The following is a 124,415-nucleotide window of genomic DNA, read 5'->3' on the forward strand; positions in this document are numbered from 1 at the left end:
AGTTTTTGTTGCATTTGAACTTTACTTTCATTTAAGAAAGGTACATTGAACTGAACTCCAAAAAACTACTGGAAATTCCCCAATCCATATCCGCGTACCTTTTTTATTTTCCTCTATTCGAGGTCAAAGCCAGAAGTATCTACAATTGCTTCACTTTCACCAAAGCGTTAATAAAAAACTACACCCGCTAGCACTTTCGTGTCACGTTTAGATGATAATGCGGTTTATTTGAAGTGTTAATCAAGTTACTATACTTATTCTATTTATTTTTCCTTATTAAACGACATTTGAAGAGGCTTTGGTATATTAACAGGTAGCAACTTGTAATTTTTTTTGGCTATAGTTCTTGATACCTTAACAAAAAAAAAATTACGCTTATGAAATTCTATAAAAATATTGATTCTGACTAACCTCCGTAAAAAAAAAAAAATTAGGAAAGTCATTAGATAGAAAGAAATTAAGTCACTACGACTGATTTTTGTTTTAAGTTTACTTATAGTTTGCAAAGGGTTTTCGTGGAATAAAAAAATTAGGGAAATTGGGCATAATATGCCCAGCGTGGTGACTATGGGCAAAACATATGAGTTCACGCCATTTTGGCGCTTACTTGTGGAAGCCTATGTCCAGCAGTAGACTGAAACAGGCTGAAGTGATGATGATAAGTGATGGGCATAATATTGGACAATTTCACAAAACTTTCCATTATTTTAGCTTTGCGCATTTTCTGTTCGCAAGAGATTGCCACATCTGCCGGATCAGCTATTTAAGAGTTTTTTTGCGATAATGAAAAAAAAACAAATTCAGTTATATCGACAATTAATACAAAGAAGGTTGACAAAAAATAGTCAAGTAAACACCCATCACTAGAGATAAATGAAAAAGTACTTATTAAATCTCAATCAAATTTAAATCGGACCACATGACAAGCACCTTTCGATTAAAAAAAAGAAACATCGAAATCAGTACAACCAGTAAAAGTAAAAAGGTATAAACCAAGATAAGTAGACAAGTAACATAAGTACTCGTACCAAACTAACGAAGAGAGTAGATAAACAAGAATACATAAAAAATAAAGTGGAATTGAAAACCTCCTTCGTTTTTTGAAGTCTGTTAAAAATAAAAATAAAATGTTGAATTTTACATTATATTTTCTAGTCCTTGTTTTTTTTTTTTTTTTTTTGTTTATTGATTGGTTTTTAATTAAGTACATAAAAGTATTTAGGAATTTTAGTATTTTAGAAAATAACAAATACCGTAAAATAAAATAAATCAAACAAAATAATAGTAATAATTCAAAACTATTAAGTGGAATAAAAAAACATGTCTTTATTTATTTTTGTCGACAGTATAAAATTACGAAAACAATTTAAAAAAAGTTTACTAGCAATATTTTAGTTTTACAAACGTCATATTATACAGTCGTGTGACTGATATTACGTTACTTCCGTTATATATTTTTCTTACGGTTTTAGTATCACATTTTTTTTCAGTTCGGTCGCCCGGCCAAATGTCAAGCCTGCCGTAAGGAACTTCGTTCTAATAATATTTGCTAAGTGGTTACGATAGTAAAGAATATAGCCACCCCTCTCTTCCCGTGGGTGTCGTAAGAGGCGACTAAGAGATATCACAGTACCATTACCACATTGAAACTTAAAAAGCCGACCGATGGCGGAATAACCATCTAACTGCTGGCTTTGAAATACACAGGCCGAAGACGGGCAGCAGCGTCTTCGGTGCGACAAAGTCAGCCCTGCGGTCACCAACCCGCCTGCCCAGCGTGGTGACTATGGGCAAAACACATGAGTTCACGCCAATTTTGGCGCGAAGTGGTGGATGCCTATGTCCAGCAGTGGACTGTGATAGACTGAAGTGATGAAGTGATGAAAATTAAATAAACAGGTAACCTTCCTCCAGATCAGTTTAAAAAAAATTTAGCACTCTTCCCTTAGATCTTGATTAGCCCACCTGTTGCTACTGCTGAAACTTTAACGGTTTTACTTCTATTCATTTTTAACATAATAATTATTTATTTATCAATAACACAGTTAACTCTAGTTGAATATAATACTTTATGGTACGCAAAAAGTAAATAAATAACAGGAATAACTGTACAAACACCATTACCATAATAAGACACTAAAAATTTACACAAAAGTAATACACAAATGTTTTCCATAATTTATTTGGAATGTGGACAAGTATCCTCTCTTCCGAAAATGGCATACACTTGAGGGAAACGAGTGAGAATCTTAATACGACACTTTCATTACTGGGTAAAGGACATAATTTATAACAATAACACTATCTTCTGTACTTCAAGGGTATATGAGGATGTAAATGTATGTACATATATAAATAAGGACACCAGCGTACCACTGCCTCGTCTTTAATACATAATTTATATGTTTGTGTCATAAGTTTCGATTATTTTAGAAATATTGAAGAAATATATGTTTTACAAATACCTTAAATGAATTTTGTTGGATTTATCTTGGGTTTTATAATAAACGACATCAAAAAGGAAAGTTTTATGTTTGGGTTATATTAGGTAATCTTGACAATGTTGAATGAATTTACCTGTTTATTTATGAACTGTTTATTGTCAAAACAATATTCATTATTTACTTAAATAAAAAAATATATAAACACGAAAACATTAAAAAAATATTCCATGAAAACCATAAATATCTATTGTCATTGATTGTCTCCATTTAATTAAGAAAAACAATAATATCTCTCTCTCTTACTCTTTTTCTCTGTCTCTATCTTTCTTTCCCTCCAGTCGCTTTAGCCTCATCATTACACTTATTGTATATCCGATAAGTCTATAATAAAAAAGGCATCAGTACAATTTCTACTTTCAAATCTTTAAACATTTTACCAATGGCGTGGCGTGGGTGTTTACCGCCTGAGACCCGCCGAAAATTTACCGCTCTATTCTTTTTATTTAAAAAAATTACCGTTTTAGAAAATAATAAACGGAAATTATCGACTCTGGACCTTGAACAGCCTTTTTAACGCACATGGAATCTATAGCAATTTTTGTCACGTTTTTTCTAGTTGCTTACCCAAAGCCTCTACCAAAATTCAGCACCGTAAAAATTTTTGTAATCAAAAATCTCTATTTTGACCCGACTGCTTATTTAATCAATATTACATTAATATAACTAGGACTCAAACTATACAAAAGTTTGCATTCTGTAGTATTAAAATAAGTAAATAAATAAAGAAATAAATGCTTCACACTCAACGGCCCCCAGTAGGAGTTTCTCCTGTGTCGGGGGTCCGGAAACACACACAATACACAAGCACAAACGCCCAGACCACGACAAACATCTGTTTGGCCAATACAAATGTATGCCGTGTGCGGGGATCGAACCCGCAACCGCCAACACAACAACCACAAACCAGTGCTATGACCCTTGCGCCAACGTAACTGTTAGTAACTTAGGATCTAGTAATAATTTAGTATTATAACTTAGTTTATTTCAAAATGATTAAATTGTTAGTATTATATAGATGGACCGACGATCTACGTAAGATTGCCGGTGTGGGCTGGATGAGGATTGCGGGAGACCGGGATGTCTGGCGCGAACTTGGGGAGGCCTATGTCCTGCCATAGGCTGAAGTGATGATGATGATGAGTGATGTTATATACATAACTTTGGTATAGGACTGTCTGACTGGACTAGACTGATGTGCATATATATTTATACCATTTTTATAGCTTAAGTATAAAAGTCCCTAAATAAAGATATAGTAATTGTATTTGCTCGCAAACGAAAAAAAAAACCGACTTCGATTACATCGACAAGTAAATACAACGTAGGTAGACGAAAATATAGTCAATAAAATACCTACTAATTTTTAATAAAAAATATAAAAATGAGTCGCTGAATGTGTTGCTAAGCGCAAAACTCGAGAACGGTTGGACCGATTTCGCTAATTCTTTTTTTAAAATATTCCTTGAAGTACGAGGATGGTTCTTACGGAGAGAAAAATTCTAAAAAAAAATAATAATAATAAAATTAAAGAATCGACTGTTAGGCGATACGAAGTTGGCCGGGTCAGCTAGTTTTTAATAAAATAAAAGAACGACTGCAATCGTTTAGTATGTAATGTGTATGTGGGTGTACATGATGTATCTATTTATGTATCTATGTATAAATGTATATTTATTATATGTGTACTTGATGATATTTGGTGTTGCTGGTTGCTACGTATAGTCTTACTGAATTATTAGATGCTATTTATTAGCTGCTGCCGCTGTCGTTTGCATGGTACCCGAGGTGGCCAATGAAAATCAGCGTGTGAAATTTAGGGATCTTACTATGGTCCCGGTACTTCCACAAGTGCTGAGTCATCCATTCCTCCATCATTTTGTGACGGTACACTGCTGTACAGCTGTAAATAACTTTGGCAGATGAATTTTGTGTTACATTTACGGTAATTTTAATTAATTTTTTTTAACTCTTTTCTTCACATTTATGTTCAATCTTATAAATAGAGGCCGTATTTGTTGCTTTTTTTTTTTATTATTACTCTTTTTTTTAATTTTTTATTTGATAAAATTTTACTTTTCATTTTTTTAAATTAATTATTTAAATTTTTAGTTACATTTTTACTTAATTTTGATTTTTTTTATTGTATTTGTGGTCTCATTGTGTTAGTTGTATGTCTGTGCGCAGTGTATGTATTTCAAATAAATGTCTTTCTTAAATACAAATTATCAAAGATTACTCAAAAAGTTGTTATCACATCTCGATGAAATTTAAATGTCACCACAAAATAAACATCAACTTTCGATTAAATTAAAAATAATCAAAATCGATACACCCAGTAAAAAGTTATGCGGTATAATACAACGTACGTCGACGAGAAAATAGTCAAGTAAAAACGCATTATTAGATATAACTCAAAAAAATGGTGTTAGATCTCAAATAAATTTAAGTGGGACCAATTGGCACACACCAACTTTCGATTAAAAGACAAATTGTCGAAATCGGTCCACACGGTCAAAAGTTCTGAAGTAACATACATAAATAAAAAAATAAAAAAAAAAAACAATCGAATTGAGAACCTCGTCCTTTTTGGAAGTCGGTTAAAAAGAAACAGACCTAGGTGGAAGAACTAGAACTAGGTGGCGGGTCTACAAATTTGTCTCCAACAGGCTTTTACATTTTTGCCGCCTCTACCGACATCTTAAATTCTACAATTCACCTAAAATAATGTTCAATTGAGTTAACTAAAATATTTTTTACAGCAATTATAGATGAAAAATACAAACAATATCTTTCTTAAATTTTCCATTTCCATTTGTTAATTATGACAGGTAAATGATCTCAATGTTTTATGCAAGATTTTAATTAAATCCGAAAAATCATAAAGTACATCGTCGTATAATTTATATTCAATAATAATTGTGTTTGCTAACAAACGAAGAAAACTGACTTCCATTACATCGACAAGTACCTAATACAACGTAAGTAGACAAAAAAAAATTAACAAACGCACTAGTCGTCACTACGACTTTCGACGGTTTCCCTCGATTTCTCTGGGATTCTATCATCAGATACTGGTTTCCTTATCATAGTACCACACTTTGGATATCTACTTTCCAACAAAAAAAGAATTATCGAAATCGATTCATAAATAATGGAGTTATCCCCGAACAGACATAATATATATACGGTATATACGGTCGAACTGAGCAACCTCCTCCTTTTTTCGAAGTCGGTTAAAAAAAGAACTAAAGCGTTCAGCTTTTCTTGAATTGAAGTAAATCGATTATAGTTTTTTTTCTCGATTAAAGCAAAAAAAAAAGCTTCTCTTACAAATTTTACAAGTTATTAAAAGTTTTTCAGTACAATCAGCCTTGATCGCTTCCAAAGTCCTACGGAATTCTTACACGACTTCAATGTCTTTCATTTCCCGAATTTACCGATTAGTTTTTGCCAACGTTGCGTTTAGCTTACAAAAAAAAATGAAAATGTCCTGTAGCACCATGACAAATTGACAAGCTTCTGGACATGACTTAGCAACTGCAGTTGCTACAAAATTCATTCAATTGACAGAACAAGGCAAAATACCAGCGAAAAATGCTTTGCAAATAAATAATATGAGCGTAGTAATAAATAATATTTATACCAAAACCATTTTTAATATGTATTTGTAAGATTATAAGAATAAAAATGAGCTTCTCACTAATCAGTACAAATCGAAACTATACCAACATAATTTTGTTTGCTCGCAAAGAATTCAATTACATCTACAAGTAATACAACGTAAGTATATGAAAAAATTAACAAACGCACTAGTCGTCACTACGATTTTCGAGAGTTTCCCTCAATATCTCTGGGATTCGATCATCAGATCCTGGTTTCTTTATCATGGTACCACACCTAACAAAAAAAGAACGAAGAAAGAAGAAGAAGGTTTCCTTTCTAACAAAAAAAGAACTATCAAAATCGGTTCATAAATGACGAAGTTATCCCCGAACATACACAAATATATATACGGTCGAATTGAGTAGTCTCCTCCTTTTTTGAAGACGGTTAAAAAAGATTACAGATAAGATTAGTTTGTTAAATTCATCCTAAAAAGGCTTTTTACAAACGAAGTAACGAACCAAACAATTAAATTAATTTAGAACAATGAAAAACTCGGACTAAACGGATTACACGAAACGCGATTACGCTTATCCTTTACCTCATAAAAATGATTAAATAAAAATAATGTCAAAAAAAATTAAGAACATTTTATCAACAATTTTGATAAACATCTTTCCTCGCGGAAATAAATTTGACGTGTTTTATTTTATTTTAGTTTTATCATCACACTTTTTTCTGAGGGATGCAACAGGAAATATCTATCTCAAAATCTGGAGTCATTCCGCTAGGGAAGCATATCTTAAGGGAGACAAGCCTGCTTGAGAACAGTATTATTAAGCTGTGATCTTTTGTAAGGCCGAGGTACTTGCCCAGTCATGTGTATTTACAACATCTGTTAAGTAGATCATACGGTACTAGACATAAACGTAAACTGTTTCACGTTGTAAAAATATGGACACGGTGTAATGTGTTCAAAGTCAAGGTCGTTGTTTTGCGAGTTACGCGCGCGAAAGTTGTCCAAATAACTTGATTCCGTCCGCGTGATACGGTGGCGCGGAATGCTGGCTTTATAATTATTTTTTTTATTAAAACGTCCACTCGTGCGCTTTCGACCGCTTTGTTACATTTCATATGACGTTTATAGTCTATCTAAAAAGTTTTATTGGGCCCTTTCATGCAGTTTACAGTGATCCTGCTTTGTGCTCCAAAGGCGTCGGTTCGTTTGCTCTAAGTCTAGGTGTTAAATAAATTTATGTATTATCGTTATAGTCACCAGGACCTGTATCTATGTAAGATCCACGACGGAAGCTGGATGAGGATCTAGCTGGAACGTTTGACGCGAGTTTGAGAGGCCTTTATTACAAATATATATTTATCTACATCATACTAAATTATCAGTTAAATTGTCTGCTTGACGATCATGCTAGACGCTTGACATGATCAGCCCATATAAATAAACTTCCATTTGAAAACCGAGTCTCTTTTTATTTATTTATTTATACTTTATTGTACACCACAACTACATTTTAAACAATAAACACATTTAAAAAATATTTACAGACTGTGAAGTACAATGGGCGGACTTATGGCTATTTAGCCATTTCTTCCGACAACCCAAAACTTTTTTATTTATCAAAACTCCTATAAAATCAAATCAAGTCAAAATTATTTTATTCAAGTAGGCTAAAATACTTTTGAATCGCATTTCACAAATTAAAGTTATAAAAGTTTTAATTAATAAAATATAATTATAAGTGAAGCAATCACTGATTCATGAAGATTCTTTTTTTAGAGCATTTTAAAGTCAAAACTGTATATTGAATAGTTTTTTAAAAGAATACTTGGGGTGTGATCTACAATCGATACCGAAGCCAAAAATATAGTTTTTAGAATTTTTGTCTGTTTGTCTGTATGTATGTCCGATATAAACTCAAAAATTACCGCATGGATTTACTTCAAATTTGGCACAAATATTATTAAGAAGTCGGGTCAACATATAGGCTACAAATTATCAGGCTATCACCTACGGGGAACGAGCAGTGAACCTTTATTTCTTCAACGCATTCTGTAACAACGTGTAATCTAACGACGCATATTTGAATGTTGTTATTATGTTAATAACCATGCTATAAGCTAGCTTCACACATAGACGACACATAAAAGACATTCTGTAGTATATTTAGTATCAGCGTTGCACCCGTGCGAAGCCGGGGCGGGTCGCTAGTAGAACTATAAATTTCTCCGCTTGTTCTAAACACTTACCAAGAGCTAAGTGTACCACGGGGTGAACGAGTCTGCAACAGGAATGTCGGAGCACGCTAAAACGGAATAGGAGATCAAACGAGTTTAGCAATTAACGACATTTGTATGTTAGTTCACATATCTAATACTAAATACCCCGACTTCTGTAGAAGACAATATATTAAAAAAAAATTTTTGTTAGCTCCGACGCACAACTGGAGTTTCCTTCAGATCGACCATCTAAATATGCAAAAAAAGGCTTACTAGTCTAACAAAAAGATTAATACCATATCAAATGGTAAATAAATGAGTCGTTATTAGAAAACGTCGTAACGCCATCTCCGATATCCGATAGATGATGTTAAAAAAACGTAACGAGGCCTTATATAAAAATGGATTCTTAAGAACTAAAATAGTGTAGCGCTTTATTGTACCATTACTGTACCGATGGACAGGAAATACTGTACGTCTACCATGAGTTTCCAGAGGCGATACACGTTAGCGAGTGTAGTAGAAAATTTGTATGGCAAGTTGAGCAGCGCCTCTATCGGATACTATCATTACTATATTTGGTACCATAAGTTTTCTCAGGACAGTTAAGTTAACTACACTCGTAAATGTCATTCTAGAGCGCCGATATTTTCATACAATTCGCTACCATGAGTAACATATTTGACAGATGTCACCCTGTTTAACGTTACTATTATAGTTGCGTCACTCACTTGAAAAAATCGTGCGAGAAGTTTATAATTATTAGGTTTATATACTATTTAATTGCATTATATTTGGTAGAACATAGCCCCGTTCCTAAAACACAATTTACGATATAATAATATTATTTTCTATATTCAATTTACGAAATAATATAATAATATAATAGAAATTATACAATTTATTTATAAAATTATGATCACGATTTACGTAAATAAAGAAAGAGATAAATAACCATAACACTTAAATAAACACTTACTTTTTCATATAATCCACCATAAGTTCGAACTGGGAAGCATTAGTTCTCATTTTTTATATTTTGTTGTTTTAGAATTATTGTATAACAATTAAACAATATGATTGTTTCACAAGTGTTTGACAACAACTTAAGTTAGACATTTAAACTGACGGAATAAATTGAAAAAATTTAGAAGTTCTTGAGCTCGCATGAATACACTGTAATATGCTGCTTTGCATTTTTGTCGGATTATTTTAAACTTCGTTTAGACCTCACTTCATTCGAAAGTCATCATGTTTACTCTTTCTTTTTTCTATACGGAAGAAAGAGATAAAGATATTAGTAACTAATACCAATATAACGGATTTAAAACTATAAGTCTTATCGAGTGCTCGATAGACTCTATAGTGAAATTTAGAAATACTCATAATAGGTATGGTATAGATAACTATTCCTGTTGCGTTTCTACGTTTACTACTGTAGTTATGTCATGTGCGCTTGTAACAAAAACTCATGGTAGAGGTACTGGTATAGATACTACTATATCTTACATTTACAGCTAAAAGCGCTGTAAACGTCACTCAGAGTCACAGAGAATCAGCGCCACTGAGCGTTACGTCAGTTGACTCATACGATTTCACTTCTAATATGTTTTCGTATTAGGGGCTTATAACGTTTATTAAGGATTAAATTTCAATAAATAAAATAAAAAAACGAGTGTGCTTTAGACCACACGACTGAAGTAAAACTTTCTTAACAATAGGCCTGCATTGTGTCTCAGATATACGAAACGTAACTGGCTATGAGAACAAGAGAAAAAGAAAATTTTGCTCTCTCTGTCTTGCCCCGTTCGCCTTGCATAATCACACTTTTCGTAATGCTCTCATCACACATTCACCATTTTACTCCCCAAGTCAAGCGTAAAGAAGTTTTACTTTGGTAACAGGAACTGTGATGGATTTTTTTTTATTCAAAGTATTAGACGTAAATGACAAGAATAATATATAGAATAAAAAGATAACATACAAATGTGTGTTTCTTTGTAAAAAATTTAAACTTTATTAGTATTTTTTCTGTTATACAAAATGTAACCTCTTAAGATGTGTTTTACATTTCTAATTGAAATGATAATAGGTAAAAAATTATAACATCGATTTATTAAAAGGTTTCTTGTCGCCAAATAACGTCGCAAATTTTCATATTATTTTTGCGTTCACTGTTATCTCACTTGACAACCAAATAATTTTAATAATAATACAGGGCCTATACAAACATATCATATCAAAATCTAATGAAGGAAAATAGCAAATAGTCGGCGTACGTGCCGTATCTCGAAGATAATTTCTCGGTACGCCATTACACGGACAAACGCTTTCTAAGCCCATTTTACTTAATTCCTGTCTTTAAAAACGATTGCCATCCCAAGTATGTCATATTTGACGGTAATCTTGAGTTTACTAATCTGTTTTTAAGTATAAAAGTATATAATATGGATTTTGTCTTCTATCTAATTTAATGGCTTTTAGTGTTTTCGTTCTAATCTTCAGTCGACCTTATCAGTAAGATATCTGGCTACTATATCTACTGAATAAGAAATAGGAATAAGAAATCTTTGAAATAAATAAATAAATAAATAGAAATATATGTCTCATTGGAATCCTGACACCTAAACTAGGAAAACCCGTGTCTTAGATGCCAGTGCTACTCAAACATTGATTTATTATATTTACATTTAAGGACATAGGACATATTATCATAGGACAGATTATGAGAAGTATCCCACGCTGTTAAGTGTGTGTATGTGTGTGATATAGTCTATAGAGACATGGGTTTTTTTTTATATAAAAGAGTATAATAATAGTAAAAAGGAACAAAAACTGAAAATAAACATTTTCAAACACTTTGGAGAACGCTAGAGCGTAATTGGGTAACAGCGGTGTATCTTGCCGATTTCTCTGCAGAATCTACATTCCGAGTCTGTGGCAGCTTCACCATTAACTAAGTATAATAAGCACCGACACGGTCAGTCGGAGATGCAGGTTCGATCCCCGCTGGAACGTTCGATTTTTGATAAGATATTAAAAAATGTTTAGAATTTCCTAATGTGTGGGTAACACAAAAATAAAATCGTAGAAATTAAAAATAGCATGGTGTCGTCTCTTGTCAAAGATTTTCATTGTAATATGAAACTTTGAATAGTTACGGGTTTCTGTAAAGAACTCACTATAGACGGCGCCACGGTCGCTTAGGCCGAATATAAAATCATCATATCAAAAATTTCGATCTAGCGGGTACATCGTTCCATACCTTAATTGGCTAGAGCACCGACACGGTCAGTCGGAGATGAAGGAACGGTCGATTTTTGATATGATATTAAAAAAAATAAAAAACTGTTAAGTATATATAATAAGCTAATTAAAACAAATAATTTTAATTTGTTGAATAACGATTCAAAAGTGATTTTGAAGTTTATGAAGGAATGAAGGAAATTTTAAAAGAATTTTTTTAATTTGATAATGACTATTCTTTAGAGGCCTATTTGAATAAAGTTGATTTTGTTTTAGAGACCGTCAATACATTTTTTTATATTATACATTAAGTTATAGATAATTTATAAATTATATATAAAGCACTATCATTATAGCCAACAAACAAACAGTTAATTGAAATATCGATTCCGATATTCAACCTTCACAAAATTACATCGGGTGATTTTGATATGCAAAAAAGGCTATCGATCATAAAGTGCCTTTCAAATATTTCAAAATCCATTATACGGGATGTCACTTGTATCTCGAGGATACATAATACAACTACTTAAGAAAATGATTGATGTCTGAAACCCCTTTATAGTTCCCTAGAGTCGACTAGTGATGGTAAATTCTAGAAGTCCCGTGCGACTTATCTGAGTCAAGGCTCGATAAATGAAGACATTTTTTATATAATAATGTTGACCCGTCTATTTTTATTTGAACACGCTAATCTTATAGTACTGGTAACTTACTAAACACGCATTATTAAAATACTTACACACACACGTATTCTCAAACACAAACACACCCACAAGCACAATCTCGAGAAGTGAATCTTTCATTAATCCCTACATATACATACTTGCTTACATACAACAACCACTCTGGTGTAGTGGTGCGTGTAGGCGCCTAAAACAGCGATGTAGTGCGGGTCGATTACCTCTTAGAATGAATATTGGTGGTGTACAAATGTACAAATATTTCTTTCCAGTTTGGATGTCTGTCCTTGGAATCTTCCCACCGTGCCTCGGAGAGCACGTCAAGCTGTCGGCCCCGGTTGTTATCACACGTACCTGGTAGCAATAGTTACAAATAGTAGGGAATATATCCGCCAACCCGCACTGGAGCAGCGTGGTGGATTAAGCTATAATCCTTCGCCTACATAGAGAAAAAGGGCCTGTGTATACGTACTTAAATGCGTGGATTTTAATTTAAATTCTTGGAACAATTAAATATACATTAAAAAATAATACATATATAGAATAAGAGTAAGTACAATTTCATTATTCATTTTCAGCTTCATTAGACATCAATGCATCAATTCAGCAGACAGCTATCAAGGTTCTGATTTTTGAAGTTTACACTTTATGAATCGATTTTCATATAAGGCCTCCGGTATGGAAAAAAATATGAGGAGTAAAATCTACTGAACGAATGACCTCGTTACGGTTCTTGTAACGCCATCTATCGGAACCCTATTAGGTGTCGATAGATGGCGTTATTTGATTCGTTTATTTACCATTTGATATGGTATTAATCTTTTTCTTAGAATAGTAAGCCTTTTTTATGGCTATTTGGTAAGTCGATCTGAAGGAGTAAATTCCAGTCATGCGTCAAAGCTGACACACACACTTTTTTTGCAGAACTACGTCAATCAACTCCGCTGGCCTATTTACAAAAACAAAACTTTTTATACTATATTCATTTACAATTATATATTGTTGCCGCGCAAGGCAATATTAGATATTAGTTTGAATTACTGTTTATATATTGTACTATCTGTTATAATGTTATAGCTATAATTATTATTTATGTAAAAAAACTATGGTTTACTCTATAAATTTACTGTCGATTACATACTCTTCTTCTTGCAACTTGTCACCTTGTAACGTAAAGACTCAAAATTAAATTGCACTTTAAAATTCTATTGAGTTTTAATTTTATTAAGGCTCCATTGTGTATCAAATACAAATATACTATAATTATTACAATTATATATAATAGCTAAAATATAAAACATTTCAAAGATTAATCTATAGTTAAACACTAATAACTTTCGTTGTTGTTAATCGATTTAGTTAACCGTGTTCTCGATTAATTACATATCGATTTAATTTCGTTTCATTCAAAAAACGCCAGTCATTGTATCCTGTTGTGTTCGCTTACAATAATCGATGCCTTTGTAATACTTTTTTGTAAATTAATAGCTTTAATTTGCACAACAATAAATAAAATACATTAAAGAAATAATGTAATTAGTTTAACAGAGTTTGGCAGACTATTTGGCGCCTTTAATTATAGTAATTTTATAACATTATAGGCAATCGTTTTTTGATGAAGACGTCAGTTTTTTGTATGAAAACGTGAATACGCTAACGTCTTAACTCAAACATCTAACATACGTATGCCAACCATAAAAACAATCAGTACCGATTTGAGAGCTTTCCGTGCTGGAAATAAGCTACATTCTTCCTCCTTCTACAAGAAAATACCTAACAGTGGGTCGTTAACAATATATTACAGTCATTAATTACAAATTACAATACTAATAAGCCATCCATAAATGACGTCACATGTTAAAGGGTTGATGAAGTCTGACATTGTGCGACAAGATGACGCTATTATCATCTAGAAATGAATAATAAAATATATAAAAATACTGCAGATTCTAAAATAAAAATATTATAAAAAAATATAATAAATAAATAAAAATAAAATAAGACAGTTGCAGCGTTTAATCACACGGAGAATTAATTACAAAACAATGTGTGTCTGATAGGCTTTTATTGAAACAAAAACCGATTCACAATTACAGTTCCTCGAGTTCTAGATTCTATTTGTATACAGAAAATACTGGATAGGATCTCATGACTTCTAAGTCTTATTTTTATTTTTATAGCAGATGTATTTTTACTTCACCTTCAACTATTTATAAGACTAGCGAATTATTCGCACGCACGGGTATTGCTAGGAATTAAATAAGTAAAAAAAATTACCGATCGTCAGTCATGATGACGTTTCAAAATTAAGCCCATCATTCATATATCTCATTCATTGGCCTTAGTCCGTGCAGATGATTTAGACCGTGTCCGACAGACACTGTGTCGCCTAGGTCACTCTTCAGGAAAACGCAGAGTTGCCTAAGCTCTGCGCCACCCTCTCGACCTCACTGGCTAGGCCCACAGCAACCACGAGTTGATACGTGTGGAGCCAGTTCGGCTGCAGGAGTCTTTCGCATTTTAGAGCTATGCCACGAATGCTTGACGGAGACCCCATTCCCCATTTTGGGTTTCAAATGAAGTTTTCCTTCTCCAGGACCCTGATGATTTTGGGCCAGTTTTATCCTTCAGTCGCCTTTTACGACCCCCACGGGAAGTAAGGGAGTGATGCTATTCTAACTCTAATAATTAATTAAATTACAAAACAAAAGCTGAAATAAATTATTAAGTTGTTGATGCCGGTAGAGCAAGCAAGTATCTATAAAATGATATATAATTTACGTGTAGTAATTGTGAGGTTTTTTCTAAAAAGGGAGGCAAACATATTAACCTTATATATATGATGAACTGATTAGATACTGATTTACGAAATGTCAAGCAAGACTAAGATCAGTAACATCATACGATGGAATTGAATCTGAATAACCAAAAAATAACATTTATTCTAGTAAGCTTCCTTTAGTAGTCATTTTACAAAGTATAATTTATATGATTAACTAGCTGACTCGGCAAACGTTGTCTTGCCGCTAAACGCTATTTAAAAATAGGGGTTGGTGGTAGAAGCTTGAAAATTTAGGGTTATTTGTATTTTTCAACGCCAAATCATAATAAAATAAAAAATAAATAATTAATTTAAAAATAAAATTTTGGGGTGGACTACCCTTAACATTTAGGGGGATGAAAAATAGATGTTGTTCGATTCTCAAACCTACCCGATATGTACACAAAATTTCATGAGAATCGGTCAAGCTGTTTCGGAGGAGTTTAACTACAAACACCGCGACACGAGAATTTTATATATTAGATGAACTATGGTTAATTTGAACAATTGAATTAATCAAATTATAAGAATTAGCAAGGGATTGTTTTAAAAACCATCAGTCGTTAAACATTCTTTCTCCTTCTAAATGATCCTTCTCCTACATGGCGAAAGGAGCCTATTCCGAGCTATGTTACAGGCTGAATTGTGATCTCTTTTTATCTGAGCAAAGCCAAGAGGTTCAGTCGCGTATAGTCACACATAAGATTATATTATTACCTCTTTTGAAGTAACACGTCTCTGTATCCTCTACGAACGATTGTAGCGTTTTGCATTATTAGAATTTTAATATATTCTGCCTCAGAATGTGAGACTTTATTACTTATACGGCTATTTATACTCCTACACATTTTCGTAATATACTTTTTAATATTTTTCTTTTACATACTTCAAAGAGCTCGAAATCGTTTTGAAAGACATGTAATTACAGGTTAAGGAAAATTCTGTCAATAAGTTAGTAAGAATTTTATGTATAGGTTTCTTTTTAATATACAATAAAATAAAAATATGTTCCAAGTTTTATAAAGTTCGCTAGTATGTATGACTTCGGATCACTCATTTGAAATAGTTTTTTAAAAACCTAATTTTGACATTATAGGATAGTGTGAAATCGGCGAATGGCTTCTATTTGATTATTAATTTTGACACTTTCTACACATCCTCGGTAGTATAGAGAGAACCGCCTGTTGCGCGACCGAGGTTCGATGCTGAGCCGGGGAGATTTTTATTCATTTTACTATTTTTTTTCGGAAGCATTTGATATTTTGCTTACATTTACAGCAGTTTCTAGTTTATTTTAGTGATGTGTGCAACGTAAGAATTTTTCAATTCGAACAAACAAATTTTTCAGCTTTCTAATATTAGTATAGATTGGTACAAATAACCTCAAGTAACCCTAATTTGTAATCATCTTTGTGGCCGCACCATCTCCGTGTTTTTTCCTGTTGTTTTCTCTCCATCGGAGCTCTACAAATAAATAACTTTCTCATTTACTTTAGTGACCATACATGCGACATTTGCTTGACAATGTCCAACACGGCTAACGGCACCAACGAAAAAAACCGACTTTAATTACATCGACAAGTAATAGAACATAAGTAAACGAAAAAATAGTCAAGTAACTACGCGTTATCAAAGATTACTCAAAAAGTAGTCATCAGATCTCGACCAAATTTAAATGGGACTACAATACAAGCATTAGCTTTCGATTATAACAGAATTATCGCTATAGCTACCTAGTAAAAAGATACGCGGTATAGTACAACGTAGAGCGACGAAAAAACAGTTAAGTAAATCCGTATCATTAAACATATCTCGAAAAGAGCTTGTTAGATTTTTTTTTATATCACTAGGTCCGCAAACAAGCGTACAGCTCACCTGATGGTAAGAGAGTACCGTAGCTTTTAGACGCCCGCAACACCAGAAGCATCGCAAGCGCATTGCCGACCCAATCCCCAATCCCCCCCAGGAGCTCTGGTCACCTTACTCACCAAGAGGAACACAATACTGCTTGAAAACAGTATTATTTAGCTGTGGTCTTCTGTAAGGTCGAAGTACTACCCCAGTCGGGCTCCTCCAGATTTTGAGCAGGAAATTCCTGCTGTGCCCTACCTCAGTTAAATTGATCAGTTGTTAGATCACAATTAAATTTAAATGAGATCACATGACACGCTCCATTTTTCAATAAAAAAAAACCAACTAAATTGGTCCACCCAGTCCAAAGTTATGAGGTACCATACATTAAAAAAAAATACAATCGAATTGATAACATCCACCTGTACTTATTTTCATAACTCAAAATTACTCCAATCTCTATATAGATATACGTTTCATTCGAGCAAAGCAGGAAATAAGTTTCTCAAAATTTGGACCAACTAGACTAAGCAAGCGTCTTAACCTTTCAGAAGATCGCAGTCTACTAAATAATCAATAAAGCCAAAAATTTCTGAACCGATTTGGAAAATTCTTTCGACAGGAGAATACTACATTAGCAGACACATAGGATGTATTTTAACTGGAGGAAACGAAACAGCAAAACCATCAAATCACGGGTGAAGCCACAGGTGTGAAGCTAGTGTATAGATAAGTATATGATTGATCACTTTCATGATCAAGCGGCGAAGCGCCAATTACCTTTTGAAAGTACAAGTTGTATCACGCTATGCTATTACGATTTTCTCGCATGTTTAAGACGATCTTTTTCTTTGTTTTACTGTTTAGTGATGACGGCTCTTTAAACGTTGTATAAAAAAGTGTGTGTATACTTATGTACGCACGTAAGAGTACTTCTGTAGGGGTTCTGTCACTAACTATTCTAACTGAAGACTTCTTTTTATAGTTGGAGAGAAATAACACTTTTGCTGTTCAGATCGGAATATCTTTATTTTAAAAACTTACGACTATATATACAAAATTTAAATGACAATAGAAAAATCATATATTCTTTTTAAAACAATATTTAAAATTTGGTTGTCAAAAGAGGTTGCTTACTTTTCCCTACACTTCATTGGCTAGCTAACTTCACGTTGCTAATTTCTTCGTTGGCTAGCTAACTTCACGTTGCTAATTTCTTCTTCGTTGGCTAGCTAACTTCACGTTGCTAATTTCTTCTTCGTTGACTAACTTCACGTTGCTAATTTCTTCTTCGATGGCTAGCTAATTTCACGTTGCTAATTTCTCCTTCGTTAGCTAGCTAACTTCAGTGTGTTGGTTTGTTTCGTGACGGCGAGCTCGCATCGAAAAATTAAGTCCCAAAATTTTCCCTAACGCGCCAAAGAACTCTAAGTAACATCAATTTTTTTTTTGTGTTATTTTATTAAATTAACTCTCTTTTTATGTTTGATATAAAGAGTTATAAAACGTGTTGATTTAAACAGTTAAGTCCATAAACATATTTAATGACACTGTGGTCCGTACACTTAATTTTCACTATGATAGAACCATACTTTCCATTATGGTGAAAAGTCCGCCTAATACGCGGCTACCGTAGCCTACATAAGAGAGACCTCAGAAGCTGAGGCTAATATTGGCTACCTCACAGAGAAACGACATTGTTTATGAGCAGGAGTGTTGTGTTCGACAGACTTTGGAGATTTGGGGACTGAGTCGCCCTCGTCCGTAGGTGTATACCCCGTTGCGAAACCCTACACGTGGTCCCCGGGTGGTGCTAATCAGGTGACATACTGGTGGTAGGCTCTGGCCGACGGCTCGCGACCACCCACTGAACAAAGTCGTACCGTCAAGCGGTTTCGTGTTTCGGTACGTTGATCAGTGTAGCCGACTGAGAAGTTGGGTCGAAATAGTTGTTCTGCGCGAATTGACCGGACTGACTTGCACTGGTGCCGCTGCGCTGTGGTGATTGGAATTGGAGGGTAGCGGGATCCGAGGCACGGTGCACCGCTGGCCGACCGCAGGTAGTTGGGGGCCCAATTAATGTGCTAGCCACACACGAAAGGCTGCCCCGCCAACTGTCGAAAAATCCCGGGATGCGCCATCGTGCCGGTTGGCGACCGGACGAGAGGGCCCGGTGGACATCTCCGGGGGGGCTCGGGCGTCCCCGCAGTCTCCAGTCCAATCCCCTTTCCGGCGCGGTGATCCGGTGGTAGTCTGGGGGTTAGTTGCGTGGAGCCTCATTTCACTGCCTTCTTCTCGCCTTCCTTCACTCGTTTTTATATGGCTAAGAGGTACAAAAACAAGGCAGCACAGCGGTTGCACTCCCTCTCACTATCAGTGCACCTCTCCAACATTCGAGGTTTGCACTCCAATCTCGTTGCAGTCCACCACCATCTCGAGACTGAGAAACCGGCCCTATTGTTCCTCTCGGAGACGCAAATCGGCAGTCCGTCTGACACGGCATACTTATGTTACCCGGGATATACCTTGGAGCATAATTTTAAACCACGCGCGGGCGTTTGCTTATATACCCGCGACGACATATGCTGCCGGCGTCTCCGTAATCTTGAAGACCCCAACTTCTCCAACTTATGGGTTTTGGTGGATACAGGAGTGGCGAAAATTCTTTACGTCTGTGTTTACCGTTCACACAGCGGAGATGTGGAGACAACCAGGCTTATGCAACACCTTAGTGAGGCGGCTGACGCGGCTCAGCAGCGGTATCCTACTGCTCAATTGGTAATGCTGGGAGACTTTAACGCCCACCATCAAGAGTGGCTATTCCCATACCAGCACACTGACCACGCTGGTAGAGAGATTCGTAACCTCGCTTCAACGCTCAATCTCACCCAGCTAGTCCGAGAAGCAACTAGGGTACCCGATGTTGACTCGCATATTGCCAACTGTTTGGACCTACTGCTGACAACAGATCCTGACCGCTATTCGGTTTCGGTCTCATCGCCTTTAGGCAGCTCCGACCACTGTCTGGTGAAGTCTGTATCCGTTTATTCGCCGCCCTTTCCCTGCCCCAAAGGCACCCGGCGAATATGGCGATACAAGTCAGCAGATTGGGATGAGATGCGTTCTTTCTTTGCATCGTACCCGTGGCGGCAGATTTGCTTCTCCTCTGATGATCCTTCATCATGTGCGAATGCTGTGGCTGATGTGCTGCGTCAGGGAATGGAGTATTACATTCCATTCACTGACGCTTCAGCCTCCGTGGCAGCTCGACCCTGGTTCAACTCTGACTGTTCTCGTGCTGAAGCAGAAAAGAACACTGCTTACCTGGCCTGGGTCGATGCTCGTAACCACAAGACAACAGACGTGAGCCAGAGGAAGAAAGCCTATAATAGAGCTGCCAAGTCCTGCAAGAAGGCTCTCCGGAAGGCTCGATTTGACCACATTGGCAGAATTGGGACTAGGCTTTCGTCATACCCACCTGGTAGTAAGGCCTTTTGGTCCCTGGCTAAGTCGGTTGAGTCGAACTTCTGTCGCCCCTCACTACCTCCACTGCTAAAACCCGATGGATCACTAGCCCACACCGCAGAGGAGAAGGCAAACCTATTTGCAAAAATCTTTGCGGAATCCTCTTGTTTAGACTCAGGCAGCGCCACACCTCCAATTTCTTCGATTCGATGCGAGACGTCCATGTCTGAAGTCCGAATTCGTCAAAAAGAGGTCCTTAAAACCTTGCGCAATCTGGACGTGAATAAAGCTAGTGGTCCTGACGGAATACCTGCCATAGTACTCAAAACTTGCGCACCTGAGTTGTCTCCAATCCTGACACGTCTGTTTCGTCTCTCTCTAGCGACAGGACAAGTGCCGAAAGCCTGGAAGCAAGCTAACGTGCAGCCTGTGCCCAAAAAGGGCAGTCGAGCTGACCCTGTCAATTACAGACCAATTTCCATAACGTCCATACTCTGTAAGAGTATGGAACGTATACTGAATAATCGGCTTCTGGCACACCTTGAGGAGAACGATCTTCTTAGCGACCGACAGTTCGGTTTTCGTCGCAAGCGGTCCACTGGTGATCTTCTCGCGTATGCCACACACTTTTGGAGTGAGGCTATCGAGAAACACGGGGAAGCCATAGCGGTCTCGCTCGACATCTCGAAGGCATTTGACAGGGTCTGGCACGATGGCCTTATTAGCAAACTTCCCTCATACGGCCTACCCGCTTCTCTCTGTGTTTGGATATCTGACTTCCTGGGGGATCGATCAATTCGCGTGGTTATAGACGGTTGCGAGTCCGATCGTTTGGTCATCAATGCCGGGGTCCCTCAGGGGTCTGTACTCTCGGCAACGCTATTCTTGCTGCACATCAACGACCTGCTCAAACCCGGGACCTTTGGGTATGCAGATGACAGCACCGTTGTCGAGCGTTACATGTCCGACGCACGAGCGAGTGGGTCTGAGATCCAGTCGCTGAGGGAAGCCATGATTCAGCGTCTGAACTTGTCCCTTAAAGCCGTCTCTGATTGGGGTGACGCAAATCTGGTCAAGTTCAACGCCTCTAAGACCCAGGCGTGTCTCTTCTCGGCAAAACGGAGTCCTTTCCAACTGACTCCCTCTTTCCGAGGTGTGCCCGTGCCCATATCCGGCCACCTGGAGCTTCTTGGCGTTACTCTAACATCCACCCTCAATTTTGGCTCGTACATAGAGGCAAAAGCTCAAACAGCTGCCAAAAAACTGGGCGTCCTCTCGAAGGTGAGACAGTACTTCACTCCGGAACAGCTTCTGAATTTATATCAAGCACAAGTTCGATCATGCATGGAGTACTGCTCTCATCTTTGGGATGGCTCAGCCAAGTACCAGCTGGAGCTTCTTGAATCAATTGAGAGACGAGCCAGGAGGCTCATCGGTGACGATGCACTGGTCGCCACAAAGCTGCAAAGCTTACATCATCGGCGTAGGGTGGCCGGCCTGTCGGTTTTTTATCGGATACACTTCGGAGAGTGTGCGCAAGAACTCCATGACCTGATTCCGCCCTCCCCCTTCCATCATCGTACAACCAGACGCTCTGCGTTACGTCACCCTTATATGGTTGACATTCCCCCTATACGCACTAAGCGATTCGCTAGTACATTCTTGATCCGTACGGCCAAAGAATGGAACTCTCTACCAGCGTCTGTGTTTCCTGAAAGCTATGACCTGGGGATCTTTAAGTCGCGAGTGAATAGGTTACTTCTAGGTAAGCGTGCTCCATCTTAGACCGCATTTTCACTTATCATCAGGTGAAATAGCGGTCAAACGCCAGCCTATCTATGCATAAAAAAAAAAAAAAAAAAAAACTTCGATCTGTGTAAGATGTACTTCCCCGATCGGGTTTCCCCAGATATCAAGCAAAACATATCTAGCTGTGCCCTACTTCAATACTGTGCTGTACAATTACATAAACATAAATACGCTCAATATTAAAACCTATACCACAACAAAGATCCATTACAACTCATATAAATAAACCCAATTTTTTAAGACTAACTGAGGTAGGGAACAGCAGGAAATTTCCTGCTCAACATATGGAGCAGCCCGACTGGGGTAGCAGGTCGAGAAACTTACAGAAGATCACAGCTAAATGATATTACCTAGCTAATGATATACCTGTTGGTAAGTAAGGTGACCAGAGCTCCTGGGGGAATAGAGGATAGAGTCGGCAACGCGCTTGCGATGCTTCTGGTATTGCAGACGTCTGTAAGCTCCGGTAATCGCTTACCATCAGGTGAGCCGTACGCTTGTTTGCCGACATACTTATATTAAAAAAAAATACTGGAATAGGGATCAAATACGCAATATATTAAGAGAACAATATTTTGCCGCCACTGCTACAGAAACATATAACACTTTAGACATTATTATAATTTGGCATACTTTATTTACAAATATGTAAAGAACAAATTGAAATTTGCAATTTAAATTAATCCTAAAAAGTTCTGAGTGGTGAAATAGAAACCATTCATTTATTAGTATGATGAATAATTTAATATTTCACGTTCAAGTCATTTCATACATTTAATAAAATATTCTTAAGAAGCTGTTGACCGTGAACTAGAATTTTTACGTTGAGTTATATAAAGAGAAATCATATCTTACACGTCACAAACTGATAAAATTGATAACCTGTATAACAACTAAAAATTGCTAATTTGTTTCTAACGTTTATTTGTTTATTTTTTCTTGTTTTTTTTTTGTGGTTGGTCATAAATAAAAATATTTTATTTCAAATGTTTGAAAAGTAACGTCTTAATAATTTCTTCAATTTGATAAAGATAGACTAAAACCAGCATCCGACTGGGGAAGTAGTGTGTTACAAAAGATCACAGCTAAATAATACCGCTTTCAAGCAGTGCTGTGTTCCTGTTGGTGAGTAAGATGACCAGAGCTCCTGTGGGGATCGGGGATTGGGTCGGCAACGCGCTTGCGATGCTTCTGGTGTTGCAGGCGTCTATAAGCTACGGTAATCGCTCACCATCAGGTGAACCGTACGTTCGTTTACCTAGTTCAATAAAAAAAATCGCCTCCTAGTTTGTCACTTTTAGTTTTATCATAAATAAACTGAAACAACAAAGCTCCTTATTACAGTTTCTAGGGTTACACAAATAGACGATAAGACAAAAAGACGAATAGCTACCGCTATCTTACATAATTATGTTACAATAGACTCACAGTTTGAGTAAAAACAATAAAAATACGTAATCTCAATAAAAGATAATATATTGAATTGAGAAATAAAATAGCCATTTTATATCGGTGATACTAAGCCAGTCACTTTCGTGTATAAATTGCAGGACACACGTTTACGGAGATAATAAAAACTGAAGACGATCACGAGAAACCTTAGCATAAATATCGGGGTGATTGACCTCAAAACTCTTCAGGTCAAGTCAAAACCCACTCATTTGAATAAACTTGCCAATTTTATTGTTCACTATGCAAAACAGAATTTTAAAAGTATTTTCGATCACTGCATTTTAATACAAACAATTCCTTTAACAAGACTTCCTTGATACAATGTTATACGATTATTTTGACGTGACGCGATGAATTGTTGAAAGACATTACATAGTATATAACAAAGTCGCTTTCCGCTGTGTGTATGCTTAGATCTTTAAAACTATTCAACGGATTTTGACGACATTTTCTTTTGTAAATAGAGTGATTCCAGAGGAAGGATTATATTATGTACAATATACGGTATGCAACCGTGCGAAAGCAGGGCGGGTCGCTATTTAGCTCTATTTTACACGTTAAAAGAAGGTGCAACGAGACGACATAACCACTTAATGTTAAATGCTGGTTAATGTTAACACTGCCCTGGATAGTTGCATGCAATGTTAGAGGATTTTGGGAGTGAGAGCATCTCCAGACTGACCTAAGTCAGTCCGGGTATGGGTCTATAGGCATCGCCTCTCTACCCAAGACTTAATATCGATCAAGGCAAGGTCATAACTATGTAAATGTTATCCGTAACATTGTTACGTCAATAGCGACCTAAACTAGTACATCTAACATTATTTTATACAAAGCTAAGTATAAATATAATAAATGCACAGAGGGTTTCTATTCCTAGTGTAAGCAACTTAATTTTTGTGTTAGCCGGCTGTTATGGCCAAGTATTTTATATAAATATACATATAAATAATACTTATATAGTAACATAAATACAAATATTACACCCAGAATCAAGCGGGAATCAAACCCACAACCCGCGGAACAGAAAACAGGACCACTACAAACTGCGCTGTCATTAAATAACTAATTCGCTCTATTTTAAGTTATAACTAAAAGTGGAAGTAAATTAAAAATTAACGTGTATCTATATTTAATACGTTAAACAGTAAACACCATAAACTAACACGCAAAAAATAGTCATAGATGATAACGATATGTAGACTTAGTGACGCTGTATTTCATGCAAGATATTACTAAATTTGTACTAAACACACAGTTTATATATTGTTTTTAAAAGAATATCTGCGGAGTTTCTTGTCAATTCTTCTTTATAGAATCTAAATTCCGAATCGGTGGTAGCTTCACTTTTATAAAATTTATAAACACTTTTGAAATTTTTATTTGTAAATTATCGATTGAACAGACAACATGATAAAAATAGCGAAATAGAAAATAAAAAAGCAAATAAAAAATAAAGGTTATGTCTAATTTATTGTAATTACACGAAAAGTTACCAATTAAAATATTCTACACAACTCGGTTTCCCGATATTTCGTTGATTTTTTGTATAAATTTTAAAAATAAAATCTAATATATAATTTAATCGGTATTTCGTTGATTTTTTGTGTAAATTTTAAAAATAAAATCTAATATATAATTTAAGACCTCTCATTTGTTTCCACTCTGTATATTAACATTTTCAACGACTACTAATTTGGTTCAGACGTGAGTTTTCTCCGGTAAAGGTAAACATGCTTTATCTTATAAAATTAATTAACAAAGCTTTGATCCTCCGTCAAACGCATTAACTCGATCTACTGGAGCGAAAACGATACTATTTTATATTCTCTTTCATTTCTAAACATGTTTATCTAGATATTTTGCTGATGTATTATTTAACTGACGCAGGGCAAAGCAGGAAATATCCTGCTCAAAATCTCGGCAGCCCCACAGGGGAAGTACCTCGACCTTACAGTAGATCACAGCTAAATAATACTGCTTTCAAAGAGTGTTGTGTTCCTGTTATAAATAATATTTCGATGTACGTTTTTGGAGTTTAATTTTAAGAATCAATTTTCATACAAGGCCCCCGGTATGAAAAAAATATGAAGCGTAAAATATAATGAACGAATGATCTCGTTACGTTTCTCGTAACGCCATCTATCGAAACCCTATTGGGTTTAACGACGACATTTTCTAATAACGCCATCTATAAAATTATATAGATAGCGTTATTTGATTCGTTTGTTTACCATTTGATATGGTATTAATCTTTTTGTTAAACTACTAAGCCTTTTTTGTGCCTATTTAGACAGTCGATCTGAAGGAGTAAACTCAAGTCGTGCGCGTATGAACTGACACACACACCTTTTCCTCAAATAAACACGAGTATAACCGCGGGGCACAGCTTTTATATATATATAACTTTATTATAAATTATAGCTATACAGATATATTATACATATTAATATGTATTACGTACTACGAAATAAAACCATTTTCCTTCAAAAACAATACAGTTAGCTATAGCTATAGCTTTTTACTCCCAATATCCCTATATCGGTTTATTTCCTGATTTCTTGTTCCAACAACCGAGTTCCGACACCGGAAACGCGGTAAGACGTGATCTAGTTTATGTCTGAGAAGAAATAAAATAAAGCAGTTCAAACGTACTTAAAAATTCTATATTGCCAGTTATGTTAACTTTATCGGCAAGTCTTGTGTAGTAATGCTTCTGTGCGTGATTTTTTTGCCGCCAAACTAAATATTATGATTTTTAACATAATCTATGCATGTTATTAAACAAAGTTCCGTCGCTTTTGTTTGTCTTTTCGCGTTAAACTAAATATCTTAGCTTTTTCTAAATAGTCTAAGAACTGCTGGCCTGAAGTTCTAATGCCACAAAAAAAAACACAAAATGCTACGCTTCAGCCTGTAATATCCCACTGCTGGGCAAAGGCTTTCCCCATGTAGGAGAAGAATCAGAGCTCAATCCACCACACTGCTCCAACGCGGGCTAGCGGATAATATGCTAGATGTTATTTAAAATAGGCACGATCTACTACGAGCCAGTCGATGTTATACTAAAAAATAAATCTTCGAACAGATTTTTATACAGTTTTCATCATTACATTTTCTTGTACATATTATTATATCTTATGCAACATTGTTAACAACTATGTAAAGAAATTACTAGTATAAAGAATGGAACATTTCGAAAGCACGTCCCAAACGATTACCCGACGTCACTGTTAATTATTTCGGCGGGAGCAAATGTAAGTAGACAAGGGCGCATGTCAAACTGACTGATGATGACAGACGAGTCGATTAAAAACATTAATTTTAATGTAAGACATTAATACGTAAGACAGTACGAGTATAATTTGAGCCATTATAATTTAAGCCATAACGTCCTTATTATTGCGCTTACACATTACACATGTGCGATTAAAATAAAATTGCTGTGTGGTTACGGCAGCAAAGAATATAGCCACCCCCTCTCTTCCCGTTGGTGTCGTAAGAGGCGACTAAGGGATAACGCAGTTCCACTACCACCTTGGAACTTAAAAAGCCGACCGATGGCGGGATAACCATCCAACGGCTGGTTTTGAAATACATAGGCCGAAGATGGGCAGCAGCGTCTTCGGTGCGACAGAGCCAGCCATGCGGTCACCAACTCGTCTGCCCAGCGTGGTAACTATGGGTAAAACAGATGAGTTCACGCCATTTTTGGCGCGAACTTATGGAGGCATATGTCCAGCAGTGGACTACGATAGGCTGAAGTGATGATGTGATGATTAAAATAAATCAGCGTGAAAATTTGCCACCGCTTTTCTATATTTTCTTCTCCTTATCATTTAACTCTTTAAGGTTGAAACCACGTCACTAAGATGTGGGTTGACGGATTTTTTTCTTTTACCAACCTTCCTTATCAAGTGTATATAATAACAATGACCTACTTTTTATGTGTTATCCTGGTCATGTATGGAAAATTCACTAGAGCACACACCCAGCAACAGCAACATCAGCTGATGTACAAGCGGTGGCAGGTTCCCATACATGACAAATGTTTGCAGAAGCCTTGCGAATATGTGTCATGATCTGGGTATTTGTGTTTCTACTCTATCTTTTTTGGATCCCCAATTTATTCTTTCTAGTTGACTGAAATTGTACTGCTTTTACCAATTAAATATTCCTTTCGAACAACGATCAAAATTTTACGTGACACCGAAACGGTCACCAAAAACTAGAACACTAGACGTAAATAATTATATACATATTAAAATAATTTAACGTGTATTTAATCTGAGTCATCCATTAACTGAGAACGAACCGCCGCGAGGTGACCAAAAGGCAAAAAAGCAAAATAATGATTCACGAGATTTCATTGCTTTTTACAACCGGTTTGCTCTTCTGTATTTCTTTATTGACAACTAGAAAAACGACACGGCTTTACTTGAATTAAAATTCATGGCTATCCTCCCCCCCTCCCCCTTCCCTATATCTTATACATATTATAAATATATAATAGTAAGTCTTAACATGCACCAAAGCCTATGTCAGTTCTGCAACATCCTCTACAAATTCACGCCAAAAATGGCTTCAACTCATGTGTGTTAAGAGACTTATTAAAATCGATTAAATATTTTTGAGTGAAATTCGCGTAAACGTTAAAAAACAATGTTATATCTTAATATGTACGATTTTATTTTTGTGTTTACCCACACATTAGGGATTCTAAACATTTTTTGAATATAATATCAAAAAATGTTATATCTATTTAAAAAATAATTGATAGAGTTGTGGCTTTCTTGAATAAGGAACCTAATTTTTAAGCCGGTTATCATTTGAAAACTTTAACGTAAATTAATTAAAGGCGCGAGGCCTTCTCTTTCTAAACGGCGTTTTTTTATATTTTATTGTATGCTATATCACCTTGTAATCGAAAATTAAATATTTTAAAAGAATATAGTAAAAAAAATGTCTTTATTCATCATCATATTTTAAAGTATATAATCTATAAAAAAAAAGTTGAAGTGTCTGTCACAGTAAATATACCAAAATAATTTTTTTTTTTTTCAATTTTTGTCTGTCTGTCGAGTCTGTTTGTTTCGGCTAATCTCTAAAACGGCTAGACCGATTTTGACGCGACTTACTGGCAGGTAGCTGATGTAATAAGGAGTAATTTAGGCTACTTTTATTTTAGAAATGTATTTATTTAATAACTCTGCGAACTGAAAAATAGCTTTTTGTTTAATTCCACGCAGACTAATTCGCGGGTACAGCACGTCGCACACATAAATTAATAATCACTAATATTTATAGTTAATAACGATATACTCTCGTTTTTGATGTAGTTGGTGTTACACCAATGCGTTACATTACAAATAGAGCAGCAGTATAAAAGTAAGTAGCCAATTTAAAAAGTTACTGAGCAGCGAGATAAAATTGAACAAATCGGTCAGTTAATTCCGTTGACTCTTCCTCTTTATCGGAAGCGATATCGTCTAATACGTGCTGAATCGCCGCTCGTGATCTGTGAACAAATGACCAGGGTTCTACTCTCGCCTTCTTTAGTTTGAAGGACACAAAACTATGTTACAAAGTATAGATTACACGTCCTTTTAGAATCAAGCGAATCTTTTTGTAATTAGCTGGTAACGTTTTCTAATCTAATCTAATAGATACGTGGATTAGTGCGTTTATCAAGAAAACTAGTTGTATATTATTAGATCTTGGAAAATTTAAGGTATTACTATTTACATTAACTATAATATATGTATACCATTTTGTTCGATAACTTGCCACCATCGCGTAGGTAGTGACAGGATTCCGTAACTATAGAAATTTCGGGACTTCTCAATAAAGAACCTCTATAAGTAGCTTTGATAAACACAATTACAAACAAATTACGATCCCTTCATTATTCTGTAACTGCATAGTATATTTATGCTAATCTTATAATCTTTTTAATCGGCTGGACCGATTTTACCAACCGTTAAACCAGACGCGTTAAACCAAATAATGTGATACGCATAATTATGTATTTTTATTTAAAAGTTTTTAGGACAGATATCAATTTAAAACAAATACACAGGTATATTCATTTTTTTTACTATAGTGACATTACTAATTACGACAACGCTGTGTCAAACACACAGACCTTAAATTCACAATACATGTTGCAAAAACTTTTAACTCTGTATTTAAAAAAAAAAAACGAAAGTTACCTAACATAACCGTAATGTTGTTGTCATGTCATCATTTAATTTCAACCCAATCTTTAATGACGAAGTGAAACTTGCAATAAAAAAGATAAAATCAAGATGATTCGGATGCGACCGACCGTTGCAAAAGTATTATGGCGGAGCCTACTTAAAACTTACCGAGCAGGTGACCATAAACAAAATACTAGTTACCGGTAGCAATGCATAAGAAACGCTACCTTGCGCTACTGAATTATTGTTTATATGAATAACTAGCTTCTGCGCGCGACTTCGTCCGCGTGGAACAGAGGCGAGCGCAATACTTGATCATTATTTTGCTGCGATGTTATTTTATCGATATCTCCTGAGATACTCGTTGAAATCAAATTATGTAAAAGGCTATTTAGTTTTATATTAAATACTTGTGATGAATAACGTATTTATTTAGATAAGGACTAATATCATGTTTATAAAAACATCTTCGCAAATAATGCATTATTTTAGAACAAACATAGCATAAAAAAGGTTATAGTAAGCCAACCTTAAAAGATAGATATATGCTGTCGCGGACTTTTTTTTAGATCTGTTAAAGAGAATCAATTCTGTCATACATGATTTTTGCGAAACTTTAACTGTTTTTACAGCGCACGCAGCGGAAGCTCTCAAAAGGAAAAAAGAACCCCGATTTTGAAACATTCTTCACTGGTGCGCCGCTCCTTTTGGTCTTATCGTGATGAAATATAGCCTATAACCTTCCTCCATAAATGGGCTATCTAACAGTTAAAGAGTTTTTCAAATCGGACCAGTAGTTTCTGAGATTAGCGCGTTCAAACAAACAAACAAACAAACTCTTCAGCTTTATAATATTAGTATAGATTCGGTTCAAGATTGTATGTATGACTAGGTGTGCCCACAACTTCGACGGTGTGGAATAGTGACTTTGGACATCATTTTTTGGATATCTTTTAGTTTATTTTCGATTACAAACGCCTTCGTTTGGGTATCAACACGTTCAACGTGATTCTTTAAATTGGCATAACTTTTTTTATTTATAAACCGATTGAAATAAACACTAAATGTTAAGTGAAGCTTACCACGATATACTAGTAAAAATTGCATCTAAATTTGATAAACCGTTTCTGAGATTAGCGTGCACAAACATATTACATTTACATTTTTATCGTGTGTATTAATTGATGTATGTATAGATGATAAAGATGTGTGGATTTAGTGGCGCTGTATTTGGCGCAAGAAATCACTAATTTTATAATATTTTTTTTAAAGATTATCTGTGGAGTTTCTTGACAATTCTTCCCTGCTGAATCTACATTCCGAATCGGTTGTAGCTACACTTTTAACTATAATTATTTATTTAAAACAAACATAATTATAATTTTAAAAGTGACATTTCAAAAGTGCTTTTTAAGCTACTTCAATCGAATAATTGGTTTAATTGTTATTTTAATTTTTTAAATTATACTTCAAGAGTTGCTACTAGCTTACTAACGTTCGGTTGGTTTCGGGTTCAATGATGAAATGAGCAATAATACCCACACAGTCGTCTATTCTTAAGGTAACTTAATGTATGTGTTCTACGTGAATTTATTTATTTCTTAACACGAGTACCCGACGTCGACGACCACACACCTAATTGTTTGGACCTTCTGATGACAACTGACCCAGACCGGTCCTCGGTATCAATTGCGGCTCCCCTAGGCACATCTGATCACTGTGTGGTAAAGTCAATATCTAACTTTCACCTCCTGGATGCCAGTCCTACCGGAACCAGACGCGTGTGGCGATATAAGTCGGCAGATTGGGATGAGATGCGACACTTTTTCGCATCGTACCCCTGGCGGAGTACTTGTTTTTCTTCGTGTGATCCGTCGAGTTGCGAACAAGCAATATCGGGAGTGATACGTCAGGCGATGGAGTACTTCATTCCATTTGCTGACGTATCGCTTGATGTCAGGGTCCCTAAGTGGTACAATGTAGAATGTGCTGAAGCTGCAGCCCGTAAGGACTCAGCGTTTGCAGCATGGGCTGAAGCCCGTACCCTTAAATCTCCGGACATAACTTCAAAAAAAAAAAGCTTTCAACTCAGCTGCTAAGTCCTACAAAAAGGTTCTCAAAAGGGCTCGTTACGACCGCATTAATCGCATTGGAGCCAAATTAGCTTCCTATCCGTGTGGAAGTAAAGCTTTTTGGTCGCTGTCTAAGTCGGTGGAAATGAATTTTTGCCGTCCCTCACTGCCTCCTCTGCTGAAGCCAGATGGGTCGCTGGCCATTACTGCGACAGATAAGGCTAACCTTTTAGCAAACCTGTTTGCCGAAAATTCGCACCTTGATGCTGGTAGTGCCTCACCTCCTCGACATCCACCTTCCAACTTCGCTATGTCCGATATTTGCATTCACCAAACGGTGGTTTTGAGAGCGCTCCGCAATTTGGATACGAATAAGGCTAGTGGCCCTGACGGGATACCAGCTAGAGTTCTCAAAACATGTGCTCCTGAGTTGTCTCCGGTCCTAACGCGCTTGTACCGCCTCTCTCTAAAATCAGCTCAGGTTCCTAAAGCTTGGAAGATTGCCAATGTACAACCTGTACCTAAAAAGGGTAGTCGTGCCGACCCGGCTAACTATAGACCAATCGCTATCACCTCCATACTATGTAAAAGTTTGGAGCGCATACTGAACGATAAGCTCCTTGCATACCTCGAATTGAATGACCTCCTGTCGGACCAGCAATACGGTTTCCGCCGTAACAGGTCCACGGGGGATCTTTTAGTGTATGCCTCGCACATCTGGGGCGAAGCCTTGGATAAGCACGGAGAGGCGCTAGCCGTCTCACTTGATATCTCGAAGGCATTTGACCGGGTCTGGCATGAGAGCCTATTGAGTAAGCTTTCGACTTACGGAATACCCCCTAGCCTGTGTGGCTGGATATCAGATTTCCTGAGTGGGCGATCATTTCGGGTGGTCTTGGATGGCTCCTCGTCTGATTTGAAGGCGGTTAATGCCGGTGTCCCTCAGGGATCAGTTCTCTCCGCAACCCTCTTCTTGCTTCACATTAACGACCTCCTCAAGCCCGGTATCTTTGGATACGCGGACGACAGCACTGTTACGGAGAGATACATGTCCAGTCCCCGAGCTAGCGGGGCTGAAACTCTTGAGCATAGAGAGGCTCTGGTTGACCGCATGAATTTGGCTTTAAAAGAGGTATCCGATTGGGGTGACGCCAACCTAGTCAAATTTAATGCTCTCAAAACGCAAGCGTGTCTTTTCACCGCTAAACGGAGTCCATTTCCTTTAGCTCCGACTTTCCGGGGTGTATCTGTACCGATCACCGATAATATTGATCTTTTAGGCATAAATATTTCGTCTAATATGAACTTCAGACAATGCATAGAATCCAAGGCAAAAATCGCCGGTAAGAAACTTGGTATCCTCAATAAAGTCAGGCAGTACTTCACACCGGAACAGCTTCTCACTCTGTACCAAGCTCAAGTTCGATCGAGTATGGAGTACTGCAGTCACTTATGGGATGGCTCTGCCAAGTACCAGCTTGCTGCTTTGGAGTCTGTGGATCGACGCGCCAGAAGACTCATCGGTGACGAACCACTGGTTAACTCTAGACTACAAAGTCTTGAACATCGGCGCAAGGTTGCCTGTCTGTCTGTATTTTACAGAATATACTTCGGAGAGTGTGCCCAAGAGCTGCACAATTTGGTTCCACCATCACCATTCTACCACCGAACCGCTAGGCATCGCTTGAGTGTGCACCGCTACGTGGTTGAAATCCCACGATCTCGCACTAAGCGTTTTGCTTCCTCTTTCTTAATACGCACCGCAAAAATCTGGAATGCCCTTCCGGCTTCCGTTTTTCCAAATAATTACAACTTGGGTATTTTCAAATCAAGAGTGAATAGGCATCTTCTAGGCAAGCGCGCACTATCTTAGGCTGCATCTTCACTTACCATCAGGTGAGATCGCGGGCAAGCGCTAGTCTATATATTAAAAAAAAAAAAAAAAAAAAAAAAAAAAAACCTTGAATAAAAATACTAGCTGACCCCGCAGACGTTGTTTTGCCATATATGTTATTAACCCTCTTAATCCCTCCCGATTCTCATACCCACCCAATTTGCAAACAAAATTTCATAAAAACCGATCCAGCCGTGTCGGAGGAGTATGGTACCTAACATTGTGCCACGGGGATTTTATATTTTTATACAAGAGCACACCCAAACTCGGTGCGGAATAGAAAATACAACACAAGCTGAAAACGGTTACTGATAACTGCGCGTTGAATCCATCGAATGATTGAATTGAATGTCATCAATCAATATATCATTCAGCTTACTAATAATACAGTTTTGATATATTTTATTGATATTTTAAGTCTCTAAGTTTAAGCATCACCAAATTACGTAGAAAATTCTAATCAAAATATTACGTTTAAGATCTAGTTAATGAAATAAAAAAAAATTTAAATTAGAAGAATTGCTATTAATTTCATCTTAATATGCGTAAAACGTAAAGTCGTAATGTAGTATTATTTACATAGGCATACATTTATTAACCCACTAAAATCATTGCATTTTAATTACTAATTTTATACAGGTTTTGAAGCAAAATTAATTTAAAAACTGTTTTAGTTCTATGTCTAAGTTGTTAATTAATTGTTATTAGAGCGAAATAAAAATAAATAATTATTAATATCAAACAACTTTCATTCCAATATATTTATATCCTGGGAACATTTAAAAAATAGTTGTAATTTTAAACTTATTTAAGTAGTTCTTAAAAGAAAGTAGTCTAAACTTATACATTTTGTTTTATCATAATCATAAATTATTTTCTAAATGAGTATTAGTAAGTAGAACAGTTATTTATAAGTGTATTTTACTAGACAACCACCTGAATTTAATTTCTTGCAAAATTTATTGACAATTGTAATTAGACGATTCATCGCTTTTATGCTTACGGCCTTACGGCATTATGTGCGTTTGACTGCCATCAAAACACACCTGCTGAGTGCCCACGAGCTGCTTTCAACTAACAATATGTTAGAAAGCCTAATCTATATATTAATACGTGAAGCTAAAAAATGTACCACTTTTTACGAAAATTGCGCGGACGGTTATAATTTATATAGAGGAGGAGTGAAGAATGGTAATATTATTTTTTAAATTATGCATAAAAATATATTAAATTAATTAAAAAAAAAAACATTACACATTCTCTTTTGTTGATTGTCAAAGTTTGTACTTAGTAAAATTGAAATATTTTAAAAAAGGTTCTTTATTTTCATTATTTGTTGGTTTTCTTTGATTAAAATTTTTAATCATGATTGAATATCGACCTCTGGGCGGCCACTAGTTTATTTCAAAATGTCATAAGCTATATTTAAAACGTTAAGTCATTATTCATAATAGGTATAGTCAGCGTTAGCCAAACATTTTGATTCAATTAAATTAATAACTTCGTATAGTACAAACACAAAATAATACGGATGATTTTGATAATGGCACGTGGAAAAGATGGAGTGAAGGCAGAAGTAGAAAATGTCATGTATCGATGTATTTTTATAATTTATATGATTAAAACCGGGATATATAATAATGCATATAACTAAAAATTGCAAGGTTAAGAGATAAATAGTTACAAGGAAATCGTCGCTTTAATCAGAGCGGATCTGGCTTAAAAAATTTAGAAGCTGTAACAAAATGTTCTTTGAACCATAGAGGAAATATTTTCTCTTTTTTTCTTAATGAAAGAACATCATCGTGCACTAAATGTTCGTGCCTTTTTATTGCACTTTAAAAATATAATTATAAATCATTTTTACAAAAGATGTAGGCAAGTACGAACTTATCTCTATAAGAGATTTCTACCAGTCTACTGTGGTGAGAGACGATGCTACCGCCGGACGCAGTAGCGCAAGAACGACAAAGAAAAAAACGAACAAAAAGTTTTATAATAATAATAAAGCTATAAGCTTATTCCTTTTTATTCTTTTTTATCACTATGAACGTATATTTTTATGTAGTTATACTGGAGTTATTTATATACTATGGATATGTGTATATGTGTGCACAACTGCACATACATATATATACATTCTAGGAACAACCTTTTTTGACTCAGGGGAAATCCGTTATAAATGCCTCCAGCCCGGAGGAGCTGGGGGTATATCGGACTTGCACAGACTAAAACCCTGGGGTGTTCCTTCTTCTCGTCTAGGACGGGATCACGGGGAGGCTACTAGAAACAGACTGGATTGTGGTCCATCGCTACTAAACTACTTTCCTTTTATGGGTTATAAAAAGTTTTTTACTTTTCTTATTTATATCTTGTATAGAGGTTTGTTATGTTAAAAAGGATAAGCATTCTTTTTTTAAACAAAAATTTCTTTGATTTCGTACTAAAATGAATAATAAAGATTATTAGGTACTATATTAGTAACTTGGTATTTCTGAAATTTGATTTGTTTTGTTTTGTTGACAAATGAAATCTATAAAACTATTACTCATAACGTTAGATTTAAAACTGTTACAATGAACCTAACGAATTCCTTAAAGTCGTAAACATAACAATTAAAATTAATTCATTATTTATATTTATATTTTATACGTACATTTTTACACCTCATTCAACAAAACAAGTTGAATTTAGCACAAATTGAACAACATTGATAAATTAACAAAAACGGTAGGTACGGTAACTTAAAATTCAAAAGAAATCAATAAAGTTATATTATTAAATAATTACTTACCCGGTGACAAAAATCCTCTATTTCTCTCCTTGTTATTATTAGTCACATTTTTATATGGTAACTTATTCTTAGAAATCCCACTAATAACATCAACTTTCCTTTTAAATTTATCCCTTTTAAAACCATCACTGACACATACGATAATCAATATTACATACACCAAACATCCGATACGAGATTTCGTAAGCATTTTCGAATCATAATTGATTTTAAAACGAATTCTTTGGCACTTAAAATATAACTAAATTAAATTATTAAATTTGTTAATTGTATTGTTTCGCGCGTAAATTCGTTGGACATTTTAGCGTCGCGCGCGCGCATGATTCGTACTCGCAAGACGAGTCCGCACTGACTTGCGGGCTGCGGCTACACGTTTGGTTAAAGCAAAGGGATAAAAAAGACATCGGTACGACGACCTAAATGTTAAACGATTTTATAAGTTTTCTTTTACTTCAATTAAAAAAATAGGATAATAAATTTTAAATAGATTTATATGTTACATATTAACCTAAATAAATATCAAATTTTTTAAATATAATTAAATAATTTATCTATACGCAAAAGAAAGTTGTTGTCAGTCAATTTAGTGCTTTGATTATTTTTACAATTAGTGTAGTCGAAGCAGTACTATAATGTTATGGGTAAAACCAGATATGTGAGCTAGTTAAACGTTTATCGCTTCAGCCTGTAATATCCCACTGTTGGACATAGGCCTCTTTTCCCATGTAGGAGTTGAATCAGAGCCTAGTCCACCACGCTACTCCAATGCGGGTTGGCGGATATATTGCCTAAGTAACGATCGCTATCAGGTGTACATGATAACAACCGGGAACGACGGCTTAACGTGCTCTCCGAGGCACGGTGGGGAGGCCCACAAGGACTGCACAAACACCCAGACCTCAGCAAACATCTGTGTGGCCAATACAAATGTTTGACATTTAATTTAATGTCATTTAAGTAGATGTGAATGGCCACGTTTGCGCAGCTGGCTTTGCTATTCGCTGCGGGAGCGCCGGTTAGACTACCCCAAGTTTTAGTTGCAATATTTAGAGGTTTGTTTGACTTTAAGTCCACATTTCGCTCAAGATATTATGTACCTGTTTATAGCATTTATTGTGAACTGTAAATATGTACAACTTATACGTATATATTAATACTAAAACAAAGTAAAATAATGTAACTCACTAGGAAGAGTTTTCTCGTTTTAGGTACAAGTGCAGTAATAAAAAAATTATATTTACCTTGTTGTGAATTCGGTCGCTCTTCTGTTGAATATTAGTTAAAGTTTTCGAGTCCTTTGTCCAAAAAAAAAAAATTCATAATTAAGTTCTTCATTGAGTTGGACAATGGCCAGCTTGACTGTCATCATTAAACTTTGGACGTAGACGAAAATGTTTTATGAGAGGAAAAATTTTACTCAGATGCTCTAGAAATACAATAATGAAAATTGTTATATTTTCAGGAATTATTTGTAGTTTTAACAATATACTCAAATCAAATCAAATCAAAAATAGCTTTATTCAAGTAGGCTCCAAGAGCACTTTCGAATCATTATTTTACAAATTAAAATTTTAAAAACAAATTATTATTTTTGTAAAAGTGAAGCTACCACCGATTCGGAATGTAGATTCCGCAGAGAAGAATCGGCAAGAAACTCCGCAGTTACTCTTTTGAAAATAATATATAAACTGTGTTTTAGTACAAAATTACTCTACATAAAATTCCTTATTGGGTACTCTTTAACCGATTACGCTATCCTATTTTAATAAAAATTCGACTGAAATTTGAAGCCGATAAAACAAAGCAATTGGCAATCTTTAACAAAACCTTCGCACAAAAAGATTAAAAAATCATGACGTGTACACAGCATTTAAACTATTTTACTAATACAGTTTATCTCACATTTAAGTTACTTTAATGGATTTTATCTACCTCACATTTATGGATTTTATCTACCGGTAAAGTAAACCATTAAGGCCCATTTCACACCAACTTATAACTACAAAGTTCTCATTCTGACTGATTCTGACTCTGGTTGTAGAATAAGAATATCTGACAGATAAAATCACTGTTTCAATTAATTAGCTACGTAACACCTACGTTACATAGTTTATAAATTCATTTGGTGCAATTGTATACATTATGTATATTTTATAATATTAGCCGTTTTCCCCATTCTGTATATATATATTTATATTTTTATCTATATATTTTACATAGTATAAATATATGAATGTGTATTTATGTTTAATGATTATATATATATATGATTCTTTGTCATATTCTGTTCATGCTTGAGGTTGTCTGGAAGAACTCGCTCTTTTAGCGATTAGACCGCCCTTTGTGCTTATGTTTTCCTTTTTGATGTAAAATTTCGTCTCCTACTATACAATAAAGTATATTTGTATTGTATTGTATTATATTGTATTTTTACAGGGAAGAATGTAGTTATCGTAATCTTTTATCTATTAGATACCGCTATACGTTTGATAACTTTATCAGTAACATGTGATACAAGCCCTATATCTTTAAAACTATACGTCCCTTTCGATATCACTTGTAAAATGCGTTAGATTAATTTCTTATAGATTACAATCTTCGCCATTGATACCAGGTATTCTATTATAATGTAATGATGACCGCTATCCATGAAATTAGTATAATTTTAATATTCATTAAATGTAGTAAAGTAAAAGTAAATTTGGTTTTACTTTCCGGTAAAAAGAAATAGGTAGCGCTATTATTAAAAAACACTTTTTCTTAGAAGTATTCGCATTAGCACAAATATAAAGAAAAACCCGTTTCCGATATTCGTGCAAATGACCATTTTATATCTAAAATTATATTTATAGGTTCAATATGTGACTACCTATAAAAATAAAAGTGTTAAAATAATAATAAACAAGAAAAATTAAAACTGACATATCCACGAAAAACGACGTTATTACTAAAAAGCGACCTCTTCCAAAAAAAAAAACAAAGAACTTAAATAAAGAGGAGATGATGTGTAGTTTTATTTTAAATATTCACATTTTTGTGAAAGGGAGTGAGATTTTTTTTATCAGGCGAATCTAGAGTGTTCGTGTATGATTTATGTATCAAAATTAAATATAGGCCAAATTTCAATAACAGTAAGTATCGTTTTTTTAAGCGACTTCAAAAAAAGGAGGAGGTTACTCAATTCGACCGTATATATATATATATATATATATATATATATGTTCGGAGATAACTCCGTCGTGTATGAACCAATTTTGATAATTCTTGTTTCGTTGGAAAGGAGATATCCCTAGGTTGGTACCATGATAAGGAAACCAGGATCTGATGTTGGGATCCCAGAGAAATCGAGAGAAACTCTCGAAAAGCTGCATAACTTTTTACTGGGTGTGCCGATTTTGATGATTTTTAATTTAATCGAAAGCCGATGTTTATCATGTGGTCACATTTAAATTTCATCGAGGTCTGATTACAACTTTTGGAGTAATCTTTGATAAATGCGTATTTACTCGACATTTTTTTTGTCAACCTACGTTGTATTACTTGTCGGTATAATTGAAGGCGGTTTTTCTTCGTTTGTCTGCAAACACAATTATTAATACGATTACTTAGGTCAAAAATTACTGTACGGTCCACATAATAGTAAGCGGTTACCCACGCCTGCAACACTAGAAGCATTGCAACCGCGTCGCCGACCGTCGACCCTCTCCAGACCACCTTTCTCGACACAGGATCACCAAACTGCTTGAAAGCAGTACTATTTAGCTGTGATCTTCTGTAAGGTTGAAGTGCTTCCCCAGATGAGATGAGAGAGAGTGAGTCAAGTATTTAAGCAGGATATATCCTGCCGTGCCATACCTCAAAATACCTTTCCTACCCTTAAATCTACTTTATCGTAACTAAACGTGCAGTGTACCGTACGGTGAGGTAGCCTGATGCTGTGACGTGACATAACATGGCAAATGATATTTCTTATCCGCCACATTGCCTACTGAGGTAGGGCACAGCAGGAATTCCCTGCTCAAAATATGGAGCAGCCCGACTGGGGAAGTACCTCGCCCTTACAGAAGATCACAGCTAAATAATACTGTTTTCAAACAGTATTGTGTTCCTGTTGGTAAGTAAGGTGACCAGAGCTCCTGAGGTGGATTGGGGATTGGGTCGGCAACGCGTTTGCGACGCTTCTGGTGTTGGAGCCGTCTATATGCTACGGTAATCGCTTACCATCAGGTGAGCCGTACGCTTGTTTGCCGACCTAGTGATATAAAAAAAAAACGGTGAGGCAGCCTGATGCTGTGACGTGACATAACATGGCAAAAGATATTTCTTATCCACCAAATTGCTAAATAAGTCAGCCATTACCAGACTATTTTCGTACCAAGAAAATAGACAACGTATGCGTCATCAGATGTTTGTGATAACAAACGGAATCAATGTCTTTACATGCCGTTCGAGACACTTTAGGGAGACAAAAGAATGAACACGTCCAAGCCAATACCAAATAAATGAACAACTTAACACTCGATGGTAAAATAATTTTTGTAGTTAGGCTTCTTTTAGCACGTTAGGGAGAAGTGATGAAAGTAAATATTTACGATGTGCGCGCACACCGTCACGAAAAAAACCGAAACCCTAAAGTTAGCTAGTCAACCAAGAAGAAATCAGCAACGTGAAGTTAGCTAACCAATGAAGTATAACTTCTTCCGTGCGTACATAAATACACACACTTTTTTAACATAATTATTAATCATTTTATATAACTACTAGCTGACCCCGCAAACGTTGTTTTGCCATATCTCTTCTTAACCCACTTAAACCCCCCTCCCTCCCCCCTACAACTTAGGGGTATGAAAAATAGATGTTGTTCGATTCTCAGACCCACCCGATATGCTCACGAAATTTCATGAGAATCGGTCAAGCGGTTTCGGAGGAGTTTAACTACAAACAGTACCGCGACACGAGAATTTTATATATTATATATACTTACTATACTTATTATACTTTAATAAGGAGATGTCTATTGACTACTACATGTAAAGGTATTGATGGTTTGGTTCTCTTTGTTTTGTTGTTGTATGGATTAATTAGTTGTACAGCTTTCTTCAATGTTTTGTATGTATTGTAGATGCCTGATGATGGTCCAATAAAGGATCGAAACGTCGCATGAATTTGCAATTAGTGGTTTGATTGGCACCTTATGTCCACTTTCCTGCGAACCGTCAAAGAATACTTATAACAAATGGACACAACGATAAATAATTTATATATTATTTTTTATATATTGGCAAGGGCGATTGTTTCATGATAGACAGGCGTGATTTATTTAATTTGGATGTTTAGTTGACTAAAAACTTTTATCTTTGTTATGGAGTTTATCAAGTGGCTTGTATACCTACTTACTTACTTACAAATAACATTGATGGAAAGTACTATTGTACACACACAGTAAAGACACGCTTATAAAAATTTTACATTTGTTGTGTCATATAACACATTTACCTACACTTTAAGATTTATCGAGATTGAGTTTCTATAACTTAGGTGTATTATTATTTATTTTCTATTTTTTTAACTAAGAGAAGTAAAACATTGCTTTTATATCTGTACCAATATTTAGAAGCTAAAGAGTTTGTTTCTTGTTTAAACGCGCTAATCTCAAGGCATCATCGCAAGGCACAGCTAGTTACTAATAAACCACAAAATTATTCGATGCACGACTAGGTATATTAATGTCGTGGTAGCATACTAACGTGACCCCGTGGCGTCCCACTACGACGACGAGGGCAGCGCTGGTTTTTAGTAGGTAATCTGGCGCGTTCTGTCTGACAGCGCCGTGAGCCCCACACTCCCGCTGCCTAAGGCTGGGCTAGTGCGTAAAGACAATTTCCAGTGTAAAAAAAAAGGTATATTAATGATAAAAGAGGGTTTAGGAGAGTATAATTGAGTGAAAGTAGAGACAGATTGACAGTTCTTAAAATAGTAAATGTAGACTATTGCTGACGTAAAACATTTTCAAACTTATATCTATACATATTTCTATTTTTTAGGAATATTTATTTATTTATTTATTTACTTTTTTATTTATTTTTATTGGAAAACAAACAGGTATAAATATTATTATTTTTTTTTATAAATATATTAACATATTTCGAAAATCATCACCAGAACAGTTTCCAAAATTGTTAACCAAGCAAACTCAAATGAATTAGTGGGATTACAGAGCGTGAAAATCATTCAATTTACCGATTACCTACAATAAAAAAATAATAATTAATAAATAAAAATGATATCAATGAATAATTACTTTAGATTATTAACAAAAATTTTAATTAAAAATGATTCTAAAATGATAGTAATAATTATAATTTTTTTAAAGTACGATTAACATTACTGTTAGATAATATATTTTTATATTACAATTAAATTTGGTTGATGAAAGATCATATATATCAGTCTAGAAACAACTCGTTGTACTTATAACAACTTCTATTATTCTATTTAAAAAATCTTTAACAAATATAATTTGTAATCACGTAGCATTTTACCCAATTGCATCACTAATGTTTGCGGTTCAGAAAATAGCACTCTCTCTGATTAGTTATAGCTCGCGTGCGCTGCAGGATACGTCATGCGATTGTGGCACGGCATTGATGTGACCGGACCGCGGCCTAAATAGCTCCATTAACTTTACTTGTATTGAAATAGAAAATAAACATTTAATATTTTTTACGTGACGTCTAATAAATCGATGAACGCCGGCTGCATGCAAGAAAAATGATGACGCATTGTCCCGTTACGCTCATTGTTCCGGTTGTCTGTAAAGTTGGTTTACGGGCGATAGTTTAACGTGACAATGTCATAACGAAACATCTCCTCGGACGCATAGTCCAATCGAGTGGAAGAGAGATAGATGCGGTGCAAGCGTACATATCGATATTATTATTTCTTGCAAAACATATCATCTAGTGAATGAGAAAAAGAATAATAATTTGCATTTGTGAATTAGTACCAATTCGTACAACCCAATATTCTATAGACAATTAGACAGGTTAAAGATCCGTCGAACAAACAGATTGGCAGGTTAATTAAACAGAATATGGCGAAAGTCAATAGTTAGCGTTCCTTATGGCTAAGTGCTTTTGTCTCGGTTCTGGCTTCAAATTGTCTTCCACGATAAACTTAGATTAATATCTGTCTTCAATCTACGGTGCACTATTGTTTAACTACTATATACACATAAGTACCTACATATATAATACATCTTTGATTGCAATCAACACACTTTGAAAGTGTTTTATATTATAAAAAATAAAATCGAAATGTAATAATTTCCTTAATATATAGGTACTTAATATAATTATAGTAATTGTCTAATTGAGCTACAAATTATTTAATATATTTTATTTATTATTGTTATTTAATAAGGGGACATCATGTCCCGGGCACTACTCAGAGAGGGGCGTCAAATGGTCCGCAAAACAAAAAAGTGCTGGACATATTTTATGGTTTTTGTGGGGGGGGGGGGGCAAAAATTAGGGGTAATAAAAAGGTATTGCGCCCCGGGTGCGAGTTAAGCTCGCTATGTCACTGATTATAATAGCAAATGAAACTGAGTGCCTTATGTGTTCCCTGATATTTGGTGCGGAGAACCACAGTAACAAAACATGACTGGAAGCAAATATTTATACTAATAAAAATATCCTTTTTGGGCGGAAATCGACTAAGCCACTGTCAGCGTTAATGAAAGTTCCTTTATACTACACTAACTTCTACCCGCAGCTTCGCTCGCATTGAATTTTTTTTAATAAAAGAGTATCCTATGTTACTTTTAATACCTCCAAGAATAGGTATGTGTACAAAGTTTTACGATGATCGGTTAAGTAGTTTTCGCATGAAAGCGTAACAAACAAACCTACATTCACATTTTTAATATTAGTAGGGATTAGAAGTCGTTATATTATTTTATTTGTACTGTGTGGCTACGGTACTAAAGAATATAGCCACCCCCTCTCTTCCCGTGGGTGTCGTAAGAGGCAACTAAGGGATAACACAGTTCCGCTACCACCTTGGAACTTAAAAAGCCGACTGGTGGCGGGATAACCATCCAACTGCTGGCTTTGAAATACACAGACCGAAGACAGGCAGCAGCGTCTTCGGTGCGACAAAGCCAACCCTGCGGTCACCAACCCGCCTGGCCAGCGTGGTGACTATGGGCAAATACATGAGTTCACGTTATTTTTGGCGTAAACTTGTGGAGGCCTATGTCCAGCAGTGGACTGTATAGGCTGTAATGATGATGATGATGATATTATTTTATTTATCTTCCCATTTTCAATAACAAATTACTATTTCATGAGAAATCATTACTAAGCCGTTTTAAATTCTTAAGATGAAATTTGTCTGATAAGTCCGATTAATGTTAGCTGTTATCATTTAATTATAACAGAAGATATAAATATTTATGAATTTAGAATGAAATGAAATTAATACAATGTATATTTCAACGAAAGACTTTCTTTAACATCCAAAGATCCGCCCAAGACTTAGCAATGATTAAGACAGCCACTGCCATCGATTTAAATAATGTTTTCTAAAAAACATATTTTTTAAAATCATCAGGTTCATTCAACTAGGTCGGTAAACAAGCGCAAGGCTCACTGGTTGTTAGCGATTTCCGTAGCCTATAGACGCTTGCAACACCAGAAGCATCGCAAGAGAATGAGCTCTAATCACCTTACTCACCACTGGAACAAAACACTGTTTGAAAGCAGTATCATTAAGCCGTGATCTTCTGTAAGGTCGAGGTCCCAGATTTAGACCCTGTTATAGGAACAATTATCTAATTGTATTTGGGACATCAATTTTTTGTAATTCTGAGTTACGTTCACGAACTAATTTTGTTATTCGTGCCGGTGATCGCGTGATGTAACCGAAAAGTAAAGCAAAAATAATAAAAATCCTACTTAATCGCATTACTAATTTAGTTAATGCAAAAATGTTAATATATTTTAGGCGAAAAAAAATCGAAAGTAGCTTAAAGACGTATATGTACTTAGAACAAATTCGCTAAATACTGTTTTATAATACTTTGTTTTGTTGTTGTATGGATTATTTAGTTGTACAGCTTTCTTCAATGTTTGTATGTATTTTAGATGCCTGATGATGGTCCAATAAAGGATCGAAACGTCGCATGAATTTGCAATTAGTGGTTTGATTGGAACCTTATGTCCACTTTCCTGCGAACCGTCGAAGAATACTTATAACAAATGGACACAACGATAAATAATGTTTTATAATACTCTTTAAAGTAGAATCAAATAATTAACAATCATTTCATACGTCTTGTGAAACGAGAGTGAATAGAAACCTCATTAGTAAATAACTGTGCCACACAGACACACCAGATTTATTAATTTTAATTGAAAACATACCTTTAAATCGTTATTGATACGTTTAATTTATACATAACGCATTCACTATGTAAATCTGAATGTATTTATGTAATAACATAAATGTAATATCCCTGTAATATAAATCCCATTGCTGGGCATTTCTCCTTGCAGGAGAGGAGCTAACTGAGGTAGGGCACAGCAGGAATTTCCTGCTCAAAATATGGAGCAGCCCGACTGGGGTAGTACCTCGACCTTACAGAAGATCACAGCAAAATAATACTGTTTTCAAGCAGTATTGTGTTCCTGTTGGTGAGTAAGGTGACCAGAGCTCCAGGGGGATTGGGCATTGGGTCGGCAATGCGCTTGCGATGCCTCTGGTGTTGCTGGCGTCTATAAGCTACGGTAATCTCTTACCATCAGGTGAGCCGTACGCTTGTTTGCCGACCTAGTGATATAAAAAAGGAGAAGGATTATAGCTTAATCCACCACGTTGCTCCACTGCGGACTGGCGGAGGATATGTTCTCAATCATGAGTAAAGATCGCTATGAGGTATTTATGATAACAATCCGGGATGCGGGATCGACGGCTTAACCTGCTCTTCGAGGCACGTTGGAAAGACCCACAAGGACAGACGACAAACCAGAAAGAAATATTTGTACAAATCATATATCAATCCCCAGCGGGAATCGAACCAGCAAACCGTCGGTATTATAAGCGACTACTAGCGCCACTACACCAGAGCGATTGTTATTATTTATTTATATATAATTAATGTTTATTGTAGTTTAATTCTAGAACATAAATATATAAAAAATAAATTCTAGAAAGTTTATTTGATACAGACCTTTAGTTTCGTAAAAAAAAACTCATTGGAACTCCATGATTCAAAAAGTTAACATTCTTGACGATGCGTTAAGTTGAAACTTACATGAAATTTTAATTCGGAACTCTCAGATCGAAGCTTTAAACTGCATCCAATTTTATACAGTTTAATTTGTTAAGGATTAAACACAGCTAAATTAAAATTTTCAGAATATTTGTATAAATACAGATAATTAAATTTTGAATAATTAGGCATCGTGGTACAAATTACTGTCTAGTGAGTTCATGCATAAAAATTGCAGGGTGCTTGTTTGTTTTTTTTTTTTGGTTTAGTAATCACGCGTTCAACGAAAAATAAATACCCGTAATATTTTAATATAATCCCCAATCCCCTCCCTCCCCCTTCGGTTCTCGTGTGATTACAGAATAAGGACGACCACTTATATATATAGAAAAAAATGCAATTTTATAATCACCCACATTTAAATTACTTAGTGATGTTTATATCGTTATTAATACTCTGTACATCCATGAAAATGCAATGGACTGTGTAAACAACAATGGGAACTTAAATAAAACAACGACAATTCATTCCGTATATTTATTTATTGCTCCATTTCTAAATCGTAAACAATTCGTTGAAACATTACAAACGTAATTAATGTATAAGGATAATACGCTTTAACTTGATGTATACAAATACGAATAGAACGAATTTACATATAAATACTTTAATAAAAAAATACAGAAAAACAAAAAAAAAAAACAAGATAAATATATCGAAAAATTAAGACACCAAACTGCCTTGTATATTTATACTTTAAATACTGTTTATTGTCCATTTTTAAATACTTTTTTTTTCAACTACAATTTATATAATTAGTGATATAATAATTTACCTCGAATCGAAATACATAAGCAACGTTCTTAACGGTAATATCAGATCAAATTAAAGTATGCTTAGAACTAAGTGTGGTTAAAAATAAAATTTTTGAAATTTTCAATTTTGTGCAACATCGAACTGTTATTTTTCTTATATGGTAACTATTTTTTATAATGAGATGATAAAAATTCTCCGTGAAACAGCTTAAGAATAATAAAACGTCACGGAAAAATATACAGATAACTAAATATTTATTTCTCTCGAAGTAGCACCATAGTGTTTTAATAAATAAATTATCTGTAATATAGAATAGGAATCGAGATTGAGGAACAGAGGAATGGTGAGGCTTGTGAATTTTTCTTTTGTTTTACTAATTTAAATAACTACTAGAATATCGCTTTAAGGCCTTCACCATTCGAAAGAGAGATAATAGATATAGATAAAGAGAGTACTACGGAGAATTTTCATCATACTTCGCTTTGAACAAATGTTATTCCCATTTAAACTCGTGGCGCCATCTATGCGCCGAACAACAAAACTAACACTAAGCGTAAAGCTGTTATAACGGCATAAGCAATAGTGCTAACATAACATAAACTTGTATCAAATCTCTGTACAAAATAAAACTTAACCACTAAACTGTGCTGAAAAAAAATAATAATAAAAAAATTCAATATTCCATAAAGCCTCATCACATGTGAATATCAATGAGATCTCATACCAACTGCACTATAGCACTTTTAACTATACATAAACTTATAACTCTTTATATTAAAATAAATAGATAAATTTAAGCCACTGGCAACATCAGACCGCTTGATAATAAACCTTTACATACTCTGTGGACGTTTCATAAACCTTCATACAATTAAATAACTAAATCGATAATTATTTAAATTATAATACATAAAATCTATATAAGTAGGCTTCGATTATTAAAATTTTAAAATTGCGATTTAAGATACAGATTAAAAAAACATTTACACTTTTTTACGGAACGCGCAAAAAATTGAGTTAGAGAAGTCAATATCGAAATAAAAAATTGGTCCTTCTCATATTACCAACCCTTGGTATTCCGTTAAAAATGTATTTTACTAATTACGTTATAAAACGATTGGACGTCTACTAGAAATTGTATAATCAATTTTAAAATCTTAAAATGTGTGTATAATTTATAATTCTTGCAAATATACTGTCATATAAATGGTGCGTGCGCTCTACTTACCTTTCAAAATATGTGCTTGACTATTTATTAAATAGTGTTCAATAAATACGTATATATATTAATCGTATCGTACAAAATTTAATTCAAATCATTAAATTTATAAATTATCATAATTTATCGTCCAAATATCGTTGTAATGATGAAGGGTCTAAAAAGAAATTCTTTTATCGAGTTTTAATTTTTTTTTTCCCTTAGTACTATCTGCCTTTTAGGTACACAATAATACTATAAATATCTATAAACATAACAAAACTATCACCTATTGATCCCTAATGAACTACTGTCAACTTTTTTTTTCTTCTATAACTATGCTACCTCGCGAAAGGAACCCTATGTAGAGCCATTTAGGGCACATTATATAAATGACTACTATACTAATCTAAGACACTTTGAAACATACTAATACTATATTTTGATATATTTCGTATCTATGACGTGAGTTTTGATATCGAATAAAATTTAAAAATCAAATCTTAATAAAAATAATTTAACGATAGTTATCGAACTAAGGTTTATATGTAAAACGTAATATTGACCATGTTCATTATAAAACGGGATAAATACTCCATTTTCACATAAAACATAGTGAACGTGGAAATTTCAGTACTTATCATTTAACGACTTGACAAATTCGTTTGTCAACTTGTCAAACGTTACGTCACTGACCAATTACCTTCGTATGTTCTCCACTCTAGGTGACATTGGCGGAATCGACCGCGCTCCATTGGCACAAATAAAACCCATTAAACCAATCAATCAAACGTTACGTCAAACAATTTTTGGGACATTTCCATTAATTTTGACCAGTTGACAAACGAATCGGACAATCTTTTTGTGTATGTCAATAATTATTTGATATTATTATTTATATTTTGTAGATGTTATATGCTTGCATTTTATGCTTCAATTTGAGTTACTAAAACATTTCATCTTTATTCATTACTTATTGGAATCTGTATTTGATTTATTAGTACGAGCTGTATATCTGTTTCACAGTTTTTTTTTTACTATATTAGAATTATTTATTTGTAAAGAAATATAAGTGTATAACTTAAATAATAGACCATTTATGTCAACTTTTAAAAGTTCCACGATCGATTTCTTTATCGGCTTATATAAATAGAATAAAATAATACATAGTGAATGTATGTAAAATATAGAAACGATTATATATTAACATTATTAATCTCAGTGGCACCATTATATATAAAAACAATTTTTTTTTTAAATTATATAAAAATATATATGTACATACTTTCAACCTGAACGAAAGATAAGATGATGACATAACTGGTTTTGTTATATATTTATACTATTCAGAAATCAAGTAGTTTCTACTGAAATCCTTAAGACTATTAGTATTGTATAGAGATATATTCTCTAAGTTAAATATGAAGTTTGGAAAATCCTATATTATGTCAGCGCGACATAAAGCTTCTTATTTTAGCACCTACACATTGCTATTAAAAAGTTTAGAACAATTCTGAACACTTACGTTTATTCAAAATACGTCATAGAAAGAAACGAGAATATTATTCTAGAAAATAAGTAAGCACCAAGATAAGGAAATATCAGGTCGGGACCGCGCGGCGGTACATCCTGTGAAATATTCGTACTAAAGTACAAAAGTATACAAAGATGGTGAAGATTTTATCTTTAATGTCCTTGAGAAACGATAAAAGAAACGTACTTAATAAACTAAGCTGTATCAATACGACTTCCAGAGACCCTTAATAGCTTTAAGTTTGGGCGATCTCTTCGTCGCTTCCAGTTCTTGTTTGAAACTTATCATAAACTTCTCGCGCAGACTTAGTCTCGGCGACGAAGGTTTTAGCAGAAACTTCTTTAAATCATTCGTGAAACTGGTCGCCGTGTAATTCGGTTCGTCTTTCAATGATTCCTCGTTACTCGATTCGAGAAACGATACCGATTTATTCGATTGAATCGAATTCTTTCTCTCTCGGGGACGTTTCGTCGGTGTCGACTTGGATCTCGAGCTTATCGTCGCCTTGCTAGACGGGAGGCTGTAGCTCCTCGATACTAGGGAGTACTCGTCATCTATAGAGTCCAAAGTATCGGTGGACCGATTGCATACTTTGCAGCAGTACCTGCAATGCTCCATATCGCTGTGATACCTACCGTTGCAAAGGACGTAGTTTTCCTTCATTCGAACGCTCCGAGGCGGCTTCGACCTACTCTTATCCTTGTACCTGTGCGAGTCTTTATCGTTTTTCCTCGACCTCTTCCGTTTACATTTCGGACAGTTATTGCGAGCTATCTTCCTCAACTCTTTGAGAAATTCGTAATCGATTTCGAAGTACTTCGCGTCTGGTTCGGAGTAATATTTGAGATCACTGTCTGTGGAATCATTTTTGACCTCCTTGGGTTTCTTTTTAGTTTTCTGTTTGGGCGTCTCTGGGTGTCCGGGGTCCGAATAGTACCTGACGTCGACGTCTGAAGGTATGGAGGGTTTGTCGTACTTACAGTGCGCGCAGAACGTGACTGACTTCTGCCGGGAGGGAGTGTGGGCGGGCGTGTGGGAGGGGGGAGTGGGGGGCAGGGGTCAGGCCTGCGCGGAGGGGACCCAGAGGGTCTTGTTCTGCTCCTCTTCGACTGCCTCCTTGGTCTGCGTGCACATGTAAGCGATGTTGACGCCCGCTGGTATTTCAGCTAAAAATAAAAAAAAATTACTTGAAATCGGACAAGACAAATTTTTTAACATATCATTAAAAATAATTGTCAAACAACAAATGATGTAAAGGTATACACTCAAAATGTTTCATGTGACAGATAAACCAACACACAGGAGCTTTAGTAATACAATTAACCATCATGAAGTATCTTAAATAAAGCACTACGACTCTACTCTACACAATTAAAATTTGTCAGCGTGAACTATAGTAAAGCTTAACTAAAACTTAAAAAAAAACTATTAAAACAGAGTCGAAACATACCAGATATATAATTCCTATATTCGTTCTCTACTTTCAGCCCATGTTCGTACATTTCCTTTGCGGCCTTAGCTGACACTTTGTCTGCTGGATACCTCGTATCTTTTACTTCTTTGATTTGCTTAAAAGATTTGAACTTGATGAATAGAATAATAGGATATATCTGATGTTTGTGAAGCTTCTCTATTATAGGTACGCTCACGTCGACTATGCAATGAATGCCCTGTAAATACAAAAATTACTAAATACATTTGTTTATTGTACCATCTATAGATGCAAACTGAGGTAGGGCACAGCAGGAATTTCCTGCTCAAAATATGGAGCAGCCCGACTAGGGAAGTACCTCGACCTTACAGAAGATCACAGCAAAATAATACTGTTTTCAAGCAGTTCCTGTTGGTGAGTAAGGTGACCAGAGCTCCTGGGGGGATTGGGGATTGGGTCGGCAACACGCTTGCGATGCTTCTGGTGTTGCAGGCGTCTATAAGCTACGGTAATCGCTTACCATCAGGTGAGCCGTACGCTTGTTTGCCGACCTAGTGACATAAAAAAAATGCAACTGTGAAATATGAGTACTGTTTAAGGACCTTGTTACTTGTTGCTGATATTATATCTTGCAGATAAACAACAGATAAGCCATCAATGCTTGCGGGAGGCAAAGCGAATATATAGAACATGTTTCACCTTAAGAAATAAACTAAAGCTTTTGGTTTCGCAGGTTGAAAATAGAAATTTCGGACAGGAAACTGTAATTTGTTAGAAAATCTATCTAAATTTCATTAGCAAGAGATAAAATTGACCCTTAAAGTGGTGAGTGGTATACACGAAAAGATATATTTTTCATAATTGTAAAAAATTAAGTGAGAATAAGGTATGTACATGGATAGATCCAGCAGAATGTTGCAGTCTGTAGTGAATTGGCTACAACTGATCTTAACTGCAACAGACCAAATTTGGAGCATTATGAAACTCACCTTCTCGGCAAGATCTCTCAACGCCCGAGGATCCGGCCGAGCTCTTGCGAACACGTGCGGCCAATCGGTGACTAACTTGCCTGCGACGCATTCCCGCAATGGGCCCAGAACCGCTACTGGTCTTCGACTACCATCTGGGGAAACATTTTACATTGTATCATGAATATGAAAATAAATGTCTGCTTCTAACAAAAAATTCTTCCTTTTATTCTAGACGAACCAAAAGTTCACATAATGTGTGCATGTGAGTTTGTGTGCGAGTGTAAAGTTTATCAACGTACTATTTCGCTATCCCTAATTCACATCAACCAATAAATTGTATCAGGAAACGAAATTGTTAAATATAACACAGTTATACACCTATTACACCTGCATACTGATCAGGAACATTATCAGTAATTCAATACACTCCAACATCAAAATTGATAAAAAATAGCTAAACATAATTTAAGAAACAATGATAAATTAATGCTGACTAGTGTACGTACAAAGTATGGTAAGAAAACATTATTGTTTGAGGGAGTGCGGCTATATAATAATTTACTAAATCATCTTCGAGATTCGGATAGCATGAATATTTTTAAATCAAAATTAAAAGAACGCGTATATACAATGTAATTGTAATTATAAGTGAACGTTATCTTTTTATGAGAAATAAATTCTTTAAACCTAAGTGTGTACTAGCACGCGTGCGTGTGTGTGTGGGTTCATGCGTGCATGCGTGCGTGCGTGTCTGCGTTGGTTCGTGCGTGCGTGCGTCTGTGTGTGTTTGCGTGCGTGCGTGTGCGCGTGTGCCCGAGTCGCTCCAGCAGCCCAGCTCGGTGTCGGAGAACGTGGCCAGCTCCTCGCTGTCCGGTGCCGTGTGTGTGTGCAGTACTCACAGTGCAGGCGCTCGACGCGCTGGTAGGAGAGCGGCGGCGCGTCGTCGGCCAGCGTGCCCGAGTCGCTCCAGCAGCCCAGCTCGGTGTTGGAGAACGTGGCCAGCTCCTCGCTGTCCGGTGCCGTGTGTGTGTGCAGTACTCACAGTGCAGGCGCTCGACGCGCTGGTAGGAGAGCGGCGGCGCGTCGTCGGCCAGCGTGCCCGAGTCGCTCCAGCAGCCCAGCTCGGTGTTGGAGAACGTGGCCAGCTCCTTGCTGTCGCGGTGCTTCTTGCGGCGGAAGAACGAGCGCCGCGCCGTGCTGGACGCGCGCCGCTGCGCCTCGCTGTCCAGAGCGCCCAGGGAGCGCCGCAGGATCTCCTCCACCCTGGGGACATAGCCAACGTTCAGCTCTTTTTTAACAACCACCAAACCCTATAGTTTATAACACCTTGGTTCTAATTTCAATGGAAAGTAATTTTATCATTGCAATAGTTAAATAATGTTTATTATAGCACAAGTGTGATGGAAATGGGATCAGAGCAATACCTATGCGATGCACAGCACTATAACCAACTTAATTTTTTTTCTTAACGTAAAATACAAATCAGAAAAGGAAAGAAATAACTTATTTTAACTTTAATTTAACAAAAACCTGAAATCTTACTTGAATTTACTGGGTATGGTACCCCAATGCCTCTTCACGCCCTTGCAATCCAGTTGCCAGGCTCGCCACAGGCCAGGGGCGCCGTTGAACAACGTGTTGTCCACGAAAAGAACTTCATCCTTCCTGAACCACAGAGAGTACTCGTCGATGGTGTCCATGCCGATAGATGTGATTTTGGCACAACGATCGAAACCGGCGCGGATGTAGAACGCATCGCCCGGTTTGTCCTTGATTTCGTGGTATTGTTGGAGATCGTGGCGAACTAACACGCTGACCTAGAAATGGATATAAGAATAAGTATTGACCGGGTAAAACTAATGAGTAAAACTGGTCTAAACTTAATGGTTTCCAGAGTTTTTGCTGAAAACCTGAAGTTTATCTTTACTTGTGACTAAAAAACTTTATTTTGGGCAAAAAATGGCATAAAAACTAAATTAGGAAAAACATGCAATTGCTCTAATTTAATTCACCCTTTAACGTGTTTATAACAATTTGGATAATGATTGAGGATCTAAATTAAAAAAATACATAAATAATATTTCTTAGTCGTACCTTGTCGGCCGGTTTCGCCAACTCCAAAGCTGCCTGTTCAGCGGTGGCTCGCCTTAAATCAACATTGTTGTACTCCAAGATTTGATCTCCCGTACGTAGCCCCGCTATGTACGCTGGAGAGTCAATTTGAACACTATGAACAAAGATGCCAACCGCATTTCCGCCAACCAAACTTATACCTAAATCTGAACAATTCCGCATCTCTATCAATAAAAACCTAGGCAAATCCTTATTCCCCTGGGATTGTCTTAGCGTGGCAACATCAGTGGAAGGTACATCCATTCGTAGAGACTGTTGCGGACCAGGCGAGTTTCTTGGAGTCGGTGACCCCGACAAGGAAACTTCTTCATCGTGCGAACTCTCTCCCGAAGACGAACTTCCCGGAACTTCCATTTCATCCTTATACTTTTCAGGACTATATTGGACAAGCATCGTTATAGAATTACCAATCTGCCGTAATACACTAGCGGCCAATGTATATGTAGCCGATCGCATGTTAATACCGCAGACTTCAAGCAGCTGGTCGCCAACTTGTAAACCAACTTGACTAGCCAAGGAATTATCGTTCACAGTGGAGACAAAGACGCCACCACTGCTTGGAGGACAATATATCTGTATTCCGAGCGGTTGCTGACTTTTGTCTATATGCACCCTTCGCAATTCTCCCGGCAACGGTTTATTCCAGCCTAACCCACAATATTCTGGCATTGAATTCCTTGTTCCTTTATGTGTTAATTGCTTAGCACCTCTACCAGGGCTCAGGACTTCCACGTGAAATGTCGGCATTGGGGAATTCCTTTCCGAACTTCTTTCTATTGACCCTGTGCTGAGTTTTCCCGCGGAATTCTTCGATGTGACACTTGGATTTGAAGGTATTCGAAACCTTTGGTTTTCTTTTTTCCTTGGAAACGTTCCTCCTTCATATGTATGGTGATATTCTCGGTTGGCTCTAGGTACCGGTTGGAGATCTGACATATTGTGCGTGTGAGAAGTGAATGAGTGCATATCGTAGCTTGTTCCGATGCTTTCTCCCGATTGGCTCTGCGGTATGTTCGTTGGACTAGAAAGGTGGTTGTAACGACTAGACGTATGTGGGTTCGAGTTCGTGAAAGGACCTCTGTAATACTGCGACTGGAGTCGTGAATGCGACGGTAATGTGCCTGTCATTGGAAAATTTGCATTACTGTTCAAACTGTCTGGACCAAAACTATCACTGTCGGATGGATATTTATTCACTGTTTTCGGGGAGGACGCTTTTTTCGACGAATAATACTGGTCGAGAATGTCTTTTCCTGTGTGGTTTTTTATCGAATGATCAAGCGAACTCGGTGATTTTCTCGTCACGAAATCGAGAGAATTGGGTCCTTTATTGACCATAAAGTCTAAAGAATGTGGACTTTTCGTCCGATTCCTCATCGCTGGTTGATAGAACAAGGAATCCTCGGACGGGTTCTGAACTAAACTCAATCTGTTCGGCGTCACATCCTGCTCGTAATCGCTAATGGATATTTTTTCCTTTTCCAACGTGCGATTCTTTTCAAAGTTCATGCTACTTGGTGCGAAAGGGTTGTGGATGGCTAAAGGGGCTGGTTTCGGAAAGTGTTCGATAGCTGGACTGGATTCTATAGACTTGTAAACTGAATGTCTCGCTGGCGTGGTCACTTGGGTTAATGGGACGTGTCCTAAGGGTATGGGGTTCGAGTTCCTGTTGGTGTTTGATCGCTGAGGTTCAGGCGGCAGCTTTGTTGGTGGACTTAGTAGAATGGATAGCGGTGGTCTCTCTTTCCTGGAACGCGGTTGAACAATGGTGCCAGTGGCATTATCTTCTAATACAAAGTTAGCCCGAGCTTTCGGCCAGGTGCCTCCATTTTTCCCATCATTCTGAGCTTCTTTATTTTTTCGACGCGACCTCTTCAGCACACTGCTTGTTTCTTTAACTGAAAGAAAAATATAACATATAAAAAAAAATTATATACTATTGTTTTGAAACTATTCATTGATATATATTCATGGATTTGAAATTATTTCACTCATTATAATGAAAAAACGTTTCAGATACTTTACAGCAACCATGGTCACGGGAAGACTATTTTATATATTGTTAAATCTAGTCGATAATTTTAATCTAGTTATAATTGCCTGCCTCGGATGTTATATGTATATGAATATATTGTGTGTTAGGATTAGTGTATTTTACAAATAAAGTTATTATTATTTTACTGAACGTCACTCCGCCCGCCCAATACATAATAGATACATATATTATAATAACTACTATTATTATTATTATTATTATTATTATTATTATATTTTTAATTTAAATTATTTCAAAACGTCCAACAAAATCATTTCACTATATTGTATAGCATTACACAAGCATTCTACCGGAAAGGAATGAACTTTTTTATACCATCAAAACATTACATTTTTATATTTTCTTACTTGTTTTTCCATGATAACTGTCGATAACGGAATCCAATTCTGCGATAGCGTCAGACTCCGGCACCTTAAATGAAAAAATAAGAACTATAACTTCTATGTGATAAACCATTCATTTAAGACGAAGTAGCAATATTGATAAAACAACGCCACAATTGATAATTTCTTTTAATTTCTCATCTTAATTATTAATAATAATCATCAAGGTAGATTGTACAAGCATATCTTAAACTAGCTATGCCCCGTGGATCCACACGTGTTAATTTGAAATAAATAGCCTATAGTCTTCCTCGATAAATGAGATAGCTAACATTGAAACAATTTTTCAAATCTGATCTGTAGTTTCTGAGATTAACGCGTTCAAACAAACAAATAAACAAATTCTTCAGCTTTATAATATACTTTATGCCAATTATCGTAACTGTAATTAGTTTTTAAGCTTTACGATTCAGTTTTTTAACTTTCTTTTGTGAACAGTTTTGATTATACGGCACTCAACGCGTACTCTTAACTATTGACGGCATGGTCGCGATTCACCAAAGTATATATATAGGGAGTTTCAAAATTATTATCGCGGTAAGTTCCGTAGAATCAAATCAGAAGTATCGTTATTTATTTTTTCACCGCGTGCAAGGAATTAAGTTAAATACATGAAGATTTTACTATATATTTCAATTTACACGGCTAATTTATCTATCCAAATATCATAAAATTAGCTGTCATTGCCTTTTGATCAAACAAAAATCACACATGCAAAGATTTAAAAGGCCATCATTTAAAAAAAAAAACACCTTTCGTTATTCCCACATCTGGAAATACCGCCACATCTATCATGCCTGTCATCTATCTGTCAATTGCTCTTGTTTTTTGTATAAGTAGATCATACAAGTTACTCTAGAAATTTTTTATCTATAATTCAATATTAAAAAAGAAATATTTTAGAAATAATCATTTTTTTTCAAAAGTACTAATCCTATCTAAAATAAATCAAATTTAAATTTTGAAAAATTGAATATTTAAATATATAATCTCTTTCACATTCACACGTGTGCTATATTTGTATTGTATATACAAAAAAATTTATAAATACGTAGAAAATATTTAAATATAAAAAGAAACATAATAACTAATACATGTGCGTGCTATATTTTCATACATGTATGAATGAATCTATGTGTATGTATGTATGTATGTATGTATAATTAACAGTGTGTTTACGTACCTTTGCCTGTTTGTCCTTACTCTTGCCTCCGCCGGTGACGGCTTCGATCTTACCCCGTATCACGTCCCAGGCGCCTGCAAAATGCGATCCAATGATCGCACTCGCTATCAATAAAGTTAGAGACACGACGAGTTAAGACTATTTGACTTTATTTTTCGTGATCTTGGTGACGACAATTTAAGGTATCGGAATATGACTATTGGTAATATTTTACTAAACAAACAAAAGCCCCTTAGTAGATAAGAATCTTGTGTCCACAAAACACACGATAGAAATACAAACGCCCAAACACGACAAACACATGAATGTATGACCAATACAAACATTCTTAGGCGTAAGTATCTGTAAGTCCAAATATCAAAATTGCTTTAACCGATTTTGATGAAGTACATACCTAATAATTTAAAAACATAGTGATTTAAAAACGAATACTTTTATATCCATAACTTTATCAATTGTTTTATAAAAAACCATTATAATTAAAATATCACAAACAGCATATAAAACGATGAAGTTCTATTAAAATTGAAACACGACTTCCGTCCCATATCAGCATCGATCAATATTCTTTATTAAACTATATTACTACTAGCTGACCCCGCAAACGTTGTTTTGCCATAAATGTTATTAACCCCCTAGACCCCCCCCCCACCTCTTCCTTATAACTTAGGGGTATGAAAAATAGATGTTGGCCGATTCTCAGACCTACCCGATATGCACACAAAATTTCATAAAAATCGGTCCAGCATTTTCGGGGGAATATGGTAACTAACATTGTGACACAAATTTTTTTATAGAAGTTAAAAAAATTATATAAATCAATTCCACAAATATTTATTTCTTTTGTATTGGTTTCAACAAATTATAAATTTACCAAAAGTACCAAGTGTACCACCTGCCTGTCTGTCTGTATCAAGTTATCAACACATCGATGACTCTTATCGGTCGATAGCTGATAGCGATAACAGTCGAGAATTGTACCCCAATACACACTTATTTAGTCACGACTTGTTTGTCACAACAACCGTGACGTCATTACACTCATTACAAATACAATGACAAACTTGCCTGTCTGTTTGCGTTTGGAACCCCATACGAATACCCCATTTATCACTACATAATATATCTCTAAAACTACGCAACGGATTTTGATTCGGTTTTCTTCAGTAAATAGAGTGATTCCAGAGGAAGGTTTATATGTAAATACATGCATAATATAGGAGAGGTACACTGATAGTTTTTGCACCCGTGCGAAGCCGGGGCGATTCGCTAGTTGTATATAAAATCAATCAAAATTTATTTAAGCCAAAATTAATTATTAATATAGATAAGTACTTTCGGAAAACACTGACAAGAAATCCAAGAGTTAATTTTTTAAGTACATTGCTCATCATACGTCATTGGGGGCCTGTCCTGTATTTGCTTTGTTGCGTTCAAAATCAAATTAAAAATCAAAATTTACTTTACTTATTAAGATGATATCATTATACGTCATTTTACAAACAAAAATTATATATTTGTTTCATTTAAATTCATTATATATAAATTTATGTTATTACCGATTTTTAATGTAGATTTTGCAGAGAAAAATCCGCAAAAAAAAAACTCCGCAGTTACGCAGGTACTCTTTTAAAATACTGTCAATCATTATAAATTTACTCAAGTCTTGCATGAAAAACAGCGCCAGTAAACCCAGAATCTTTATCTCTATCTAGTAGATATCTCATATCTCAAAGTGATCTAGCAGATACTAGCGACCCTCGCTGATTTCGCACGGGCAGCAAATATTGATCTTAGTGACAGATATATCTGTATATCGGGATCCAAGACAACTCCTAAGATATTCATTAAAATATATATAGTATAGTAAAGAATTATTATTATTGAACCTAAACTTCACCATGAAAATCTGCTGGTGAAATACACATGAAAACCTATTTACTAGTTTTGAATTTATCGCGAATTAAACAGACGAAACCGTATACTTTATTTTTAAAGATATATTTGAAATAGATAATTTAAAACCAATGCATTTCTACAATAAAAAACGAGTGTGCTTTAGAAATCGGGACTGAAGTTAAACTCCTTTGGCTCCTATACTAATATACGAAATGTAACTCTCTCGCTCTTTCTGTCTTTATAACTTATATCTCCCTCTCAACTTCCGTTCGCCTCACCCGATCACACTTTTCGTAACGCTCTCGTCACGCATTCACCAGCTGACTCCCCAGGTCAAGTGTGCGTACAAAAGTTTAACTTCAAAAGCTGCAAGAAAGTAACAATTGTCGATCTCTGAACCTACCTCTCTCCTGGTGTATCTTCCCCTGGCTACCGGCCGCCACGTGGTACACGTATCTTCGATCAAAATCCGGTACCCCGTGCTCCACGCGCACCTACATGTTACAATTATCAATACAACAACGCCTTCAGTAATAATAGTACAGTTACAAAAAATATATATTAAAAAGACAATTAAGGTTACAATAAATGTATCTGTTCTATATGTGGTAGCTTGTTATTAGCTTTTTTTTATTCATATTCGGTATTAGTTATAGTTATAAGCTAAAATAAAATACGGTCACAGTCATGGATTGTACCTGTTGCGCTGGCGGTTGCGGTTTCGATCCCCGCACATGGCAAACATTTGTATTGGCCATACAGGTGTTTGCCGTGGTCTGGGTGTTTGTGCAGTCCTTGTGAGTCTCCCCACCGTGCCTCGGAGAGCACGTTAAGCCGTCGGTCCCGGTTGTTATCATGTACACCTGATAGCGATCGTTACTCATAGTAAGTAATATATGCGGGTTGCATTGGAGCAGCGTGGTGGATTAAGCTCTGATCCTTCTCAGTAGTGGGATATTACAGGCTGAAGCGAAATAAAATTAAATTAAATTAAATTAAAACATTAAAATCCGTTCACTAAACAATATACCAAAAAAAAAAAATTTTTTTTTCTCGGTATCAATTTTACTCTAGCAACATTTAAGGTCGCAAAGGAAAAAGGACAAATGCTATAGATATAAGTCAATTAAATTAAGGTATTTTTTTTTTATCTAGCTTCGATAATATAAATTACACACCAAATTTAAAAAACCTAAAATTCCTACAATATAGTTCATTGAAACTTAATTTCCACAAAAAAAAAAAAAAAAAAAAACAGTTCCATTTAACGTTTTAAACATACTACTTCATATAGTAGAAGAAAAAAAACTTAATACTAATTCTCACCTTAGGCTCAGGCGGTGGTGGAAGGAAGGCGAAACTCTCCTCCGCTTGCGGACAACTCGTCTTGTCGTACTTGTCTAACAGCGACAGTCTGTGGATGTTTTTACATTGTACACATATGCACACTTGTTTATTTCCGTTTTTATCGGAATCGACTGGGAGATTTTGTTTGTATAAACAATTGCATCGAGATGAATTTCATGACAATTATTTGGATTACGTATTTTTTTTTCTTGAAGCATTAGTGTTTCTATCTAAAATATTATGTAACTATGTTTTTACCGCGGTTTCGCACCGCCTGGAGTGCTTGATTTTTACTATTAAAATATCACTCGGAGGTACGTGGAGACATTTGCTGTGTATGGAGGTGGATGAAGTTTTAAAACGTGTTATGGCTCGTTAAGATGTGTATGGTGTTTACAAGGGTTTGTGATTTTGCGAGGACACGAGGAACAGTTCGCAGTATGAAAGGTCTGTAGAGATAGCGCGTTGTAGAGGTGTGTGAAGGAGAGTAGGAATGTGAAGGCGTGCGGTATTGAGATGTGCATGGACACTCGCTTTACTGTATATTGACGTATCGTAAGTATTTAGCCACGTGTATGCGTGTGGCGGGTAACTCGTGCAGAGCCGCGGTCACACCAACCGTGTCGCTAGTAGGTAGAAGTTGTGCTTGAAGGGAGTGGGTAGAGGTAATGTGTCGAGGTAGTAGGTAGAGTTAGGTAAAGGCAGTAGGTAAATTTAGTGGTTAGAGGTAGTGATGGTCGCGGGTAGAGGTAGTGATGGTAGTGGGTAGAGGTAGTGACGACAGAGGTAGAGGTAGTGATAGTAGTGGGTAGAGGTAGTGATAGTAGTGGGTAGAGGTAGTGATGGCAGAGGTAGAGGTATTGATGGTAGCGGGTAGGGCGCACCGGTTCCGCGGGTCGCAGCAGGGGTAGAGCGGCCGCAGCACGGTGAGCAGCACGCAGTCGTAGTGCACGTCGGCCAGCAGCGCCGCCGCCTCCGCCGCGCTGGCCACGCCCTCCAGCGACCGGTTGTTGATCTGCGGACACGCACACGCTGGCACTCGGCACTCACTAGCACTCGTCGTTTGTCTATGTTGTATCGATAAGAGGTACGGACGAAATCGTTATTGGAAATACTCGTATGTAATTAAATGGAGGTAGGGCACAGCAGGAATTTCCTGCTCAAAATATGCAAGTAGCCCGACTGGGGTAGTACCTCGACCTTATAGAAGACCACAGCTAAATAATACTGTTTTCAAGCAGTATTGTGTTCCTGTTGGTGAATAAGATGACCAGAGCTCCTGGGGGAATTGGGGATTGGATCGGCAACGCGCTTTCGATGCTTCTGGTGTTGCAGGCGTCTATAAGCTACGGTAATCTCTTACCATCAGGTGAGCCGTACTCTTGTTTGCCGACCTAGTGATATAAAAAAAAATGGTCTTTTTTGCTTGTCACATGAGAAAGTCTTAAACAAGACCAAAAGCAAAATAAATAAGAATTAAGTTTTCCTTAAAGTATATCATTAATTTACAACGAAATTACGTAATGACTTCAGCAAACTAATATGTTTTTTATAAGACTATTTATTTGATAAGAGACATGTTATACTTTTCAAATAAAACAACTTAGTAAACTTACGCTAACGACTCTGTCTCCGACGTAGATGTTGCCCTCCTTGGCGGCTGCGCTACCGCACGCTATTTTGCTTATGAAAATACCTGTTGATATAAAAAATATTTGAAAAAAAAAAGGAGTCTATGGAACGGTTGGAACGAATTTCCTTTCGCTTTTTGGTAGACGTTTGCTATACAGTCATAGTTTATATTTTAAAATATCAAGTTAACAGAGTTAATTTGAAAAATTTATAACACCACGTATTTATTTATATAACACGTGGTTCAATAAGTCCCGAGACTAAGTACAATCGTTCTCACGGACTTGTGACAAGGCGCGTTGTCCTGGTGAAACACCACTTTCTTTTTGTTCATGTGAGGCCGTTTATCCGCAATTTCGTACTTCAATCGCTCCAATAAGCACATGTAATAGTCACTATTTATATTTTGCCCCTTTTCAAGGTAGTCGATGAAAAGTATTCCATGCGCATCCCAAAATATAGACGCCATAACCTTACCGGCCGATTTCTGAGTCTTTAGACGCTTCGGGCGGCTTTCACCAGCTGCTCTCCACTCCGCTGCCTGCCGATTGGATTCCGGAGTGAAATGGTATATCCAGGTTTCATCCATTGTTACATACCGACGTAAAAAATCCTTTTTATTATGATTCATCAGCGCCAAACATCGCTCTGAATTATTGATACGTTGTTCCTTTTGATTAGTTGTAAGCAAACGCGGCACCCACTTAGAAAAAAGCTTTTTCATGGCCAAATTTTTATGTAAAATAGTGAAAACACTACCAGCTGAAATCTTCACTATCTCGGCTATCTGTCGCACTTTTACCTTCCGATCTTCCAATACGATTTTGAGGACTTGGTTAATATTTTGTTGAGTCACTGCTTCATTTGAACGACCTGAGCGTTCCCCATCATTGGTGTCCATGCGACCGCGTTTGAAGTCGGCATACCACCGACAAATGGTTGTTTTAGAGGGAGCTGATCCTGCACAACATTTTATAAGCCATTGCTGTGCTTCAACGGTATTTTTTCCCATTAAAAAACAATGTTTTATCAACACGCGAAACTCGTTTTTTTCCATTGTATCGAAATTACAACCGTAGCGTCACTTAAATGTTTCAAAATCAATAATTTTATTGTTCCATTTTTAAAAATTTGACACATATTCTTGTATTGATAGCCAGTACTTTTTAAAAATCAAAAGAGTTTTTAATATATGCGCCATTTCCAGGTTAGTCTCGGGACTTATTGAACGATCTAGTAGATTTTAATGTTACGAGTAAAGGATATATATAAAAAGCACAAAGCTGTACATAATATAATAAATAAAAAAAACCAAAGATAAGTTGCGGCGCCGCGCCACGTGCCCGCCCCCCCCGTGCGCCACTCACCCTGCTGCAGCGTCAGCCCGCTGCGGCCGGCGCCCGCCACCCGCAGCAGCGCACGGGCGCCGCGCCACGTGCCCGCCCCCCCCGTGCGCCACTCACCCTGCTGCAGCGTCAGCCCGCTGCGGCCGGCGCCCGGCGCCCGCAGCAGCGCACGGGCGCCGCGCCACGTGCCCGCCCCCCCGCGCGCCACTCACCCTGCTGCAGCGTCAGCCCGCTGCGGCCGGCGCCCGCCACCCGCAGCAGCGCGCGCGCGGCGCGGGCGCGCTGCAGACGCACGGGCGCCGCGCCGCGCGCCAGCGCCCCCCTCAGCGCCGCCGCGCACTGCGCCCCGCGCGCCCACGCCGACACGCCGCACGCCTCCGTGATGCGGTCCAGCGGCCTGAAATATACTGTGACTTTACATATTGTCTTCTGATGTTTACGCGAATGTCACTCATAATGAAACAACTTTTTCGGATTTGATAACGGTTTATTAGGGTCTTTACATGCCCGATGTTTTGGATACTTACACGTGCATCGGTCAGGAACTCAAGGTAATGAAGGAAATGGCTAAAATATTCCCATCTAAAAACAAACCGAAGAGTCTGAGACAGTTTGAGGAATGCAGGCCTGAAATGCCAATTTGCCAAAAAACCGTACATGGATCTTAAAAAAAATAACATAGCAACTGAGGTTGTGGATGTTGTACAATAAAAAAGACGAACCTAAGATTCACAAACCACAGTACAAAAACTCACTTGATCTTCCCGTCTGCAATAGAACCCTTCTTGACGGAGACCACGTAGACGCTGAAGTCGTTGGGGTAACAAGGCTCGTCGCGACCACCGCGCAACTCCAGGCCCAGCTCCGCGCTCTGGCCACTCAACTCTACGTCGATTATCTCCCATTCGAAGTCCTGGAATTATATGACGATTAATATGTTTTATAAAATATACTGATGAACCGACACCAACTCCTTTTTAAATTAGAACTCACTACACCACGATTCAGCCTGTAAGTTCCCATTGCTAGGTTAAGTCTTTTTCTCCATGTTGGAGAAGAATTTGAGCTTAATCCATCGCGGTTCACCAATGAATGTTGGCCGCTTTATTCTCTACTATGATCGACGATCACTATTAGATATTTATGATACCAACTGGAACGGACTGATTAACGTGCTATCCGAGGCACGGTAGGGAGATCAAGGGAAACATCCTATTCATCCTCTTTTAAGCTACAACTAGCTTAGTCGACAGTCATATACCACCACTTTCATGTTCGCTTGCCGCACGTGATAAAGAGAAACGGTCGAATAGAGGGACCGGCAACAAAATCTTATTAATAAAGTAACAGCGAAAAATAAAAAGTGTGCTTTAGACCACACGGCTGAACTAAGACTTCTTTAGCAATAGCCCTGCATAATAAAATTGATCATCAATAAAATTGAGACAGTTGAGAGGACATTCTCCAAAACATACAAGATCTCCTTGCCATAGCAACCCCAGATGTCACTTTTTGCCAAATCGAGTAGTTACCCAATGGAACAAGCTGCCAGAATCAGTGATTGGTGCACCATCAGTAAACACTTTTAAAAACAGACTGGATGAACATTTAAAAACTAAAGTAGAGAGAACATAAGTGCAGTAATACGCACGTATCAGCTCCAAGAGCTGCAAGTGCATTATAAAATAATAATAATAGGCTTGCACTGTCTTAGATATTAACGTAACTGGCTATGAGAGAAAGAGAGAAAGAAAATGCGTGCTCGCTCGATCACACTTTTCATTTCGTCAGGAATTCACCAGCTTACTCCCCGAGGTAAGCGTGCGTAAAGAAGTTGTCCACACAAATAAAGAAGTTGTCCACACAAATAAAGAAGTTGTCCACACAAATAAAGAAGTTGCCCACACAAATAAAGAACTTGCCCACCAGTAAACTGCGTCACACGACACACACCTGCACGTCCGTGTCCCGGTGCGTGTGTTCGTCGTGCGAGCGCGCGCGCGCGCGTCCCTCTTTAGAGTCCTTCTTGCCGCCGTGACGTCTCGCCTCCGCCAGCTCTCCCACCATTTGGTCGCGTTCCTGGATACCATTGTCTCAGCGTATTACTCCATATTTATACTATTATTTATTTATTTATTAAAGGATAACCAACAAAATATACTTTAATAATAGTATCTTACACATTAGCTTTCAATAGGATGTCAATGTTTTTTTTTAATTACAGGTTATCACTACATGCATTATCAAGTAATACAAAGTATTTAGTTAATAAGTAAATATATCAATAAGCAATCGCTAATAAAAATTAAAAATGACAATATCGTTAATATGTATCAAGTTTGATGTGCTAATCCTTTAACTATTCAATACCTGATAAAATAGAATGTCAAAAGCGCAAAAATTTAAGATGATCCAATAAAAAAAAATTATAAATGAAAAACAATTACAACAATTACTTCAATAACATACTAAAACTATTTAAATCTATATTTACACAAATTAACGCGAAACTTTTCTTCGAAATTATTATGTTATGCAAGAAAATTAGTTTATAAAAGCAACAAGACCTCAAAATTTTTACCTTTCTCAACCGGTTACAGAGAGCTTTAACACTTTCTCGTTCTTGCAAAAGCTTATCTCTTTCAGAGAAGGCCCAGTCTCTTCTACGCTTGGAGACCTAAAAACAAAACAAATTTTAAATAATGGATGAAACGTACAAAATGTCTTAAATACATATTCAGTTCAGCCTATTGCGGTCCACTGCTGGACATAGGCCTCCCTAAGTTCTCGCCAGACATCCCGGTTTTCCGTAATCCTCATCCAGCTCACACAGGCAATCTTACGTAGATCGTCGGTCCAGCGAGCCGGATGACGTCCGACACTGCGTTAGTCAAGACGCGGTCTCCACTCCAGGACCCGTCTGCTCCAATGATCATCGGTCCTGCGACACAGATGACCAGTCCACTGCCACTTCAAATTGCTAATTCTGTGGGCTATGTCGGTTACTTTCGTTCTCTCGCGGATAGTCTCATTTTTAATCCTATCTTTGAGGAAACCCCAAGCATAGCCCATTCCATTGCACGTTGAGCGACTTTAAACTTGAGTTTCGTTTTGTCCAAGTTTATACCGAGATCAACTAGTCGGGAGGACTTACTTAGGCCGCCCAGCATTTGGCTTAGCTCCAGCGTCTTCGCAAAGATGACAATATTGTTGGCGAAACGAAGGAGAGAGATGTATTGGCCGTTGACGTTGATGCCTCGTCTGTCCTCCCTCCCGAAATCCCCCCAAGGTCTTAAAGACATCCTCAAACGTATTGGTAATCGTTTCAGCGACACTACATCCCCCTGACTTGCTCCGCGATGAAGGGGTCTTGTTCTCTGATCTTGGATGTGGACGGTCATCGATATATCGCCAGTCGATATGGCATCTCTGCAGAAATACCAGAATAACCCAAGGCTCGACAGAATCAAAGGCTTTTTTCACAAATGCCATACACAGCGGCTGATTATACTCTTCTGGCTTTTGTATAATCTGCCGAATAATATGGATGTGGTCTACGATGCTGTAGCCATTTCGACACCCAGCCTGCTCCAGTGTTTGGAATTTGTCGAGTCTGGCGCGAACTTGGGGAGGCGTATGTCCAGCAGTGGACTGCTATAGGCTGAAGTGATGATGATGATGAAATAAAGTATCTCTACACAAACATGTTAAATTTAGTTTTGTTTAGAAAAATTGACAATAAATTGTAGCCAGCTGTCAGTTTGACAGTAGAGAGCCGCAATGGGCCACAGCCAGCTGTCAGCGTGACAGTAGAGAGCCGCAATAGGCCACAGTCAGCACTCAGTGCGACAGTAGAACCGCAATGGGCCGCTGCCAGCGCTCAGTGCGACAGTAGAGCCGCAGCGGGCCGCCGCCGCCAGCGCTCAGTGCGACAGTAGAGCCGCCGCCAGCGCTCAGTGCGACAGTAGAGCCGCCGCCAGCTGTCAGTTTGACAGCAGAGCCGCCGCCAGCGCCCGTGCGCCAGCAGAGGACAGCGGTCACCTCGGCCTCGCGCTGCGCGTCGTGCAGCTCGGCGGCGAGGCGCTCGGCGCGCGCGCGCAGGCGCTCGATCTGGCGGTTGGCCTGCTCCACGTCGTCCACGCGCTCCGCCTCCGCCGCGTCCGCCGCCAGGCCCACCAGCCCTGCGCCACCCGGGGTTACTAAACATTGACTGATGCACTATCATTAAATGACTTCAAGAAAGGAGTAGTCTCCTAACACGACTGTGTACGACTTAACCTCGTACCTTTTTAGTGTGTACCGATTTTGATTTTTTTTTTATTATTTTTTTTTATGTCACTAGGTCGGCAAACAAGCGTACGGCTCACCTGATGGTAAGCGATTACCGTAGCTTATAGACGCCTGCAACACCAGAAGCATCGCAAGCGCGTTGCCGACCCAATCCCCAATCCCCCCAGGAGCTCTGGTCACCTTACTCACCAACAGGAACACAATACTGCTTGAAAACAGTGTTATTTTGCTGTGATCTTCTGCAAGGTCGAGGTACTACCCCAGTCGGGCTGCTCCATATTTTGAGCAGGAAATTCCTGCTGTGCCCTACCTCAGTTAGTGATTACTCTTTTTTTTTAATTCTAAATCTAAGTTGAATCGAAGTAAATTGAAATAAGGTTTTCGTTTGAATATTCATAATTACTTATAACGGTAAACAAAACTACTTAATAAGCGATAATTCCGCCGATAAATTGTCATGCAATTTGGTGACTTAAGAAGAGCGCTCAGTCTAAAAGAAAGAATTTATTTATACTCTGGTAAAATAAATTAAATTTGAGACTTTGCTATAGAGAGAAATGCTATATTACTACATTTATTTTTATATAATTCATCTCAATAAATAGAAATAATATAAAATTTTGTTAAGACCATTTAATACCATCCTTAATGATTTTTTATATATATATATATTATTTAAAATATATTAACCATATATGAATCGAAAAATAAATATGTACCTTGCAATTTATCCATTGATGGGTCATTGGAGTGTTGTCCGTTGAGAAAACCGTCCGTCCCAACTCCACTGGATAGACCCAAGTGATGATAAGCTGAATTATCTTGCCTGTACAGAGAAATATAATATATTTATAAAAATTTGCGGTCATATTCAGAACTTTTAGAAGTGAAACTTCTAAATCATTGTGATTTGAAACACATTGCTCGCATGGTAACTAGGAAATAAGTGTTCATATATGATAACTAGCAAATAAGTGTAAATATAGACATAAATAAGAAAAATAATAATGTTCAGAAATTAGAAAGGAATTATGTGTGTACTTCTCCATAAACAGTATTTAGTAAGGAAAAAAAAAACCGTCAGTGTCGGACCAATCCTAGTTTTACTAGGCAGTCACAGGACTGTCGATCTGTAGTAATAAAGAAAAATCGCCTGTGGTATTATTATAATGCATGCATTATTAACAAAAGGCATGGACATTTTGAGCCCGTGAATCAAAATTTTTAAATAAAAAAAACACACACACACATCACTCACTTCAGCCTGTAATATCCCACTGCTGGGCAGGCCTCCCTATGTAGGAAAAGTATTTAAAATACAATGAAACGAAAATACGTCACAATTAAGAACACAGATACGTGTGTAATTGTGTATACACAAAAATGTATAGGAAAGAATGAGATAGAATAAATTACTGATTACACAGTATTTTTATATTCTTAGGAAAAAAATATCACTCCTGGACTACTTTTCAGAAGTTCCACTTCTGCCGTGTTCTTTTAATTTATTTAATTTGTCAATTTTTTTTTACTTTGTCAAAAATGCATTGTGATCACAACGTGAATACACTAAGGAAAATAAATATAGAATGCAAAAATTCAAAACAATTTTGAATTAATCATATTTCTCTCCATGATTAAAAATACAATTCAGTGAGAGACAGAGTCATTTGTTTTTACACAATTTAGTATAAAAATCCATTGCGTTATTTGTTTTCAATAAAATTTGATTTCACTATTTATTTTACTATTAATATACATTTTATTTCATTTAGCTTTGGTCACACAATTAAATAATATAGACTTCTTTAGAGATACATTGAAATTTTCCACTAACCTTGACTTGCCCAATGTAGCCGTGTTCTGTGGTGTCTTTAAGTCGGTGCACTCCTTGATGGCGCGGTCACGGTCGACCAACGCCGATTCTATCTCACGTCGCAGACTTTCGGCCTAGCAATCATTAAAAAATTATATATTTATCACAAAATTTAATGATTATCTAAGATGCATTTATTGCTTTACATGAAAATCTATAAATATATATTTTTTTTAATAATTATATTTTGGTTTCTCTATTTAACTATTACGCTTCAGCCTGTAATATCCCACTACTGAGCAAAGGCCTCTTTCCCTATGTAGGAGAAGGATCAGAGCTTAATCCACCACGGTGCTCCAATGCGGGTTGGCGGATATATTCCTTACTATGAGTAACGATCGCTATCTGGTGCACATGATGACAACAGTCTCAGCGCTACGGATGAGTCAGGCCATCGTCACAAACAGGTGATCAGCCACGAGGCGGCGGTACCTGCAGCGCGGTGGCGCGCTGCTCCTCGCGCGACGCCTGCAGCGCCGCCTCCAGCGCGGCGACCCGCTTCAGCGCCGCCTGCAGGTCGTCCGACAGCTTCTCCATCTCCTTGTGCACCGTGTCCCTGTAACGCAGCTGGGTATTTCACATCTCGCGGCCGAGTGGACTCGCGCACATTGTTTCACGCGAAGGAGGAAGAAATATATATATTTATTATTTTTAATGTAAATGTGTTACAAGAAAGAAGAACATCAGACGCAAAACACTGACTCAGGAACCAATCACTCACCTCCCACTCGCACACGGTCCGCACTCACATCCCGCACGCACAAAGGCCGCACTCACCTCCCGCTCGCACACAGACCGCACTCACCTCCCGCTCGCACACGGTCGGCACTCACCTCCCGCACGCACACAGGCCGCACTCACCTCTCGCTCATGATGAGCGTGTACTCGGCCATGGCCGCGTTGCGCTCGTCCGTGAGCCGCTTGATGTCAGCTCGCTCACGCACGCCGCCCTCCCACTGCCGCACCACGCTCGCCACTTGCTGCTTCAGGGCGTTCCGTTCACGTATCTGAAACAATGTTATTTATATATATATTTAAGTATATATATATATAGATCAGTTCTTGATTCACCATCAAATTAGAAACACTAAGCTTTAGTGCGTAATTTGAAGCATGGTTTCAACATTACCAATACACCTCACGTTTGACAATTAAAATGTAAATAAAAGAAGGCATGGGCACTTAAAAGCACATAATGTTCATGTTATGTATTAAAAAAAAATTATATTGAGGTCACTGATAACAGAAAATATCCAATACAGTGCCGAATAAGTGTCACACAATCAAAATACTAAGGCGTTTTTGACACAACGTAATATGTAGGTCAATAGGTCAAGAACCTAGTCAATTTGTATTAAAATAATTGTATTGAATTTTAATTGCTATGAGCTCATATGAAAGAAAATCTTACCACAGCATTTCTCTCTTGTGTCAACTCGTGGCACTGCGTCTTCAACCTACTGTTCTCTTCTTGTACAATTCGTAGGTTCTCTAGTGTAGCATTATTGTTTTCTATCAAGTCATCATACCTATAAAAAGTGGAATAAAAATATCGTACCCCTTTTTGCTAGGTAACATCAAACCTATGAAATCGTTATGTATATTTGATTCAAATATGATTTAACTAAATTCTGAATTATCAAAACTAAAAAATATACCTTAAAGAAGACCACCGCTAAATAATACTGTTTTCAAGCAGTATTGTGTTACTGTTGGTGAATAAGGTGACCAGAGCTCCGGAGGGGATTGGGTCGACAACGCGCTTGCGATGCTTCTGGTGTTGCAGACGTCTAAAACCTACGGTAATCGCTTACCATCAGGTAAGCCTTACGCTTGTTTGCCAACCTGGTTATATTAAAAAAAAATCAAAGTAATAACATCCAAGGACCATGCTTGAAGACTTTAGGACTTTTTAGTGATTAAGAACATTTAATAACTCAACATGTATTATTGAACTTTCGAAAAAAATTCAAATAATTACTTATCGTAATTAAAAAATTTGAACATTTAATTTAAAATTTAAGCCACATCAAACTTTTTACTGTTATTCATAAACAAATAAGCACAAACCTCTTTTGGAAACAATCAAACTCTTCCTTGAGAGCCTCGTATTTCCTGAGAGTATGAACGAGAGCATCTGAACCTTCCGCGTTACTATTTTGTTGTAAGTGTTGAACTTCACGCTCGAGTCTGAAACATCAATAATACCATTTCACTTATTACGTTTTTCTTAAAAAAACAACTTCCATATTAGCTTTCTGTCTGATTTACACCCGACACAGGATTCACATCCTAATGAAGACTCTGGAGTGGTGGTGGAGTTATACTTAATACTCACATTAAATTAAGAACCTATAACGCTAAACATATGTAGATAATGTATGAAATATTTAATGTTGTTGTTATGTTTATGTATGTGTATTTTAATTTATTTTTGTTTCAACATACTACTACCTATAATTGTGTTTGCTCGCAAACGAAAAAAAACCGACTTCAATTACATCGACAAGTAATACAACGTAGATCGACGAAAAAATAGTCAAGTAACTACGCGTTATCAAAGATTACTCAAAAAGTAGTTATCAGATCTCGATAAAATTTATATGTGACCACATGATAAACATCAGCTTCCGATTAAATTAAAAATTATCAAAATCGGTACACCCAGTAAAAAGTTATTACGGATTTTCGAGAGTTTCCCTCGATTTCTCTGGGATCCCATCATCAGATCCTGGTTTCTTTATCACGGTACCAAACTAGGGATATCCCCTTTCCAACAAAAAAGAATTATCAAAATCGGTACATCCAGTAGAAAGTTATGCGGTATAATACAACGTAGGTCGACGAAAAAAGCGTCAAGTAAAAACGCATTATTAGATATAACTCGAAAAGTAGTTGTTAGATCTCAAATAAATTTAAATGGGACCAATTGGCACACACCACCTTTCGATTAAAACCAAATTTGTCGAAATCGGTCTACCCGGTCAAAAGTTCTGATGTAACATACATAAAAAAAAAAAAAAAAATATATACAGTCGAATTGAGAACCTCCTCCTTTTTTGGAAGTCGGTTAAAAATATATAAGTTTAGAATGTCTCTTATATTGTAGGGGCAGGGTTTTTAACACACACTTTTTTCTTTTCATCTAATAAATAATTATGCATAAAACTTCACTGAACCCTAATTAAAAGTAGTCAAAAAACTTATAAATTACTCGTTCATCCTTTAATAATATTTGAACTTATATAAACACAGTTTTTCACATAAAACAATTCTTAAAGTCAAGGTCTAGTTGACATATTTTTATCCAGCAAAACTTACAACTAAATGCAAGTTAAAAGAAAACTTTCATGACAAATAAAATTCAGGAAATATACAGAAGTATTTAAACAACCGTAAATATAAGGCTTATATGAATATTCTAGGTTTTTTTTTGGTTTAGTACGAAAAGAATAAAAACTTACAAATTCAAAAAATATATATATAGTTTACTTTTTTTTTAAATGCGGTGCGGGGATTCCCGCGTGTCGATAGGGACAATTTTTGCACGGAGCGGCAACGTCTAGCGGTGTCAGTAAAAACGTCTTTATTTCTTAAATATATATAATATTAATATTGAGTATGGATAGTAGGTAATAATCCGTAACTTTGTTAATTTTTGAGATTATTGCGCGATTCTGTCGCTAATCTCAGTTGAAATCATTTGGATAAAAATATTTAATTACTAGATTAGTATCACGCGGCAACTGTACATTTTTCAGGATTATAAAATTGCTTCCCTTAAGTCTAAATTGCGTCATCAGAATCAGAACAAGATAAAGTAATAATGAATACATAGAATATGGTTATCTCATTTTACCGTTGATTGTCGTTGAGCAGGTCGCCATATTTGCCGCGAAGGCTGCTCGCCTCCTGCGCGGACACTTCCAGCTGATTCATCGCTGCCCGGTGCTGACCACGGAAGTACTCCAACTCCTGGGAAATTGGTTACGGGTATGCATAAAACTGCAGATAATCGCGTGTTTTATGTTTCTGGTATATTTTTTGTTCAGCGGCTTTTTTTTTTTGACAAAACCCCTGTCTATGAAAATGCTAAGACCTGTGCATATAAAAATTTTAAGAAGCAAAATTTTATACCTAGAAGTGTGTTTCTATTTTTCTTCAACTTAACGTTAGACCTAAAATCAAATATTACTCTATTAAATTATATTTGAATAGCACTATTGAGTTGTGAAGTATCTAATTACGAATGTAAGACGATTATAAAGAAGAGTCGAATAGGAAACAACCGTTACCCCCTTGTAAAAAACGTCAATACGTTACTCTAAAACAGTGATTCCCAAAGTGGTCTATATCGACCCCTAGGGGTCTATGACAACCTGCAAGGGGTCTACGTCACCGAAAAAAAATTTTTAAAAAAAATCAACGGTAGTGGATGTCAACACATACACTGATACGTCTCTACGGTCTACGACACAAAAAAAGTTTGGGGAACTCTACTCTAAACTATAGAATACAAGCCTTTGCTAAGAATTAATCCCATTTCAGGTACAATTACTGAACATTTATTAAATACCAATCATAATTATAGGTCAGAATTCCGTTAACGAGATAAAAACAAATTGTAGAGAAACGTTTGAGTTCAATATGCGGATGTTCGAATCAAACAACTTTTGGAAGTGATAACAACCGTGAACCTCGAGTCAGAACTCGCGAATCGTGAAAAGTAACGGAGTTTTCATTACAAACTTTAAAGAGCGAATGTGTACAATATTCTCCGCCGAACTTTTAATGAGCTATTCGAAAGAGCATTTCATATTTCGCCCTCAAGTCTTACAAAAAAGAGAAATTAGGCTAATACTTTTCAACGGCACTGAATACAACTCTCAATAATATATGGGTCACTAGGGCAAGTTTGCTGTTTTACTATTTTCATTTCTGGAACGCAAATTTCTTTGAATAGTAGAATAAAATTGCTACATTACTCTCAATAGCTTCATTACCCCCGAGCTCTGGATAAACGAACTATAATTAACCGACTTCCAAAAAAGGAGGAGGTTCTCAATTCGACTGTATTTTTTTTTTTTTTTTTTTTTATGTATGTTACATCAGAACTTTTCACTGGGTGGAGCGATTTCGACAAATTTTCTTTTAATCGAAAGGTGGTGTGTGCCAATTGGTCCCATTTAAATTTATTTGAGATCTAACAACTACTTTTCGAGCTATATCTAATAATGCGTTTTTACTTGACGCTTTTTTCGTCGACCTACGTTGTATTATACCACATAACTTTCTACTGGATGTACCGATTTTGATAATTCTTTTTTTGTTAGAAAGGAGATATCCCAATTTTAGTACCATGATAAGGAAACCAGGATCTGATGATGGGATCCCAGAGAAATCGAGGGAAACTCTTGAAAATCCGCAATAACTTTTTACTGGGTGTACCGATTTTAATAATTTTTAATTTAATCGAAAGCTGATGTTTGTCATGTGGTCACATATAAATTTTATAGAGATCTGATAACTACTTTTTGAGTAATCTTTCATAACGCGTAGTTACTTGACTATTTTTTCGTCGATCTACGTTGTATTACTTGTCGATGTAATTGAAGTCGGTTTTTTTTTCGTTTGTCTGCAAACACAATTATATCGACTTCTATTCAAGTTTCGTGAAAATTTTTCGTCAATACGTTCAATAATGTCTTGCTTAAGAAGATTTTTTTCAGTCTGCTTTAATATAAAGTAAAATTAATATTTGAAATATAAAAACATTTTTGTGAAAATGCGAGTCTAAGTTTAGGTCAAGTATGCTCTGAACCCAAGTACAATAGTTTCTCCAGAACTAACGACTGTAGTGATGGCACACTGTGAAGGCGTTTGTAGACATCATTAGTAGTAAATTTTCTTATGGCAACATTTTTTAATTATCTAAAGATTTGAGTGAACAAAATCCAATACAGTGCTAAGCATATTCCTTATAGGGTAATGTTACAAAATCATGTGATTTAAATCTTCCCTTCAAAAATCTTCAAGTTCTAATTGGTTTATTAAATTAATAACTTTAGGTGTCTAAGACAATATAAAGAAGCTGTGAATGTTTCTTCAAACATGCTATAGTCATTAACAAAGAGAATGATAAAAAAAAACGAATTATCAGCACAGTTAAAACTACTAAAGGCATAGATTCATTGCAATGCTTATCATAAACATCATTATTTTTTGTCATGAAATACCTCTTCACGCTGCAGCTTTAGTCATCCAACCAGATTGTTTATTAATGTTACAATACTGGCCCATCTTGTATTATACGACAAAAATGGAAAAGTGAAAAAATCTTAACATTGTAACTTGCCCTCAAATTCTAGATATTTCTGATAGAGGCACCTAGCACCACTTCTAAAGGCTCTAACTAGAATGTTGATGACGTCATACTATTACTAATAGTTCTTGTAATACTGGTACAAGTACAAACTTACCTTCATAACATGTTCACACCTTCTTGACGTTTCGGTGTGTTGTCGTCTCAGCTGATTTAAATCGTGAAGGGCCTTTTCGCACTGCTGTTTCAGGTTTTCATTAGCCTGTTTGTTTATGACGTCATACTGGCCCAGCTCGTAGGGCGCACTCATTGCGTGTGTGTGACTGGTGTAGTTTGGCTTGTCGTAGCATTGTGATGATGATAATACATCATACTCAAGCGGTATCGTGCTTATTTGTGTTGTATTATGTCGCTCATTGCTGACGTAGCTATGGGATATTGATTCTGGAATAGAGAACAATAATTTAGTGTACTCGTTCCAAGAAGTGCTATGTTTAAAAATAATACAATAATTAAAACTAAAGTATAAAGAGAATTTATACATGGAAAATTGTTTATGACAATCAATGAAATTCTTCTTAAGGATGAATGGCTTTCATCAACAGATTTTACACCTAGTTAATAAAGGTCCATTCAAGTATTATGTAATACAATTCCTACAGACTTTTGATGATTCAATCAATTTTACTATTGAGGGATCCCCCTTAAAACAAAAAGAGTTGCCACCTACTAGAATTTTAATTCCCTAGTGTTTTTACTTATGAATAAAAAAATTCATGAAAAAATTAAATACATCATAATGTAGAATTACCATTATTAGATAGAAATAGTAGTGTTTGTCAACAATTATTAAATGCTTAAATTATTTTTACAAAAATTAGTTTTATGTAGTCTTTTAGTGAATTTAAACATTATAGAATATAAAAAATACATTAAACCAGCTAACACAATCACTTAACTGAAAACTTACAAATTAAAGTTTATGGAAATATATTGTTCTAACAATTGAGATTCATGCATTGAAAACGTAATATTCTTTAATGATTTCACTGTCAACATCGTCATTTCGTTTTTACACAATCTATTAAAAAGTGTAAGTTCCTTAAAAAGGAAGAAATGATTGTAGGATGATAAATACTCAAAAATAAAATCTGATATTTTCATAAAATTGTACTATGTATACACCTATTTCTTCTTAACATGATTTAATATTTATATTTTTTCTCAACAACACTTACCATTACTCCCATTGCTTTCCAAAGAGGATGTCCCGGATGCCATAATATATCTGAAAGTATATTATTTTATCTATAATCATCTTCTTATCTATAGTATAAAGTATACACTTAAAATATTACTATACCTTCTTAATTATGAACTGTTGCCCATTGTCTTTCAATTTAACAGCATAATGTACTATCTTATAAGACTATTTACTTGTAGTTATTTATTCTTAATAAAAGCCAAATCTTAGAGTGCTTGACACGGTTTTCACGCTCTAATGATGGTTGCAAAACTTCTAAACCACAAGTGTTGGGCTGTTGCAACTTCACTGTTTACACAGGACGAAAAGTACTCGACATTATGTGACGATTCGCCAGAAACTTCTCCGCCACCCGCAAATATCGGATAACTGTACACCGATACGGTCCATAAATACCATCACCGAACATTCAAAACACCGAAATTACCACAAAAAACTGTCCTTTCGCTACAGATATGGTTTTCACGGCAAAGGAGTTAATACTTTTTTACAATGTAAACAGATAGTTTATTAAGAGAGCTGTAAACTAAATATGGAAAGCACACAGTTTTTTAGTTATTATACGATCTAACAAGAAAACAAAACTATTACACGTACTTATCAGTACTAATTTGCCAACATTTCCCGTTTCTGTTCTCTGCCTTTTTTAGCAAGTAAATGAATGAATGAATGACGGACACAAAAGAGGACGACATATTTAGGAAGTGTTGTCAATGACAAAATATTTAAAATTTAAAAGCGGATACCTACTGCTTTCATTCATAATCATAATTGATGAAATAATATTCTATTAGTACTTGAGAAAATTAAAGTAAATCTAATATCATGGTTGGATTATCTTTGCTCTGTTTTTTGTAAGTAATATTTCTCTTTTTTGACAATGTAAGTCACAAAATTTAATTTTTTTATTTAAATTTGTATATGTAGCAAGTAAAACGAAAAGGTTAAGTTTAAAAAAAACATATTTTCATTACTTAACAAAAAAATACATTGTTCTTTCTAATAAGATTGTATTGATGGTGATAAAAACCTAAGTAGATTCCAATTGTACTCAGTGTTTCTGTTCGCGTATCCGACCATTACGGCACTATTTTCTCGTAATCGTCGTTCGAATAAATGACACGCAATAGCGAGGAACCAATAAAAAAAGACGCGCAAATACAGGAGTTTTATAAATCAAGTGAATAACATAAAAACAATTTCGTCAAAATTTACTGTTTCATTTTTAAAAAAATATAAGGTTTTGCAAAAGTTCAGAATAGCGCGTAAAATTGATTGTTTTGATGTCGCAGGGAGGCATGATCACGGCGTGACTTCCATGCCCTGCGTTCCTACGGAAGGGCGTGCGGATTACGTTTACTATGAATGATTTTATCTCTTTCTAAACTCGTGTATCTGTGAATGACCGAGTGTAATAGCGAGCGTACCAAATTATGGATTGAAAAGCGTTTGTTGTTGTATTTTGATATTTGCACCGCATTGCTGCGAAGTTATTGAAGTTTCGTTATCTCGTTCGTGGATCGTAGTGATTTGATTTAAGCAGTCATATGGCGCCTGCAGGACTCGTCCGGACGCGAATTAGTTACGCCGTTCGATTTGTCGAGCGCTTTACTATTTACGCACTATTGAAAAGAGATAGTACGTATTTTTAGTCGCGTCGACGGTGAGACGAGTGACTTTCATCACGGTGCGTAAACAACTTCAAGGTTATCCGTCGTGTTTGTGCCAGTACTGATGCGGAGGCGCTGACATGGCTGCGATGGCGGAGGGTGGCGCGGTGGTGCGTCAAGGCCACCTGCGGAAGTTGAAGACGATGAAGAAGAAGTATTTCGTGCTGCGCGCCGAAACGTCGGAGAGTTCCGCGAGGCTGGAGTACTACGAGTCTGAGAAGAAATTTCGCGCTGGGGCAGCACCGCGTCGAGTGCTGCCGTTGAAGAGTTGTTACAACATAACAAGGAGATTGGACCTTAAACAGAAACATGTGATTGCGTTGTTTACAAAGGAAGAACAATTGTGCATTGTGGCTGAAAATGAACAAGATCTGCATGCCTGGCTCACTGCTATCCTGAAGCAGTTCAGGTCAGATGATGCCAGTGACGAGCTTCTCCATCCCATACGTAAGTCATTCCTTCTTTTTAATATTTAACCTATAAGTATTATGTTATTGTTTGATTTTTTTTATCTTATAGTGTTTTCTAATAGGGATAAAGAAATAAATGGTTTGGTAAATATCATAATACATATCTGTAGTATTCTTTACATATTTTAATTTATACACATTTTTTACAAATTATAAAATTACTATTATTATAGTTAATAGCAAATTTATTTTTATTACATATAAACACAATATAATACACAAATTCTTATTAGACAAGATAATTAACAAAAGTTAGGTTAAAAAATATTCACCTTTAAATTTTGTTTCAAAGTAAATTAATAGTTTAAAAATTACATTAATAATAATAAATATTTTATACTATTATGATAATAATAACAAATGTCTTAAGTTACATTAATATAAAACAAATATAATTTTATCAGTTCTCAAAATAAATAAAAAATTAACTGTTTTCCTCATAGAAAACGTAAGCAATTTGCAATTATTATTTAACTTAAGGATAAATTCAATATAAACAAATGCTTCATGTTAATTATTTGCGAATTGTTATAATTATACATTTTTTAATTTATTTTTTTCTATTTTTTTTTTTTAATATTTTAGTGTTATAAAAACTATTCTTATAGTAATTTTTTTTAAAGTTTATTTTGACCAAGAAGTATGGTTCGGTTGGATATAAACAATAATTTTTCCTTTTTTATTATCAATAATATACATTAATATGGGTGTAGTGAACTGTAATGGCTTTCAATGGTGCCAAAATAGCATAAATGATTTCATCAATGTCACACTAAAGATAATGCTTCAATTAAGTTACTTTTTGTATTTTATATTTTTTACAGTAATATTCCTATTAACTGTAATATATGTTTTAACATCGATCGTTACTCATAGTAGGGAACATCGTGGTGGATTAAGCTCTAATCCTTCTCCTATATGGGGAAAGAGGCCTATGTCCAGTTGTGGGATGTTACAGGCTGAAGCAGGATGTTTTAACAAAAAACGTTATTTTAAACATTATCAATAACAAAATTAAATACTATAATGAATTTGTGACTATCTGTATATCACGGGTGAAATTAAATTTGTATTATTTATTCACATACTAGCCAAACCGACAGACTTTGTCCTGCCCTAATAACTGTTACATACAAGAAATTAGACTAATCGTTATATTCTCTGAATTTTTCTAATTTTCTTGTATGTTTTTTTTATATAAAATTAAGTTGAAAAACAGCTCACCTGATTGTAAGCGATTATTGTAACTTAAAGATGCCTTCAACACCTCAGGCATCGCAAGCAAGTTTTACGACTCTACCCCCAATCTCCCCCAGGAGCTCTGATCACCTTACTCACCACAGGAACACAACACTATTTGAAAGCAATATTATTTAACTCTGATCTTCTGTAAGGTCGAGGTACTTCCCCAGTTGGGCTGCTTGGGATTTTGAGCAAGATATTTTCTGCTGTACCCTACCTCAGTTTAATTTTAATTTTGCATTCTTGAATTGGTCCAGTCATTCTTGAGTTTTGCTCTTTGCAACAGAGTTAGTGATTCATTTTATTTATATAGATATAAAGACATGACATATAATCAGTTTTAAATATCACTGTGAAAATGGTTTCCATTTAATACAAAGTAGTTAACCTGTGTGGTTAAACGTGTGTTAAGTTGAATTCCAATTAAATTTAATGCCTATATACAACCTTAATGGTTGATTATTTACAGCCTACAAAACATAAAAAATATTATCTTTTTGTTGGTATTATAAAATCTACTTTGTTATATGAATGTACATAAATTGTCAAGGATTATATTATAATAATCGGTCACCAACCCGCTTACCCAGCGTGGTGACTATGGGCAAAACACATGAGTTCACGTTATTTTTGGCGTAAACTTGTGGAGGCCTATGTCCAGCAGTGGACTGTATAGGCTGTAATGATGATGATGATTATGATATTATAATAAAATTTACAGAATTACTATTTTTATATAAATAAATAATTAAAAGCAACATTACTCTAACGTAGTCATTATGGTAGTAAAAAGTAAAAAAAAAATTGTTGAATTCAAACATTAATAGTGAGGCAGAAATTGAGATTATTATCAAAAGCCAATAAGTATATAAAATACATAAATGTTTGCCGTACACACACGGTCCTCAGTTCCTACGGTTGGCAATGTAATGGCCCTATTTTAGGTAACAGCTGACTGATGTAGGTACAATTTTTTTTTTGGGCGGTAAAAGAAGAAAGTAAAGACTGATGGGTGGGCAAAAAGCAGGGTGACTGCAAACTGTGCCGGATGTTGTTACATAAAGACGCTATCACTGACTCGGAATGTACATTTTGCTGAAGATAAACAATAAAATACTCAATAATTAATCTACATTGTCAATAAATATATATTTAATTTAAGATGTATGAGACTTGTTAAATGTCTCACACAAAAGCTAATTCCACTAAACCCACATATCATTGTCATTTATGTTTCTATTTTGGAATAATATGTTAGTGTTTTGAAATTAAAAAACAGTCTTATCATTTAAACTTTATAAATCAGACCTAAGTGTATAATTGATGCTTTTATATTTAGGATATTATAAAAAATAACAAAACGTTAAAGTTTTTGGTATTTATGGATTATATTTATTACCTTTATCTTTGAGAGATAGTTTTTTTTTTTCTTTTTTATGAATTACACGATGTGTTGTAACTGAGTTTTACAAGCTAATTAAATATGTACACGACATTATACGTCCTATATTATGGTTATACAGTTTATATTACATTAAATATGGTGTACAGTGGAATCGATAAGTCATGTGATGGAAACCTACTCATAGAGATCTCAAGGCAGCCGTGTCATTAACCTTATGGTACTTAGATAATGTAAACAAACCTATGTCTTCTTGATTAATAATAAATAATAATTTATTAATTCCAATAATAGTTCCTGCATATAATATAATTAAATTTACGAAGGTGTGCAACATTTTTGTAGCACTTTTTTTTTAAATTGATAGAATATAGGGTTGTGACTTTTGAATGTATTGAATTTTTTAATCATCAAAATGCTTGAACCAAAATTTCGTTTTATAAAATTTTTAAGCATTTATAATTACAATAATTATCTTGATTAATAGTAGAAATTTATTTATGTTTTTGTTTTCTTTTTTATATATAAATATTTTTTTCTGTTCAAATTAAATAAAATGATTACAAAGTTATAAGTTTCGGAAATATTAAAAGAACAAAAGTATAATTATAATTATTTATTGTTTAAAAAAGTAACATAACATTGGATCTAATCTGTATCAAGGCTTAACTTATGTTACACAATGCCATGTACTTAAAATTAAAATCTTGTTATTAAAACTTTAAAAAAGAATGCCATTTCCCACTGTATTATTTTGACTGAAAATAACATTCAAGCTACCTACTTTTATACCAGCCTTGAACTATAATTTGAATAAAATTAGACTTTATTTTTATATCGGTAAATTTCAAAATTGTTTGTATTGGTAATGTAACAGTTCCCCATACATATTAGGTGTTTATGATTTCTATGAAACTGGGGAAGTCCCTGACATACCGATTTTTATTTTATGTTGTAATTTTTTATATAGGTATTTACACAGATGTTAAATATTGATTTATTATTATAGGTATTTAATTATACTCGTAGATAATATGTGGTCGAGTTTAGTGTTCTTTTAACAGGTATCGTAACCTGGTTCTGCCTATTTTTCATGGATTATGTATGAAATATAGATGATGAAATTTTAATTTAAATGATTTTAAATTCACATTACATTATTTCACATTTATGCTGTGTGGTTACGGCATTAAAGAATGTATCCACCCCCTCTCATCCCGTGGGTGTCGTAAGAGTCGACTAAAGGATGGCAAAGTTCCACTACCACCTTGGAACTTAAAACTTGGCGGAATAACCATCAAACTACTGGCTTTGAAATACACAGGCCGAAGACGAGCAGCAGCACCTTCGGTGCGACAAAGCCAGCCTGCGGTCACCAACCCGCCTGCCCAGCGTGGTGAATATGGGCAAAACACATGAGTTCGCGCCATTTTTGGGCGCGAATTCGTGGAGGCATGTGTCCAGTAGTGGACTGCGATAAGCCGATGTGATGATTACAGTATTGTGCTTTACTTTCAAAGTATTATAATATAAAGTAAGTACATGTCTTTAATTCTATTAAAATAAATGTTCATATATTACTACTTTAATTTACCTCAAAACAGTTGACTGAAAAAGTTTGTACCTTGTAGTAAATTATTTTCAAAAATGTGTCATATATTAAACACTATGATACAAACGTAATAAATATACGTATATTAAGAACACATTTTACATTTTGCACGTTATGGACACAAATTTTTTCGAAATATTCATATAACTTATTACTTTTAAACATGTCTTCTATCAACGATAAACAATTGATTCAAAAAGGGAGATAACCGTTATGCCGCTTCCGTAGGTATGGCGGATGTTTTATAAGCGGAAATGAAACAAGGAATAAAACTGAATATTCATTAAATCCATCTTAAGTAAGATTGTGTTGACGTACGGGAATGTGTAGGTAGAAATTTAGATTATATTTTAGATACACGTATACAAAGCGGAAGTAGGGATACTGCAGATTGTTCAGGTGTTGCAGGTAAAAAAGATCTCATCACCCATAGAGAAAACATTACCATTGAATATACATGTTTCTGGATAATTTTCGTTCGTTATCAGGTGATGATGATAACTGAGACCGCTTAACTTCTACGACTGCTTTCAAAGGCAAGGTCGGGAGACTGAAAAGAATCCAGACCGGAAACAAATATTTGTATAAACATATTTATCTAATCTAAGCGGGAATAGAATCCACGACCGGCACCAATTTCTCGTCATTAGTTGAGATATTTACAAAATTAGCTATGTGGTATGATATGTATCCTAATAACAAAATAAATTCGAAAGATACTGAGGATGTATGAATGGACGTTTGTTACTATTTCACGCAAACACTTGAACTGTTTGTAATGAAACTTAGTACGATAGCTGGAGGTCCAGAATAACTAAAAGGGATCGGTAATTACGGGGCTGAAACCGCAAGGCAGAGCTAGTGTGATGTATTAGATAAAACTCGAAAGAAAATTTTATTTAAACAAAGTTAAATTTAAACTTCTTTACTTGACTTAGGGAGAAAGCTGATGAATGCATAACGACAGCATTACGAAAAGTGTGATCGCAAGTTGAGAGGGAGATTAGTGAAGATAGAAACAGAGAGTTACGTTTCGTAAGTTTTACTTCAGTCGTGTGGTCTAAAGTACCCGTGTTTTTTTTACGCGGAACTTGATCTGTTTCACCAACAGAATCCCCCATTTCAAGAAACGTAGTTAGGACTCGAACGTGCTATATATCACTACATAGTATAAAACAAAGTCGCTTCCCGCTGTCTGTGTGCATAGATCTTTAAAACTACGCAACGGATTTTGATGCGGTTGTCTTTAGTAAATAGAGTCATTCCAGGGGAAGGTTATGTATAACATTCATAATATAGTAGAGGAACACTGATAATTTTAGACGTTTCTAATGTAATGTCGTTAATAAACACATTTTTTTTGCGCTTAAATTGAAACATTACATTTAAATTTTATATTTAGTACCAGCATTGCACCCGTGTGAAGCCGAGGCGTGTCGCTAGTTACATATCTATACATATAATAAAATGGTAGGAAAGTCAAAACTGTACATTGAATATTTTTTTAAAGAATACTTGGGGTGTGATCTACAATCGATACCGAAGCCAAAAATATAGTTTTTAGAATTTTTGTCTGTTTGTCTGTATGTATGTCCGGGATAAACTCAAAAAGTACTGCATGGATTTACTTCAAATTTGGCACGAATATTATTTAGAAGTCGGGTCAACATATAGGATACATATTATTACGCTATCACCTACGGGGAACGAGCAGTGAACCTTTATTTCTTCAAAGCATTCTGTAACAACTTGTAATCTAACGACGGATATTTGAATGTTGTTGTTATTATGTTAATAACCATGTCATAAGCTAGCTTCACACTATAAATAAAGACATTCTGTAGTATATTTAGTATCAGCATTGCACCCGTGCGAAGCCGGGGCGGGTCGCTAGTAATAAATAAAATATAGATGTTTGACAGTCGTTTAGTCGATAAAACTTTAATTATTTTTATTTAATTTTTTTTATGGATTACAGGTATATATTTAATTAGCTGTATCATAAATTGTTATCAGTATGATAAAATCTTTTGCGTGTCATAATAATAAATATTATTAACTAGCTCTTATGTGTGAATTTGTTTGTTTGAGTTTTGTGATTTTAAATTGCATATGCAAAATTCACTTAAAAGAAAAAAAAACCTGAATTTTCTTTATAATTTTTAACAAAGATCTAATCGTTGATTTGTTAATTGTCATCAGGGAATGATAGGATTGACAATTTCATTTTTTTAACCGACTTCCAAAAAAGAAGGAGGTTCTCAATTCGACTGTATTTTTTTTTTTTTTTTTTTTTTTTTTTATGTATGTTACATCAGAACTTTTGACTGGGTGGAGCGATTTCGACAAATTTTCTTTTAATCGAAAGGTGGTGTGTGCCAATTGGTCCCATTTAAATTTATTTGAGATCTAACAACTACTTTTCGAGCTATATCTAATAATGCGTTTTTACTTGACGCTTTTTTCGTCGACCTGCGTTGTATTATACCGCGTAACTTTCTACTGGATGTACCGATTTGAATAATTCTTTTTTTGTTAGAAAGGGGATATACCTAGTTTAGTACCATGATATGGAAACCAGGATCTGATGATGGAATCCCAGAGAAATCGAGGGAAACTCTTGAAAATCCGCAATAACTTTTTACTGGGTGTACCGATTATGATAATTCTTTTTTAGTTGGAAAGGGGATATCCCTAGTTTGGTACCATGATAAGGAAACTAGGATCTGATGATGGGATCTCAGAGAAATCGAGGGAAACTCTCGAAAATCCGCAATAACTTTTTACTGGGGGTACCGATTTTAATAATTTTTATTTAACCGAAAGCTGATGTTTGTCATGTGGTCACATACAAATTTCATTGAGATCTGATAACTACTTTTTGAGTAATCTTTGATAACGCGCAGTTACTTGAGTATTTTTTCGCCGATCTACGTTGTATTACTCGTCGATGTAATTGAAGTCGGTTTTTTTTTCGTTTGCGAGCAAACACAATTATTTTAATTGCCAGTCTTGTAAGTTGGCCTTACTGACGCCGACGATATGCACCAGATAACCCACTAAAACCCAACGGTCCCTCCATCATAAGGATACGCCACGAGACGTTCCCACATGCTACGTACAAGGCATAGATTTCCTACCTACAATAACAATCGCTGAGGTATACGTCACCTACTACGTACTATTACAAACTCCAAGACTAGAAAAACAAGAAACGATTTTTTGTATAGCACAGCAGAAAATACACATATAATCGAAAGGAAAGACGTAATTACCGTCGGCGTTTATGGAAATTTTTCGCTATAACGTCAGAACGATCGTCTTTTCTTTTAGGAATTTACGTGAAAGTGTAAAAACGAGATATTAAACGTAAAGAAAACCGTGCGGTTTTTTTTTTATTACTGTAAACTTTCGTAATAATTATCATCATAAAATTTAATTCTCCAATCTTTTGTATTTTCCAACCATACGTACTTCGATAATTTATTAACATATAAAAAACCAACAAGTAGGGTGCAGGTACTCCGCTGTACTGATCCTGCGACATTTGTATATAGAACTCTGTTATTCTAAAGCTTTTCTTGTATTTGCTTTGCTTTAAAGAGTAACAAACATCTCTATACACGCGAGCTTCCGCGTTCATAATATGAAAAGGATAACCGACTTTGATAAAATCAGCTTTATAGCGAAAGAAGTTTCAAAAACACTGGAAAATCCCAAGATTTACGCTAAAACAATATATTTAATTTCACCCACTTATGATTTCTGAGTGAATATTGAAACCAACGATCAGGTAAAAAAAAATTTAAAATGCAACGCGAAAAAAATTAAACGGCAAAAAATCTGTATGGTATTTATTTTTTTCCATAATAAAACGTCTCACACTTAACGCGTTTTAGGGAACTAGGATTAATTCCTGTGTCGGGTGTCAGACCACGACAAACATCTGTATGTCCTATACAAATGTTGGTCATGAGCGGGGATCGAACCAGTTAATAATAATAATAATAATAAATTTATTTGTGTAAACACACTGCATCAGGTTAAAATTATATAAAAAGAAAACACATTGTACATAATTTACAACAAGGACTACAAAGAGGATGCAAACGTAAAACAAAACAAAAAAAAAAAAGAGACAATATAAACTTATCGATTAAAAGTATTTAACTAAGACATTATTTATATAAGTTCGTAGCATGCCTCACAAAAAGTGTGACCTCACTTTAAGTTAGGACTGTTAGTCCTAACACTGGTTTTGAGGACCACCCTAAGTTTTGTAATTTTGTTTTCATTTTGGCGGCATTCTGATAGAAATACACATACACATGGATACATACATAAACATAGAAATCTATGGATTATAAGTTAAGTAAGATGTATGTCTACCACAAGGTGAAACACAGTATCGGATACAAATAGTATTTTGCAATCATAGTTAATAACAGCACTCAAGAAATGCATACATTTATTGTATTACCAGCTTTTCGTCTGCAACTTCGCCAGCGCGGAGTACACGATTTTCCCGATTCCGTTTTTTCTCGTTAAATTATACGCCTATTTCACTCAGTGATAACGTAGCATTCTCCAGGTGAGAGAATTTTAAAATTCTGACTGAGGGCACAGTGGGAAACACATCCTGCTCAAAATCTGCATCAGCGCGACTGGGGAAAGTACCTCGGCAGCTAAATAACACTGCTGACAGTGACCATAGCTCCTGGGGGAGGGATTGTGGTTTAGGGTCGGCAACGTGCTTACGACGCTTCTGCTGTTGCTGGCATTTATAAGCTATGGTAATCGCTTACCATCAGGCAAGCCGTACTCTTGTTTGCCGATACCGATATATTTATTTAAAAAAAAAATTTGCGCTGTAATATTTGGATTTATTCAGCACAAACAAACAAAAAAGAAAAAATAATACCTGTAGTAATATGTATAGATTATGTTTCTGTAAACAAATCTAGATGAGGTTAAAATGCTGAACTACTACATATACACTTAGCGGTTTCATCATCATTACAGCCTATAAAGTCAGTCCACTGCTGGACATAGGCCTCCACAAGTTTACGTCAAAAATAACGTGTACTCATGTGTTTTGCCCATAGTCACCACGCTGGGCAGGCGGGTTGGTGACCGCAGTACTGGCTTTGTCGCACCAAAGACGCTGCTGCCTGTCCTCGGCCTGTGTATTTCAAAGCCAGCAGTTGGATGGTTATCCCGCCATCGGTCGGCTTCTTAAGTTCCAAGATGGTTTTGGAACCTTGTTATCCCTTAGTCGCCTCTTACGACACCCACGGGAAGAGAGGGGGTGGCTAAATTCTTTAGTGCCGTAGCCACACAGCACTTAGCGGTTTATTGCCGATTAATTATCCATTGCTTTGGAATAACGGTTTAAAACTAGCAAATTTTTTAGTCTGGATAAATATTTAATCACAATCGCTTTTGTGTTTTTTTTATTTTTAACCGACTTAAAAAAAGGAGGAGGTTACTCAATTCGACCGTATATAATTTTTTTTATTAACCGATTTTGATAATTCTTGTTTTGTTAGAAAGGAGATATCCCAATTGTGGCACCATGATAAGGAAATCAGGATCTGATAATGGGATCCCAGAGAAATCGAGGGAAACCCTCGAAAATCGTAGTGACGACTAGCGCTTTTGTAAATTTTTTTCGTCTACTTACGTTGTATTACTTGTCGATGTAATTGAAATCGTTTTTTTTTCGTTTGCGAGCAAACAATTATACACGATAGAGTCAAACGTTATACACATCTATTCCCTCTCAGAACTTCCACTTTTATAATATTAATAAGAATTGAAAGAGCAATCAATGTAAACAACATTGTGATAACTTAATTAAATAGAACTTAATATCCCGCTTAGTGTACTTCTAATATATAGGCTAACGTTATGAAATATGACACGCCTATTCTGGCCGATTAGTTTAATCCGTGATAGTTATAAAAATTGTATTGGATTGATCGTGTATATGGTGCTCCAATTGTCAATCAATTACTAATAATCAATACAAATAAACAATAAAATTAGAGTGTCTATTTGTAATATTAAAATAACCGCTTTTTAATAACACATATGGATGTATACATGGTTCATATACAAAAATAATATTTTTTACAATGTTTGTATATCTGTCTTTCTGTTTGTTCCGGCTAATCTCTGAAACGGCTGGACGGATTTTGATGGGACTTTCTGCTGATGTAATAAGGAATTTAGGCTACTTTTATTTTAGAAATTTATTTATTTTTTAACTCTACGAACTGAACTAAAACTTTTTTGTTAAATACCACGCGGACGAAGTCGCGGGCACAGCTAGTAATATGTTAATGCTTAAAACTCAACAACCCCACAGTAGGATCATAATCTTGTATCGGGTTTGGAAACATAACAGTCTGGTATTTTACGAATCAGACAGTAGTAGATTTTTTGAAGTAAAACTTCGGAGTAACCGTGTAAATGCGTGACGAGAGCGTTACGGACCGTGTGATCGGGCGAGAAGAACGGAAATTGAGGGGATATATAAGTTAGTGATGATAGAAAAACAGAGTTACGTTTCGTATATTACTGTAGGGGCTAAACAAGTTTTACTGCCGTCGTGTGTTCTAAAGCTTACACTTTTTTTTTTTTTTATGGTATTTAGTTTAATTTTTTCTTGAGCAAACTAAAAGTTGTACAGTGAATCCGCCGAGTATTTATATTTAAATAGTGAGTAATAAAAATACAATTTGTAATTGTTAATGTTACGTTGAACCGAGCGAGCGACACTCGTTAATCACTGATAAGTTACATAAACGGTAGTTTAATACCAAGTTAAAACCATTCGAGATAAGTAATTAGATTATAAATTAAAGGAACTTGAACTCGATGAAATTTACACATGTTTACAAAACGCGTATTTAACCACATAATTAGTCATTGATGTGACATCATGCTCAGAACATAATGGGGTGTAACGACCGCTTGATATGATAATATAATACTATTAACCCCCATGGCTGTTATATTATAACATTTGGCAAAGTAGCGATGTTTCTAAAAATCGTACCTACAGATTATGTTTCTTCGGCAAAGCTATCACTTCATCGGCTTTAATCTCGTTAGGTATTCGATTATTCTGAAAATGTGTTTTGGTATATATTTTTCACTAGCCACTGCCCACGAATTCGTTCGCGTTGAATAGTTACATGACAAAAACCCCGATTTTGAAACATTCTTCATTAATGCTCCGCTCATATTGATTTCAGCGTGATGATATATTGTCTATAGCCTTGCTGGATAAATGGGGTATCTAACACTAAAAGAATTTTTCAAATCGGACCAGTATTTCCGGAGATTAGCGCGTTCAAACAAACAAACTCTTCAGCTTTATAATATTAGTATAGATTTTACATACTTGTTTTTAATGTTTTTAAAGTACGGCACTGGTAAGACCACAGCGGAAAATATGTAGACAAAATCTTGGTCAGCCTAACGGGGAAGTACCAAAATCTTACAAAACCACACAGTCAAGTAATACTAGTCTTAAGTTTTATGTGTCCTTACTCAAAGTCAGCTAGCTAATCTTCTAAATTTTGAATATTAAAATTAGGAAATCGCGTTTCGGAAAAACTTATTCAAATGTATAATAATTAATACCACAAAGTACTAAACAATTGACAAAACAATATTTTTTCTTTCAGAACATGTTTGGCAAGTGAATGTACAGAAGAAAGGCTTGGGTGCATCAAAGAACATCCAGGGCTTGTATAATCTGTGCTTGACGGACAAAACTCTCACGCTCGTCAAGATCAAAAGCCACAACAACATTATCAGCGACCTTGGTATTCCTGAGCGAGTTGAATATTCTTTGAAGAATATTAGAAGGTAAGCGAGGCATCTCACCTTTAATATACACGAACACCAGCCAGTGTTACCTATGTATAAATAATTTTTAGCTTAGTCTAAAATTGTCCCAATTAAATTTATTTACCTCTAACTAATGAGTTCTGTTGTATAAAACAAAACAAAACAATTTACAAGGATCGCGCGCTTATCCTGCAATCGATTGCTACGTTTTTAACCGACTTCCAAAAAAGGAGGAGGTTCTCAATTCGACTGTATTTTTTTTTAATGTAACATCAGAACTTTTGACCGTGTGGACCGATTTCGACAATTTTTTTTTTTAATCGAAAGGTGGTGTGTGTCAATTGGTCCCATTTAAATTTATTTGAGATCTAACGACTACTTTTCGAGTTATATCTAATAATGCGTTTTTACTTGACGCTTTTTACGTCGACCTACGTTGTATTATACCGCATAACTTTCTACTGGATGTACCGATTTTTATAATTCTTTTTTTGTTGGAAAGAAGATATCCCAAGTTTAGTACCATGATAAGGAAACCAGGATCTGATGAAGGGATCCTAGAGAAATCGAGGGAAACTCTTGAAAATCCGCAATAACTTTTTACTGGGTGTACCGATTTTGATTTTTTTTTTTTGTTGGAAAGAAGATATCCCTAGTTTAGTACCATGATAAGGAAACCAGGATCTGATGATGGGATCCCAGAGAAATCGAGGGAAACTCTTGAAAATCCGCAATAACTTTTTACTGGGTGTACCGATTTTAATAATTTTTAATTTAATCGAAAGCTGATGTTTGTCATGTGGTCACATATAAATTTTATTGAGATCTGATAACTACTTTTTGAGTAATCTTTGATAACGCGTAGTTACTTGACTATATTTTCGACGATCTGCGTTATATTACTCGTCGATGTAATTGAAGTCGGTTTTTTTTTCGTTTGCGAGCAAACACAATTTTGTGCTATACGCTTATTGCTAACCATTTAATACAGCAACAAAAAACACTAGTTTTCATATTGATACAAGTTTTTCCCACATATTGTAATGCTTGTAGATGTATATTTTAAAAGACGCATCGAAGCAAAAAAATATATTTTAAAAACAAAAAAATTAATATTTCTTGGGAAACGAAGGCGATGACAATCGTCTCGCCTCCATATACGTTACACAATCTCGATGTTTTGAAAACATTTTAATGAATAACATTAATTTATTACGTTTGCGTTTTGTGTTTTCGTAAACAAGTAAAATCACACTATTTATATCCATATACATGTCCATTGTCGTTTCTGCGGTTAAGCGTTGACTGTTGTTATTTAATTAGAACCACTAACAGAAGTACATGTTAAAAAATTACGATGAGATATAAATTATGTTTAGGTGTTGAGTACACACATAATTTCTCATAAAGGCAGTAACAGCATGCGTTTTAGACGAACAAGGCCTCAACTATTCAAAAAGGTTAAAAAATTATTTTTAACATTTTCAAACATTACATGTTTTATGCCTGCCCAGCGTGGTGACTATGGGCAAAACACATGAGTTCACGCCATTTTTGGCGTGAACTTGTGGAGGCCTATGCCCAGCTGTGGACTGTGGTAGGCTCAAATGATGATGATGATGATGATGATGATGATGATGATGATGATGATGACGATGACGATGACGATGACGATGACGATGATCGACGACGACGACGACGACGACGAAACGACGACATGTTTTATAGCCTAAAAGATGTTCCCGAAATAGCTGTTGCGTATAAATTTTAGCGTACAGGATTCGTGCATTTTTCCAGGATGATAAAGTAGCGTATATTTTATCTGACACCCTAGAATGAAAAGTAGAAAATTATGTAATTATCTGAGCGATAAACTTAAGCAAAATAATAAAAATCACTTCGATCTTGCTGGGGATGAAACAAAAACAAATTCATCTCCTAGAAACCGTACATTATACTATCTGTGCCAAGTTTCATCCAATTGCTTTCTGCGGTTCTGGCGTGATCCAGTAACATACATCCCGTCCATTCAAATATTCGCATTTATAATAATAGAAAGATTATTTTTCACTTGGGAAGGATTATTATTAGTGTTGGTTTAATATTTCTGACGACACGTTGGCGCAACGTTAGCGTCACGGAACTGGCTGTTGCGCTAGCGGTCGCGGGTTCGATCTCTGCAAATAACAAACATTTGTATTGTCCATAAATAGATGCTTTTCGTGGTTGTCGTCGTCGGTCGTCTCGTTAGTGGCGTTTGTGCTTTTGTGTCGTGTGTTCCGGACCCGCACTCACAAAAAAATCCTAGCGGAGGCCGTTGAGTGTGAAGGATTTATATGTATCTTTTTTTTTTTTTTTTTAATAATTACAATTTAACAGAAAAAGTTGACCGTCATTGCTATTGTTTGGCTATTAAAGTTCCGCGTTAGTGGGACTGATTAATTACATATTTTTATATTACTTTGTATTAATCTACATTTATTTAAGCTATTAATGGAAAATTCTGTCAACAACTTCTTCGATACGGATTAGGTCACTGGTTTTAATTATAGTTTTTAATTGAATATCCAGAAAAATAAAAATACAAATGTTATCAACTGACAAAACCAGATCAAAGTTTAATAATGATTTTCCCTTCTAAAAAATTTATAATTATTTAATTATGCTCCGCGAAGCAGTACTTGCTTGTTTGTACCAATCGTCGAGTTGAAATAACATGCTCACTTTTAAAAACAACTAATATCTCATCATAAAATAATTAAGAACTATTTCGTTTATGATTCGTTGAAATGTTCTATTTATTTATTTATTTACGGACATAAATACAATTTATGAGACAAACAGTTCAGCAAAAACAATTTACAGTTAAACAGCGGCGTACCTTATTGTTTTCTAATGTTGTAATGAATCAACTTTTTCGGATTTTATCGCGGTTAATTAAGTTTTTAAATGGCCGACGTTTCGGATACTTTACAGCGACCATGATTACGGGAGGACTTCAGGACTATCCTTTTCGTAAACCGCCATAAAATTCGAGAAAGTTGTTTCTATATAATGAGTGGAGTACCTTATTATTTAGTATCGAGGAGTATGTCATTCTCTTTTGTTATACGTTTTATTAATGACACCATTGCAAGTGTACACTATTTTGACTTAAATATTAATAATATTAATATATAAAATCTCTTTTCATCGTTAAGGATTTTAGATTTTTAACCGACTTCCAAAAAGTAGGAGGTTCTCAAACCGATTGTTTTTTTTTTTATGTATATGTTAGTTACCTCAAAACTTGAGTGAGTGAACATTTCGGTGATTTTTTTTTTAATCGATAGGCTATGCGTGTCATGTGGTCCGATTTTAGTTTAATTGAGATCTTACAAGTACTTTTCGAGTTATATCTAATAATGCATATTTACTTGACTATTTTTTGTCGATCTACGTTGTCATTATACCGCATAACTTTTCACTGGGTGTTCCGATTTTGATGATTCTTGTTTTAATCAATAAGTAGTGTGTTATTTAAATTTTACTGAGATCTGATTACAGCTTTTTGAGTAATCTGAATACTACAAAAACCTGAGTACAATAACAAATACAAACAACACACACACAACAAACAAATACAAAAAATATTATTAGATATGTCAAAACAATAACAGAATAATAACAGTAGGTATTCAAACTAATAGTCATTGAAACAAATTATGAAAGAAAACCGAATAAAACTTACGAGTAGATACTAGAGTAGTTATTGTTTTACTTGGCACCGACTTCAAAATTATAAAATATTTATTTAATCATTTCTGATTAACTAAATCAAAATACGAATTACTTTGTACTAAGTAAATTTATTTTTCACTTTTTAGTTTCCTGTTTGAAGTCGGTTTTTTTTTTTTGTTAAAAATTATTTTATGTATGTTAACTTAGAACCTTTTACTGGATGGACTGCTTGCGATGATTCTTTTTTAATCGAACGCTAATGCTTGTAACATGGTCTCGTTTAAAGTTGATCGAGACGAGCTATTTTTGAGTTGTTTTTAATAATACGTATTTGACTGTTTTACCGACAAACCGTACATAACGTCGTATTACTTACTGGAGGATGAAATTGAAGATGTTTTTTTTTTTTTGTTACAAAACAAAACAAACACAAATGTCTACATAATACAATGTATTTGAGAATTCCACCATATTTCTGTAAATTTTATTTTAAAATCTATTTGCCTAAAAAAATTGATAACCCTTACAAGTACTACCCAAGAGGTATTATTTTCATACTTATAACTAATCTTCTCATAAAATCTACTCGATTAAATACGTACAAAAAACAATGATTTATACGAAAATTTCGTTCTATACATAGAAATCGATAAAATAAAAGGAAATTAAGTAGATATTAAAAATTACCGCATGTTTACAAGAAAATCGAAAGTAACGCTTATCGACAGTCCGCTTCGAAAACAATGAATCATGTTTCGTATCATATAAACATATTTTACAATGTTGTAATCTTTAATATCTAATAATATTGTAATGTTGGTATTAGTTTGTCCGTGTTCCATATTTGATTTTCAGTAAAATTTGAATTAGAAACAGTGGCGTAGCGTGATAGTCGGCCGCCCGGGGTGGAAGAAAATTTCGCCGCTCTCTTATTTAGGTATTTCAATTTAATGTATATATACTATACATTAGGTACATACATTATTATAGAGAAGTTTTTGGCATGAACAGCCATCATGAGTGTCTGTTTGTAATATACAAATAACCGCTTTATAATAAATGCTTATGAATGGATACAATACACGGTACGTATACCAAAATAACATTTGTCTGTCTGTCTGTCTGTCTGTTCCGGCTAATCTCTGAAACTACTGGGCCGATTTTGACAGACTTTCACTGGCAGATAGCTGATGTAATAAGGAGTAACTTAGTACTTTTATTTTAGACATTAATTTAATGTTATAACTGCGAACTGAAAAATAGCTTTTTTGTTAAATTCCACGCGGATGAGATTGCGCGGACAGCTAGTTTTAAATAAAAAATTTCTCCTCGGACGCATAGGCTACTCGAGTGGAAGAGAGATAGATGCGGTGCAAGCGAACAATGATCGTGACGCTATAATAGACGCTATAACGTTAAAATGAGTCGTCCTTTATAACCGACTTCCGAAATAGGAGGAGCTTCTCAATTCGACTGTATTTTTTTTTAATGTATGTTACATCAGAACTTTTGACCGTGTGGACCGATTTCGGCAATTTTTTTTTTTTTTATCGAAAGGTGGTGTGTTTCAATTGGTCCCATTTAAATTTATTTGAGATCTAATAACTACTTTTCGAGTTATATCTAATAATGCGTTCTTACTTGACGCTTTTTTCGTCGACCTACGTTATATTATACCGCATAACTTTCTACTGGATGTACCGATTTTGATAATTCTTTTTTTGTTGGAAAGTAGATATCCCTAGTTTAGTATCATGATAAGGAAATCAGGATCTGATGATGGTATCCCAAAGAAATCGAGGAAAACTCTTGAAAATCCGCAATAACTTTTTACTGGGTGTACCGATTTTGATAATTCTTTTCTTTGTTGGAAAGAAGATATCCCTAGATTAGTACCATGATAAGGAAACCAGGATCTGATGATGGGATCCCAGAGAAATCGAGGGAAACTTGAAAATCCGCAATAACTTTTTACCAGGTGTACCGATTTTAATAATTTTTAATTTGATCGAAAGTCAGCTTTGACAAACATCAGTGTTTGTCATGTGGTCACATATAAATTTTATCGAGGTCTGATAACTACTTGAATAATTTTGATAACGCGTAGTTACTTGACTATTTTTTCGTCGATCTACGTTGTATTACTCGTCGATGTAATTGAAGTCGGTTTTTTTTCGTTTGCGAGCAAACACAATTATTCGTGCATGCTGCCGGCGTTCCTCGATTTATTACACACTATTGTCACGTAAAAAAATATTTTAGGTCACATACCGGCTTTTTAGACGACGCGCCTGTGCCGTAACGACCTTGCACTATTTTCAAAGTAAAAAAAAATTATAAATAATAGATATAGAGTTCCGGAATGTGAAAGTTTTTTATTAGAAATTTCCTCCTCTTTCAGGATCTTTTGTCAAAATTCCATAAATATTATTATTTTAGAAATTATTAACGAAAAACTAAATACCTTTGTTATCTTATTTTGTTAATAACAATCGCAATTTTTTATGTGCTAGTAAACCCTTAAAAACATTTTTACATATTTTTAGGAGCTTTATTTCTATTTAACACGTTTATTTGTACGAACCCTGGGTACGCGAGTGTAAAACTCGCACATCGGCGATTTTTTATCAGACGGTCCAATATACAATTACATAAATATAACATTTAATACTCACATAGTTGAAAAATTCCATTTTTCACAAAGTTGTTGAATTATTTTACAATCACTACACGTGCTTATTTGCACAAAAATCACAACTTGGAAAGCGTAACATAATTAAAATACGAGACGATGTGAAATGTACAACTGACGTCCATCAATAAAATTTTCTTTGAATTGTCAAACTTTTTCAAAGAATCGCGTACTTCCCCGTACCTTAAAGGGACTTCCCCTTACGTGAAATAAACTATATTCAACTTATATATATTCTTTATTGCACTTAAGAAAAAGAAACAATTAAAAATCATATATACGAAGAAAGTTGGCAAGGGCGAACTTATTATCTCTAGAAGAGATCTCTACTAGTCTACCCATGGTGTTGAGAATTGCTGTTATCGCGGGGCACAGAAGTGCAAGAGTGATTAATAATAATGATTATAAATCTATAAACTTATTCAGAATTAATAATATAAAATACATTACTACATACACATATACTTGACTACATACACACTTACATGAACATATACATTAAATTAAATTAAAAACATGTATGAACATGTACATACATACATAAAATAGATACATACATAAAATACATACATTGAGATTAATATGTATACAGAATGTAAGCGATTCCCCGACTTCGTCACAAAATATGTAATTAAAAATTCCGTGCTCCTTTCAATCGCTCCGAATTTGTAGTTGCGATAAAAATAATATAACATGGTTCAAATATTTACAAAATATTTTTATTATTTAAGTATTGTTAAATTTTGCCGCCCCGAATAAGTCGGGGCGGGCCGCCCTTGCCGCCCCAACTATGCTACGCCACTGTTTATAAATGAAAAATATGTTGGAGGTACAGAAACACTCGCAAATGAGAACGTATACACAAAAAGCTATATCACATGAAAGAGGATGTGTACGCAGTTAACACCTACGCTATTCCGTTGTCAAATCAATCATAATCATTAAAAATAATTAAATTATTAAATAACAACATAATTCTTATATCCCAATGATAATTAAAAGACTGAAAAAAAAAACGTAAATGCAACTGCGCGTTGAAGCTAGTGTTGCATTAACAGGATTTTATTTCTATATTAAAATGAATATCAAATACAATTGTTATTAGTCATTATGTTACGAAAAAAACAAAACGTAATATGTAATTTTGTATTATAATCTTAATACGTCATTCCTTATTCTGTATTGTTATCTTTGGAACTATTTTCTGTTTAGTCTGATGCAAGATCGATCTTCGATTTTGACTAAGAATCTATTTCATCTGTCCCTGATAAATTTTATCTCGAATATAACTTTACGTTTCATACTACTTTTGGATTCATTGTTTCCAGATAGATAAAGTGGGGTTTTTAGTTATAAAAAATATCGTTTTAATGGATACTGTTATACGTCGGATAGCTTTATCAGTAACGGATAAAAAATACCCTATATTTTTGCTTTGTAGCCTACACGTGTCACATTTGTTTTTACTCCATGTTTTGTACATCTTGCTAACTTCGAAATACAAAAATATGAAACCAATCAAGTACGTTAAAGCAAACAGAGATTCATTTTATAATGTTAGTAAATTAAGAGGCTTAGTGAGTTTGAAATTTGAAAAATATTTATTATAAAATGATGAAATGGTTTTAAAAAATCATTTAAAAATCTCCCTGTCACACAGACTCAAACACACAGACGCATCAAATTCTGTATTTTTCTTATATTGAGTCTGATTATGTTATCAAGACTGACGCCGACGCCGGCGCACCTGATAGTTAGCTCGATGTAATCTATAATACATAAAAATACAACCACACACATACATAATCATAGCGAGGCCGATTTGGTGTTTCATTTTTTTTTTCGTACACATATAATTATTTAACCGACTTTAAAAAAAATGAGGAGAGAGGAGGAGGAGGAGATTTTGATCATTCTTTTTTTGTTGGAAAAGAGATATCCTAAGTGTGGTACCATGATAACGAAACCAGGATCCGATGGGATCCCAGAAAAATTGAAGGAAACCCTCGAAAATCCGAAAAACTTTTCATTTTATTACGTGTTCATGTACTTTTGTTATACTGTCCTCAAAACAATATATTCTGAGAGATTTTGTCTGTGTATACGAACGCTTAAACGTCGAAAAAGTAACGTAATCTTCTTATATATATAAAATTCTCGTGTCACGATGTTAGTTAACAAACTCTTCCGAAACGGCTGGACCGATTTTTATGAAATTTTGTGTGCATATCGGGTAGCTCTGAGTATCGGCCAACATCTATTTTTCATACCACTAAGTTATAAGGGGGGGGGGGTGATTAAGGGGTTAATAACACAAATGAAATGCTGTGTGGCTACGGCAATAAAGAATTTAGCCACCCCCTCTCTTCCCGTGGGTATCGTAAGAGGCGACTAAGAGATAACAAGGTTCCACAACCACCTTGGGACTTAAGAAGCCGACCGATGGCGGGATAACCATCCAACTGCTGGCTTTGAAATACACAGGCCGAAGACGGGCAGCAGCGTCTTCGGTGCGACAAAGCCAGTACTGCGTTCACCAACCCACCTGCCCAGCGTGGTGACTATGGACAAAACACATAATTTCACGTTATTTTTGGCCTATGTCCAGCAGTGGACTGTATATAGGCTGTAATGAATGAACATAAATGGAAAAACAACGTTTGCGGGGTCAGCTAGTATAATTATAATTTACATCCCTAGTGGTAGCTTTGGCTTTAATACTTCCTGCTTAAACTTATACAATCGAAGCAGTTACTATTAGTATTTGAGGCAAGTATAACCGAGTGGGCCGCATAGTTATCGTAGTCGTAGTGTTAGTCAACTATATCTAATGGACTATAGGTATTTTCTTGTTTACATTTTTTTATGTCAATATAATCTGTATGTTTATTAACACAAACATGTGTTCGCTAACCAAATAATGTATTACCTGATTACTGAGGAATGTTGTTTTACTATATTAGGATCAATGCGATAACAAATCTTCAATAACTGTCTGCACAAACGACTGGGTCGATTGTAATTAAACTTAAAATTGAGATAGTTTGTAGATCAGAGCCACGGTGAGAGGAGTAGGTAGACTCCATCCCAAAAAACAGAAAAACGAAAAAGATCAAAAGTAGGCTATAAACATTCCTGTCCATTCTGTTCCATTGTGTTTGCTGGCAAACGAAAAAAAACCGACTTCAATTATATTGACAAGTAATACAACGTAGGTAGACGAAAAAATATTCAAGTAAATACGCCAAAAATTGTAATCAGATCTCGATGAAATTTAAATGTGACTACATGATAAACATCGGCTTTCGATTAAATTAAAAATCATCAAAATCGGTACACCCAGTAAAAAGCTATGCGGATTTTCGAGTTCCCTCGATTTCTCTGGGATCCCATCATCAGATCCTGGTTTCCTTATCATGGTACCAAACTAGGGATATCTCCTTTCCAACAAAAAAATAATTAATAATTATTAATATTATTGATTAAACGTATTTTTTTTTTAAATACTTAGTGCTACCTCTCAAGTCTAACTATTTAACTAATGACGACGCGTTGGCGCAGTGGCCACAGCACTGGCTGATGCGCTGGCAGTCGTAGCTTCGATCCCCCCCCCTTCTAATGATAGATATTTGTATTAGCCATATAGGTGTTTGTCGTAGACTAAATTATAATACCTTTGAGCTCGTACTGTTTGCATTGTGTGACAAATCGACACTTTAAACAAAATAACGCGTCAGACATAATATTCTAATAAAATTAGTAACATTGCGTGCTAGAATATAGGTTTAGAAATTCGAAAAATACCCAAAACCGAATCGGAGCACCCCACTGTCCACGTGGTCTTGGTCTGTCCTACCCCTAGAGTGTTTTTTTTATGCCGCGGAGGCGCGGAGGGAGGGGCTGCACTTCCCGCAGCGCCGGAGCCAAGCGTTCCTCTAACTTTAAAGGTGGTAGATTAATTTAAAAAACGCGTGTGAAATGTGAAAACAACGTGTGAAAGCTACGGAATTCTTCTTCTAACCTCAAAACTTTAACCATGGATATCTCCATAACCATGGGGTTCTGAGGTGTGACAGTGGCACCAGGGATAGCGTTCCCCACCCTCCCCTTCCCCCCACGGTCCCGAAATTCGGTTTTTCCTAATCTAAAGCTTTACCTTATTATTATTTATTACTTGCAAATAAAAATGCAGTGAAAATTATATACGAATTATTCTATCCCCCAGATGCGGCGACTCCGAGTGTTTCTTCTACATGGAGGTGGGCCGGCAGACGGCGACCGGCGCGGGCGAGCTGTGGATGCACTCCGACGACTCCAACATCGCTCAGAGCATGCACTCCACGATATACCAGTGAGTGATCTGGAATCTTACGACACCAGTCTGTCTGGCTTCCCTTTCTCTCACGCATACGGCAGCGGTAGGCAGGATCGTCCTCTCTCACTCTAACCCACAGTTCAACTTAGATTAGTTTTATTCATCACATGAACACGTTGTTTTTGTAACACTACGGTAGCAGGCAAGTATATTCTTCGCCTGATGGTAAAGCAAGGAGCCTTTGCCAACTCTATCAATGCTATCAACGCGCAATACGTACCCTATACCCCACCGGAACAAGAATACTTGGAAGTAATATTGCTTGGCTTTGATTTTCCTTAAAGTTGAGACACTATATCAATCGAGCTGATATTGATTAAGCGTGAGATACCATTTTTGCAATTCACGCAAATGTCGATGTTAATCCAAGTTAAGTATTGCATCTCGTGTTTAATGAAGGAAGTACTACGGTATCATACGAAAGTAACTGAGATATGTATATGTATCTGCTGAACAGCTGAGCAGCATTCAAGAAGACCCTTTTACCCGAAGTAGGTAACAGGGCGAGGAATTTTAATACATAGGTACATAGTGTATCAATTCCTGTAACATATGGATCGCCACTGCATATGCAGTTGGATCCAACGAAAGGCCCATACCAAACTTCATATTTGAGCAGAAATTTAAACTTAAGTTAAATTATTATGTTATTATGTAGTTTTATTTATTTTTAAATCCTTATCATACGTATACAGTTATATATTATGTATATTGTATAGTTTGATTTAATTTCCCTCGCTTGTCTACACTATGAAGATAAAGAAAAATAATCACAAATATGTCACGGTTACTATTATTACTGCCTGTGAAATAACATGTTTATTGTTTTCTTTTTACGGTCTAACGTACGTTGTTTCCATGGAAATATCGAGGTTAAAAAAACGCATTCAGCCTGTAACATCTCACTGCTGGGCTTATAGGCCTTTTTCTCCATTCAGGAGAAGGATCAGAGCTTAATCCACCACGCTGTTCCAATGCGGGTTGGCGGATATATTCATTACTATGAGTGACGATCGCTATCAGGTGTACATGATAGCAACCGGGCCCGACGGCTTAACGTGCTCTCCGAGGCACGGTGGAGAGACCTACAAGGACTGCACAAACACCCAGACCACGGCAAACACCTGTATGGCCAATACAAATGTTTGTCATGTGCGGGGATCGAACCCGCAACTGCCAGCGCAACAGGTACAATTCATGGCTGTAACCGTTGCGCCAACGCGGCGTCGAACGAAATAAAAATATATCTTAATATATATAAATCTCGTGTCACAATGTTTGTCCTCAATGGTCTCCTAAACCACTTAAACGATTATAATAAAATTCGCACACCATGTGCAGTTCGATCCAACTTAAAAGATAGGCTATATTTTATTTCGATATATATAGAAATTATTTTAAAGAAAAAAAATAAGTCGGTACAAAGTTCGACAGGTCGGCTAGTAGTAAATAAAAATAAAAAGCGTGTAAAAAGGCATTTCGCGGAGACAAATTAAAATACAGTTTTACTGTTTTATACAATATAATGTTATGAACGTTAATGAACAATAAATAAATTTCCAAATCACCATATTATAAATGGGAAACGGACAAATATTTTTCGGTTTCTAGATTTACTGGATTTGAAATTTCATTGAACTTAATTACACATTGCAAGTTAAATAAAAGCTTTAATAATTGTGTGAACGAAAAAAACCGACTTCAATTACTTCGACAAGTAGTACGACGTAGTAGACGGAAAAAATCAACAAACGCACTAGTCGTCACTACGATTTTTGAGGGTTTCCCTTGATTTCTCTGGGATTCCATCATCAGAGATCAGGGTTTCTTATCATGGTACCACACTTGGGATATCTTCTTTCCAACAAAAGAAGAATTATGAAAATCGGTTCGTAAACGACGAAGTTATCCCCGAACATACATAAAAAAATAAAATATATACATCAATACATATAATATATACGGTCAAATTGAGTAACCTTTGTTTACGTTGACATAATAAAAAATATTACAAAATATATAAATAAATAAAATAAAATAAAAATAAAATAAGCCTTTATTGCTGTTAGATTTTAACTTATTTGAATAAACATTACTTTTAAGAATAATAATAATAGAGGTAAGGAAACTATAAATTAACTAAACTAAAAAGTATTATCGGCATTCGGCTCATCTCAGCTTGTCTTTCGACAAAGGCCTCCTCAGTCAGTCAGTTCAGCCTATTGCAGTCCATTGCTGGACATAGGCCTCCCCAACGATTCTTAGCACCCTCCGCCCCACCGTTACCGCGACCGCTGCCGTAGCCGGGAATAGTGGGGCTGCTGGGAATAGTGGGGCTGCTGGGAATAGTGGGGCTGCCAGGAATAGTGAGGATGCCGCGAACTGAGGGCTGAAGCTTCTGCCACGAACTCATGGGAGTTTAGCTCATAGTCACCACGCTGGGCAGGCGGGTTGGTGATCGCAAGGCTGGCTTTGTCGCACCAAAGACCCTGTTGTCCGTCTTCGGCCTGTGTATTTCAAAGCCATCAGTTGGATAGTTATCTCGCCATCGGTCGGCTTTTTAAGTTCGAAGGTGGTAATGGAACTGTGTTATCCCTTACTTACCCTCCCCTCTTATCCACCATTTCTCGAAAGATAGGAACCGTTTTAATAGCTACGAATCACGCGTCAACCCTTTAAGTCGTGTCCCGAACTACTAATTTGAGTGGCAGCGGCGTATGCAACTCGGGGTAGCCTACCTGAGTATCACCCCTCCACACCCTGCACAAATGCCCTAACTAGACGACTTCGTTGGACTGTGTAGACTGATAATATTTTGAAGTACATTTCTAAATCTTAAGTTGCGTTATAAATTTCAGCGCTATGAGAAACTGCGCAAAGGAAACTGAAAACGAGAAAGATCACATCATAGTACCGGGAAAGAATTCCCTACTAGAGGGATCTCATCCGCTACCTGCGAGGCGAGCGACGTACTCCGATGGACGCGGTCGCGCGGGTATTTACAACGGTAAGTGAATAACGCTGTTTAAATATTATTATTACAGTGATATAATAATAATAACATAACTTCCTAATACTAAAATTTCAATACTTGCGGATTTTTAACAATTTTTTTAAGGTCTACCCTCAGACAAAATTGATTATACTAAATAATTTTTAAATTAATAATTGTTTTGATATATCCAATTTTATACTGTTATTGATGGAAACTTTTCCTAATATATACGTTTCTATTGCGTCATTAAAATCTGCTTACAATTGAATAAAATTCTTCAATTATGTCACACTGTTTCCTGTCCTTGATCAAAGGGTCACATTTGTATCACTACCCCTTCCTAAGTGTAACACTAATTATATATTTTGCAGTTAAGAATTTAGCAATTACCAAATTAATGACCGATGATTATTTATATATGGCTTATAAATACTTAAAGTTTTAAAGGCATAAAGTTTTAAGCCCTTCCCGAACCTCCTACGAGCCATACGGTCACACTTTACTAAACCCCTACTTCCTTAACCCGTGATATAATTTATGTTTGGCCAAAGATATCGCAATAGAAAACTTAAATATACGTATCAATAACCATATTTCGATGTCGGTTACGTGTACGTCAACGACCTACCAATGCCGTGAAAGATAGATGAAGGTCCATGACCGCTCGGTACCTTCGAAGATAGACAGGTAAAAAGATCAACGATCACTAGATTGGATGACTCACGCGGAAAATTCAACGATAACGACCTTTGGTCACAATTAATTTACTATTTTTGCCATAAACTGTTTACAGTTGGAAAAGACTTGGGTTTTTCTTAATGTCAATATTAAACGAAAAAAAAAAATACTTTTAAAAACTATAACAGTACACTGCTCATGATTGAACAAAAAGTTCAGGAGGCTTTCATTATTATTATTATTTTAAAATCATATTTCATGTAGATTCATGTAGATTAGACTGCGACATGTTAAAATACAGCCTATATTTGCATTTAAGGAAGACTTTATTACGTATATAGATTATTGCCATCAATTGTCAATAACAGTTTCGCTTTACTTGCACTATAAATGATTGATGCTTGATGGTAACGGAATAAAGCTTAGATTCATGCACTTTTGTAGTTTAGATACTTTACCCCGTAGCTTAGACGATCCCGCTTAGTGTTTATAATACCTACCCCTAATAATTCTTTCGACCCTGTATAAAATGTCTTTATTTATTATAATAGTTTTCTAGTATAAGTTGACTTCAATCTGGTTTTTATCTAATTTAATATCACCAATGTTTGACCACCGTTTCATCAAATGTTGGAAAATCTGAAGTTACGTTAAATAATTTCAATAATTTTTGCGTTTTCTTTTTTTAAAAATGGTATTTGACACACATCCACATATTTATGCTACATCATTTTATTAGTCAAAACTGGTATCAGCAAATTGTAGCTTAGTCATTTTCCTAGATTTGCAATACTGTTAAAAATGTGTTAAAGAAAAAATTAAAAGTATTAAAGATTTTTCGTAAATTTTATATAGGGTTGAAAACCTTTAGCAAAGAAGTAGATTGTCACTAACATAATGTAGTTAGTTGGCTTGCCATAACTGTTACAGTTGTTTTATAGTAATAAAACCTTTTTTTGTTGAAAAAAAAAAATATTTAAAATAAGAAAAATAAAAATAACTGTAACAGTTCCAATCACAAAAAAAGGTTATAGTGTTCGGGCGAGGTACCGCATTCGTGAACATCGTGGACACAGTACAGAGAACACGGCCGACAGATATTAAGCCATAACCGATGTAAATAAGAGCTATATCGGCCTAAATCTATTGCAGACAAGGGCCTCTGTGTTGGCTCGTGTATAAGACAATGCGTGTGCGCCTCTGCCACCTACTCCATAGACGACTCGTCTGCGGCAATAGCGCCCTTGACGCCGAAGAACGGTAGGATACTATGTAAACGAGATGCCAATTTATTGATATTGTCTTGACCAATCAATCATATCACTGTATCTTGTATCCTCTGTTTTGATTTTTATGTAATATCCATGTGATGTAAAACTTGGCCAAATTTGCAAAAATTCCTGCCCAACCTTGGTGATAATTTTAGATTTTGTGCATCGATCTGTAAAATTCACTTTTGCCGAAGTTTTCCAGTAAATAATATCAGACTGCCCTTAAATTTTGCTTAGAAAATTGTCTTTAGCTAAAAAATCAGAGGATACACGGTATTCCACAATGTAAATTATCATCGTCTTCGCTCCATCCATGTGATGCTAGAAATATTTCCATAATCAACTCCTTCATCATCAATTTTTCTTTTATTTTGCTGTCAGGATGTCTATCTTCTAATTGTTGATACATCTAACTGGTACTTTTAAGTGATTCATCTTTACTCTATGAATGTTTATCGTTTAAAATATTATTGGACATATTCCATAATATGTATTTTATATTTCATAATTTTTTAATAATTATATATTTATAATTATATGAACTAACAAGAAATAATCTAAGCATGATTCGAATTAATCGCCTCGAGAAAATGTTTTATTTGTTACCAGATAACCTTTTTTTTTTCTTGGAAAATGTTTTAAAGAATTTATTTCTTATAACCTCGCATCGAAATGGGTTCTATTTTCTTTCAATTGCCATATTAATAGCCATAATTGGTCTCCCTTTGCCTATTATCAAACAACTTGGAGTTTTTTGCAAAACGTTTGATGCACCAGACTAAAATATATCTTGTATTGATTTTGAATATAGCGGTAAACTTTTCAGATTCATCGAAAGGTTTACTATAATATTGTGTCAACCGACAATATATATTTTTAGTATGTATGATCGTGTTTCCTATATACTAAATGACATTGCTTGCTCTGGATGCGGGTGGGTTTAGGTGACCATTAAAAAAAATTTGCATAATCTGCATGAAGAACATAATTATATTTTTAGAATATTTTTCAATAATAATCTTCGAGGTGTAAGGCACGATCGTGAAAGTTTGATTCAAAATTGGAATGAAATAGTTCATTAAGAATATTGTAATTTAACATCTTGTAATTTTACAAATCTGTGTATTCATAGCAGTTTTAAAATAACAGTCCCATAGATATCAGAACGTTTTATAAATAATAAAATATCAAACCTTGGACATGAATATCAGGTGAACATTTTTGGTGTTTTTTTTTTTCAAAATTAAAATAATTTCAGGAATATTTGAAATTGACGTCTTGTGTCACACAAATCTATGTTACTAATAGCAATAATAAAATAATTGACATGTAGAAAACGTTGTATAAGAATGTATTATATTAAACATAAATTAGGCACGAATTTTGATGTGAATAGTTTTGATGTATTATGAATAATAACTGCCATTAAAAATTTTCATACAATTTTAAAATTAATTATTTTATAATAAAAAAAGTTTTGAAATCGCTTAATTGATTGATTCCACCGTGTTAGAATAATTTAGCATGGAAAGGTTTTGAAGGCATCGTGAGCTCTACCGTCAAATGTATTAAGGTTCAATATTGTCTGCATGATCGGTGATGGTTTTTGGTCCTCTGACCAGTGTACTGTCCGGTGTGAATATGTCATTTACATTTTTAATACACAAACACAAAAAAAATGTGGCCACACATATGTATGAAGTTAACATGTGTTGCCATGTTTTATTTTTGTAAATTAATTTAACAAAGGACAGTGGTATTTTGATTATGTTCTATGTAAGAGTTTAATGTATGTCTTGTTTTCATTAAATGTTGAAAATTTTATATTATGTAGATCAGTCATTTTTAACAGTATTAGGTTTTTGGGCGCAACTTTTTTTGGCTATTAACTGGTAATTTATTTGAAATTTGAAGAATTCCACTTATTGACGTATTCCACTTAAAGTGAAACGTCTACATGGGATTTTTATTACCATCGATATTACTTATATGTAAGGCGTGATATTCACCATGTTTGTCGGTCATTGGAGGTTCCCGATATTTCGACACTATTGCCAATTGAAAAATCACTTCTTTTTCTTTAAGCTCAATGTATTACATGCCATAGACAATTCATCCTTTTTTTAAATTTTTCTTTTTAAAAATAAACTTATGATAAATATTTTAAACAAAACAACTCCAATATTTTTCAAATACATCCAAACCTTATCTATACCAAGATAGTTCAGAGTTTAGCTAAATCGTGTAAGAGACGGAAAAATATAAGAAATGAGATCGGGACATTTAATGAGTACAAAACATAAAATTAATTTTATCCGTAAAGTAAAAGGGTAATAAAGAGTTTGTTTTAAAGTCATTTCTATTGGTATATTAAAGATAGTCGAGGTGCCACCGTCCGACATCACTTAACCAAACCATTGCACCGGGTGACGCTTGGTGCCATATGTTTACGTGTCGCTTCTCATTGTATTTTCCTCAGCCGAAAACCAACCGCCGAATAACACACTAACGACTGACAAAATCGATCAACCATCGAGGCTGAAAAAACATAATAGGACCGACTCGTTGCCCACCGGCAGCTTGTTCCAAGAGCCCCTCAAGATAGGTCACACGAGGACGTGGTCCACACCGCTGACCGGAGATGAATTAGACCGGGCGATTCTGGAAAAGTCGTTGATCCACTCTTCGTGTAAAGTCGTCAATGGGAAGGACATATTCCCTACGAAGAAGACGTCCGGGTGCAGGAGGGCCAGCACCGGCCAAAGGTTTCCGAAACTGTCGCCGGCGCATACGAAGAGTATGTATACGACACCGCTTTCAATAACACGCAGCGCATCTCACATCCCTACTAACGAGTGTTGCCAGATCACAAGATCGCATGTTAGATGTAAGCTTCGCTCGTTGTTTTTTTTTTTTTTGGTGCTGGCGACTCGATGTTCTCTTGTTTACTTTGTTGATTTTTTTGTGCGCTTGAAGTTATTGAAGACCAGCTTGGAAACGTAAATGCATGTGCTTCTTTTTCGTTTTCGCTTGCATATATTTTGTTATTATTTTAATAAAATTATTGTGTTATTTTATTTTTTTCTTTGTCTTTATTTACATGTCCTTGGATACATTGTTACGTGTAATTTTGTGTTCGTGTAAATTGTTTATATGGGACCCAAGCATAAAATAGGGTTATAAAAATAATTAGCTATTTCTAGAGCAAAAACTGTCGTTTTTTTTTTTTACTTGACATGATCACAATATTTAAAATGTATATAGTGTATATGTCGACGCTTATCACCTCTGTAAAATAATTTCATTAATCCCTCTGGAATGTTAGTGTTAATTTGAACCGATTACGAAGACGAATACAATGTAATTTAGTTGTGTTCGTCTAACGCTCAAATACTTGCTCTGATAAAAAAAATAATTACTAACCCTTTCCTCTATTAATTATTATGAAAAGTTCTAAAATCTATTTATTTTTATTTAAATATTTTCTATCAAAATAGCTTGCGATAACTGAATATATCATAAAAAAATAAATTTAAACTCTTCTATAGCTTTATCTGGCTTAATCGAAAACAAGCTTAAATGAAAATAATTATATATCTATATAAAATGTTATGTCAAATGAAATATCATATTTGGGTTATAGGTTATATATCTATTTATCTAAAATTATGTATCTGTCCATAAATATGCCCAGTTAATCTTGTATGATCATAGAAGTTATTATATTGAATGTATATGCATATTGAATATATGTATAATGCTAACGAGAACTCTTAAATTTAAGTGCTAACAGACACAACAAAGGTATATATGAAATAATCAAAGAATTTTTCATAATGAAATAATTTTGTCCACAGATTCAAGTGCGTTGCGGAAGCGTTGCGAAACGATGCCGTCTCGTTCGTCGTATGAACCTGAACGATTACCGCCGAGAGATGCGGATCATGATGGTGAGATAACTAGTTACAGCTTAACTGAGGTAGGGCACAACAGGAATTTCCTTCTCAAAATCTGGAGCAGCCCGACTGGGGTAGTACCTCGACCTTACAGAAGATCACAACTAAATAATACTGTTTTCAAGCAGTATTGTGTTCCTGTTGGTGAGTAAGGTGACCAGAGCTCCTGGGGGGATTGGGTATATTGGGTCGGCAACGCGCTTGCGATGCTTCTGGTGTTGGTGTCTATAAGCTACGGTAATCTCTTACCATCAGGTGAGCCGTACGCTTGTTTGTCGACCTAGTGGTATAAAAAAAAAACTTAACTAATCCATCTCTAATTTTGCATAATAACGTAAATATTTTATCTTATTCATAATATTATAAAGAATAAAGTTTATGATGTACCAAGATAAGCAACATCAAAGAAAAAAATAAATACAAAGGTTATCCTTATTGCTAAAAACGACCCCTTCAAGGTAATCTTGTGGGTGAACAGATTTTATATACATACAAAGAAAGAAGATATGTTAGACTAATATATCTAGTAAGCTACAGATGATCAATTTTTATCCATCCTGACCGTTAATCAACCAAAGTTTTCGTAAAACTTAAGAATCTAATCTGAATTGGGAAGTTTTTGCCAAGTTTCAAATAGCGATCCAGTTGATAACTATTTGAAAAAAAAAGACTTAGTAACCCATATTTTCTGCCCGAAATTACTGTGATTGGGAAATATTGTGTTCCTGATTTATAGACTAGGTCTAAGAAATTAAATGGTATGGTATGGTATGGTTTTCGCGACTCGACGACTTTGCGCCTATTTTGTGAGAAATTAGATACTAAATGGAACATTTTTGTCGGTAGGTTTGGATTCGTCACGGGACGACATCGACTCTGTATCGGAGTGGTACCGGACGCCGCGGATACCCGAGGAGCCAGACTGTTGCGACATTATGTCGAAGGATTTTATGAGGTAGCATGTATTTGAGATGGTTATAACATTAGCATAAATGGAGTGTTCGCTTGAGACCAGGAAGGAGTCTACATTCCTCGTATTTTATTTTTAACTTTAAAACTATTATTTATGTCTCGTAAGACCAAAAAAAAAGACTTGGCATTTGATTTTGCCGATTTCGATAAGTCATTTGGATCATCATCTCTAAAAAATATTCAAGACGTTATCCGAGTAGTAAACATAATTTTCTACTGACTATGTTTTAGTGGTTCCGTAATAAATAACTTATATGTTCCCAAATGCTTGGAAGAATCCTTTTTTTTTTATAAAGTTACAATATTCGACTCATATTTTTGTAGATACTATATGTGGATGGACAGACTCTCCTTGTCACGCCCAGTGACACTTCCAGTGAACCTTATACCAATTATCACTATATAGTACAAAACAAAGTCGCTTTCTCTGTCCCTATATCCTTATGTTCCTATGTCCCTATCTATGCTTAAATCTTTAAAACTACGCAACGGATTTTGATGCGGTTTTTTTTTAATAGGTAGAGTGATTGAAGGGGAAGGTTTATATGTATAATACATGCGTAATATAATAGAGGAACATTGATAGTTTTTGCAACTGTGCGAAGCCGGGGCGGGTCGCTAGTTCATATATAATTTTGCTATTAAAAATAGCATACTGATTAATCATTTGATTTTTGAAATATTCCCCTAAGTAAAGACCCTCTTATCTCTTCACGCTAAGTAAAGACCCTCATCCTTACATGCGAATGTATGTGCCAGATAACCCCCATTGCTATAACGATAGTCGCTAACTCGCGCCCCCAGCATGACGACGCGCGGCAGCTCGGTGGCGCACTCGCGCACGTCGTCGGTGGGCGCGGAGTCGGAGGCGGACGCGCCGGACGGCTACCTGCGCATGGCGCCCGGCCACGAGCCGCACGAGCCGCACGAGCCGCTCGAGCACCACGCGCTCGTCAGCTCCAGCGGCTCCGTGTGCAGCGGCACGCCCTCCACCGACCCGCGCTTCAGGTACGCCCCAGGCTTGCTTTCGGGGGGGGGGGGGGAAGCGTTACGAAAAGTGTGAACGGCTGAGGTGAACGGAGCAAGAGAGCGAGATGTATGCAATTTTCTTTCTTTTTGTCATAGCCAGTTACGTCTCATATATTTAAGACTCACACATCAGCCTATTGCAGTCCACTGCTGGACATAGGCCTCCACAAATTTACGCCAAAGATGGTGTAAACTCATGTTTGTTGCCGATAGTCGCCATGCTGGGCAGGCGGGTTGGTGACCGCAGGGCTACCTTGTCGCACCGAAGGTGCTGCTGCCCGTATTCGATTTGTGTATTTCAAAGCCAGCAGTTGGATGGTTATCCCACCAAATTTTAAATTCCAAAATGGTAGTGGAACTGTGTTATCTCTTAGTGGCCTCTTACGACACCCACAGTAAGAGAGGGTGTGGCCGTATTTTTTGCTGCTATAACTACATACCCAGCCATATCTAAGATTCGAGCAGGAAGCAGATCGTAAGGCTCCAAGTGTCCGCAGCGAGTACCCGCTGGAGACGGTGTGCGCGCTGATCTCGGCGGAGCGCTCGGCGCGCGCCTACAGCGTGGGCTCGCGGCCGGCGGGCGCGCGGCCCGAGCCGGCGCGCCTGCGCGCCTACAGCGCCGGCGCGCGCCGCCCGCCCGCCGCGCACGCCAGCCACGCGCCGCGCCCGCGCGCCTCCGCCGACGACCTCATGGAGCTCGACTTCTCCGCCAACTCGCCCGCGCCCCGGGTCAGTGCTCATCGCTACATTTGTTTTATGAATAGTGTTGAAATAAATTTAAAATTGCAGCCTTCACCCGTAGTGTAAAAATTGTTGATTAACATGTTAATTAAATATATATTTTTAGTCTGTGCTCTTTATACTCTTTGTTCCGCTTTAAAGAAAAATTACTATCTATACTTATCAAGTTGTCACAGTGTTCCTAACTTCTTATAATTAATAAAACTTAAAAACTAAATAATCTGTTTTAATCACAACAAATAGTCGAAAAAGTGTTCTAATTGATAAGAGAGTAATTTGAAAAATTAAAATAAAATTAAAAGTAATTGGAAAATACCATAGTTTGATGAATGTAAGCTCAGTAGGAAAACGTTAACCACAGCATTTAGACTCCGTTCCGGTCACATCCCACTTAATAAGTTGGCTTATTTGATGAAAAAGGTACCATCTCCGTTATGTACCGAATGCGGCATCATTGAAGATGCAGTTCATATTTATTTATTTTTTATTTATTTATTTATATTACGGTGGAATGTGTCCGAAATGAGGATATTAGAAATGATATGCTGCAAATAACTCAAAATTTTAAAGAACTTGGAGGTTGTAATTCAATTTTGGCGTATCCTCTCTCAAAACCAGCTTAACTGTTATACAAGATTGTAAATATTGGTATGCGACGACGACCTCATTAATTTCATGTATATAAATGTGTGATGTTCCTAAGGAGTGGCGTAGTTCTTATATACTAAAACTCCTTAAATTAAAAAAAAAAAAACGGGTATTTTTTATGTATCTAATTTGTTAAAAATATATTTTTTGTTTGGCAACAAAAGAAAAAACATCACGAAGAAAACTTGCAATCTTAGAAAATTTCTAGGGCAATTATATTCCTGCACTTCGATAGCCGAAAAAACCTTCGCTCCTCGTTCGGAAACGTACAAACGTTTCAATATAATATCGTTGTCTCAAATATTTTTAAGTACTAATGTAAGGTACCATCTTCATAGGTGGTCGTGGCGCGGACGCCGCCCTCCGCCGGCTTCATGGAGTCGAGGCGAAACAACGTGGACGAGTACGTGGACATGTCGCCGCGTAACGCAGGCTACGTGGAGATGCGGCCCGGCGAGCTAGCGACCACGCCCGCCACGCCTATCGCGAGCTCCGCCCCCGCCGCGTCCGCCGCCTCTACGCCCGACGGCTACGTAGAGATGAGCTACGGGCGCGCCGCCACGCGCCCCATCGCGATCGCCGCCCCCCGCGCGCCCCCTCCCGCCCCCGTGTCCTCCTCGCCGGACGATCGCCGGCGACGCCGTGAACCGCGCACGCCACTCGGCTCGCAAATGCTGTTTCACATATCGATGGAGTCGCCGTGCTCACCCGAAGACGACGAGCCGCACTGCCTCAGTACCGTGCGCGAGCTGGCTGAGGACGGACGTCGCAGCCCCGCGCCAGAGGTATGGAACCGCATCTACGACTCATTATTACTTACGATTATTAACCTATAACGGTTTTTGTCAACTGTTTTCTGTTTGTTTTTTTTTGCCTAGATAGTTTCCTAATTGCTCCGAATTTCGAGCAAGATATTTCCTACCGTGCTCCAGTATGAAACTTGATACGTAACCTACAGATTACCTATAAGTAAATATATCGTTCGCTGTGTGTCGCCAGGTGTCGTCGTCGCCGCAGTACGTGCAGCTGGCGCGCGCGCTGTCCGCGGTCGCGGCCGAGGAGCCGCCGGCGGCCGCCCCCGCGAGGAGCGCCGCGCGGCCCGACGAAGTGCGAGGTAGTTGAGAGCGGTGTAGTGTCAGTCGAAGTGTATACAAGAAGCACGCCACAGGTGTAACGTGCGCGCTCCGCAGACGGCGTGCAGTACGCGGCGCTGGACCTGGAGCCGCGCCGCGCGCCCGCCGCGCCCGCGCCGCGCCTCTACACGCAGATCGACTTCCTGCGCAGCGAGAAGTTCGTGGCCGACGCCACCTAGCGGTGAGGCACGCACGCACACGCACACACACACACACACATACACGCACGCACACATACACGCGCGCGCACTCACGCACACACACGCACGCACATACACGCGCGCGCACACACACACACACACACAATGAGCCGCAACAAATACATTCTTCACGTACAGTTGGAGTACATTACTGCTACTACATTTTCACGTGCAGTAACACTGCTAATTTACCTTTACATACATCAACATCTCTTCTGTGACAAAAATATTACTGCGTAGAATAATTCCTCTTTGTCGGTCAACTAAGCCACGCCCTTTGACCAATTAATTTGTATTAAATTAAAATGCCTGTCTGAATAATTAATAATTTAGGTAAAAGATTGCCAACAGATAATTAATATTAAAAAAAAAAAAACAATACATAGAAAATCCTGTCACACTGTGCTCGTCAATTTACAGGCAACAACAACGAGCACAAATTTCAATCAAAAGTACATTAATAAATAAATTACTTCAACTAGTCAATTTGACCACGTTAACACGCGTTTTATTTTTATTTTTTATTTTTTTTAGTTCTAATTTACTAATTTTAATAGGTCAAGGGCAACTTATCTATGTGACAGTGCTAACTCACTATTTTCTTGAGTCAGACTATTAATTCAACAAAGTAAAAAAGTGTATGGGTTAGCTCCGACGCTCGATTGAAGTTTACTCCTTCAGATCGACTGTCTACATAGGCACAAGAGGCTTGCTAGTCTAAGAAGAAAATTAATACCATATCAAATGGTAAATAAACGAATCAAATAACGCCATCTATCGACACCCAATAGGGTTCCGATAGATGGCGTTACAAGAACCGTAACGAGGTCATTCGTTCACTAGATTTTACTCCCCATATTTTTTTCATACCGGGCGCCTAATAGTCAAAATTGTTCAGGTCATTTTCTCTTATTCATCATTCCAGCCTATCGCAGTCCACTGCTGGACATAGGCCTCCACAAGTTCGCGCCAAAATGCGTGAACTCATGTGTCTTGCCCATAGTCACCACGCTGGGCAGGCGGGTTGGTGACATTTTTTCTTATTGTAATAAACATATTTTCCTAAATATTCATCCGTTGACACTTCGTAAATGTAGACATAAGTTATCGAGTTGGCTTAAAACCTTAGATAACGACCAGACAGAAAATCTTCTGAATAAAATAAAATCAGGCTGAACCATTTACACGCACACGCATACGTTCAATTACGCGCATACACACACGCACATACAAGCGCGCACGCACGCGCACACGCACACAAACACCCATACACAAACACACACACACGCGCACACACACACACACGCGTACACACACACACACGCGTACACACACACGCGCACACACACACACGCGTACACACACACACACGCGTACACACACACACACACATGTATATTTATGTATGAATATTTAACTACTTCTTTATTTATTTATTGTATATATATGTATTGTATGAATTAGCGCTAAGTACTGTTTTTCCTTGTATTTAGTTTATAATGGAAGAGCGACTCCATCTGGCTCAGGTGCTTTCTGCACCTAATTGAGGGAGTCAATCACAATGTGTAAAATAACTCGATGGTACTGAAATAAATATTTTTTTCATTTTCATTTTCATATCCCTATCAATCGATTATTAATGAGTTAACTCCAAACAACCTATGTTTCGATTTACACTAACATGTATAATAAACTGTCTTTCATAGTGGAAAATAAAACTGAAAATACATTTCCGTGTCCCACAGCCCCGTGCCCGCCAGCCGGACACCCGCCACCAGTCGACTCCTCGTCTCCACGCTCCACACCCCGGCACGAGCTCGTACAACACGCGAACACTCTGTATATTTGTTATATATATTTAATACGACGACTATCTCGCTGTGTAACACTTTTTAAATTATTTGTACTTATAATTGTTTGTTTACGTTTTGTACGAGCTGAGGATATGTTATGTGCGTGCGTTATCGGCAATATAAGCGGTATTATAAAATTTATTTCGACAAAATTTTATATATTTAAAATAAGGCTGATCATTCTAGCGCCGATCGGATAAATGATTATTTTTTAATCGCATGTCGTTGAATATTTATTGTAAAATTAAATGAAGGCGTGTTTTGAACGACCAGCCTTAAGTGTAAATGTCTACATCGTAAGCTATCACGTTACTTCTAAATTCATTAAGGACATAAAAAAAATTATAATTGCACTGTTATGCCAAATTATAATATTAGTGTATAAATTTAATTATTCGTATTAGAACATCGGAAAAAAATAATTACTTCGTTCATTTGCAACTATATACAAAAAAAAAAAAATTGATTATTTCGAAAATATCGATTACTTATTATATTGAAATGGCGGTCGTTAAAAAAGTATTTTATTCTTTAAACTATTTCGGACTTATTTCATAAAGTCGACTTTAGAACAATTAAATATATTTGGATTTTTTCTTAACCACGTATAATCATAATTGCTGTAACGTACTTGACAAGGAATGCATTATACTGCCAAGGAATACGATCAAAACACCGACGGGAGCCATCACAGCCGAGGCGCTTAAACTAATTAACTGCCATTAAATATAGAAAACGTATAACCGTTTTATATCATATAAATTACCTCAAATAGTAATATTTTTTAGTAATATTTTTTACTAAATAAACGATATCGAAAAGACAGTGAATCTATCTATAGTAATAGATACAATATTTTTCCTTTACCGAGTGTAAAATTTATATTAAAAGCCCAAAACACTGCAAATTCGAATTATAATCTGTTTGAGGTAATTTATAGACTATGCCAATTGACTGTTGAATTTTTTTTTTTTTTTTCGTAAAAATATTGACTATTTAGTACAATAAGATTTTTTGACGATACTGATTGATTTTTAAATTAAAAAATAAATCGTGTTAAAAGAGCGATCGATTGATGTTCTAATATTTTCTCATATCGCTTGCTTGTGGTTCCGTGTTACTCGCTACGTGTTTTACTGTCGTCTGTATATTTAAACGAAATTATCTTAAATATAAAAAAAAATGTCTTAAATTAATTAACGTATTTATACGCATTTTTTTTATTATTAGTGTACGTAATTTACGATTCGACTAATTTCTTGGTTAATATATTGAAACTGATGACGTATACAGAATACGATATAAATTAATGATATTTTAATTAAATTTGGAATCTGAAGTTTGTACGAGTGACGTTACATGTCATCCAATCGAGTAGAAGTCATTCGTTCGAACGTCAGAAGCGTTCTAAACCACGGTCTAACACAGGTCGGGAAACTACAGTGGTGGGGGTAAGTTGACTTAAGGGTAAAAGGCGCCAGAGGCGTGAGTGGCTTGGCGATCGCTTAGTGCAGTGTTTCCCAAAGTGGGCGATAACGCACTGCAGTACTAAAGGGAGGAAGAGCTAGAAAAAAAATGGTGGCGTTGTGTAGAGGCTTGGGGGCTATTTGTCATTTAATCTATAAGAACTCTCGACTACAACTTATGAACATCAACTAATATTCATTAAAAGATTGCTTTAAGGGGACACTATAAAATAATTTATTCTCTTAGTGGGCAGTAGACAAAATAAGTTTGGGAACCCCTGGCTTAGTTCATAAGACCGTGGTGCTGTGCAACGAAGACCGAATAGCATTCTGTCTCTTTTTCTATCACACGTCACGCATTATGTTTTAAAATATAACTAATTACAATAAAAAATTAAGCCAATATAACCAATACAAAACGTCACTCAATATAACTAATAACAATGAAGGTCGCCACCGCACCACGTGACGGCACTAAGCGATAGTAGTGACGTACAACAACGTACAGCGGCGTTGAAGCGAACGAAAAGTTAGACATTATCGTACTAATCTCTCACCATTGAAATTGGGCTCAGTGTTCTGACCTGTGTAATAAGACCGTATTTTAAGTATTGCACGTCTCGGTTTGAATATTTTAATCACGAAAATATCGTTCAAACTCTAGTACAATTGCGGATACAAATTTAAATATATATTAAGGATTATAATTGAAATTTCTCTAGTACATCGTTCATATCCGTCACATAAATGTAAACACGTGAAACGAACGTGGATTATATCGTAATGTGAATATGGCGACGCTGAAATATTGCATAACTTTTCTTATATAATAAGTAAGTTAAGGACAGCGCTATTCTTAGTCGATTTATATAATAATGTTATCGAAGTCAGGTTAGGGAATAGCAAATATTAATGTTAAATATGACGGCGGGGGCTCGGCGTGATCAGTGTGTGCTGAAATATACATATACGTGTAAAACTATTTTACGAATCACATACATTTCAAGTACAATTCCTTTATCATTTAAAATTTTGTTTTAGACGTTAAATTTTACGTCCAAATTTAAAATAAAATTTATAAAAAAATTTAACTTATAATAGGTATTACGTGTTACTAAAAACTAGATTAATTTAATAATACCTCCATCTTCCAAACGTATGTAACTTATTTTTAGACCATAATGAAATCAAATCAAAGTAGCTTTATTTAAATAGGCTTCCAAAGAATTTTCGAATCGTCTTTTACAAATTAAAATTTTAAAAGTGAAGCTACCACCCATACGGAATGTAGATTCTGCAGAGAATAATCGGAAAGAAACTCCGCAGTATTAGTAACATCTTGCATGACATACAGCGTCACTAAGTCCACACATCTTTATCAACTATGTAATCATGCACCGAGTAATACCATATATCTATTAATTTCTTTTTAATAAAAACATTAAATTTATGTTGAGAAATTCCACAATTGTTTGTGGGATTTTATTATACATGCGAATACCATGATCCAGAAAGGAGACGTTTACTTTGCGGAGTCGGAAACTTGGAGTTACAATTTGCGATTATTACAATTTATATGAAAATTATTTAAATTAGTAATACTGTTTAAAACCATTAAAAAAACTATAAAAAGTTTTCAAATATTTATTTGACACACATTTCTGACGCCGGCCCCCGTCCTTAGTCGATAAAGCAACGGTTGTGAGCGAGGCCTAACGTAGTTGATTCAGTTTTGCGTTCCGTAACTGTTGTGTCGTTAGAGTACTTTGTTTAACACTGCAATTATCACGAGTTATTTACTACACTGTTATTTGTTTGTAATTGGATGAAACTTGGCAATTTCACCGCTAAAATATACATATATCATACATATTTAAAAAAATGAATTTTAAATTATATATATAACAATCTGTGACGTCAAATGGGGCGAATAGAAACGTTATTCAAATTTGTTGAAAGTTGAATCCTCTGATATGATTCTAATTGTGTCATTCTTGAAATTGTACTATAATTGTATTTGCTCGCAAACAAAAAAAAAACCGACTTCAATTACATCGACAAGTTAGTATAATACAACGTAAGTAGACGAAAAAATTAACAAACGCAATAGTCGTCACTACGATTTTCGAGGTTTTCCCTCGATTTCTCTGGGATTCCATGATCAGATCCTGGTTTCCGTATCATGGTACCACATTTGGGTTATCTCCTTTCCTACAAAAAAAAAAAGAATTATCAAAATCTGTTCATAAACGACGAAGTTATCCCCGAACATACGTAAAATATGTACCTATACGGTCGAATTGAGTAACCTCCTCCTTTTTAACGTGACGTAATTGCAGATTATTAACGGAATACTCTGTATCAATTATGTCGTCACTAGCATTGTGATTAGTAAAATTGTAATCAGATTTTACTCGATTACAATAAAGAGGTCTGTTTTTTAAATTTTATTTCTCTCGATTGAAATGTTATAATAAATTTTCCATTTTAAATAAATAGATTTTAATACAGTTTTTAATATTGGAACCAATATTTGTAAATGATTTTTATATTTGCCATAAATCCAACATATTTCAGGGTACAAAACGAAATTAGCCAAGTTTTATGCCAAATTGATACCTGAGCTTGCCCTTTATTGTTCAAAATATTCTTACATTAAGTTCCCTTACTTGCCTCTTCCGTTTTCAGATCTAATACAATACGAATTACTATAATATATTGAAAATAGTAACTCATATTTGTCACTCAGCTCAGCCACGCCACTTGACCAATTAAATCTCAATAAATTATATATATATATATATATATATATATATATATATATATATATATATATATATATAATAAAGCTTTATTTCAATGAACATTATTTTCAAGTGATATTTAATTACAAAATTTATTATATTATAATTTGAACATCCTAAATGGATTATTAGTATAATCTGTGTTAAGGATGACTAACTAAATTAGAACGCCATGTTTGTATTGATCGATTGAAGTACACTCATACAGACAAGCGTTTTAATTTACTAGGATTTGTTTGGTTAAGAAGCGTGGCTGAGGTGATGACTATGTTCTTAGCGAATACCCTGTAGGATTGACATAGAAAAATATTGTACAAAACTGTGTTTATATTTGTACTATGAAAATAAAATTGTGTTACAAGTACGAGAGTACGCTATAGCTTCCTATTTCCAGAAACGGTTAGCTCTTGTAGTTGAATACATGTTCGAAACGTTTTTTGGATTTTAGAACGAGGCTTATGAGAACACAGTTTTTAATTCTGTCGTGTGCCTTAAATTAGTCGCAAATGTTTCCACTTACATCGCGGTAAGGTCGAAGCGAGACCACGGATTTAGTTTAAGGGAAAATAGATTTTAATACATTTATGAGGTAAAAAGTTGAAAGCGACGCAGAAGGTTTTTTTTTTTTTTTTTTTTAATTATTATTTGTACCGCGTATGACGCGTAGTTTTATAATACGTTGCGTTTTTGTTCCTATTTGCAATTTGTAAATTTATTACCGTGTTTTTTTTTTTAAATGTTAGGTTAGGTTTTCATTGCGTTATATGTTAATGTTATGTTGATTTCATTGTATCTTGGATTTACAATGAAGTTTATGAAAATAAGTTTGAACCACACATTCAAATGATTTGTTCCTCAATACAGTAGCGAACCCACCCATGGACCCAGATGGTCGTTGATGATATTTTTGTGTTAAGTTGGTCCTTCGAGGCCGATACTCGCTTTTTAGTAATTTGTTGATTACTTTTTTTCTGTTATCGATCTAATAAAATTAGACATGTATAGTGTACGACGTTCGAATCAAATTTGAACATAG

At 35.8% G+C, this 124,415-nt stretch overlaps 2 protein-coding genes across 2 annotated transcripts; one reads left to right on the forward strand and one right to left on the reverse strand.

Annotated features, from left to right (window-relative positions):
* Nucleotides 1–50,430: 50,430 nt before the first annotated feature.
* Nucleotides 50,431–79,268, reverse strand: LOC123660221 (disks large homolog 5). Its single transcript, XM_045595321.1, has 28 exons — nt 79,185–79,268; nt 78,562–78,611; nt 77,481–77,767; nt 74,861–74,976; nt 73,072–73,191; nt 72,413–72,530; nt 71,863–72,008; nt 71,434–71,557; nt 70,963–71,075; nt 69,845–69,951; nt 68,877–69,016; nt 67,417–67,512; nt 66,789–66,914; nt 65,591–65,748; nt 65,048–65,232; nt 63,474–63,553; nt 62,738–62,872; nt 61,837–61,875; nt 60,914–61,004; nt 58,612–58,715; nt 57,393–57,456; nt 54,951–56,887; nt 54,399–54,673; nt 53,899–54,119; nt 52,875–53,008; nt 51,904–52,123; nt 51,534–51,619; nt 50,431–51,455 (listed from the first exon to the last, which is right to left on the reverse strand). Exons 2-28 carry the CDS (start codon nt 78,602–78,604, stop codon nt 50,658–50,660), a joined length of 6,063 nt encoding a protein of 2,020 aa, XP_045451277.1. The 5' UTR covers nt 78,605–78,611; nt 79,185–79,268; the 3' UTR covers nt 50,431–50,657.
* A 601-nt stretch (nt 79,269–79,869) lies between these two features.
* Nucleotides 79,870–119,142, forward strand: LOC123660206 (insulin receptor substrate 1-B). The gene is made up of 14 exons (XM_045595307.1): nt 79,870–80,704; nt 92,681–92,864; nt 103,484–103,609; nt 106,492–106,640; nt 108,459–108,566; nt 112,435–112,527; nt 113,380–113,488; nt 114,310–114,513; nt 115,032–115,332; nt 116,262–116,708; nt 116,923–116,954; nt 117,009–117,040; nt 117,114–117,237; nt 119,002–119,142. Exons 1-13 carry the CDS (start codon nt 80,338–80,340, stop codon nt 117,233–117,235), a joined length of 2,274 nt encoding a protein of 757 aa, XP_045451263.1. The 5' UTR covers nt 79,870–80,337; the 3' UTR covers nt 117,236–117,237; nt 119,002–119,142.
* The last annotated feature ends 5,273 nt before the right edge of the window (nt 119,143–124,415 follow it).

The sequence above is a fragment of the Melitaea cinxia genome, chromosome 15 (genome assembly GCF_905220565.1).
Source record: "Melitaea cinxia chromosome 15, ilMelCinx1.1, whole genome shotgun sequence".
In the NCBI taxonomy this organism is placed as follows: domain Eukaryota; kingdom Metazoa; phylum Arthropoda; class Insecta; order Lepidoptera; family Nymphalidae; genus Melitaea; species Melitaea cinxia.

Coding starts and splice junctions, on each gene's coding strand:
- LOC123660206 (XM_045595307.1), top strand. CDS start 80,338: ATGGCTGCGATGGCGGAGGGTGGCGCGGTGGTGCGTCAAGGCCACCTG. Junction 116,955..117,008: donor CCGCAGTACGTGCAGCTGGC/GCGCGCGCTGTC, acceptor CGCCCCCGCGAG/GAGCGCCGCGCGGCCCGACG. Junction 117,041..117,113: donor GCCCGACGAAGTGCGAGGTA/GTTGAGAGCGGT, acceptor CGCGCTCCGCAG/ACGGCGTGCAGTACGCGGCG.
- LOC123660221 (XM_045595321.1), bottom strand. CDS start 78,604: ATGGCATCCGGGACATCCTCTTTGGAAAGCAATGGGAGTAATG. Junction 69,017..69,844: donor ATCAATGGATAAATTGCAAG/GTACATATTTAT, acceptor CGGGTGGCGCAG/GGCTGGTGGGCCTGGCGGCG. Junction 61,876..62,737: donor GCGACCCGCGGAACCGGTGC/GCCCTACCCGCT, acceptor CCGCAAGCGGAG/GAGAGTTTCGCCTTCCTTCC.